At 38.8% G+C, this 144,179-nt stretch overlaps 1 long non-coding RNA gene and 4 pseudogenes across 1 annotated transcript; all 5 read left to right on the plus strand.

The window, feature by feature from the left end:
* The first annotated feature begins 1,395 nt into the window (after nt 1-1,395).
* Nucleotides 1,396-25,665, plus strand: LOC135611559 (DIS3-like exonuclease 2; annotated as a pseudogene).
* Nucleotides 25,666-32,821: 7,156 nt separating this feature from the next.
* Nucleotides 32,822-36,928, plus strand: LOC135612660 (uncharacterized). The gene is made up of 2 exons (XR_010487035.1): nt 32,822-34,404; nt 36,625-36,928. It is a non-coding gene; the product is annotated as an uncharacterized LOC135612660 (long non-coding RNA).
* A 4,434-nt stretch (nt 36,929-41,362) lies between these two features.
* Nucleotides 41,363-44,082, plus strand: LOC135611777 (DIS3-like exonuclease 2; annotated as a pseudogene).
* A 5,911-nt stretch (nt 44,083-49,993) lies between these two features.
* Nucleotides 49,994-51,765, plus strand: LOC103985183 (inactive exonuclease DIS3L2-like; annotated as a pseudogene).
* A 4,132-nt stretch (nt 51,766-55,897) lies between these two features.
* On the plus strand, nt 55,898-69,411 carry LOC135611560 (DIS3-like exonuclease 2; annotated as a pseudogene).
* Nucleotides 69,412-144,179: the final 74,768 nt, after the last annotated feature.

Consider the following 144,179-nt stretch of genomic DNA (forward strand, 5'->3'; position numbering starts at 1 on the left):
TATTTTCTAACTAAAATAAAATAAATATGATTATCAAGAATTTTAATAAAATAAAATAATATTTCCTATATTAATACTTTTAAAATATAAAATATTTCCCATAATACCGTTAAGTAATATTTCCTATAACAATAAGGCATAGTTTTATTATTTTTAATTAATACGAAATCAAAGATAGAAATTAAAATGTCATAAATTTTTATAAGTCTTCCTCTACTCCTATTTAGTTGGTTGGAATTATCATCTTCTCATCCATTTAAGTGATCAAAAAATTTGATCATGCCAAAAGATTTGTGGAGATATTCTAAATAGGTTCCCCATCTAAACCAGAGAAAGAGTTCGATCGTGGGGAAAGATTTGAGGAGGTTTTCAATTCTAAGTAAGCTATTTAATTATTTCATATTTTAAATGATAATATGTTCTGTTATTAAGATTAATTATATGAATATATTTTTATGCATATTATATCATATTCAAATCTTAATTCACCTTCATTCATGAAAATATGCAATTGACTTTTGGCATAAATAAATGTAGAAATTCTCTTTCTAACCAATGTAAAATAAAATTTTAAATTATTATATGATGTTAAATAATTAATCTTATCAATTTGATTTGTTAAGATAATGTCACAAAATTATTATATTTTATTATTTTTAATTTTATCTATTTTATTCAATTATTTAGATGAACTCTAAAATTTATAAAAAATGAAAATTAGATTGGGTAGTGTTGGAACTGACCCAACTCGGATTGGATCAAGGCTTGGGCGCGAGCCCGATCCAAATGGGTTTGGTTCGATTCCTAGTTATCCCAGTGGCTGAACCCAATTCAGGTCTCAGCGTAGGTGGATTGTCAAAGACCAACGGCCAACCCAAGTCGAGGTAAGCATAATTAGGTCGGTTTAGGCTTATTAAGCTCGGCTCCGTCCGATATCATATCGGTTCAAACTCATTTTGGTAGTTTCAATCCGATATCATATCGGTTTACAGATCGATTCTGACTTGTTGAGCTTGGTTTAAGGAGAAATTTAACCGAATTAGAGTCGGTTTAGCCTGGTTTAATAACAATTGGGCTTAGTTGGAGACGGTTCAGTGTGTGGTTCAACGTATGCCAAATTCATTCGACTTGGTTGGCTAAGTCAAGCATACTGAAGTATGTGTCTTCATGATATATGAAACTCTTAATATAAATAATAAAAAATGTTTCACTATTTTATTTATTTATTTATATTCAGATAAAGAAAAAGATCGAGTCCTCTTCTCGAAGTTTTTATTTTAATTTATATAAGCAAAATAAAATATGAATTAATTAACGACGTTCAGTCAATAATATGAATTAATTATCTCGACGTAGCTGCCAAGAGGCCGACGTAGCAGCGGCGCAGGCGACACCATGGCCTTCCTACCAGGTTGGCCTTAGCGCCTCTATCCTCTTCGTTCCATCTGCTCTCCTTCAAGATTTGACCAAAAAATCTGTTCTTTTTCTTTTGTCTGATGTTCTGCAGGGATCCCGAATAACCAACCTTTGCCGACTTCCTCTGTTCCTGTTGCTGTGGCAGCTCCTCCACGCAATTCGCAGATGAACTTTGCTCTTCATTGGCCAGAGCAGGCAGTCAAAGAGGTGATCGAGGTAAACCTGTTGTCTGCTACAATAGGTGATGAACTCCTACGGTGGAAACCATACTGATCGAGTCTTTGATCTTGCAGAAAGGTCGTGCCTTTAAAGCAACATTTCGCGTGAACGCATATGACCGGAAAGAGGTCAGTAACAAAGCTTGTTCTTTACTGTTCTTGCAGAATTCTTATTGGGTATTTGTTTCTTGGCTGCTGCAGGCCTTCTGTACCGTCGACGGTCTCCCGGTGGACGTTCTCATTAATGGAGCTGATGCACAAAACAGAGCGGTATGTTCATTCGGTATGTCTTTGCGGATCACATTTGCGCAGTGTGATGATTCCTTTACGTTATTATGTGTAGATGGAAGGTGATGTGGTCGCTGTAATGTTGGATCCTGTTGTGTACTGGACCAAGTTGAGAGGATCGAATGATGCTCTGATCTCCAAGGCATCAACCGATTCAACTAAGAACAGGGACTCCGAGCAGGGAGAAGCTGCAAGAGCTTTGGAGAGAATACGTGCTACGTTGAGTTGCAATCCATCGAAGCGACCAAATGGGAGAGTCTTGTATATCATCAGATGCTCTCCTCGTCGTGAAGCAGTGATTGGACTTCTTGCTTCGAATCCATGGTTTCCTGAAGGAGAAGAATATGAAAGAGAGTTGGATTACGTACAACTGATACCTAAAAATTCCAAATTGCCAATGATGGTAATCACTGTGGAAAGTCTTCCAGGTTGTGCAAATGAAAGGCTCATCAATGGCGGAATTGATAGCCGCTCGAATAAAGGTGTGGAAGGAAGGAAGTGTCTGCCCCAAAGCACATGTTATCCGTATGTTGGGACGAGCTGAGGAAATTGAGCCACAGATAAGTGCTGTATTGTTTGAGCATGCAATCAGAGCTGCAGACTTCTCTCCGGAGTCTTTGTCTTGTCTTCCAGAAGCACCATGGAAGATCCCTACGGAGGAATATGAGACCAGAAAGGACCTTAGAAACACTTGCACCTTCACAATCGATCATGCATCTGCTACCGACCTCGATGATGCATTATCTATCGAAAAGGTATTCGGAATCGGTGTCCACATCGCTGATTTTTCAAGGTTTGTTCTTCGAGACACAGCATTATGTTGGGTTGATAGCTCATATTCAGCCCATGTGGGCTAGGGCAGTCCACAGCCCACATCCCCTTCTAACCTAACCTTAATTAAGATTAGGAGGTGTGGTGGCTGCATTTTAGAAGCAGAAAAAGGCTATAAAAAGGCATAAACGAGGCATATCTTGTGAGCCACGGGATTCCAAAGAGAAGAAGGAGAACAAGGCATAAAAAGAAAAGAAAGAAAGGGAAGAAGACAAGGACAACGTAGAGAGACTGTTTTCAATCATCTAGTAGTGTTCTCATCTCAGGTTAGATCAAATCTATAGTAGACTCTTGCTGTGATTACTTGGGAAGGTTTTAGATATTGTGGGCAGTGACGTGATCCTTGTATCCCAGTTATTCTCTTGTGGTTGTTGCTAGGGTTTAGGGCAAGAGATTGAGATTTGTATATTCATTATTCTCATAGTGGATTATCTCTAGTTTGCCCTGTGGTTTTTACCCTTCATATTGAAGGGGTTTTCCACGTATATCTTGGTGTTCTGTTTGATTGTGCTTCTATTTAATGCCGCTGCGTATTATGGTCTTCTAGTATTTGTTCATATACAAAGGTTATTCCTCTTTATATCCCCATCAACTTGTATCGGAGCGGGGTTTTGGTGATTTAATTTTTGTATTTGAACATAGAGGCCAGTAATATTTCTCGCATGATTAGTTTGAATGGAAATAATTGGATGATATGGAAACCAAGAATGGAAGATCTCTTGTATTGCAAAGATTTATATGGACCTTTGCAAGGGGATAGTGCAAAACCTACAACTATGACAGATGATGAGTGGAAGAGGTTAGATCGAAAAACAATTGGGTTTATTAGACAATGGCTTGATGATAGTGTCTTTTACTATGTTTCTACTGAAATTTGTGCATATTCTCTTTGGAAAAAATTGGAAAGTCTCTATGAAAGAAAAACAACTGGCAACAAAGCTTTTTTGATCAGAAAACTTGTGAACCTAAAATATAGAGAGGGTGCTTCTATTGTTGAGCATTTGAATGAAATGCAGAGTATTACTAACCAGTTATCCTCTATGAAAACGTCTCTTGATAATGAGTTGCAGGCATTGTTACTTCTCAGTTCATTATCAGAAAATTGGGAGACACTGGTGGTTTCCCTTAGTAATTCTGCGCTAGATGGTATTGTCATTATGAGTCAAGTAACAAGCAGTTTGTTGAATGAGGAGTTGAGAAGAAAGAGTTTAGCAACATCTCAGAATGATTTACAAGCACTTATCTTAGAGAACAGAGGAAGGTCAAAGTCTAGAAGTAGTTCACGTATGGGTAGGGGCAAGTCAAGATCAAGAAAAGATATTGTTTGCTATAACTGTGGTGAGAAAGGATATTACAAAAACCAATGTAAGCAACCTAAGAAGAACAAGAAAAAGGGAAAAGAAGTGGAGTCTATAGAGTCAAAGGATAATACTACAACTACAGTGCAGGGTGGTGATTATTTGATTTTGTCTCCTTCTGATGATATTTTTTCTTGTGTGTGTCAGGATCTTAAGTGGGTGATTGACACAAGTGCTTCTTATCATGCTACACCACAGAGGAAGTTTTTTGCTACATATAGGTCTAGAAACTTTGGTGTTATTAAGATGGGCAACTATGGCACAGTAGACATCATTGGCATGGGTGATATCCATTTAAAGACCAACCTTAGCTGCAAGTTGGTGCTTAAGGATATGAGGCATGTGATTGACTTGAGGCTGAATTTAATTTCAGTTGGAAGACTAGATGATGAAGAGTATGAAAGCAGATTTCACAGAGGGCAATGGAAGCTCAGTAAGGGTTCTCTTGTTATAGCTAGTGGAAAGAAATGTCATACTTTGTACAGGTTGCAGGCTAAAGCTTATGGTGAGTAGTTAAATGCTACAGAGAAAGACTTCAGTATAGAGTTGTGGCATAGGCGATTGAGACACATGAGCGAGAAGGGGCTGCAAGCTCTTTCCAATAGAGATGTATTGCCAGACCTCAGAGGTATACATCTGAACCCTTGTATTGATTATTTGGCTGGTAAACAACATTGAGTTTCATTTACTAGTACTGCTTTGTCTAGAAAAATGCATGCCTTAGACCGTGTTTATACAGATGTATGTGGTCCTTTGAGGACAAAAACTCTTGGTGGATCTGTTGATGTTCTTGGTATAAGTGGTGCACTTTATTTTGTCACTTTTATAGATGATTTTTCTAGGAAAGTTTGGGCCTATGCTTTGAAGACCAAAGATCAGGTTATTAATGTCTTCAAAGAGTTTCATGCCAGGGTTGAAAGGGAGATAGAAAAGAAATTGAAATGCATAAGATCATATAATGGTGGTGAGTATACAGGATTGTTTAATGATTATTGTAGGTCATATGGGATCCAACATGAGATGATAGTTCCTTGTACACCTCAGCATAATGCAATTTCAGAGAGGATGAACCGCACCATCATGAAAAAAATTAGATGTATGCTTTCATAGGCCAGGCTACCCAAAAGGTTTTGGGATAAGGCTTTGAGGACTACAATTGATGTGATTAACTTATCACCATGTACAACCCTAGATGGTGATGTTGCAGAGCATGTATGGTCAGAGAAAGATGTTTCCTACAAGCATTTGAGAGTATTTGGTTGTCGCGCATTTGCACATATTCCAGACAATGAGAGGTCCAAGTTGGATGGTAAGTCTAAAGAATGTATTTTTCTTGGTTACTCACATAATCATTTTGGTTACAGGCTTTGGGATCCAGAAAAACAGAAGGTATTCAGAAGCAGAGATGTAGTTTCTTTGAGGATCAAACCTTTGAAGATTTGAAGAAGAAGACACAAGCCAAGACTTCTGCAGAAGGATTAGCAGATTGTGACCCAATTATTCCTCCAGTATATCATGGTGATGGGGGAGATGTGTAGGAAGATAGTGTAGAGCCTGATGTTGATCTACCTTAGGACATGTTGAGCAAGAAGAAGTAGGAGAGCAAGTTCCAATAGAACCTCAGTTGAGAAGATCTTCTAGACAACGTCAACCTTCCAGAAGATACTCTACAGATGAGTATGTAATGCTTACCGATGCAGGTGAACCAGAGAGTTACCAGGAAGCAGTTGAAAGTGAGCAGAAAGAGAAGTGGTTAGTTGCTATGCAGGAAGAGATGGATGCTCTTCAGAAGAACCACACTTATAATTTAGTGCTGCTACCAAATGGAATGAAGGCCTTGGAGAACAAGTGGGTTTTTAGGTTGAAGACTCAAGAATATTGTTCTCAACCAAAGTACAAAGCTAGATTGGTTGTGAAAGGCTTTGGTTAAAAGAAAGGTATTGACTTTGAAGAGATTTTCTCTCCTGTTGTTAAAATGTCTTCTATTCGTGTTGCTCTTGGTATTGCTGCTAGCCAGGACTTGGAGGTTGAGCAGTTAGATGTGAAGACAACTTTCCTTCATGGTGATTTGGAGGAGGAAATTTATATGGAGTAACCAGAAGGCTTCAAAGTCAAAGGTAAAGATAATTTTGTCTGCAAGTTGAAGAAGAGCTTGTATGGGCTAAAGCAAGCTCCAAGACAGTGGTACAGAAAGTTTGATTCATTTATGACAGAAAATGGATACAAAAAAACGGCTTCAGATCATTGTGTATACATCAAATGGTTTGGTGAGGATTTTATTATTCTCTTACTTTATGTTGATGACATGCTTATTCTTGGGAAAAATATGTCTAAAATTGACAGGTTGAAGAAGGAACTGAGTGAGTCTTTTGCAATGAAGGACATGGGGCCAGCAAAGCAAATACTAGGCATACAGATTTCCCGTGACAGGAAAAACAAAAAGATTTGGTTGTCACAGGAGAAATACATCGAGAAGGTATTGGAAAGATTCAGTATGAGCAACGCAAAACCAATTGGTTCTCTTCTTGCAGGTCACTTCAAGTTGTGCTCAGAACAGAGTCCGTCAAGTGATGAGGAGAAGGAGAAAATGCAAAAGGTTCCTTATGCTTCAGCAGTTGGAAGTTTAATGTATGCAATGGTATGTACGAGGCCGGACATCACATATGCAGTGGGTGTTACTAGCAGATTTCTTGCAAATCCAGGCAAACAGCACTGGGCAGTAGTGAAGTGGATTTTTAGATATCTCAGAGGGAGCTCTAAGGTTTGTTTAAGCTTTGGAGGTGGACCACATGTGTTGACAGGTTACACAGATGCAGATATGGCAAGAGATATAGATACAAGAAAATCTACTTCAGGTTATGTACTTACTTTTGCAGGGGGAGCTGTGTCATGGCAATCCAGGTTGCAAAGGTGTATTGCTCTCTCTACCACAGAAGCAGAATATATTGCTGCTACAGAGGTATGCAAATAAATGTTATGGATGAAAGAATTCTTACAAGAATTGGGGCTGAAACAGAAAAATTATGTGGTGCATTGTGACAGCCAGAGTGCCATCCATTTGTGTAAGAACCCAATGTTTCATTCCAAATCAAAGCATATAGATGTCAGATACCACTGGATTTAAAATGTATTTGAAGAGAAGCAGTTACAGCTTTAGAAAATTCATACGGATGACAACGGAGCAGACATATTGATGAAGACCTTACCAAAAGAAAGACAGGAGATATGCCGACAGTTGGTCGGCACGGCTTCACATTGAGGAGTCATGGGACAGCCTCCCTTATGGGCTGAAGGGGGAGGTTGTTGGGCTGATAACCCATATTCAGCCCATGTGGGCTAGGGTAGCCCACAGCCCACATCCCCTCTTAACCTAACCCTAATTAAGATTATGGGGGTGTGGTGGTTGCATTTTAGAAGTAGAAAAAGGCTATAAAAAGGCAGCAACGAGGTAGATCTTGTGAGCCACGGGATTCCAAAGAGAAGAAGGAGAACAAGGCAGAAAAGGAAGAGAAAGAAAGGGAAGAAGATAAGGACAACGTAGAGAGACTGTTCTCAATCATCTAGCAGTGTTCTCATCTCAAGTTAGATCAAATCTACAGTAGACTCTTGCTGTGATTACTTGGGGAGGTTTTAGATATTGTGGGCAGTGATGTGATCCTTGTATCCCAGTTATTCTCTTGTGGTTGTTGCTAGGGTTTAGGGCAAGAGATTGAGATTTGTATATTCATTATTCTCATAGTGTATTTCCTCTAGTTTGCCCCGTGGTTTTTACCCTTCACATTGAAAGGGTTTTCCACATATATCTTGGTGTTCTGTTTGATTGTGCTTCTATTTAATTCCGCTGCGTATTATGGTCTTCTAGTATTTGTTTATATACAAAGGTTATTCCTCTTTATATCCCTATCACATTAGATAGAGAAGCCCGAATTCGATCCACCAGTGTGTACACACCGCAGCACAACTGCCAATGTTGCCTCTAGAGCTTTCTGAGGAAGCGTGTTCACTTGTACCAGGTTAGGTTAGGCTTGCCTTCTCCATCACTTGGGACATTGATGACACCGGAAACATCACCATGCAATGGATCGGTCGATCTGTGATCCATTCATGCTGCAAGCTATCATACGATGATGTGCAAGACATTATTGACGGAGGATTTAAGGTTGATGTTTCAGGGAAAACGGTACCTAAAATGCATGGGTAGTTTGAGTTAAAGGATGTTGTTGATTCTCTTAGAAGCCTGCATGGGATCACCAAGAAGATGAGGGAGATCAGATTAAGAAATGGAGCATTTTGGATTGAGACTCCTAAGCTTGTCTTCTTGTTGGATGAGAGTGGGAATCCAAATGATAGCTTCCTTGGTGTGAGGAAGGAGTCAAGTTGTCTTGTTGAGGAGTTGATGCTGTTGGCAAATGAATCAGTTGCGGAGGTCATATCCAAGGCTTTCCCAGGCTGTGCCCTACTTCGTAGGCATGCTGAGCCTATGTCGATGAAGCTCAAAGAGTTCCAAGAATTTTGTAGGAAACGTGGACTCGAGTTGGATGCTTCGTCATCCGGCAAACTTCAACTCGCAATACCCAAAATGAGAGAGAAACTAAAGAATGATCCTGTGTTGCTTCAAATTCTTTTGGCACTTGCTGCAAGGACAATGCAATTAGCAGTCTATTTTTGCATAGGATATTTGAGAGGCAGAGAAGATGAGTGAGCTTATGGACTATCAATCCCACTCTACACACTTTTCACTTCTCCATTGAGAAGGTATGCTGACATTATTGTATATAGAACATTGGCTGTAGTGGTTGAAGCTAAAGAGGTTTATGTGGAGAAACGGGGTGCATCTAATTCAGGTGATGGGATTGGCAATAGATGTTTTACTGGTCTTTATTTTGATAAGGAGGCTACGAGGAAGGTAGAGAAGCATTGTTGTCTGTAGCTGTGAGATACGGAGTTCCTGCATATTGTAATGAAAGAAAAAGAGCTATCAAGCATGCTGAGCAATCTACAGAAAATGTTTATCTTTGGGCTTTGTTGAAGAACAAGGAGGTAATCTTCTTCCTTTTTTTTTTCAGTTACTATATATTTTTTTTTATAAAGAATAAGTGATGAACACAAGTTCTAAAATATTCCATAAGATATATCTAACTTTAAAAAATGAGATTGTATAATAGAGATAAAAAAATCTGAAAAAAGAATTTTCTATATTATAAAATTAAATAGTGGTAACATCGCATATATATTGTGATTATAAAAAAGATATATAACTTCTTACAGCTTTAGAGAGAGAAATTGATCATATTATGATTAATTTGCTGATATAGATACAAAACAGAATTCATACTTGATTGTTTTCATTGGCATTTTGGGTTGAGCATGAGAAGTTGATCCTTATGCTGTCATTATTATTTGCAGGTGATGTTTTCTGAAGTTAGGGTTCTAACAGTAGGACCATATTTCATAACAGTCTACATATACAAATTTGCTGTAAGATCTTAGCACCTCATCTTGATATAAATTTGTATTTTTACTTCTATATTAATCTCATGGATTCTTATTTTTTTATCTCACAGATTGAGAGGAGGATATATTTTGGTGAAGTTGAAGGATTGGCTGTTAAATGGATTGCAACTACTGGTATTTTGGTTCTTAGTACACCAAACACTGAATCCTTGCAAAAAAGTCATCTTCCTAGGAGTTGTCGTGAGATTGAAGATATAGAGTTGACGATGAGCCAATGCTGAATAGTTACCCCCGAAGATAAAAATAAATGCATCACTATTGCTCCGAGTTCTTATAATACAGAAAGCGATGTAACTGCGACTCCTCCTCTATGCTTTCCTTCGATGATCAGAGTTTTATCCATTGTTCCTGTGGTTATTCATGCTATTATTGAACACAATGATGATTTAGATACAATGATGATTTAGATAAAGTTTTATATTTCAATATTGTTTTGACATGTAAAACTTCATAAATATTATTGTTATTATTTATAAATTTTATATTATTAACTAATTTTAATAATAGTTATATTTTTTTAAAAAAAGAAAATAAATTAATTATGAGAATATAGAGAACTTACGTGTTACCCACCTGATATGGATAATATTAGTACCCTCCAACTCACCCACTTGATAGGGATAATATTAGCACCCTCTAGCTCCCTCGACTACGTGAACTAACAAATAATAAAGGTATGGGAACAAATTATCATTAACGATAGTACGTCTCAACTTCCGTAAATGATAGGGATAATATTGGCTCCCTCCAACTCTCTCCACTATGTGGACTAACATACAATAAAAGAATGAGAATCAATGATCATTAATGATAGCATGCCTCAACTTCCCTAGGCATTAACGATTGACTGCAAATCGCTCTCATTAAAGCCTTCGTAGTTTAGAGTAAGGGGGGCCTTGGCTAAGGCATGACCAGATCGCTCAGCGCCGAAGTATAAAAGTCATGCCCCAAGCCTAGGCAATAGCCTGTCTATTCTCTACTCTTTTATTTACATAGCTCATGTTGTTGTCTTCTTCCCCCTCTGCCTCTCGCTAACTTAAACATCAGAGGGGTCAAGCCAAGAAGCCTCCAACGTAGACCTGTTATGCAAGACTACCAATGGCTAGGAGATAACCCCATAGCAAGGGAGATCTCATTCTTCTACTCAACCTCCCTGTTACAAGACTAGATCACCCCCAATGAATGATCCCCCCAACATATCTCGCTCATCTGTTCGCCACATCAGCACTCCACATTAATAGGGAGAAATTTTCATAAGGCACTTAGCACTTTTGATAAATATCTAACCGGACTGACTCATTAGTCAATGATATTTTTTTCAATAATTTATAAATGACTTCGATAATTTCATATATAAATAATTTCTCTTACTATGTTATAAATATAACTAAAACACACACCAATAAAATAATCCAATAATTTATACAGATTGTAATGGGAGAAAGAGTGTTATTTTTGTTAAAAAAAATCATATCATCAATTAACTAATTGGACCCTATTTGTCCATAAAATTAAAAAAAATTCTCCTCCGAGGAAGGTTGGAGAAGAACAAAAATGCTCCATTGATGTGAGCTATAGAATTGTTTAACATGTTAATGGTTAAGAAGTTAAAAGTAAATTTTAAAATATTATAAATTAATATTTTATCTTTTAAATAAGATTAGATAGAGTTAGAGAGATAATGAGTTCTTAATTTTATTGATTAAAATATATTTTGAAAGATTTTAAATTGATATTTTATTTTTTAAAATTAGATTAGATAGAATCATAAAGATTAAGAATTCTTATATTTCACATCTATAAATATCTGACATCTACTAGATAATTCAAATCTTAAGTATTCAAGCCAATAGAACTAAAGTATAAGAGTCTTTTAAAATCTGTAATTATTTTTTTTTAAGAAGTTTAATAATTTTTTTTTCACGGTCTAATTTTGAGCTAATAGTACCTTTTTACTACTATTCGAGAATGGATTGTATTTACATGTGATCATTTTTTCTCTTTCATATTCACATATTCAAAAGATAAAACACCCATAGATTCAACCAGTTAAAAATATATCCTAGATTTATTATAAAACAAAACTGCCTTAAGAGAATAGGATTTGAGAATAAAGTTTCGCAAATTCAGATAGGAGGCTTTTGTGAGTGCATCAACTTGAGATAGCCCAGAATTCAACTTGGAGTGGAGATGAAGCTTGATGTATGTTGTTGTCTTCTATGATTACGTTATTGTTACCATCCACAAAGCAAAAGCTAGATCTGCTTTGACATCTTAGCGAAAGAAGGATCCATCACAGTAAACAGTCGATGAATTAGGAATACACTCAGCCGGGGGTGGATTTGAGGCATGGTGGGTGCTGCTGCTGCTTTCGTCGATCATGGTATTGAGTCCATTAAGGCTGCGATGGCTGCCACCTGCGGAACCAGCAAAAATGTCTTTCTTAAGAGGAAGATTCATTGCTAAAACTATGTAGGAAGCTTGGAACACTTGCGTATTCGAGCAGTGGTGAGTTGGAAGAGGGGTTCTACTTAAGTATTAAACTTGAAGGAAGATTTGACTTGAATCTAGAGTGGTTGGATTAGATGATCATTGTCTAATTTTAGACATATGATTGAATTTTGATTATGAATATACATCAGTACAAAAGAAGTTTAATTATTATAGGATTTCTTAGGAGATAAATTTGATGGAAGGGATTCTCCTAATTATTTATCCTAGACTCTCCACTTACGCTTATAAATAGATAGGATCTCACGACTCAGTATAGATACATGATATTATTAAAAGATGAACTAATTATTAAGAGATTATATATATTTCTCATCTCCCCTTTGTCTTTAATTCATTGGTAATAGTGATACTGGACGGATATGAGGAGAGAAAAAAGTGAATCTAGCTTTTCTTACATATCGATATCGTTGTAGATTTTGAATTCGATGATGGTGCACTTACATATTAGATAAAAACTTTGTAAATGATAATTGAAAGGTACGCATCGTATATTTGATCTATTGTTATATGATTTTAATTTCTAGTATTAAAAATTTTCACATAATAGTAGTATAATCAAGATTTTTATGCTTATAATTAATATGAAAGTCATATTTTAAAATCAATTACTTTAGAACATAGAAGTATTTAAGATCTATTTTTTATTTAGATATTTTGTTAATACCCTTCGCCTAGGAAAAGATGTTATTTAATTTTAATATATGATTCTTAAATGATCTACTTATATTGTCAATCTACTATTCTAATTAGTCCATTTTATCGCCCGCTTGCGAGCAATGTGAGATTCCTCATATTTAAGAGATGAACCACTATCGATAATTTGTTGTCGATTATATATTGTTTAAGGAGGTGGTCTCCATCTTTCTGAAAGAGAACTAGAGAGAGAAAAAAAAACAAAGAGATAATAATAAAATAACATATAACTACTAGATTCACAAAATATAGGCATCAATATACATCTTGCATGTTGATGAGAGAATAATATTATTTAAAAAAATATGGCATCACATCACCCACATATCATATAGGAAAAGAGCACAATTTATTAATCCATTTTTTATGATCTCTATTACAAAGTATTAGACCCTTTTTATAAGCCTAAGTATCATAAAAGAGAAAAAAAATTAGAGCTAAAAAAGTATAATTAAATCAAACTAAATAAATTATTTGTTCTTTCCATATTCGAAGAAGATAACATTTTAAATTTATCTTCAAAATAATCTTCGATGATAGGCTTCTATTTATGTAGAAATAACGATTTGAAACATCTTTGTATTTGTAATCTTCATTTACAATCATAATTTAATTTCTTATTCTTTTCTTTCTTTGTAATCTACAAACTACATTAGAATTATTTCACAAGTTGTCATGTGGCAACTTGTGATCTTAGAGAAATACCTCTTTAACTAATCAAATATATTCAAATAAGATATAAACTAATTTGGTTTTGCATTATACATATGAGGTTGATCGAATACCTAACATGATCTTTGAGATAACGTTGTCAAGTTGATGAGAATCCCCATATCAATGGGCACCAATTCCAATCAAGTGAGACGTAGTTGTGCAAGCGACGAAAGCTATAGTCGTAAGCTTATTAATTAATTAATTTTTTTTATTTCTAATGAAAATACCCTTATTTATTTTCTAAATATCTTATCTAGAATTTTAATTAAAAAATAATATTTCCTATATTAATACCTTTAAATAAGGTATAGTTTTATTTTTTAATTAATATGAAATCAAAGATAGAAATTAAAATCTCAAGACATTTTTTCAAGTCTTCCTTTCTCCTATTTAGATAGATGGTTGGAATTATCCTCTTCTCATCTATCTTAAGTGATCAAAGAGTTTTTTAATTGTGGGGAAAGATTTGCAGAGATGTTCTAAATAGATTCTCCATCTAAACCAAAGAAAGAGTCCGATAGTGGGGAAAAAATTTATGGAGGTCATCTATTCTCAAGAGGTTATTTAATTACTTTATTTTTTAAATGATAATATGTTCAGTTATTATGATTAATAATTTGTATGAGATTGATCATATTTGAATATTAATTCACCTTCATTCATGAAAGAAAATATGCTATGGACTCATGGCATAGATAATTGTAGAAATTTTCTTTCTAACAGATGAAAAATAAAATTTTGAATTATAATATGATTATTTTTTAACTTAATATTGTGTCATTAAATTATTAGATTTCATTATTTCCAGTTTTATCTATTTTAATTCAATTGTTTAGATGAAATTGGGTAGTGTTGAAACTGACCCAACTCGGACTAGGAGTTCGAGCCCGATTCCTATTGTGTTTGACAACAAAGTTATCCTAGTGGCTAAAACCCAATTAGAGTTCAATGATTCGTTCGGTATATCTTTGCGAATCAAATTTGATAATTGTCTTATGATGATTCCTTGACATGATTGTGTGTAGATAGATGGTGATGCAATCAGTTGCTATAATGTCGGATCCTGTTGTGTACGTGACCAAGTTGAGAGGATCGAATGATGCGCTGACCTCTGAGGTCAACTAAGAATAAGGAATTCGAGCAAGGAGAAGCAGTAGAAAGGATACATGCTATAATGAGTTGCAATCCATCGGAGCGTCCTACTGACAGAGTCTTGTCTATCATTAGAAGCTCTCCTCGTTATGGAGCAGTGATTGGTCTTCTTGCTTTGAATCCATGGCTTCCTAAAGGAGAAGAAAATGGACGAGAGTTAGATTATGTACAACTGATGCCTACAGATGCTAAATTGCCAATGATGTTAATCACTGTGGATAGTCTTCCAGGTTGTGCATGTTGGGGATGGATGAGCAAGGAAAAAACAGAATACTACGATACGAGTAAAAAGAATCCTTTCGATTCAAGAAAACTGATGTAGTATTTAAAACAGGAGGATTGACAAGAACACTTACAAGATATTCTCAAGTACACATACTCTCTATATTCCTTGCTTCATGAACTATGGTCCTATTTATAAGACCTAGTTATAACCACCCCATAACTACTAGATCATGATTGTGGTAGTTATTGAAATCATCCTATAACTACTATATCATGATTGAGGTGGTTATTGAAATCATCTTGTAACTACTAAATCATGATAACTATCTAGATAGATAACTATGAATCAAATCTCAACACTCCCCCTTGATTCATAGTTGCACTCCCCCTTGATTCATAGTTGCATACACCGATTTGCGACATAAAATAAACATGCTTTTGAATTTGAAGCGATTTGGTGAGGATATCCGTAACTTATTCATCTGTTCCACAATACTTCATTGTTATGGCTCCACTTGCTATAAGATCTCAGATGAAATAATAGCGTATCATTATATGCTTCATTCTTCCATGAAACGTTGGATTCTTCGTCATTGCAATTATAGCTTTATTGTCACAAAATATTTTCGTTGCTTCTTTTTGTTCTTGATGAAGATCTTCAAGAAGTCTTCTAAGCCATATTGCTTGACAAGCTGCTGATGTTGCGGCTACATATTCTGCTTCTGATGTCGACAACGCAGTTGTTGCTTGCTTTTTAGAACTCCAAGATATAGCTCCTGATCCGAGGCTAAAAACATTGCCTGAAGTACTCTTTTGATCATCTAAAGCTCCTACCCAATTACTATTAGTGAAACCAAATAATTTGCATTTAAATTTTATTTTGAACACCCATTTTAACCCAATAGGTTTCTTTCAATTACTTTAGTGAAACCAAATAATTTGTATTTAAATTTTGTTTTGAACACCCATTTTAACCCAATAGGTTTCTTTTCTTTCAGTAGATCCATTAGCTCCCAAATTTCATTCTTCTCAATTGAGTTGATTTTCTCCTTCATTGTTTTTCTCCATTCCTCTTTTTCAATCGCTTCCTCAAAAGTTGTTGGATCTGAAATAAACAAAGCAAATGTTAACTTATAAATTTCTGTCAATGATCTGAAATTTCTTGGAGGGGTTTCATCTGAGGAATTAGAATTTGAACTGCTATTGGGTGAGGTTGACGATGAACTTGTTGGAGCAGGATCTGTCATTTGATTCTACAGAGTGCCTTGTTCTGCTGGAGTCTGCATTTGTGTTCCACCTTTATTGGTCTCCCAATTCTAACTTGCCCTTTCATCAAACATAACATTTCTATTAATAATAACTTTGCCACTAACAGGGTTATATAATCGATATACTTTCGATTGTAAAGAATAACCAATTAAAATATATTTTTTATATTTTTCATCAAGCTTGTGATGATTTTGTGAATTCACCAAAGCATAAGCAATACAACCAAAAATTCTTAGATGTCTAACACTTGGTTTCATACCATACCAAGCCTCAAAAGGAGTTCGATTCATAACAGCCTTTGTTGGTGAAATATTCAACAAATAAACTGCTGTTGCAACTGCTTCTACCCAAAACTGATTTGGAAGATATTTTCCTTTAAGCAAATTTCTTGCCATTTCAACGACAGTCTGATTCTTACGTTCAGCTACACCATTTTGCTCTGGTGTATATGGTGTTGTCAATTCTCTGGAAATACTATTTTCTTCACAAAAAGAATTAAACTCATTAGATAAAAATTCACCACCTCTATATGTTCGAAGTGTCTTTATATATCTACCAGTTTGCCTTTTTACAAGTGCCTTGAATTTTTAAAAATTATCAAATGTTTTAGATTTCAATTTCAAAAAATATACCCAACTCATGTGACTATAATCATCCATAAATAATAAAAAATATTGACTTCCACCAAATGATTTTGTATTCATAGGTCCACATAAGTCAGCATGAATTAATTCAAGACAATTGGATGCTCTCCATGCTTTTCCAATAGGAAATGGTTTTTACTTTGTTTGCCATAAATGCGTCCTTCACATACATCAAGTGTATTAATCTTGGGTAATCCGAAAATCATTTCTTTTTGACTTAACAACCTTAAACCCTTTAATATTTGACACATCAAGTGGAAACATCTTGTTTTGTGTCATGTAAATATTTACTATAATCAAACCAGATTTTTTATCTTTAATAGTGCATGAACCATCATCAAATATTACTGAATATCCATCATCTATCAATTGTCCAATACTCAACAAGTTATGTGATAAAGTAGAAACAAAGAAAACATTATCAAGGTATTTTACCTTCCCTTGATTTGTCTTCACCTCAATTGTTCCTTTCCCTTCCACTTGGATTTGCTTGCTATCTCCAAGTCCAACTTTCAACTTGTGAGTTTCATCAATATCTCTAAATATTGATTTTATGCCTGATATATGATTAGAACATCCACTATCCAAAAACCAAATATCATTTGAGATATCATGAACTTGTGAATGAGTCATAAATAACTTACTATTTTCTTCATTTTCATCCACATAACTTGCTTGCTTTTCTCTTTTCCAGCAATCTGCCTTCATGTGACTAAATTTTTTACAATAGTGACATTGAATTCCACTCTTGTAATTTCTTTGATCATAATTTGATTACTTATGTTCACCGATCAAAGTGTCCCCTTCCTCTTCCATTTCCTCTACCACGAAATCCTCCTCTACCACATTCTCTTCCTACTGATTTTTTGTCTTCTTTTGAAGTAGAAGACTCCCCCTTAACCTGAAATATTTTTTTCTGTTAGGATCGGAGCAGCACTAAGAGGAGGGGGGGCGGGTGAATTAGTGCAGCGGATTAAAACTTATAAATTTCAAACCGAATTCATAAATACGAGGATATTTCATTTCGATAGTAACTTGGGTAGATGAAAATAAAAAACTAGCAGCAGTGTAAATAACAATTTCAGGAAAGTAAGAACTCATACATTCAAGGAACACACTAATTTAAAGTGGTTTGGTCAAAATGACATACATCCACTTGCGAAGCCTTCTTCGAAGAGGCTCCCAACTTCCACTAGCAAATCACTTTGAAGGGGAAGGACAAATACCCCTCTTACAACCTTTTACAAGTGGTTCACACTCTTACAAATTTTCAAAGAGAAAGAAGGAGGTGAACACTCAAGCTATTGAAAATAAGACTTGTTAAAGACTTTGCTAAGGCTTTATCTCAATTTCTCACTCATCAAAAGGTTGTCTTCTCTGTTGAGAATTGAGGGGCATTTATAGGCCCCAAGAGGATTCAAATTTGGGCTCCAAATTTTGAATTCTCTTGGGTTTCCGAGGCTGGCGGTGCCACTGCCTGTTGGTGGCAGTGCCACCGCCTGTCAATTTCAACATTGACAGAGTTCTGGCGGTGCCACCGTCGGAACTCTCGGGTTCTAGGCGGTGCCACCGCCCGAACTCTCAAGTGCTGGGCAGTGCCACTGCCTAGTCCGACGGTATCATTGCCTGATACTTCAGGCTCTGGGCGGTGCCACCGCCTAGTCTGGCGGTGCCACTGCCTACACTATTTCAGCTCACTAGTTGGGCTCCAAACTTGGCCCAAACCAGTCCGAACTCGGGCCGAATTGGCCCCTAACTGGGTTATAGGATTAACCCTTAATCCTAACCTTAATTACATGCAAACTATGAGCTTAAGAGATAGTCCTAAGCAAGTTTTTAACTGGCAACGTTGAGTTTCCTTCCGACGAGCTTTTCGGCGAACTTCCGGCGGACTTTCGATACACCCTCATATTTCTTCCAGCGGACTCCCAGCAGGCTCCCAGTCTTGTGGCGAGTTTAGCGAGTAGCTGAGCCTTCTCAGTGATCTCCATGAACCTTCGACGATCTCTTCGGCGGACTTCCGAAAACTCCGACAAGTCCCCGATTTCTTCTCGGTTGGTTCTGACAGCATCTTCGATGAATCTTCGGACTCTTGAACACCCATCAAACTTGACTCTGGTAGACTTGCTTTATGTCTTCAAACTTTCGTAGTTAATCCAGCATACTTAAAACAAAACTTCGATCGAGACAATTAATACAAAGCAATAATTAAGTTCTTTGGCATGTCATTGGTCCTACGACGCTTCGTCCGATTCTTCGATGCATCGTCCTCTCTTGCGGCATATTACCCAATCAGCCAGTTGACTCCGCAACTCCAATATCCTTAGCACAATACCCTCTCTTCTTGGCCCGATGTCCGAATCCACAGCCCGAAGTCTTCTGTCGATACGTCGACCGATCCGCCGGCCCAACGTCCAATCTTCTGACATGTTCCTCCGGCACAACATGATTTTCCTACTTTAATTGTCTCATCCAGATCGAAGCATCCGGCGTCACTCAAAACATAGATTAAATCATAAACACATATCAAATGGTTTCATCATCAAAATACGAGATTCAATAATCTCCGCCTTTTTTATGATGACAACCACTTGATGACGGAGTTAACCTTAACTCCCGGAGTTTAAACAAACTCCCCCTATCAATATACCATATTGATAGAACCTTGAATTCAAGCCGAATTTAAGTCATTACAAAATATTCATCATGAATATTTGCAACACGTCATCATGCATAACATGATCATACTTCTCCCCCTTTGTCATCAACAAAAAGGAGAAGTGCCACTTTCTATGGGTTTGAGATATAAAGTTCAATACATTGCATGAAAAAATATAGTGTCAAATTTTATTATCATGCAATCAAGTAATTAAAGATGTGCAAATTTAGCATGTTTGCTTTTCTTGAGATAGCAACTGTTTGCTTCTCTTTAGACTACAAGCTAGCAATTTTTATGATATTTAAGTTTTGCTACATGCAAGCTAGCAAAAAATTTCGAAAGCAAATGCAAGATAGCTTTCTTGTGTAAGCTCATGATTCTTGCTTCCTATTGCAATGTGCAAGTTGCAAGTTTTTGAAATATCCAAGTTCAACACATTGCATAATTAATATAATCTCCTAGTTTTATCATCATGCAATTTTGCTATTAGCATCGATATGCAAGGTAGTATGATAGCAATTTCTACAACATACAGGCTAGCAAATTTTACAACATTTTTAGAATGTACAAGTTAGCAGTTTTGAGATGTTCAAGAAAGCATCCCTTGCTTCTTGAAATACGCAAGTTTGCTAGATATGCAAGTTAGCATATTTTGCTTCTTGAGATAGACAAGATTACACATTTGGTATGCAAATTTATAGTATGCAAGTTATCAACTTTTACACATAAAAAGTTAGCAAAAAGATGTGCAAGATAGACTATTTTGTCTCTTTTCAAAATATGTAACTTGGCACATATTACTTCTTTGAGATTTGCAAGATGGCACTTTTGCTTGAGATTACAAGATAGCATTTCTTGCTTTTGAGATGAGCAAACTAATAAGTTTTGCCCCTTTTCGGGATATGTACATTTTCAGTTTTTACTTCTCTTGTCTTGTGCAAGCTAGCTAGCTAGCTAGCAAGCTAGCTATCTCCCCCTTTGTCATTATCAAAACGAAGGGAAGAACCTTTACATCAATTATGACAAAGGTAAGTATCAATCTTATTTGTACATCATTATATTTTCAAATTAAAACATGCACGATGAGTACATCATTATATTTTCAAAAACCTTATATTTCATTCATGTACGATGAGTAAATCAATCAACATTATGAGCATATCATACATGATACAAAATTTTTTAACTATTTATCAATATTTTGATCATGATACCAAACATTCATCATTTAGAGCATTCATGATACGAAACATTAAATCAACATTTATGATACACCATTTTAGCAACAATTCATAGCATTTTAAATCATGATTCACATCATATGCAATATATCACATCATAATTAAAAATCACAAGTATTGCATGCATTATTGCAAATCATAAATATTTCATATCATGATGGTATCAATTTTGTCAAATTATATCCTACCATGCATGTTCATAACTTTTCATTTGTATGCATCAAAATAATATCAAGAGCATTTTATGCATAATACCAAATCATCATTTATAATTACATCAATATTCTAATCATTATTTTAATCTACACATCATGATAACAATAAATTTGCACTATAGACAATCTCATGTTTTATCATTCAAGCTAGCGTATATTTTTGCAATTCGCAAGCTAACAATTTCCTTTTTCTTTTATAACAGTGATTCAATCATATCAAGGCATTTGTATCATAGATACAAAAAAATCATATCATCAAAGATAAGACCATTTGAATACTAAAAGACATGATTTATTTCAACATATCTCCTTTTTTTTTTTATAAATATCAAAAAGAAATGTAGGAGATCAAATGTTATAGTACCTTGATTCTTGCATAAGAAGTCATAAGTTATAAATTTCGAAAAATCAAGATAAGTCTTATTCAAATTCAAATCATCAAATCAAAATCATTTTCAAGAGATTCATAAAAAGAAAAACATAGATAGATTTTTTAATCTCTCAATTCTTTATGAATCATAAAAATTATAATTCCAAAAAATCATGATTCATTTCGGAAATTTTCTTTTTTAGTAAACAATAAGAAGAAACATGGGAGTTCAAAGAACAAGATCTTGATTTACAATAAAATTTCATGTATCGAATATCGAGACATCAAGATGATGATTCATAAAGAATATCACAAGTTACATTCAAGAGAAAAATCATCATTCATTTTTAAATCATTCAATTTATCAAATCAACATTTCTTGGGTATGCATGATATCAAAACATGGTTTCAAATCTTCAACATATAACATGCATGAATTCAAAAATCGAAAGGAGAAGGGAAAAATTCAAGGGTACAAAGATTTCAACCATCTCATAAACAAATGAAGGATCAAGTCATGAATCCAAAATTCCATGAATCATTTCGACAAATCTCCTTTTAAATAATCAAAAAGATCATCAAAGGAAATCTCATATTATTCCAAAAAATCAAGATCATGATTTTGATAAAACTCATTTCAAATTCAAATTATCAAAATCATTTTTATGGTTCACAAAATTCATAACATAAGTAGATTCATGATTTCATTGATAATAGATTTTTTTCCCTTTTTTTTTTTGAAGTGTTTCATTTTAAGTGATTGATTTCATGTTAACATGCTTTTCAAACATGCATCAACGTTTAGGATCAAAAAATGAATTTCGTCATAAAACCATCAAGACCAATAAATTACAAATATCATTATATATTACTTTAAAATCTCATACATAAAATCGTCAAATCATGGTATCAAAATTTCAATATTTTCATTACAACTTTATTGCATTGGTTTCATTGAACATAATTTTGAATGATTATTATAGATAACTAAAACTTATTTAATTTTAATTTATATGATTGACTTTATATTAGCATGCTCAAATTTTATTCTTATGTCAAAACTATACATCATGTTTGAAAACCAAAGATAAGGTTCATAAAAAATCATCAAGCCTTCCATTCAAAAACCATGCATCGTCATTGAAAATCAATATGGAAATCGTCAAAATACACATTCTTACTTCTCAAGCACATACATAAGATTAATCTTACTAGGTGTATAAGCATTAGATTTATATCTAACATTTTATTGCATTAACATAACACATGCAATTTTCAAGAAAATTAATCATAAACTAAATTAAAAATAACTCATGAAAGTATTATGTAATTTCAAAATAAATTAGGGGGATTTCGATTAACTCATCGTTGAAAGTGGTTGAGGCATAGTTTGCTACCTCGCCTTTCTTGATTTTTTCCTCATCTTCGGAAGAGCTCAATTCATCCCAATTTTGGTTCTTCTGACGTTCAAAGCAAGTAGTTCCATTCTTTTTGCTTTTTAATTTTTGTTTCATTTGTAGTTTAAGTTCACCATCACTTGAGCTTATGCTCGAGTGGTCTTCATGTGTTCTATGTCCCAAATCCTTCCTATCCTTTGGAAGGTTGTTCTCGAGTTTTCTTTTTGTCACATCATTCATTTCGTAGGTCATTAGAGACCCAATAAGTTCTTCGAGAGGGAATGTTTTAAGGTCCTTGACCTCTTGAATGGCCGTAAGTTTTGGATCCTAACTTTTTGGAAGGGATCTTAAGATTTTAGTGACTAGTTCAAAGTTAAAAAAACTTTTACCAAGAGCTTTGAGTCCATTGATGACATCCGTGAAACAAGTGTACATGTCTTCGATGGACTCACTTGGTTTCATCCGGAAAAGTTCGTAAAAGTGCACAAGAATGTTGATTTTGAACTCTTTCACTCGGCTAGTGCTTTCATGAGTGGCCTCAAGAGTTCTCCAAATATCAAAAGCCGAATCACAAATCGAAACACGATTAAATTTATTTTTGTCAAGTGCACAATATAAGGCATTCATAGCCTTTGCGTTTAAAGTAAAAACTTTCTTCTCCGATTCATCCCATTCGCTCATCGGAAGAGAAGATTTTTGAAATCTATTTTCGATAATATTCCAAAGCTCGAGATTCAATGAAAGTAAGAAAACTCTCATTTGAGTTTTCCAATAAGTATAGAAGAAAACGATCTTTCGAAAACTTCGACAAGTCCCCGATTTCTTCTCAATTGGTTCCGGTAGCATCTTCGACGAATCTTCAGACTCTTGAACACCCATCAAACTTGACTCCGATAGACTTGTTTTATGTCTTCAAGCTTTCATAGTTAATCCTACATACTTTTCAAGTGACCTGTTCAACCTTACTTCATGTGCTTGCAAGGAATCCATTGGTTCATCAAATGAATATGTAGATAAATCTTTTGACTCCTCAATTGCGGCAACAACATGATCAAATTTTGACATTAAACTTCTCAAAACTTTTGCAGCAATTATATGATCAGGAAGATATTTACCATAAGATTTCATTTGACTAACAATTTCAATCACTCGAGAAAGAAAATCTTGCACCGATTCATTGCTTTTCATGAACAAAATTTTAAACTCACGACGGAGGGTTTGAAGTTTTACCGTAATCACCCTTGATGAGCCATGAAATTTATTTTGAAGTATCAACCAAGCTTGCTTTGAGGTTGTCGCTGCTGCAATTCTTGAAAAGATCGTCTCATGTACAGCTTGTTGAATGAAGAACAATGCTTTTGAGTCCTTCTTTCTATTCTCCCTCAGCCTGAATTCATCATCTGGATCTGCATATCCATTCTCTATTAAGTCCTAAAGATCTTGAGACTTGAATAGAGTCTTCATCTTAATACTCCAAAATTCATAGCTTTTGCCCGAGAAGATGGGGATAAGGGGTTGAGACATGGAATTGTCATTGAAAGCCATAATACCCAGTTTAGATTGAAACTAAGCTCTGATACCACAAATGTTGGAGATGGAGGAGCAAGAAAAAAACAGAATACTACGAAACGAGTAAAAAGAATCCTTTCGACTCAAGAAAACTGATGTAGTATTTAAAACAGGAGGATTGACAAGAACACTTACAAGATATTCTCAAGTGCACACACTCTCTATATTCCTTGTATCATGAACTATGGTCCTATTTATAGGACCTAGTTATAACTACCCTATAACTACTAGATCATGATTGTGATAGTTATTGAAATCATATATCTAGATAGATAACTATGAATCAAATCTCAACAGTGCAAAGGAAAGACTCATCAATGGCGATGTATCAATCGAAAGGGAATTGGTAACTGATCGAATAGAGGAGTCGAAGGAAGGAAGTGTCTACCCCAAAGCACAGGTTATCCACATGTTGGGGCGAGCAGAGGAAATTGGGCCACAGATAAGTGCTGTATTGTTTGAGCATGCAATCAGAGCTACAGGCTTCTCTCCGGAGTCTTTGTCTTGTCTTCCATAAGCACCATGGAAGATCCCTACGGAGGAATATGAGACCAGAAAGGACCTTAGAAACACTTGCACCTTCACAATCGATCCTGCATCTGCTACCGACCTCGATGATGCATTATCTATCGAAAAGGTATCTGAAAAAGTATTCCGAATCGGTGTCCACATCGCTGATGTTTCAAGGTTTGTTCTTCCAGACATAGCATTAGATAGAGAAGCCCGAATTCGATCCACCAGTGTGTACACACCGCAGCACAAGCTACCAATGTTGCCTCCAGAGCTTTCTGAGGAAGCATGTTCACTTGTACCAGGTGAGGATAGGCTTGCCTTCTCCATCACTTGGGACATTGATGACACCGGAAACATCACCGTGCGGTGGAATGGCCGATCTGTGATCCATTCATGCTGCAAGCTATCATACGATGATGTGCAGGACATCATTGATGGAGGATTTGAGGTTGATGTTTCAGGGAAAATGATACCTAAAATGCATGGGCAGTTTGAGTTAAATGATGTTGTTGATTCTCTTAGAAGCCTGCATGGGATCACCAAGAAGATGAGGGAGATCAGATTAAGAAATGGAGCATTTTGGATTGAGACTCCTATGCTTGTCTTCTTGTTGGATGAGAGTGGGAATCCAAATGACAGCTTCCTTGGTGTGAGGAAGGAGTCAAGTCATCTTGTCGAGGAGTTGATGTTGCTGGCAAATGAATTAGTTGCAGAGCTTCCCAGTGCCCTATTTCGCAGGCATGCTGAGCCTATGTCAATGAAGCTCAAAGAGTTCCAAGAATTTTGTAGGAAACGTGGACTCGAGTTGGATGCTTCATCGGATATTATTGATCTATTTTTTCTATATCATTTGCTCTATTACTAATTATGAGCAATGTATAATTTTATGTTTGATCGATGAATTTACTGTTTACTATCATCGATGTTATTGAGACGATCATCTCTGTTGATCGTTGTCGACAAAGGGTCGTGTACCACCCCGTAGTCGTGTATCACTGTCGTGCATAGGCAGCGGTCCGCTTGCGAGCGGTGGCGGCACCACGGGCATCCCGCACTGCCTGTGAATGCGGTGCCCGCGAAAGGGCAATGGCCATGGATGGCGGCAATCGCTGCCCCTGAGGACAAAGGGCAGCGGTAGCGGCCACGCCAAGGCGGTGGCCAAGCGCGGGCAGGAACCACCGTAGCGGTCGCTCGTGGGCAGATTATATTTTTTATTTGATTATGATTAAATTTAATAATGATTATACTTTTTATTTGATTGGATTTAAGTTTGATTAAAAAATATAAATTATAGTTTACTTTATAGTTTTCTAATATGAATTATTGATTATACATGTGATAAATAAAATCCAATTATTGTTCTTGGATATTCTTTAGTTATTCACATGTATATATTTGAAATTATGAAATAATATTTACCTTTCACATGAAGGCATGATTTATATGTTATCATGATTATCATATGAGTTTTCTTTTACTAATTAATGTTCAATAATTATTATGGTTATTATTTTATTATTGAACTACTTAGCATTAATATTCAATAATTATTATGGTTGTTATTTTCTTATTAAACTGCTTAGCATAAATTAAAAAAATTTGATGAATATTATTTGTAATTCATCTCCTTAAGTTTTATCTGACTTGTAGTTGCCAAAGTGGCTTAGGATGATAGACTTTTGTGATATGAATTACAATAAAGGTCTTATTATTTATAGAATATTTTAGATTATATTTTATATTTTTATATTGGTCCTACAGCCACCAAAGTGATCTGGATCGATAATTTATAAAATATATTATGAAATTAGTCTTAAATGATATTAAATAAAATAATATTCATAATGACATGAATCAAGATAAATAAATTTAGTGAATATTATTCGTAATTTATCTTCCTAAGTTTTATCTAACCGGTAGCTACCAAAGTAGCCTGGGATGATAGACTTATGGGATATGAATTACAATAAAGTTCATATCATTCGTGGGATATTTTAGATTATATTTTATCTTTTTATATTGATCCTGTAGTCACCAAAGTAACTTGGATCAATAATCTATAAAATATATTATGTAATTCATCCTAAATGACATTAAATAAAATAATATTCATGATGGCATATATAATTATAAGATTTAGACAATCCCAAAGAAAAATCAATTTCAAAAAATTATATGATGGGGTAGGATGATACTGTTTTGGGTATTCTTATAGTTTAGGGTTGTATACCCAAAGGTAACAATACTATTCCACAAGAATGGTATCAGTCCTCCATAAGTGATCTTGAGTGAACACTAGATATGTTAATATTTCATCTAAAGGTGAAATATAGATGATATCAATAGTTCATCATATTTTGGAAACTCAAAGCATTAATGTTATATTATTACTATGGCACTTCCTTTATTGTGTTTTTGTAAATGTCCCTATACTTTCTGAAATAAATGGCTTGAGCATATGTAAGTTGTATTGAGTAAGTGATATCTTGATCAGATTAATTGAATAGAACATAAATTACTGAAAGTTCTATGAAATAAATAATTAAGGTGACTAATCAAGAAAGGTATGAAAGACTCAATTTTATGATACTTAGACTTCAGTATAGTTTACAACTAGCACATAAGAATATCTAATGATCAATTTAAATTTTCTGATAAGTCATTATTTAACACCTTAATATGATAGTATTTGAGAAATTTAAGATTATATCCTCAAAATAAATGATAAAGATATAAGCTCAAGACTCATAATATTTTGAGTACTACTCAGGGAGTATGTAATACCAAAATAAGGGTGAAGCGTAAGTCACCTGAGTTTATAATTACTATATAAACTCATGAAAGAATATCTTCACAAAAATTGTTGCTTTTGTAGCAAATAAAGTTATGTGAAGAAGAAATATACTATAAGATTTGATTTGAAATGAAAAAGGTATAAATATAACCTTTATATGGTTCAAATCAAATATTATAGATATTATTGATGGATTAATTTGATGCTTCATCATATGTTACCAATAATAGATATTCATTAAAATAAAAAGAAAAATTAAGAGGGATAAAACCAAAAGAGAATGAGATATTTATCAATGTAGCGAATCATCTTAAAGTGAATGCGATGTTAGTTTGTATTTATCGCTTATATCTAAAGATAAAGATGATTCAATTTGATAAATCTTGAGAATCTATATTATGTTCTTATAGTTCTGTGAATTTTAGTTCTTTACCTAGAATTGTTATAATATTATTTTCCTTTTGGTGGTTGTAAATTTACTGTGATTCAATAAAATTAACCTTTGAATCCTGCATAATAGTCTATACAGAATTAATATGAATCATAAGTTTACAATGATTCTACAATTAAATATCGAAGTGAAATATAGTTTTATAAACTCCTTAAGGTTATGTTTATCACTATATGCTTTTGTCTCAGTAAAAAGAGACATTTTATCACCATATAAATAATCTGTTGAGATATGATTATATATATCTAATTCATGTAAAGTCTTTTAACCGTTTATACTCTTGAAGTGTATATAAATAAAGTTGATAGACAATCAGATAAAAGAGTCAAGATCATCATATCTAACAAGGGTGATAAATTTTTTGGTATTTATGATGAATCCAATTATAATTCTTTTGCTAGATTCTTAAAAAAATAAGGTATATGATTTACCAAATGTGTTACAGTAGAATATGATTGCTGAAAGATATCATCGTACCTTATAGATATGGTTAAGAGCAATGATAAGTTATTCTTTTGTACCCAAATCAATGTGAGAAGAAGCTCCAGACAACTATATATATCTTGAATGTTCCTAGTAAGTAAATTACATAACTTCTTTTAAGTTATGAAATAATAGGAAACCTAAGTTAAGATATTTATATATTTAAAATTATCCTATGGAGATAAGGATCTTCAACTCACATAAAATAAAATTAGATTTAATAATTATTTTAAATATTTTATTATCTATTCAGAAAAGTTTAAAGGGGTACATATTTTATTACTCTAATTATAGTACGAGGACAATTAAATCTGGTAACTTAAGATTCCTATAAAATAGCAAATCAGTGGGAGTGAAAATCTTGAAATTTAATTTTGATATAAAGGAGATACAAGTTAATACTCTTTTATTATTCGAGAGATTGTTGTTACTCAAATCATTAAATGATTTGATAAAAGTGAATAACAAAATAACATTACTAAACTCCCACATTATATATTGATATCATTATTAATAGTCTTGTAGAATAACCATAATTGATAACTTTGAGAATATCTCAAAGGAGAAGGAATCATGTCATTTATGGTTATTATGTTGCATATCTACAAGAATTATATTATGATATAGGAATAAGAATGGATCCCTTATTTTTGTCATGGGTCATGAAAAGTAATGATTCTGAAAAGTAATATGATGCAATAAAAGAAGAGTTAAAATTAATAACCAGAATAGTGTTTGATAAATTTATCGAATTGTCCAATAATTGTAAAAGAGTCTATTATATAAATGTGACTCAAAGGACAATGTCAAATGATATAATGGTCAGACTTGTGGTTAAAAGTTTTACTCATAAAGAATGTATCGACCATAATGAGATTTTTAATGAACTCGTTAAGAATCATCATGACATTAGTGATTCATTATGAGTTTTGAGTTATATCATAATGATATGAAAATATTTTTAAAAGATCTAGCTTTATATGAGTTACTCTAAATGATTTACAAAGAAAATGAAAGAAATATAAAGTTTGGTATGCAATTTCAAGAATCCATTTATGACCTTAAACAAGCTTCAAGATAATGATATATAAAGGTTCTTGATATCATTATTTTAGATTTAAGGTAAATACTATTAATTAATATTTATATCAGTGGAACCAAGTTTATTATATTGGTCTTATGTATGGATAATATTTTACTTTACCAATAGTTATCTTGATTTATTATACTAAATCAAGAAATTTGTCACTAAGAATTTTAAGATGGTTGATATGAATAAGACATCTTATATTATTAACATTGAGTAATTCAAAGATAGACCTTAATGATTATGAAGATTATCTTAGAAAGGATATATCAACCGAGTCTTGAAAATATTTTAATATACAGGTTTGTTAAGTCAATCATAAAAACAAAGTTTTAGTAAATAGTAAATATTTTAAAATGACTAGAAAGAAATTAGATAAATAAGATATTCTTTGTATATGCGCAGTTGAAAGTCTATGCTCAAGCCTATGTTAAAAAAGATGTCAGTTTTTACAATTAAAATGTTGGGTATATATTGGAGTTACACATAAGTATAAACATTAAAGGACTACAGAGAAAGTAATAAGATATTCGGAAGGGACAAAGGATTATATACTCACATGTATGAAATTATATCAGCTTGAAATAATAGTTTTTTTCAGATGTTGATTATATAAATTACCTCGATAATAGGAAGTCCACCTTACGGTTAATATCTATGTAAATTAGAGGGGTAATTTATTATTATTAATAATAGAAGTTGTTAGACTCAATTACCAAGTCGTTGAAGATATTTTATGATATTGCAGTAGTTTTCTTCAATAAGAATGACAAGTACTATTGCATCTATATGCATTATGGTATAAAGTATTTGATAGTTAGAGAAGATGAGTCCAGAAACATCTAATGTCAATTAATTACTTAAGTTCTACTATATTGATTACTGATCCATTCACTTAGGACTTACAGTCTAAAGTATTTTAAAAGAACATGTTCTTATGATTGGGTTTGTGAGCAACCCATAAAGGATATGGTGATACATGTTTTAGTAGATACTATAATTGACATTCTTGCTTACGTACTTAAAGTTATTTGTTTCTGCTATCCTGTTCACAATTATGTATGTACATATTATGGTTGAATGTGATGATAGGATTATCTTGACAAGATAAATTATATGGGTCATTTTGGACTGTATTAAGAAAGGCTAACAGTATTGTGGTACATAGAAGGAAGTGTGACTCTAATGGCATACAACTGTTATGACTCATATTGTTAGTCAGACTTAATATTAATAGATGTCTATGACAAGGGCTATAGCTCAGTTGGTAGAGCACCTCGTTTACACGCGCGCCAATGCTTTTCAAAGGAGCCTATTATGCAATGAACATAATTGATCGTATTGAGAAATCGATGTCTTACTCCATAGGTTCGAGGGAACAAGAGAACAATAGCCTGACAAATATTTGGTTCGGTCCGATTCAGGCGCGAATTCAGTTGCCAAATCAAATAGAACCCGCCATTGATTTGATAGTTGATAAGGTAAATACCCAGCCCATTCAATGCTAGGCATAATGAGTATAAGGGCCTCAAAATAACCTCTTTTCGTCCTATGAACTTTAAGGTGTATGAAGTCTCATATTCGACTGTTGCAGCGGAGCGATAGAGATTCCATTTAACTTAGGTTGATCTAGGCCGAATTATTATTATTATTGGACTTATTGGCCTATTTTCTAAAAATTCATACGCGTGTATATAGTTTTTCTAAAATTTCAAAATCCAATTGAGTCAAATTGTTTCTAAATAAATTTTATTTATTTATTTTTTTATTTTAAATCCTTTTGTATATTACTAATTAATGGGCCAAGTGGGAGAATGTTAGATTATATGGCCCTATTTAATTAAGTAAGATATATTATAGATATGATTGGATTCTGGTTATTGGCCAATAGAAAAGAAGTCGATGTTAAAGTAGGATTCCTTAGTAGATAACTATGATGGGAGGAACTCTCCTACTAACTTATCCTAGATCCTCTACTCTCGCCTATAAATTGAATTGACAGGACCTCTAGGGGCTAAGGGTGCATCTGAGTGGTCCTGTGAAAAGATAGGAAGAGAGGAGAAGGATCTAGTTCTCCTTGTAGATCCTTGTAGATTGATATTTCAGATCCAAAAATAGAGCGCTTGTAGATCAGATAAGGTTTATTTTTTTGAACAATAAGAAAGGTACGCATCGTAATATTGTTAGATCCAATTTATTTGATTTCAATCTTGGCATAAAAGTTTTTTCATATTACATATAGCATGATTACATATTTTATGCTTACAGTTTATATGGAGAAAAGGTAGAGTAGTGGTGCATCTGATGCAGGTGATGAGATTGGTAATAGATGTTTTACTAGTCTTTATTTTGATAAGGAGGCTGTAGAATCTGAGAAAGGTAGAGAAGCATTGTTGTCTGCCGCTGTGAGATGTGGAGTTCCTGATTATATGTGTACACATCATGGCAAGACTATATGTGTACTAATGATTTAGATAAGGTCAGAAGAAGAAGAAGTTTCCAAGTAGAGGTATCAATTATGTTCACAGGTACGAGCACGAGGAATAAATGCAAATGGAGGTATTTTCTATTATTCGCATGGTGATGGAGCAGGAAAGGGTAAAAGCACTTTCCTTCTTCCCTCGTACCCATCCTCGTCATGTCAATATGTGAGTCAACATGATTCAAATCAAATCAAAGTTGGGTTGAGCCTTGTTAATTTTCCTATAAAATTCACTCCTCTTGTACACTATAGGTGTTCATCGTTTGTAGTGGCAAAACTGTGTCTCTATTCTGCACTCTAAGCCAATCGATGTAAACTGTCTCTTATACTCTTTCTCAAATGGTATTCACATAATACTTCCTCTTTTGAATCTACTAATCATTAAATGAATGATATCATTCTTTCTGTTCTCCTTAAGAAAAATATCTAAAATGATTTCACGCTTACTGATTTCTCGATTGTGAAGAGCACTTTAAGTTATTTTCCCTGAGAGAAGTCAGAGAACCTTGAGAGATTGATCAGGTAGTTGTATAATATCTCTCATATTTGAAAATTTATTAATAAGGATTTATATGTAAATTGGAGGACCTATATGTATATATAGAAGTTTCAAGGATTAAACTGTTACGTTGCAAAAAGAAAAAAATAAAAAAAACCAAAAATTTTGGTTTTATCCCACTGCCTCCCACGCTCTCAGAGAGAGGAGCGGTGGGGCGTGGGGAGAAGAAGAGAGGAAGAAGAGGGAGAAGAGAAGAAGAAGAAGAAGAAGAAGAGAGGAGGATAGCTGCGGCAAGGCTGCAACGAGGAGGTTTATGGCGTTGGGGAGGAAAAGGGAAGAGGAGAAGAAGAGAAGGAGAAGAAGAGGAAAAAGAGAAGGAAGAGGGAGAGGAGCGAGAGGTGGCAGCAGCTAGGGCTGCAGCACCTCTGTTTCCTGCAAGTGGAAACAGAGGAGAGGTGTGGGGCATTCGAAGAGGAGAAGAAGAAGAAGAGGAAGAGGAAGCAGGAGAAGAGGTTGTGATTCCTCTGTTTCCAGCAGAGGAAACAGAGGAGAGGGTGTGTGTGACGCCGGGGAGGAGGAGGGAAGAAGAAGAGGAGAAGAAGAAGAGAAGGGAAAGGAGGAGCTGCGGCTGCGGCGGTGGAAGCTGCAGCTGGAAGAGAAGGAGAGGAAGAGATGGTGAGGAAGAAGAGAAGAAGTAGAAGCGGGTGAAGAGGCGGCACCTCTGTTTCCTGCAGGAGGAAACAGAGGAAAGGAGGTGCTGTTCGTCAGGGAGAAGAAGGGGAAGAAGGAGAAGAAGAGAAGAAGAAGAAAGGAAGGAGAAGGAAGAGGAGAAGGGAAAGAAGTAGCTGCGGCTGCGGCTGTGGCAGCTGCAGCTGTGGCAGGGAAAGAGGAAGAGGAAGGAAGAAGGGAAGGAGAGGAAGAAGAGAAGGGGAAGAAGGGGCTGCGGCTACGGCGATGGCAGCTGCAGTTGGAAGAGAAGAAGGAGAGGAAGATGAGAAGGGGAGGGAGAAGAGGCTGTGGCCGTGGCTGAGGCTGCGACTGCAGCAGTGCAGCTGGGAAAGAAGAGAAGGAAAGGAAGAAGAAGAGAAAGGAAGAAGGGAAGGAGAGGGAGAAGAGAAGGGGAAGAAGGGGTTGCGGCTGCGGCGATGGCAGCTGCAGTTGGAAGAGAAGAAGGAGAGGAAGATGAGCAGGGGAGGAAGAAGAGACTATGGCCGCGGCCGAGGCTGCGACTGCAGCAGTGCAGCTGGGAAAGAAGAGAAGGAAAGGAAGAAGAAGAGAAAGGAAAAGGGAAGAAGAGAGGAAGAGGAGAAGGGGAGGCAGCTGCGGTAGTGGCAGCTGCAGCTGGAAGAGAAGGAGAGGAAATAGAGCAGGGGAGGAAGAATAGGCTGCGGTTGTGGTGGCTGCGGCCATGGCTGCGACTGCGACTGTGGCAGTTGCAGTTGGGAAAGAAAGGAAAGGAAAGAGGGAAAAAGGTGCTGTGGACGGGAATACGGCCGCAGCAGCAGAGACTGCGTATGCAGTAGCTGTGTCTGCGAAAGAAGGGGAGGAAGAAGGCAGTGCGGTGGAAGGGGCAGCGACTGTGGCAGCGGCAGCAGCAGTGGTTGTGGTCGCTGCGTTTGGGAAAGAAAAAGAAGGAATGAGAGTAAGAGAGAGCAGGTGACTGTGCCTTAATATTCGGCACGTGGTGTAGTTGCGAAGAAAGAAAGAAAACGAGTACACAGAACAAAACAGGGAGGGGACGGAGGAAAAGTAGAAAAAGGATTCGAGCGTACACTTTCTTCAAATCTTTGGATCAAAACCTTCAAAAGGCAAGTTTCCCGATCGTTTCTCCTGTTATTTTTATAATCTTTCCTATTGCAAGTCTCTTGATCTTTCCTTACTGTAATTTTATCTCTACATTTGCTTTGAATATGAGGAACATTGAATTGTTCTAGCCTTGTATTTGATATATCTCCTGTTTAGACGTAATGATTTGAATCTGTGCAACTCTTGAGATTCTGACCTTTCTACCTTTGTATGGTTATAACTTCACGTATTGACATCTGATTTGGATAAAACTTATTTGATCAGAATATAGACTCATAAACCTTTCTTTTGATAGCATATTTTAAGAATTCAGAGTAAGTTTATCTGCCCAAACTTCTGTTTCAAATGAGCCTACAGATTCTGCAAAACAGGGATCGTAATTTCTGACCTTTTGATACTAATCTGCCTATAAGTCGATGTTGGAAACTCCGATTTGTTCAAAGCTTATTTCATTGGAAACTAGACTCGTAGATTTTTTTTTAATACCTGGATTGAAAGATTTAGAGTCCAAATGCTTGCCTAGTTTTCTGTTGAAACCGACCTTGTGAATTCTGTAAAATTGAGATTTGTTCTTTGATCTTGGGTTACTAAATCTATTGCAACTCTTTGTTGGAAACTTCGATTCATACGAGACTTATTCTATCTGAAAGTAAGTTGAAATATCTTTCCAATGATATATTTCTGAGTAAATTAGAGCATGATTGATAGTTTGAATCATTTATTCAATGTGCCTCTTGAATTCTATCAGAAATCGAGCTTTGGTCGATTTCGCATATTCTGGTTTCATTCCTTTGGAAATTGATATCCTTTAGCTTTCTTATTCAATTGAGCTTTATATTACTACTTTGAATTCTTGTATGCTCTCGTCCTTAAAATTATTTGTATTCTTGAAAACTATTGTGTAATGTTTATACTATATCATATTGACTCATATAGGCACATGTATATCCCATTATTCCGCATTTGCTTTCGATATGTGTCTATTCCAGTTTCATTCCTTTGGACATTGAATTCATCTAACCTTCTTATTTGAATTGAGTTATATATGTTTGCTTGGAATCCTTAAATGCTCTTGCTTTCATTTTCTTTCAAATCTGAATACAATTGTGAAAGATTATTGCTTACTTCACATTGACTCGTAAAGGCACATGTACGTTTTGTTGTTCCGCGAGTGCTTTTGATATGTGTTATTTATTGTTCATACTATCCTTTTGTACTCTGGTGTTTGTGGGATATTGTGAACCTTTGCCAGAAATGGTGAAGGGAGTTATGCATAGAGCTTGAGATGCTCTGTCGGCCCTTATGACTTCACTCAGACGTGGGTGGATGGAGCTCACAGACGTGGGAGACCTCCCAGACGTGGGAGACCTCCCAAACATGGGAGACTTATGTTTGGTGGTCATTCAGAAATGGATGTACTATATTATGTTATGGTCCCACTTCACCTTCTGTATGTTTGATATGGTATCCAAAGCTTTGGTTATATGTTTCTATACGTGCTTTGGATACGAATGATATGAATGCAACGTCAAATTCGACGGTTGAGCTTCTGTTTCGTATTCGTTATTGATATGCTCCGAAATGGTCTATATGCCATTGATATGTTCCGAAATGTCCCTTTTGTCATTGATATACTTCGAAACATTTCATACGCCATTGATAAGCTCTGAAATGTTTCATTCGTTATTGATATGCTCCAAAATGTTTCCTATGCCATTGATATACTTCAAAATGCTTCACATACCATTGATATATTCCGAAATGTTTCATTTGTCATTGATATGCTCTGAAACATTTCATATGCCTTTGATATGCTCCGAAATGTTTCATTTGCTATTGTTATGCTCCTAATATTTCATTTGTCATTGATATGCTCTGGAACATTTCATACGCTATTGGTATGCTCCAATTACTCGGTGCTCCGTTTGCTATAAACTGATATGTTCTGAAATGTCCTATTTGCCATTGATATGCATCGGAACATCTCATACGCTATTGATATGCTCCAATTACTCTATGCTTCATTTGTTTTGGAACCAAATATGTTTCGATTGAAATGACACATATGATTTGTATCTAATGATATGTTACCTTGAAAAATCTTGTATTCTGCCTTACATTATGATATCTTACTTGTTTGAAATCGTTCCTTTTGTTCTTAATATGCTTTGTCACTTGCTGAGCTGTTTTTAGCTCACTCCGTTGTTATATAAATCTTTCAGGTCAAGTTATCACTCTTTGAGATGTTTTGAATTGGGTTGAGGCAGTGGAGAGCTATTCAGAATTATGGGCAAGTCTTATTGGTTATTATGTTATTGTTGTATAAACATATGTTGTATGTAATGAAATGTTGTCGATGAACCGAAATGGATATACCTTGTGAAAGTGTTAGAAGATCTCTCTTATTTGGAATTTCGGAATGTTAAGTCTAGTTTACGATATTATGAACTTGTGGTAAATGGTTGGAGTTATGATTGTATAAATTACATAGCTCGTGGATTTATAAATGTTGTTCATGTTTGTTAAGTTGGCTTGGGTTGCCATAAATATGAATTATCGAGTGATGTGATATATGATTATAAACTGCACAGGTTTTATAGATGTGAATTTGATAGAATGTTTTTCAGTATCTTCAAATGTTAGTTTGGATCCTGGATTGGTTTTTGTTGAAAATTTTAATATTATCGATATTATTTGAGGGGGCGTGACAAGTTGGAGTCTTCGTACATTCCCCCCATGCTCTCTTGGAATGCTAGTATATTGTTGTGTTTCTCTTGAGGGCACATGAGAAACAAAGCCATCCTTGAGAATGATGGTACAAGTGAAGCTGCTTATGTTGGCACTAACCCTTCATGGTTGAATTCCTGGAGTTCTATTTTAGGGTCTTTAGATTACAATGAGTTTGAAAGAGATTGTTCCACAACGTAATCTTCAAGAACATCATTTTTGAACCAAAACAATATAGCGAAGACCAATGCACTTTAGACACTGGGTAGAATGTCCAATGCAACTATGGTGGAAGGGAGCCCATTGGACACTAGGTAGGTCAAAGACAGAAGCCCCATGTCCAATGATTTCACCCTAAACCCTTATACAAAAATACTAAACCCTAAACATTAAACCCGCAACTCTAAAACCTAAACCCGAAATATCAAACACTCAACCCTAAACCCTCAACCCTCAACAATAAATCATAAACCCTCAACCCAAAACCTCAAACCGTCAACAGTAACCCATAAACCCTACACTCTCAACTCTCAACCCTCAACCTTAAATTTTAACCATAAACCTTAAACCCTAAAGCCTCAACTTTAAATCCTATACCTTGAACCCTCAACCCTAAAACCTAAACCATAAACCCTTAACCTTAAACCCTAAATCTACAACCCTAAATCGAAAATACTTGACCCTCAACTCTAAGTCATATTTCCATCTACTCTGATCTTCTTCTTGAAGATCCATTCACAACCAATGGGTACAAAACACTTGTGTGTATCATGTTGAATCTCATATTTTGATGATGAAATCAATTAATAAGTTTGTTATCTAATATGTGTTTTGAGTGTCGTAGGACTATCTTCGATCATGGAGAGAGAATTTAATTAAAGTAGAAAGAATCAATGTTGGGCCGAAGTGAAACAAGTTAGAAGATTAGACGTCTAGCTGAATGATTGATCGATATGTCGACAGAAGGCTTCATGCTATGAGTTCGAGCTTCGGGCCAAGAAGATCATACATTACGCTAAGGAGATCCGATGTTGCGGGAAGACAATATGCCGATTGGGTAATATACTGAAGGAGAGGATGATACGTCGAAGGGTCGAATGAAGTGCTAGATAAACCAATGACATGTCGAACAACATGTGATTAATACATTATAATAATTTGTCTAAATATCAAATGACTAGAACTAAAGTATCTTTTATAAATAAAGAAAGAAAGGCTCTTGAAAGACTCTTAATTAATGAAGACATCTGAGTAGTTTCCATCATGATTATGGCCATGACATAGAGGACTATCATGACTTGAAGGAACAAATCGAATGACTCATTCATTGGGGACACCTCGAGAGGTTCGTCCGAAGGCACCGGGAGGAGATATCTTCTTAGGTCGTAAAGTCTATACCCAAGCTACCACTGAAAAGCGCTTGAGGTCAGAAGATGACTCAAAAATAACCTTTAAGGAAGAAGAGACGGAGTACCTCGATCCAAATTAAGATGATGCCTTTGTAGTCTCCATAAGGATAATTAATGCCCGAGTAAAGAGGGTTATGATTGATATAAGTTGACCTATCGATATCTTCTACTTTGAAACTTTTTAAAAGCTTGGGCTTTTGGCTAACGATCTCATCCCTATTATTTCTTCATTGATGGGGTTCATTGGCGACTCTATCTCCCCTCTCTAGACTCTAAGCCTACATATTACGGTTGGGGACTAGCCTTGCTCTAAAACAATGATGACCAAATTTATAGTAGTCGACATTCCCTTAGTGTACAATGTCATTATAGGTCGACCCACACTCAACAGGCTGAGGGCAACGGTGTCGACATACCATATAGTTATATATATATATATATATATATATATATATATATATATATATATATATATATATATATATATATATATATATATATATATATATATATATATATATATATATATATATATATATATATATATATATATGTATTAACGATCAATCATCATCTGACATATAATCATGAAAGTTATCATGGATGGAAAAGGTCCATGTTATCCTCCACCCATCTGCTCACATGGACAAAATTATAAGAGAGAGACGTTTGGACAATTACAAATTGTCCTCTCTAAGGCCAGGTGACATCTCGAGAGTTTGATACCTTTACTTCGAAGTCACCTCAGCCACCACCTCAAACACTCCTATGTCTTTGGATTTGGACAATGTCGGATTGACTCATATATCAATAATGATTTTTCTACGTTAATAATAAAATTATTTTATTAATAAAAAAATATGGTACACACCACCCACACATTATATTAGAAAATAACATAAATTGCTAATCTAGTTTTTAGTTATCTCTATTACACCTTTTATAAGCCTAAGTACCGCAAAAGAGAGATTTAGAAATAAAAAATCATAATTACATCAAACTAAATAAATCATTTGTTCTTTCCTTGTTGGAAGAAGATAACATCCTAAATTTATTTTGAAAATAATCTTCTAAATTTTATTTATAATCATAAGTTAATTTCTTTATTTTTTCATATTTTCTTTCTTTGTAATCTAGAAACTACATTAGAATTATTTCACATATCGCAACTTGTGATTGAGAAATAGTAGCTCCTTAACTAATTGAATTTATTCAAATAAGATATAAACTAATTTGGTATATATCAGACTCCCCCTATTGATGTCACACGTATCAAACTCCTCCCATCAGTAGGTGTGCATTGTAAGCTTTTAAATTAATTTAATTAACTTTTTATTTATAAACTAAAATACACTTATTTATTTTCTAACTAAAATAAAATAAATACACTTATCAAGAATTTTAATAAAATAAAATAATATTTCTTGTATTAATACCTTTAAAATATAAAATATTTCCCATAATACCTTGAAGTAATATTTCCTATAACAATAAGGCATAGTTTTATTATTTTTAATTAATATGAAATCAAAGATAGAAATTAAAATCTCATACATTTTTATAAGTCTTTCTCTTCTCCTATTTAGTTGGTTAGAATTATTATCTTCTCATCCATCTTAAGTGATCAAAGAATTTGATCGTGCGAAAAGATTTGTGGAGGTATTCTAAATAGGTTCCCCATCTAAACCAGAGGTTCGATAGTGGGGAAAGATTTGAGGAGGTTTTCAATTCTAGGTAAGCTATTTAATTATTTCATATTTTAAATGATAATATGTTCTATTATTAAGATTAATTATATCAATATATTTTTATGCATATTATATCATATTCAAATCTTAATTCACCTTCATTCATGAAAATATGCAATCAACTCTTGGCATAAATAATTGTAGAAATTCTCTTTCTAACCGATGTAAAATAAAATTTTGAATTATAATATGATGTTAAATAATTAATCTTATCAATTTGATTTGTTAAGATAATGTCACAAAATTATTATATTTTATTATTTTCAATTTTATCTATTTTATTCAATTATTTAGATGAACTCTAAAATTTATAAAAAATGAAAATTAGATTGGGTAGTGTTGGAACTTACCCAACTCGGATCGGATCAAGGCTTGGGCGCGAGCCCGATCCAAATGGGCCTGGTTCGATTCCTAGTTATCCTACTGGCTGAACCCAATTCGGGTCTCCGCATGGGTGGATTGGCAAAGACCAACGGCCAACCCAAGTCGAGGTAAGCATAATTAGGTCGGTTTAGGCTTATTAAGCTTGGCTTAGTCCTAATTCGGTCTGCTTCTGGTCGGTTCAAACTCATTTTGGTGGTTTCAATCTGATATCATATCGGTTTACAAATCGATTGTGACTTGTTGAGTATGGTTCAAGGAGAAATTAAACCTAATTAGAGTCGGTTTAACTTGGTTTAATAACAATTGGGCTTAGTTGGAGCCGGTTTAGTGTGTTGCTCAACATATGCTAAATTCATTCGACCAGATTGGTTGGCTAAGTCAAGCATACTGAATTATGTGTATTTATGATATATGAAACTCTTAATATAAATAATCAAAAAAGTTTCACAAGTAATAATTGTCTTATGATTTTTCAGGGTTCTTACAAAACTTTCTAGTTCCAAAAATTATTGAATTATTTTATTTATTTATTTATTTATATTCAGATAAATAAAAAGATCGAGTCCTCTTCTCGAAGTTTTTATTTTAATTTATATAAGCAAAATAAAATATGAATTAATTAACGACGTTCAGTCAATGATCTGAATTAATTATCTCGACGTAGCTGCCAAGAGGCCGACAAAGCAGCGGCGCAGGCGACACCATGGCCTTCCTACCAGGTTGGCCTTAGCGCCTCCATCCTCTTCGTTCCATCTGCTCTCCTTCAAGATTTGACCGAAAAATCTGTTCTTTTTCTTTTGTCTGATGTTCTGCAGGGATCCCGAATATAACCACCCTTTGCCGACTTCCTCTGTTCCTGTTGTTGTGGCAGCTCCTCCACGCAATTCGCAGATGAACTTTGCTCTTCATTGGCCAGAGCAGGCAGTCAAAGAGGCGATCGAGGTAAACCTGTTGTCTGCTACAAAAGGAGATGAACTCTTACGGTGGAAACCATACTGATCAAGTCTTTGATCTTGCAGAAAGGTCGTGCCTTTAAAGCAACATTTCGCGTGAACGCATATGACCGGAAAGAGTCAGTAACAAGCTTGTTCTTTACTGTTCTTGCAGAATTCTTATTGGGTGTTTGTTTTTTGGCTGCTGCAGGCCTTCTGTACCGTCGACGGTCTCCCGGTGGACGTTCTCATTAATGGAGCTGATGCACAAAACAGAGCGGTATGTTCATTCGGTATGTCTTTGCGGATCACATTTGCGCAGTGTGATGATTCCTTTACGTTATTATGTGTAGATAGAAGGTGATGTGGTCGCTGTAATGTTGGATCCTGTTGTGTACTGGACCAAGTTGAGAGGATCGAATGATGCTCTGATCTCCAAGGCATCAACCGATTCAACTAAGAACAGGGATTCCGAGCAGGGAATACGTGCTCCGTTGAGTTGCAATCCATCGAACCGACCAACTGGGAGAGTCTTGTCTATCATCAGAAGCTCTCCTCGTCGTGAAGCAGTGATTGGTCTTCTTGCTTCGAATCCATGGTTTCCTGAAGGAGAAGAATATGGAAGAGAGTTGGATTACATACAACTCGTACATACAAATTCCAAATTGCCAATGATGGTAATCACTGTGGAAAGTCTTCCAGGTTGTGCAAAGGAAAGGCTCATCAATGGCGATGTATCAATCGAAAGGGAATTGGTAGCCGCTCGAATAAAGGTGTGGAAGGAAGGAAGTGTCTGCCCCAAAGCACATGTTATCCGTATGTTGGGACGAACTGAGGAAATTGAGCCACAGATAAGTGCTGTATTGTTTGAGCATGCAATCAGAGCTGCAGACTTCTCTCCGGAGTCTTTGTCTTGTCTTCCAGAAGCACCACGGAAGATCCCTACGGAGGAATATGAGACCAGAAAGGACCTTAGAAACACTTGCACCTTCACAATCGATCCTGCATCTGCTACCGACCTCGATGATGCATTATCTATCGAAAAGTATTCCGAATCGGTGTCCACATCGCTGATGTTTCAAGGTTTGTACTTCCAGAGACAGCATTAGATAGAGAAGCCCGAATTCGTACACACCGCAGCACAAGCTGCCAATGTTGCCTCCAGAGCTTTCTGAGGAAGCGTGTTCCCTTGTACCAGGTGAGGATAGACTTGCCTTCTCCATCACTTGGGACATTGATGACACTGGAAACATCACCGTGCGGTGGATCGGCCGATCTGTGATCCATTCATGCTGCAAGCTATCATACGATGATGTGCAGGACATCATTGATGGATGATTTGAGGTTGATGTTTCAGGGAAAACGGTACCTAAATTACATGGGCAGTTTGAGTTAAAGGATGTTGTTGATTCTCTTAGAAGCCTGCATGGGATCACCAAGAAGATGAGGGAGATCAGATTAAGAAATGGAGCATTTTGGATTGAGACTCCTAAGCTTATCTTCTTGTTGGATGAGAGTGGGAATCCATATGACAGCTTACTTGATGTGCGGGAGGAGTCAAGTTGTCTTGTTGAGGAGTTGATGCTGTTGACAAATAGATCAGTTGCAGAGGTCATATCCAAGGCTTTCCCAGGCTGTGCTATACTTCGCAGGCATGCTGAGCCAATGTCGATGAAGCTCAAAGAGTTCCAAGAATTTTGTAGGAAACGTGGACTCGAGTTGGATGTTTCATCATCCGGCAAACTTCAGCTCGCACTACCCAAGATGAGAGAGAAACTGAAGAATGATCCTGTGTTGCTTCAAATTCTTTTGGCACGTGCTGCAAGGACAATGCAATTAGCAATCTATTTTTGGACAAGAGATTTGAGAGGCAGAGAAGATGAGTGGGCTCATTATAGACTGTCAATCCCACTCTACACACATTTCACTTCTCCATTGAGAAGGTATGCTGACATTATTGTACATAGAACATTGGCCGCAGTGGCTGAAACTGAAGAGGTTTATGTGGAGAAAAGGCAGAGTAGTGGTGCATCTGATGCAGGTGATGGGATTGGCAATAGATGTTTTACTGGTCTTTATTGTGATAAGGAGTCTGTAGAATCTGAGGAAGGTAGAGAAGCATTGTTGTCTGCAGCTGTGAGATATGGAGTTCCTGCATCTGAAGTGGTAACTGAAGTTGCTGTATATTGTAATGAAAGAAAAAGTGCTAGCAAGCATGCTGAGCAATCTGCAAGAAAATGTTTATCTTTGGGTTTTGCCGAAGAACAAGGAGGTAATTTTATTTATTTTTTTCACTTATGGTATTTTATTTTTCTAAAGAATAAGTGATGAAGACAGATTTTGATCCTAATATTTATTTATTTATACTCTTATACCTAAATATTGTAAGGATATCATATGTTTTGATACTCTTATAAATTGAGAAATAAAATATATAATAAGGATATCATATGTTATGATACTGTTATGCCTAAATATTCCATATCTGACTTTCAAAAATGAGAAATGTATAGTAGATATAAAAAATCTGAAAAAAAATATATCAACCAATATCTCTTGGAAAAAGGAATTGTTTATATTATAAAATTAAATAGTAATAACATCGTAAATATATTATGATTATACAAAAGATATATAACTTCTTGCAGCTCAAGAGATAGCTACTGATCATATTACGATTAATTTGTTGTCATATATAAAAAACAATGATAATACTTGATTATTTTCATTGGCATTTTGGGTTGAGCATAAGAAGTTGATCTTTATATTGTCATTATTATTTACATGTGATGTTTTCCGATGCTAGGGTTCTAAGAGTAGGATCAACTTTCATGACAGTCTACATAAACAAATTTGCTGTAAGATCTTAGCACCTCATCTGGATATAAATTTGTACTTTTACTACTATATTAATCTCATGGATTCTTCTTCTTTTCTCATAGATCGAGGGATGATATATTTTGGTAAAGTTGATGGATTGACTGTCGAATGGACTGAAACTACTGGTACATTGGTTCTTATTGCACTGAAGACTAAACCCTCACAGAGAAGTGATCTTTCTGAGAAGTGTCATGTGATTGAAGATGTAGTGTTGATGATGAGCCACTACCAAATAGTTACACCCGAAGATCAAAATGAATGCATCTCTACCGTTACGAGTTGTTGTAATAGAGAAGGCAATGTAACTACAATTGCTCCCCTATGCTTTCCTTTGGTGATTCGAGTTTTATCCACCATTCCTGTGGTTGTTCATGCTGTTGGAGGAAGCAAAGGTCATGTACACATCATGGCAAGACTATATATGCACTGATGATTTAGATAAGGTCAGAAGAAGAAGAAGAAGTTTCTAAGTAGAGATATCAATTATGTTCATAGGTACGAGCACGAGGAATAAATGCAAATGGAGGTATTTTCTATTATTCGTATAGTGATCGAGCAGGAAAGGGTAAAAGCACTTTCCTTCTTCCCTCGTACCCATCCTCGTCATGTCAATATGTGAGTCGATACGATTCAAATCAAATCAAAGTTGGGTTGAGCCTTGTTAATTTTCCTATACAATTCACTCCTCTTGTACACTACAGGTGTTCATCGTTTGTAGCAACAAAACTGTGTCTCTATTCTGCACTCCAAGCCAATCGGTGTAAACTATCTCTTATACTCTTCCTCAAATGGTATCAACATAATACTTCCTCTTTTGAATCTACTAATCATTACATGAACGATATCATACTTTCTGTTCTCCTTAAGAAAAATGTATAAAATGATTTCACCCTTACTGATTTCTCGATTGTGAAGAGCACTTAAAGTTATTTTTCATGAGAGAAGTCAAAGAACCTTGAGAGATCGATCAGGCAGTTGGGAGTCTTTGTACATTCCTCCCACGCTCTCTCTTGGAATGCTAGTATATTACTGTGTTTCTCTTGAGGGCACATGAGAAACAAAGCCATCCTTGAGAATGATGGTACAAGTGAAGCTGCTTATGTTGGCACTAACCCTTCATGATTGAATTCCTGGAGTTCTATTTTAGGGTCTTTAGATTACAATGAGTTTGAAAGAGATTGTTCCACAATGTAATCTTCAAGAACATCATTTTTGAACCAGAACAATGTAGTGAAGCCCAATGCAGTTTAGACACTGGGTAGAATGTCCAATGCAACTGTGGTGGAAGGGAGCCCATTGGACACTAGGTAGGTCAAAGACGAAAACCCCATGTCCAATGATTTCACCCTTCGTCCATCGCCTTCAGCCGCCCTTGTCATCTTTGACTGTCACTAGAGCCAAACAAATATGCCGGAGCCAACTAGAACTCTCTTGGCGGTAGCATCCATCATAACTATGGCCTTCTTCTCCGGCATTGACTTCACATCATTAGAGGTCTACCTTCCTATCTTAAACCCTAAATATTAAACTCTAAACTCTAAATCCTCAATGCTAAACCCTAAACCCTCAAACAACAATACTAAACCCTAAACATTAAACCCTCAACTCTAAAACCTAAACTCAAAATATCGAACACTCAACTCTAAACCCTCAACCTACAACCTGAAAACCTAAACCCTCAACCCTCAACAATAAATCATAAACCCTCAACCCAAAACCTCAAACCCTGAACACTAACCCATAAACCCTACACTCAACTTTCAACCCTCAACCTTAAATTTTAAATTATAAACCTTAAACCCTAAAGCCTCAACTTTAAATCCTATACCTTGAACCCTTAACCCTAAACCCTAAACCATAAACCCTCAACCTTAAACCTTAAATCTATAACCCTAAATCGAAAATACTAGACCCTCAACTCTAAGTCACCTTTCCATCTACTCCGATCTTCTTTCTAAAGATCCATTTGTAACCAATGGGTACAATACACTTGGGTGTATCATGTTGAATCTCATATTTTGATGATGAAATCAATTAATAAGTTTGTTATCTAATATGTGTTTTGAGTGTCATAGGACTATCTTCGATCATGGAGAGATAATTTAATTAAAGCAGGAAGAATCAATGTTGGGCAGAAGTGAAACAAGTTAGAAGATTAGACGTCTAGCTGAATGATTGGTCGAGATGTTGGCAGAAGGCTTCTGCTATGAGTTCGAGCTTCGGGCCAAGAAGATCATACATTATGCTAAGGAGATCCAATGTTGGGGGAAGACATGCCGATTGGGCAATATGCCAAAGGAGAGGATAATATGTCGAAGGGTCGAACGAAGTGCTAGATGAACCAAAGTATCTTTTACAAATAAAGAAAGAAAGGCTCTTGAAAGACCCTCAATTGATGAAGACATCTAAGTAGTTTCCATCACGATTATGGCCATGACATAGAGGACTATCATGACTTGAAAGAACAAATCAAAGGACTCATTCATTGGGGACACCTCGAGAGGTTCGTCTGAAGGCACCGGGAGGAGATAGCTTCTTAGGTTGTAAAGTCTACACCCAAGCTGCCACTGAAAAGCGCTTGAGGTTAGAAGACGACTTAGAAATAACATTTAAAGAAGAAGAGATGGAGTACCTCAATCCAAATTAAGATGATGCCTTTGTAGTCTCCGTAAGGATGATTAATGCCCGAATAAAGAGGGTTATGATTGATATAAGTCGAGCTATCGATATCCTCTACTTTGATACTTTTTAAAAGCTTGGGCTTTTGGCTAACGATCTCATCCCTATGATTTCTTCATTGATGGGGTTCATTGGCGCCTCTATCTCCCCTCTCTAGACTCTAAGCCTACATATTACAGTTGGGGACGAGCCTTGCTCTAAATAAATGATAACCAAATTTATAATAGTCGATATTCCCTTAGTGTACAATGCGATCATAGGCCGACCCACACTCAACAGGGTGAGGGCAATAGTATCGACATACCATATGGTTATATATATATATATATATATATATATATATATATATATATATATATATATATATATATATATATATATATATATATATATATATATATATATATATATATATATATATATATATATATATATATATATATATATATATATATATATATATATATATATATATATATATATATATATATATATATATATATATATATATATATATATATATTAACGACCATTCATCATCTGACATATAATCACCATGTGAAAGTTATCATAGATGGAAAAGGTCCATGTTATCCTCCACTCATCTACTCACATGGACAAAATTGTAAAAGAGAGACGTTGGGACAATTACAAATTGTCCCCTCTAAGGCAAGGTGACACCTCGAGAGTTTGATACTTTTACTTCGGAGTCACCTCAGCCACCACCTCAAACACTCCTATGTCTTTAGATTTGGACAATGTCGGATTGACACAGATATCAATAATGATTTTTCTACGTTAATAATAAAATTATTTTATTAATAAAATAAATATGGTAACACACCACCCACACATTATATAAGAAAAAAACATAAATTACTAATCCATTTTCTAGTTATCTCTATTACACTGTATTAGGCTTCTTTTATAAGCCTAAGTACTACAAAAGAGAGATTTAGAAATAAAAAATCATAATTACATCAAACTAAATAAATCATTTGTTCTTTCCTTTTTGGAAGAAGATAACATCCTAAATTTATCTTGAAAATAATCTTCTAAAATTTATTTATAATCATAAGTTAATTTCTTTATTTTTTCATATTTTCATTCTTTGTAATCTAGAAACTACATTAGAATTATTTCACATATCGCAACTTGTGATCAAGAAATAGTAGCTCATTAACTAATTGAATTTATTCAAATAAGATATAAACTAATTTGGTGTATATCAGACTCCCCCTACTGACGTGAACGTATCAAACTCCTCCCATCAGTGGGTGTGCGTTGTAAGCTTCTAAATTAATTTAATTAACTTTTTATTTCTAAACTAAAATACGCTTATTTATTTTCTAACTAAAATAAAATAAATATGCTTATCAAGAATTTTAATAAAATAAAATAATATTTCTTATATTAATATCGTTAAAATATAAAATATTTCCCATAATACCTTTAAGTAATATTTCCTATAACAATAAGGCATAGTTTTATTATTTTTAATTAATACAAAATCAAAGATAGAAATTAAAATCTCATACATTTTTATAAGTCTTCCTCTTCTCCTATTTAGTTGGTTGGAATTATCATCTTCTCATCCATCTTAAGTGATCAAAGAATTTCATCGTGCGAAAAGATTTGTGGAGGCATTCTAAATAGGTTCCTCATCTAAACCAGAGAAAGAGTTCGATCGTGGGGAAAGATTTGAGGAGGTTTTCAATTCTAAGTAAGCTATTTAATTATTTCATATTTTAAATGATAATATGTTCTGTTATTAAGATTAATTATATGAATATATTTTTATGCATATTATACCATATTCAAATCTTAATTCACCTTCATTCATGAAAATATGCAATCGACTCTTGGCATAAATAATTGTAGAAATTCTCTTTCTAACCAATGTTAAATAAAATTTTGAACTATAATATGATGTTAAATAATTAATATTATCAATTTGATTTGTTAAGATAATGCCACAAAATTATTATATTTTATTATTTTCAATTTTATCTATTTTATTCAATTATTTAGATGAACTCTAAAATTTATAAAAAAATGAAAATTAGATAGGGTAGTGTTGGAACTGATTCAACTCGGATCGGATCAAGGCTTGCGCGCGAGCCCGATCCAAATGGGTCTGGTTCGATTCCTAGTTTTCCCAGTGGCTGAACCCAATTTGAGTCTCAGCGTGGGTGGATTAGCAAAGACCAACGGCCAACCCAAGTCGAGGTAAGCATAATTAGGTCGGTTTAGGCTTATTAAGCTCGGTTCAGTCCTGATTCGATCTAATTCTGGTCAGTTCAAACTCATTTTGGTGGTTTCAATCCGATATCATATCGGTTTACAGATCGATTCTGACTTGTTGAGTCTGGTTCAAGGAGAAATTAAACCTAATTAGAGTCGGTTTAGCCTGGTTTAATATCAATTGGGCATAGTTAGAGCCGGTTCAGTGTGTGGTTCAACGTATGCCAAATTCATTCGACCATATTGGTTGGCTAAGTCAAGCATATTGAATTATGTGTATTCATGATATATAAAACTCTTAATATAAATAATAAAAAATGTTTCACCAGTATTGATAATTGTCTTATGATTTTTCAGGGTTCTTCCAAAACTTTCTAGTTCCTAAAATTACTGAATTATTTTATTTATTTATTTATTTATTTATATTCAGATAAAGAAAAAGATCGAGTCCTCTGCTCGAAGTTTTTATTTTAATTTTTATAAGCAAAATAAAATATGAATTAATTAACGACGTTCAGTCAATGATCTGAATTAATTATCTCGACGTAGCTGCCAAGAGGCCGACGTAGCAGCGGCGCAGGCGACACCATGGCCTTCCTACCAGGTTGGCCTTCGCGCCTCCATCCTCTTCGTTCCATCTGCTCTCCTTCAAGATTTGACCAAAAAATCTGTTCTTTTTCTTTTGTCTGATGTTCTGCAGGGATCCCGAATAACCACCCTTTGCCGACTTCCTCTGTTCCTGTTGCTGTGGCAGCTCCTCCACGCAATTTGCAGATGAACTTTGCTCTTCATTGGCCAGAGCAGGCAGTCAAAGAGGCGATCGAGGTAAACCTGTTGTCTGCTACAATAGGAGATGAACTCCTGCGGTGGAAACCATACTGATCGGGTCTTTGATCTTGCAGAAAGGTCGTGCCTTTAAAGCAACATTTCGCGTGAACGCATATGACCGGAAAGAGGTCAGTAACAAAGCTTGTTCTTTACTGTTCTTGCAGAATTCTTATTGGGTGTTTGTTTCTTGGCTGCTGCAGGCCTTCTGGACAGTCGACGGTCTCCCGGCGGACGTTCTCATTAATGGAGCTGATGCACAAAACAGAGCGGTATGTTCTTTCTGTATTTCTTTTCGCATCACATTTGCGCAGTGTGATGATTCCTTTACGTTATTATGTGTAGATAGAAGGTGATGTGGTTGCTGTAATGTTGGATCCTGTTGTGTACTGGACCAAGTCCGATTCAACTAAGAACAGGGACCCTGAGCAGGGAGAAGCTGCAAGAGCTTTGGAGAGAATACGTGCTACGTTGAGTTGCAATCCATCGAAGCGACCAACTGGGAGAGTCTTGTCTATCATCAGAAGCTCTCCTCGTCGTGGAGCAGTGATCGGTCTTCTTGCTTTGAATCCATGGCTTCCTGAAGGAGAAGACAATGGAAGAGAGTTGGATTACGTACAGCTGATGCCTACAGATGCCAAATTGCCAATGATGGTAATCACTGTGGAAAGTCTTCCTGTTTGTGCAAAGAAAAGGCTCATCAATGGCGATGTGCTCGAATAGAGGAGTCGAAGGAAGGAAGTGTTTGCCCCAAAGCACAGGTTATCCGCATGTTGGGGCGAGCGGAGGAAATTGGGCCACAGATAAGTGCCGTATTGTTTGAGCATGCAATCAGAGCTGCAGACTTCTCTCCGGAGTCTTTGTCTTGTCTTCCAGAAGCACCACGGAAGATCCCTACGGAGGAATATGACACCAGAAAGGACCTTAGAAACACTTGCACCTTCACAATTGATCCTGCATCTGCTACCGACCTCGAAGTGTCCACATCGCTGATGTTTCAAGGTTTGTTCTTCCAGACACAGCATTAGATAGAGAAGCCCGAATTCGATCCACCAGTGTGTACACACCGCAGCACAAGCTGCCAATGTTGCCTCCAGAGCTTTCTGAGGAAGCTTGTTCACTTGTACCAGGTGAGGATAGGCTTGCCTTCTCCATCACTTGGGACATTGATGACACCGGAAACATCACCGTCCTGACACGGACTTAGCTGGTTTTGCCTAAGTCGTGCGGCACCCTTGCGCGTCCGTCCGCAAAGGTCAACCTCCCCGAAGCCTCCCATTGTCCCTTAGGACCAACAAAAGAGAGAACGGGTTAAAGAGAACGCCTCAAACGGGATCCACAAGCAAACATGTCCGAAAAACACTTTATAGACAAAGCAAATTACAAACAGACTTTACAAGCTCTGAACAGTGGCACAACAAAGGGTAAAATGGTCCATTACAGACCGAAAAGCTCTCGCACGTGTCTACATGACACAACCTTTATTTACAAGCCTAAAGAGGCCACCAACCCAACTAAAATGGGACTATTAAGCCTTCGGCCGCCCCTTTACATGTTGTACAAGGCATGAACATGCCAATAGACACGGACAGATATAAGCATTACATCAAACACCTTGTTTAGAAATTTGTCCGTGACATTCTCCCCCACTTATCCCTTCGACGTCCTCGTCGAAGCCTTTGTGAACACTGCAACTCTTCGCCTTTGCTGAGTCTTCAATCTTCTGCTCCAACTGCAATGCGCCTCCTGGTTCCCAACTGCTCTCCACTGCTGTTTCTGAGTAGTCGAACCTTTGATCCGCCATGCTGCTTCAACTCGCCAATGACTCTGACTCTGGTGTGGGGTTGGCTGAGTTGTATTGATCCTCGTTGATTCCTGCGGATCCACCAAATGAAGGAAAAGACCATTCTTACTGCGCCAGTTTCTCAAAATTTCCACATGCTGCTTGAACTGGGTGGATGCTTGTTGGAGCTTTAACGAGCATCGCCTCACAAACTTCTAAAGTTTTGGGTCCTTCCTCCACAAAATCTGCTCATTGACTCTTCTTTCAGTTAGTTGTCACATCCAAGTAGGTTCGCATCACTTCCGCTTTCGATTGGCATTTCGTTGGGAAATGAAGCGGACAATCTACTCTCAGTAGCACTGATCACCGTTGGTGAGGATTTGACAACTATTGTCTTCCATTATCTTCGAAGGGTCTTTGAACTTGTGCAGAGCTCCTCTGCTGGATAGATAAGAGAACTGGGGTACTCGGTTTCGCCCATTCTCTTAAGAGTTGAGAAGGCAAAGGTTACTTGACTTCGCCCGCCTCCTCGAGGTTGTACTTCATGCATCGAGCTGGTTACTGGCCTTCGCCTGCTCTTTGCTCACACTTCTGAAGCACTTGAAGTGTTTGCACTCCTTGCGTTGAGTTAGCTACTGTGATTCACCTTCTCAATGCCATTGAACTTCTGGAATGCAGGAAGTTTTCACCCCAACTTGGAGTAATTCTCTGATAGATGAGGTCGCCTCTGGGATTGTACCGTCTTCTCCATCAACCCTGCCGCCTACTCCACTGAGTAGCAAAGGTACAGCACCACGTACTGCTTGCTTCGTTCCTTGGTCGTGCACTCTTGCATGACCCGAAGTCCTTCACTTACGGCTATCTTGATGAGAAACTTGTTGACACCGGTCTTACGAAGTTTCTTGGCCTCTGCCCTTCAGCCTTGTCTCGGTACTTGGAGATTGCCTCTGCATGCTCCACCTCCTCGGCCCCTTTCACGACCAAGCGCTCTCCCTCCGTGAGAGGGATCAATGACTTTGACGGAAGTTCCGCCTCTGCGGTACCATGGCGCTGCCATGCCCATGGCCCTACTATCCGTCACCTCGCATCTACATCCCTTTTCTTCACAATCAGTAGATATGCCTTCGTGACACTCCTCTGAGTCCACCTCCATTCTCACTGATTGCTTGATTTTGGGTAGCTAAGTCCCTCTGGACTTGTCGTCGCTTCCTCGCCCCTTTCGACCTCCTGCTTCAACACCTCTGTGTTCTCCAAGCAGTCTGTTTGGTCGATGGAAAGATAGACTACAACTCCCATGCATGGCCTCTGCCATCACATTGTAGGGTTTGCACCGATTCTGTTCTCCTTAGCTTCCTTGGTAGCAACGTTCGCTTACTCGACCTTGTCCTCTGACTTGTCGGGCTCCCTTAAGCGAATATGAGCTCTGGAGCAGTCCAACTCTCCAGCTGCTTCGATCATACCTCTACATGATCAAGTCCCTCTCATGGGACTCACTGGTACTTGCATTCGAACTTTTCCCTTGGTGGAACCCAGCCCCCATATGCTGATGACCAAGGTTTTCATCCGATGCAAAATTCGGTGCACGCCCGGAAGACCCGCCTCTGCGGTACCATGGCCTTCACTCCTTGAATCCATAGCCCTTCTTGCCGTCGTGTTGTTCACCAAAGCGGAGCTCCCAGTAGCTCCCGATCATACCTCCATATGATCTAGTCCCTCCCGGGACTGTGTCGTGTGTGTCGCATTGCCACGAACTGTTCCACCACGATCCGTTGCACCATGTCGCCTCCTGGTGACATCTCTATTGCATTCTGATCCTTGTGGAATAAACTCGAATTGTGAACCCTCCATGTGTGGCCTCTGCCAATACATCGCAGGGTCTCCTCCACCTTCGATTTTGTTCGCTCCTTTGGCAATCGACCTTCATCCACCCACTCTTGGGTCACACCTAGATGAAGCACCACTCTAGGATAGTCCGTCGCCTAGTAGCTCCCGAAGTCCCCCGACTTCGCTACAATTAGTGCACCATTGTCTGGATCCTGGGCCTCTGCCCCAACCAGCACAATCTCCGCTGCGCACTGCTTCCCTCATGGCAACTTGAATGGCAACACTGTGGCATATTCTTCAAGAGTACCCGCCTCCGCGTCCTCTTGCCCCATGCTAAGGCCTTCTGAACCCAACTTCGCCTTCGCAAATTGAGTCGCCTTAGTTCCTCCATCAAATGCTCCTCCGAGATAAGGTGCATGTGCCCCGAAGCTCCCTTCGTCTTTGGCACCATGCAAGATGAGTCCGCTCTGTCAGAATGAAGGACCCATGGAACAGCATGATTCTACTCCTGTCTCTGCAAGAGTTCATGTCCTTGACCTCTGTCTAGGGAAAGCACTGTGCCTCTGCTCCATGTTCCAACTTCTATGCTGGCTCCCTTCATGCGGCTTGGGTACTTCGCCAAGTTACACCCAAGTTGCTCCGCTCCTCGTTTTTTGCATTGAGTCGATGGTGGCCCTCGTGCCCACCATTCCACGGGTCAGCCCTCCCTTGAGTCCGATCTCCATATCGACTCCAAGTGTGCCTCCATTTGAGTTGCTTTGGATTGCTCCCCCACTTAATCTCGCAATGCATCCACCAATGCATTCTCTCAAGCGAGATCATGCGACGACTCCTCGCCGCTTGCTCAGTCCATTGAGCTTCGTGGAGTTGTTGTTTGTGATGTACTCCTCCTCAACATGTGAAGTCCGTCTCACATGATTCTCCCTCTGGAGTGCCGAGACTTATCCCTCCTGGATAACTGTCCCGTTGGAGCAACATCTCTCTTCGTTTCGGAGACCACCATCCCCTTGGACTACTCCGATCTGCTGAACAAACTGTGCATTGTTCTGCCTCTTGCAAACGCACTTGCTAGATTGCGCCTCCACGTCAATACAGCCACCGCTGCACCCCTCCAGGCCTAGCAACATGCTGAACTCGTTGCACACTTCAGCCTCCTCCGGACGTATCCTTCGCATGCCGAAGAGAAAGTTTCAATGATCCATGGTGCCGAGTCTCGGTCGCCTTGGGATGGCCACGAACATTCCGTCGTCCGCATACAAGCCCATGCATGAGTACCAAATTCTTCGAGTTAGCAATTCCCCTCACCTCTGTGAGCTTTGCATAACTCTTTTGGTCGTTGCACAACTCATTCCACCTTGCATGGTCTCATTCTTGCCAAGCGCCTCGCTTGCCTAGAGCACCATCAAGTATAGTTGTCAACGTTGAGCCGTAGCTCAAACTCAGCCATCCCAACCTTTGTGCGCTCCAAATTCTTCCAAGCTTGCCTGTTCTCGTGGTGCCTCTTGCGCGAAGGGTTGGCCATTCTTTAAAATGCCAATTTCAGATGCCCGCTCCTCTGAGCGACTCTTTTCCCTACATCTCCATGCCCGTTTTCCCTCAAACGATCGCGCGTTGCTGACTGCCCTCAACGCAGCCCCGCTAGGTCCCCCACGTTTGCATGTCAAGTGTTTCTATGAGTGCTTGTCCCGCTCTGATACCATATGACACGGACTTAGCTGGTTTTGCCTAAGTCGTGCGGCACCCTTGCGCGTCCGTCCGCAAAGGTCAGCCTCCCCGAAGCCTCCCATTGTCCCTTAGGACCAACAAAAGAGAGAATGGGTTAAAGAGAACGCCTCAAACGGGATCCACAAGCAAACATGTCCGAAAAACACTTCATAGACAAAGCAAATTACAAACAGACTTTACAAGCTCTGAACAGTGGCACAATAAAGGGTAAAATGGTCCATTACAAACCGAAAAGCTCTCGCACGTGTCTACATGACACAACCTTTATTTACAAGCCTAAAGAGGCCACCAACCCAACTAAAATGGGACTATTAAGCCTTCGGCCGCCCCTTTACATGTTGTACAAGGCATGAACATGCCAATAGACACGGACAGATATAAGCATTACATCAAACACCTTGTTTAGAAATTTATCCGTGACAGTCCGGTGGATCGGCCGATCGGTGATCCATTCATGCTGCAAGCTATCATACGATGATGTGCAGGACATCATTGATGGATGATTTGAGGTTGATGTTTCAGGGAAAACGATACCTAAATTACATGGGCAGTTTGAGTTAAAGGATGTTGTTGATTCTCTTAGAAGCCTGCATGGGATCACCAAGAAGATGAGGGAGATCAGATTAAGAAATGGAGCATTTTGGATTGAGACTCCTAAGCTTATCTTCTTGTTGGATGAGAGTGGGAATCCATATGACAGCTTACTTGATGTGCGGGAGGAGTCAAGTTGTCTTGTTGAGGAGTTGATGCTGTTGACAAATAGATCAGTTGCAGAGGTCATATCCAAGGCTTTCCCAGACTGTGCTCTACTTGGTAGGCATGCTGAGCTTATGTCGATGAAGCTCAAAGAGTTCCTAGAATTTTGTAGGAAACGTGGACACGAGTTGGATGCTTCGTCATCCGGCAAACTTCAGTTCGCACTACCCAAGATGAGAGAGAAACTGAAGAATGATCCTATTGATTCAAATGTTTTTGGCACGTGCTGCAAGGACAATGCAATTAGCAGTCTATTTTGCACGGGAGATTTGAGAGGCAGAGAAGATGAATGAGCTCATTATGGATTGTCAATCCCACTCTACACACATTTCACTTCTCCATTGAGAAGGTATGCTGACATTATTGTATATAGAACATTGGCTACAGTGGTTAAAGCTGAAGAGGTTTATGTGGAGAAAAGGTAGAGTAGTGGTGCATCTGATGCAAGTGATGGGATTGACAATAGATATTTTACTGGTCTTTATTTTGATAAGGAGGCTATAGAATCTAAGGAAGGTAGAGAAGCATCGTTGTCTGCAACTGTGAGATATTGAGTTCCTGCATCTGAATTGGTATATGAAGTTGCTGCATATTGTAATGAAAGAAAAAGAGCTAGAAGCATGCTGAGCAATCTGCATCTATGGTCTTTGTCGAAGAATAAGGAGGTAATCTTCTTCCTTTTCTTCTTTTTCAATTACGATTTTTTCTTTTTTTTTATAAAGAATAAGTGATGAACACAAGTTCTAAAATATTCCATAAGATATATCTAACTTTCAAAAATGAGATTGTATAATAGAGATAAAAAAAAATCTGAAAAAAAGAATTTTCTATATTATAAAATTAAATTGTGATAACATCGCGCATATAAACTGTGATTATACAAAAGATATATTACTTCTTGCAGCTTTAGAGAGAGAAATTGATCATATTATGATTAATTTGTTTCTGTAGATACAAAACAGTGATCATACTTGATTGTTTTCATTGACATTTTGGGTTGAGCATGAGAAGTTGATCCTTATGCTGTCATTATTATATGCAAGTGATGTTTTTTGAAGTTAGGGTTCTAACAGTAGGACCATATTTCATAACAGTCTACATATACAAATATACAAATTTGCTGTAAGATCTTAGCACCTCATCTTGATATAAATTTACACTTTTACTTCTATATTAATCCCATGGATTCTTATTTTTTTCTCTCATAGATTGAGAGGAGGATATATTTTGATGAAGTTGAAGGATTGGCTATTAAATGGATTGCAACTACTAGTATATTGGTTCTTAGTACACCAAACACTGAACCCTCACAAAGAAGTCATCTTCCTAGGAGTTGTTGTGAGATTGAAGATATAGGGTTGACGATGAGCCAATGCCAAATAGTTACCCCCGAAGATAAAAATAAATGCATCACTATTGCTCCGAGTTCTTATAATATAGAAAGCGATGTAACTGTGACTCCTCCTCTAAGCTTTTATTTGGTGATTGGAGTTTTATCCATCATTCCTGTGGCTATTCATGCTATTATTGAACACAATGGTCATGTAAATTTCGAAGCAAAACTATATATACAGTGATGATTTAGACAGTTTTATATTTCAATATTGTTTTGACATGTAAAACTTCATAAATATTATTGTTATTATTTATAAATTTTATATTATTAACTAATTTTAATAATAATTCTATTTTTTAAAAAATAAAATAAATTAATTATGAGAATATAGAGAACTTACGTGTTACCCACTTGACAGGGATAATATTAGCACCCTCCAACTCATTCACTTGATAGGGATAATATTAGCACCCTCTAGCTCCCTCGACTACGTGAACTAACAAACAATAAAGGCATAGGAACTAATGATCATTAACGACAGTACGTCTCAACTTCTGTAAATGATAGGGATAATATTGGCACCCTCCAACTCTCTCCACTATATGGACTAATAGACAATGAAGGAATGAGAATCAATGATCATTAATGACAACATGCCTCAGCTTCCCTAGGCATTAATGATTGACTGCAAATCGTTCTCATGAAAGCCTTTGTAGTTTAGAGTAAGGGGGGCCTTGGCTAAGACATGATAAGATCGCTCAGTGCCTAGGTACAAAAGCCACACCCCAAGCCAAGTAGGCAATAGCCTCTCTATTCTCTACTCTCTCATTTACATAGCTCATGTTGTTGTCTTCTTCCCCCTCTGCCTCTCGCTAACTTAAGCATCGAAGGGGTCAAGCAAAGAAGTCTCCGACGTAGACCTGTTATGCAAGACTACAAGTGGCTAGGAGATGACACCATAGTAAGGGAGACCCCGTTCTTCTACTCAACCTCTCTGTCACAAGACTAGATCACCCCCAATGAACGATCCCCCCAACAGATCTCACTCATCAGTTCGTCACATCAGCACTCCACGTTAAAAGGGAGAAATTATCAAAAGGCACTTAGCACTTTTGATTAATATCTAACCGGACCGACATAGTAGTCGATTATATTTTTTTCAATAATTTATAAATGACTTCGATAATTTCATATATAAATAATTTCTTGTACTATGTTTTAAATATAACTAAAATACACACCAATAAAATAATCTAATAATTTATACAGATTGTAATGGGAGAAAGAGTGTTATTTTTGTCAAAAGAAATCATATCATCAATTAACTAACTAGACCCTATTAGTCCATAAAATTAAAAAAAATTCTCCTCCAAGGAAGGTTGGAGAAGAACAAAAATGCTCCATTGATAAGGTTGTGGGCTACAGAATTGTTTAACATTTTAACGGTTAAGAAGTTAAAAGTAAATTTTAAAATATTATAAATTAATATTTTATCTTTTAAATAAGATTAAATAGATTTAGAGAGATAATGAGTTCTTAATTTTATTTATTAAAATATATTTTGAAAGATCTTAAATTGATATTTTATTATTTAAAGTTAGATTAGATAGAATCATAAAGATTAAGAATTCTTATATTTTACATCTATAAATATCTGACATCTACTAGATAATTCAAATCTAAAGTATTCAAGCCAACAGAACTGAAGTATAAGAGTCTTTTAAAATCTGTAATTATTTTTTTAAAGAAGTTTAATAATTTTTTTTTCACGGTTTAATTTTGAGCTAATAGTACCTTTTTACTACTATTCGAGAATTGATTGTATTTACATGTGATCGTTTCTTTTTCTTTCATATTAATATATTCGAAAGATAAAACACCCACAGATTCAGCGAGTTAAAAAAATATCTTAGATTTATTATAAAACAAAACTGTCTTAAGAGAATAGGATTTGAGAATAAAGTTTCGCAGATTCAGATGGGAGGCTTTTGTGAGTGCATCAACTTGAGATAGCCTAGAATTCAACTTGGAGTGGAGATGAAGCTTGATGTATGTTGCTGTCTTCTATGATTACTTTGTCGTTACCATCTACAAAGCAAAAGCCAGACTTGCTTTGACATCTTAGCGAAAGAAGGATCCATCACAGTAAACAGTCGATGAATTAGGAATGCACTCAGCCGGGGGTGGATTTGAGGCATGGTGGGTGCTGCTGTTGCTTTCGTAGATCATGGTATCGAGTCCATTAAGGCTGCGATGGCTGCTACCTGCTGAACCAGCAAAAATGTCTTTATTAAGAGGAAGATTCATTGCTAAAACCATGTAGGAAGCTTGGAACACTTGCATGTTCGAGCAGTGGTGAGTTGGAAGAGGGGTTCTACTCAAGTATTAAACTTGAAGGAAGATCTGACTTGAATCTAGAGTGGTTGGATTATATGATCATTATCTAATTTTAGACATATGATTGAATTTTGATTATTAATATACACCGGTACAAAAGAAGTTCGATTATTATAGGATTTCTTAAGAGATAAATTGATGGAAGGGATTCTCCTAATTTTTTATCCTAGACTCTTCACTTACGCTTATAAATAGATAGGATCTCACGACTCAATGTAGATATATGATATTATTAAAAGATGAACTAATTATTAAGAGATTATATATATTTCTCATCTCCCTTTTGCCTTTAATTCATTGCTAATAGTGATACTGGAAGGATACGAAGAGAGAAAAAAGTGAATCTAGCTTTTCTTACATATCGATATCGTTGTAGATTTTGAATTCGATGATGGTGCACTTATAGATTAGATAAAAACTTTGTAAATGGTAATTAAAAGGTACGCATCGTACATTTGATCTATTGTTATGTGATTTTAATTTCTAGCATTAAAAATTTTCACATAATAGTAGTATAATCAAGATTTTTATGCTTATAATTAATATCAAAATCATATTTTAAAATCAAATACTTTAGATTATAGAAATATTTAAGATCTATTTTTTATTTAGATATTTTATTAATACCCTTCGCTTACGAAAAGATGTTATTTAATTTTAATTTATGATTCTTAAATGATCTACTTATATTATCGATATGCTATTCTAATTAGTCAATTTTATCGCCCGCTTGCAAGCAACGTGAGATTGCTCATATTTAAGAGATGAACCGTTGTCGATAATTTATTGTCGATTATATATTGTTAAAGGAGGTGGTCTCCATCTTTTGAAAGAGAACTAGAGAGAGAAAAAAAACAAACAGATAATAATAAAATAACATATAACTACTAGATTCACAAAATATAGGCATCAATATACTGTTGATGAGAGAATAATATTATTTAAAAAAATATGGCATCACATCACCCACATATCATATAGGAAAAGAGCACAATTTATTAATCCATTTTTTATGATCTCTATTACAAAGTATTAGACCCTTTTTATAAGCCTAAGTATCACAAAAGTGAAAAAAAAATAGAGCTAAAAAAGTATAATTAAATCAAACTAAATAAATTATTTGTTCTTTCCTTATTCGAAAAAGATAACATTTTAAATTTATCTTAAAAATAATCTTCGATGATAGGCTTCCATTTATGTACAAATAACGATACGTAATATCTTCCAACAGTATTTGTAATCTTTATTTACAATCATAATTTAATTTCTTGTTCTTTTCTTTCTTTGTAATCTAGAAACTACATTAGAATTATTTCACATGTTGGCATGTGACAACTTGTGATCTTTGAGAAATAACTTTTTAACTAATCAAATTTATTCAAATAAGATATAAACTAATTTAGTTTTACATTATACCTATGAGGTTGATCAAATACCTGAGGTGATCTTTGAGCTAACGTTGCCAAGTTGGCGAGACTCCCCCTATCAATGGGTACCAATTCCAAGAGACATAGTTATGCAAGTGACGAAAGCTATAGACATAAGCTTCTTAATTAATTAATTAACTTTTTTATTTCTAATGAAAATACCCTTATTTATTTTCTAAATATCTTATCAAGAATTTTAATTAAAAAAATAATATTTTCTATATTAATACCTTTAAATAAGGTGTAGTTTTATTTTTTTAATTAATACGAAATCAAAGGTAGAAATTAAAATCTCAGAAATTTTTTCAAGTCTTCCTCTTCTCCTATTTAGATAGATGGTTGGAATTATCCTCTTCTCATCTATCTTAAGTGATCAAAGACTATGCCACGACGACGAGACTTCTTGGGACACTGTTTGGGCCTCTCATTGGGCCAACATAGTCCTTACATGGGCCTTGCTTGGCCCTAATTGGGTTGGCCCAAATCCAAACCCAATTACGTGCTAACTACAAAATCTAAGACATAGTCTGAGTTAAACAAGTCCGTAAGTCTATTCTTCCGACGAGCTTCCGGCGATCTTTGAGCGAACTTCTGACAATCTTTTGGAAATGTTCCGGTGGACTCCCGGCAAGCTCCTAGACTTCACGACGATCTTCTTGGTGAGTTCCGATGAGCTTCTCTGGCAAGCTCCGAGACTTCTCGGCTAGTTCCGCCAGAACTTCCGACGAACTCTCAAACTCCCAACGAAGTCACGTCCTTGACTTCGGGACTTCATTTTGCTTCATTCCTTGCTATCATAGTTAATCCTGCACATGTAAAAATATATTTCGATCTAGACAATTAATACTAAGCATTAATCATGTTGTCCGGCATGTCATTGGTCCCTTGACGTTTTGTCCGATTCTTCGGCGCATCGTCCTCTCTTGCGGCCTATTGCCCAATCATCCAGTTGACTCCGCAACTCCGATATCTTTGGCGCAATATCCGCTCTTCTTGGCCCGATGCCCAAATCCATGGCCCAAAGCCTTTTGTCGATACGTCGACCGATCCTCCAGCTCGACGTCCAATCTTCTGACATGTTTTCCTCTAACATAACATGATTCTTCCTGCTTTGATTGTCTCATCCTGATCGAAGCATCCTGCTTCACTCAAAATGCAAATTAAAACATAAACACTTATCGATTTGTTTCATCATCAAAATTCAAGATTCAACAATTATTGCTTCTTAAGAACATACATAAGATTAATCTTATTTAGTGTACAAGCATTAGATTTATATCTAACATTTTATTGTATTTTCATAAAAAATACAATTGTCATTATCATTTTTAAAATTACTACCATGATCCCAATATTTTTTTATTTTTATTTTTTACCAACTAATTAAAAAATAACTCATGAAATGCATCTTGTAATTTTGAAAAAAAATAAAGGGATTTTGGTTACCTCATCGTCGAAAGCCATTAAGGCATAGTTTGCCACCTCGCCTTTGTTGGATTTTTCTTCATCTTCAGATGAACTTGATTCATCCCAAGCCATCTTGAGTGTTTTCTTCTTTTTTTATAGCTTTTTCTTTTTAGGTTCGTTTTTGTTCTTCGATTCTTGTTTTAAGAATTTTTTAAGCTTTATAATCAAGAGTTCAAAGTCATTATCACTTAAGTTTTCACTCGAGTGGTCTTCATTTGTTCTAAGTGTCAAATCCTTCCTGTCCTTTGGAAGATTGTTCTCAAGCTCTTCATGAGCCATACAACTCATTTCATAGGTCATTAAAGACCCAATAAGTTCTTCAAGTGAAAAATGGTTCAAGTCTTTGATTCTTGTATTGTCGTTATTTTCGAATTCCAATTTTTAGAAAGTGTTCGTAAAACTTTATTAATAAGTTTAAAATTCGAAAAACATTTGCTAAGAGCTTTTAAACTATTGACGACATCCGTAAAAGGGGTGTACATGTCAATAATAGTTTCGCTTGGCTTCATACAAAACAACTTAAAATCATGCATCAAAAGATTAACTTTAGAATCTTTTACCCTACTTGTGTCTTCTGTGTGATTTTGAGTATATGCCAAACATCAAAAGTCGTTTCGCAAATAGAAACTCGATTGAATTTAGTTTTATCTAAAGCGCAAAACAAGGCATTCATAGCTTTGGCATTTAAAGGGAAGTCTTCTTCTCCAACTCATTCCAATCATTCATTGGAAGAGAAGACCTTTCAAATCCATTTTTAGCAATATTCCATAAATCAATGTTCAAGGAAAGCAAAAAAACTCTCATCCGAGTTTTTCAATAAGTGTAGTCTGTCTCATTGAACGTGGGAGGACGAACGATGCAAAAGCTCTCTTGAAAGCCAAAAAGAGTCATTTCTCTTAGGTGTTAAACCAAACGAGAAAAACATGGCTCTGACAAACTGTTAGGATCGAGTTGGCACTAAGAGGAGGGAGTGAATTAGTACAATGGATAAAAACGTCATCGGTTCAAAAACTTTGTATGATAAAAGCTCATATCGGAAATGTATAACATTGAAAGCACATGGAAGAATAGTGAAAGCAAGAATTCAGTTTGCAATTAAGGTAAATAGTAAGAAGTAAATGCAAACCATATTTTTATAGTGGTTCGATCATCGTGACCTACATCCACTCCGTCGATTCTACTTCCGTCGAGGCTACCGGCATCCACTAATGATCTTCTTTCAACGAGCGAAGATCAACTACCCTTTTACACTCGATTTTCCTTTTGACAAGTTCAGGAGAGAACCTTTACACCCCACTTACTCCTATCTTAAACCACACTAATACTTAGAGCTTGAGAGGAGTTCCCATAAGATTACAAGAGCATTTTTCTACTTTTGTGCTCTTAATTCTTATATATGTTAACCAGGGATGAGAGGGGTATTTATAGGCCTCAAGTGGATTCAAACTTGGAGCCTAAAAGTGTCTCATCCCCGGTTTTCAAGGTAATAGTGGTACCACCGCATGTGTTGGGCGGTACCACCACCTGTAGCGCTAACACTGGACCACCTGACAATCTCTTAAAGATTATGTCTGGGCGGTATCACCGCCTGACATACTCTTGGAGACTGTGCCACTGATGGTGCTGTCTATTGGGTCACTGTTTGGGTCTTTCACTTGGCCCAACATAGCCTAACCTTGGGCTCAATTGGCCTCTAGTTGAGTTGGCCCAATTCCAACCCAATTATGCCTAAAACCTACTTCGATCTAGACAATTATTACAAAGCTTGAATCAAATGTTGTTCGGCATATCATTGGTTCATCGACGCTTCGTCTTATTCTTTGGTGCATCATCCTCTCTTGTGGCCTATTGCCCAATCGGCCAGTTGACCTCCACAACTCCGATTTCCTTAGCACAATTTCCACTCTTCTTAGCCCTATGCCCGAACCAATGGCCCAAAGCTTTCTACTGATACGTCGACTGATCCTCCGGCTTGACGTCCAATCTTCTGACATGTTCCACTCTGACCAAACATGATTCTTCCTACTTTAATTGCCTCTCCTTGATCGAAGCTTCCTGCATCACTCAAAACACGGATCAAATAAACACTATCAATTGGTTTCATCATCAAAATATGAGATTCAACAAGATGGAGATCCAATACCCAATATGGCAAGATCCATTAAGGTTAAGTTGACATAGGGCCTCTATAAATAGGAGGGAACCAAAGGGCCATGGGCTAGGTTTTTTAGCTACCACCTCCTATACTCCTCTCCCCTTCTCTTCTTGAGCTAGCAACCCCTATTTAGGGAATGTAGACAGCAAGAAGGGGTAGCCCCTTCTTGATTGTGTGATGCATGCGAAGAGGAGATTTGGACAGTGATTTTAAGAGTGTCTTTAGGAATTCAAGGATATACGATCTCCCTAGGTAACACAATCTCTCTTGTATACGTAGTTTTTTAGTTTCCTAGGTTTTTGCACACTATTTTTTGCACGCCGATGAAACCTTATTTTCTATGGGAAATTCTAGGGTTTTGTTTTCTATTCTTCTGCTATGCATGTGATGTCACCTCTAGATCTTCCAACAGTGGTATCAGAGCCAAGTTGCTCATGCAAAAGATTAGTTTTTAAACTATGCTGTATTGAATCATGTAGAATTATTTTGCATGATTGTTGTGATTTTTTTTATCAAAGTTTTTAAATATGTGCTACACCTTTTCTTGTTGTTAAGAGGTATTTTAGAGAGGACTTTTGATGTCAAATTTGTTGACACAAAAGGGGAAGAAATTGTAGCAACTATTACTACCATTTGGATTGGCCGAAGGTTGCTTATAACCTTGACCGAGAGCTCCACTTTGCTGCTCTCGGCTTAGCCAAAAGCTACAATGCCGAGAGCTACAAGGAGCTCTCGACCATGGGGGTCAAGATTATATATCCATGAATCCCTACAGATCTCTAGGAGAGGGTGAAGGAGGTCAAGTGTCCTACTCTTTAACGGTGATCCACACAATAGGGCTGCGATGATGCTTCTCGAATCTCTAGGCTTGTTATTTGAGGAGAAGGGGAGGAGAATAGGAGATGTAATCCAAAAAGGCACTGGCCTATGAACCATTGGTTCCCTCCTATTTATAGAGGTCTCCTATCAACAAAACCCTAATGGATCCTACCATATTAGGTATTGGATCTCTATCCAACTATCCAAGCCTCTTAGATTAGTGGATCTCTATACAATAATCTCTCATTGACTCTTATTGGATCTAATCCATAGGATCCAATAATTCAGGGGCCTACTAGATATCCAATAAGATAGGGGCTTCAACGGATATCTCATATTCGAACCTTTACTCATCACAACGCCTACCATATGTGTGTAACCCTCTAGGCCTAATATCGCGCTGGTTGTAAGTCATACCTATCAGAACTCCTTCTATCTTAGTGAATTATTATCTCCATAATAATTCACTCGACTCATCAACTGCGGACGTACTAAGCCACTACACCGTAGTCCCCAGACGATACAGGGGAATCCAATCCATTGGACTTGTCTGTCCTCAATTGCCGTATATCTATAATCCCTCATCCATCTAATATCCCATATACCGTATACCAGGCATGGTGTTGTTAAATGGTTTTTGCTCGAGTCTCACTCTAATCGGATTCTCCCCGAGAACTCATTCTCTCTCAATCTGAATAACTCTGACTAGGGATTTGTCTGAGCAAGAACATATGAGATATTCCTCTCATAACATTGAGAGTGGATGTCCCTCTATCAATACTTAATAGTCCTTGTAAGATTGGCTACCACTCCCGATGATCGGCTGTGCTAGATCTGAAACCTCTAGACCTATAAGTTTGATATCAAAGTGATAAGACCTTAAAGTCTTATCGTCGCTCTGATACCAATTGATAAGACCCTATGGTCTTATCGTGAAAGAAAGGGGAGAAAAGGGACTGATAATGATCACTTCGAGGGGATTGGCCTCCTTGATCGCTTCGAGGGGATTGGCCCTCGTTGATCACTTTGAGAGGATCGACCCTCCTTGATCACTTTGAAGGGATCGATCTCCTAGGGTTTGACCACAGAGTGGAATAACATTTCATTGATTGATTCCAAAAGAAAGGGTTACATCACTATTTATAGAGTTCCACCTAGAATCCACTAGGACTTGGACCCTTAATAATAAATAAATATTAAATAAACCTCTACTTAACTCTAACTGAACTAAATAGACTCAATAAACAACTAAACTAAATAGACTCAATAAATATTATTCAAAAGCTCAGAAAAAGGGTCCTTATAGTTCCTCCCTCTTCAAATTAGCCTTGTCTTCAAGGCTGAGCAGCATCAATCTCGGGGAGCTTCTCTTTCAACACTTTAGTCATAGACTATCTGCAACGCATCATAACCCATTGATCAAATAAGTATGGTCTCCACTTTTTGATAGTGTAAGCAAATGGTCGCTCTTTCAGTGTAGTAACCGTTGCAAGAAACTTCTGGCCCTGTATAATCAATTTGATCTTTGAACCTTTGCTATCACAAGTGAAAATCCGTCCATCAACGATCTTTACTTTGAATCTGTTATAGTCTTCAATGTGGTGGGCCAATCGGTCAACAGTCTCACTAACCATAAAATTGTTAGTACTACTAGTATCAATCAAAACTATAATAGGCTGATGTTCCAGAGTTCCACCAACTTCCATAGTTTGCAAGTTAGAGTAGCTGGTTAATGCATACATTGTATGTATGGTAGGTCCAATATCTTCATTAGAATTTATACCTTCATGATTGGAGTCCACATTCTTAGCTTTCGGTTCCTCTCCACATTCTTATTTGCATCGGTGCACCTTACTCCACTTTTCATCGTAATGCCAGCACAAACCCTTCGCTGATCTTTCTTTAAGTTCTTCTTGGGTTAGTCTGCAAGTGATAGGATTTTGATTGGGAGTAGATAGGGTGTGCTGCTTGCTGATCACCTGTTTATTGACACCTCTGTTTTGATGATATTCCATGCTGAGTTTTTCCTTATGCAGGCATGCAAATGAAATCGCAGCTATCATGGTGCGGGGTTGACGAGCCTTAACTTCATACTGAATCTCCAAATTAAGCCCTTTAATAAATGTATCTAGAAGCTGTCGTTTCGACCAATCTCTTGCTTGATTTGACAATCTTTCAAACCTACTTTGATATTCCAACACTGTAGAAGTTTGATGAATTTTAATGAGCTGGCTATCAACATTCTCATATTCGGATGGGCCAAATCGAACAAGAAGCCTACTTTTGAACCTCTCCCATGAAGGAATTCCATAGACAGTTTCATACCAATCGTACCACTGGAGTGCATCTCCCTCGAGCTGGATTGAGGTCACTTCTACCTTAGATTCTTCTAGGGTTCTATAAAAAAGAAAAAAAAATTCTACCTTAGAGATCCAACTAGTCAGATCCTCATATTCCCATCGTGGAAATTCTACCCTAATGCATGGGTAGTGTGTGTCACCATCCTAGGGCCCTTTTCCTTTATCTCCCAATCTGTTCAACATAGAACTTGAGCTCCCATCTTGTTGAAATTTGCTAAGGCTCTCTAGTAGGCTCTTTTTGAAATCATTAAGTGTTTTTTGCATTCGATTCTCAATTCTGATTTCCAATGCTTCCATTTATGCTTTCACTGAGTTATCGGTGGCCATTGTGTAAGACTGCAAATCTATAATCTCAACTCCTGTTTTTGGTGTCGGTCAAGGGCATCAATCACTGTAGCTGCAAAGCTGTCGAGGAGGAAGAGGTGCTGCCCTATGTTTCTATCGCTGCGTGAGATGAGAGCGTCGGGGGCTAGAAGGCGATGACTGCAATTGTTGTGACTCACGGGAGTGATCGCTAAATAATCAGGTTGAGGCTACGATGATGGCACCCGGCGGCTGCGGCAACAGAGGCAAAGCAAGGGAGAGGCAGCATTGAAGTGTCCGGGGTTGAGGTTGTAGTGGAGAATAGGAATCCACGGTGGCACTGCGGAACAAGGGCAATCAGTGATTTGCCCTGTTTCTGTCACCAGAGCAAGGGGGAGGCTGCGAGGATCACGACTGGGCAGCGAGCAGCGTCGTCACTGGCTGGGCAGTAGAAGCGACGGGGACCCGCGACTATGGTGCGGTTGGAAACAAGGGCAGCAAGGTGAGTTGCCTGTGCTTGCTCTGTTTCAGTTACAAAAGATGCAGAGCAAGGGGGAGCGACGATTGGGAGGCGAGCGACGATCGTCTCACGGTGGCTAGCAATGGTGGTGGGTCGGCTGGGTGGCGACAACACTCGAGGGGAAGAGGAATGCTGGAGGAGGCGCACCTAGTGGAGGCGCGGTTGCGATCGATGAGGGGCTGCGACAACAGAGGAAGCTCTGTTTCTGCAACCGTTGCAAGGAGGGGCTGCGACAACCGGCAGTTGTGGCTGCGACCCAAGGGGGGGGTGTGGCACGATGGTAGACTAGGGCAGCGTCATCGACGGTAGAAGCAGCGATGGGGTGGTCTACTGGTTGGGATCGACGAGGGGTTGCGGCAATAGAGGAAGCTCTGTTTCTGCAATCGCTGCAAGGAGGGGCTACGACAACTGGCGGCTGCGGTTGTGACCCAAGGGGGGGGGAGGGCGGCACGATGGTGGACTAGGGTAGCGTCGCCGATGGTATAAGCGACGATGGGGTGATCCACTGGTTGGGAAACGGTGCCGGCAATCCTTCTTGCTCGAGTGAGATGGGGAAGTGAGGAGGAGAGGTTGCTGGCCGGGTGGGGGCAGCGGCGGTGGCGGTGGCTCCTGGTTGGGCTACAGCAGTGGCAGTGGCGGTCCCTCGGTCGGGAAGCAATGGCGGCAGGTGGGCTGGCCGGAAGCAAGGGTTCGGTAGGGGAAGCAGGGGTGGCTGCGGCTTCTTCTTCTTCTTCTTTCATTTTTTTTTTTCTGGAAGATGAAGATAACTGCAACAAGGGGGCAGCGGCAATGGTGACGACTGCTGGCTGGGCAGTAGCGATGGCGGTGGAGAAGGGGCAACGATGGTCGCTGACCAAGACCAAGGATCAACGTTCGTGGCTGTCGGCTTCACCCTTCCTCACACAAATTTCTTTTTTTTTTTTTTTTGATAGCTACGGCAACACTGCAGCAAGAACACCAAGGATCACCGCTCTGATACCAAATGGTAAGACCCTAAAGTCTTATCGTTGAAGAAAGGGGAGAAATGGGGATGCTCTGATACCAAATGATATGACCCTAAGGTCATATCGTGAAAGAAAGGGGAGAAAAGGGAATGCTCTGATACCAATTGATAAGACCCTAAAGTCTTATCGTTGCTTTAATACCAAATGATAAGACCCTAAAGTCTTATCATAAAAGAAATGAAAGAAATGATAATGCTCTAATACCAATTGATAAGACTCTAAAGTCTTATCGTAAAAGAAACGAAAGAAATGATAAGGCTCTGATACCAATTGATAAGACCCTACGGTCTTATCGTGGAAGATGTTGAATCTCGTATTTTGATGATGAAACTACTTGATATATGTTTATGATTTAATCTGTGTTTTGAGTGACGCAGGATGCTTTGATCAGGATGAGACAATTAAAGCAGGAAAATCATGTTGTGCCGGAGGAACATGTCAGAAGATTGGACGTCGGGCCGGTGGATCGGTCGACGTATCGACAGAAGGCTTCGGGCCGTGGACTCGGGCATCGGGCCAAGAAGAGCGGGTATTGTGCCAAGGATATCGGAGTTGCGGAGTCAACTGGCCGATTGGGCAATAGGCTGCAGGAAAGGACGATGCGCCGAAGAATCGGACGAAGCGTCGAAGGACCAATGACATGCCGGACAACTTGGTTAATTGCTTAGGATTAATTGTCTCGATCGAAGTTTTGTTTTAATTGTGCAGGATTAACTATGATAACGATGAAGACATAAAGCGAAACAAAGTGTCGGAGTCAAGCGCGAAGGATTTGTTGCGAGTTCGAGAGTTCGACGGAAGTCCGAAGATTCGTTGGGAGTTCGCGGAGCTCGCCGAGAAAGATCGGAGCTTGCCGAAGAAGCTCGTTGGAACTCGCTAAGAACAAATCGTGAAGTCTAGGAGCTTGCCGGGAGTCCGCAGAATGGTTTCCGAGAGTTCATCGGAAGACCGCCGGAAGTTTGCCGGAAGCTCGCTAGAAGAAGTCTTGACTTGCGGACTTTGTAATAGCTTAGAAAATGTCTTTAAATTCATAGTTAGCACGTTAATTAGGGTTAGGATTAGGTGTTAATCCTATAACCCAAGTAGGGGCCAATTAGGCCCAAGTTCGGACTGGTTTGGACCAAGTTTGGAGCCAAACCAAGTGAGCTGGAATAGTGAAGAGGTGCCACCGCCAGGGTTGGAGGTAGCACCGCCCAGGGCTGTGAGGTTGGGAGGTGCAACCGCCCCAGCCAGGAGGTGCAACCGCCAGGGCTGCGAGGCTGGGAGGTGCAACCGCCCCAGCCAAGAGGTGCAACCTCCTCTGTCAAGAGGTAGCACCGCCAGAGCTCAAGTTTCGAGCTCTGCCAGGCGATGCAACCACCGAGCTCAGTCTTCGAGCTCTGGCAGAGAGGTGCATCAGCTTGAGCTCAGTCTCGAGCTCTGCTAGGTGATGCAATCACCGAGCTCAGTCTTCGAGCTCTGGCAGAGAGGTGCATCAGCCTGAGCTCAGTTTCGAGCTCTGCCAGGTGATGCAACCACCGAGCTCAAGTTTCGAGCTCTGCCAGGTGATGCAACCACCAAGCTCAGTCTTCGAGCTCTGCCAGGTGATGCAACCATCGAGCTCAGTCTTCGAGCTCTGGCAGAGAGAAGCAATCGCCTGAGCTCAGTCTTCGAGCTCTGCCAGGCGGTGCCACCTCTCCAGTCAAGAGGTGCAACCGCCTGATCCCAGAATTCTGGGATTTGATCGATTTGATCGTTTTGAGCTCGAAGTTTGAATTGGGTTGGGGCCTATAAATACCCCACCCATTCAGCACTGAAAAGATACAGATCCACACCGAATTCTTGATCTTTTCAGTGATTCTAAGAGCTCAAATTTGTGTAAAGTCCTAAAGTTCTCCTCCTTCTGTTCTTCAAGTTTTGAGTTGTAAAGAGAGGAGAGAAAGGATCTGTAAAGGTTATCTCCTAAGCCTGTCAAAAGGAGAGAAACTGTAAAAGGGCAGTTAGCCTTCGCCCATTGAAGGAAGGCACCTAGTTGACGTCGGCAACCTCGTCGGTGGAGGAAGCCAAAAGTGGAGTAGGTCAAGGCTGACCGAACCACTCTAAACCTCTGGTTTGCGTTTATTTTCGAGCACTTTATCATTACTGCAAACCTCCTTCATTAATACTGCCTTCTGCGAGTATACAAACAAGTTTCAAAGTTTAGACGTAAATCTGCGTCTAGACGTAAAACTGCGTTTAGACGTAAATCTGCGTTTAGACGTAAATCTGCGTTTAGACGTAAATCTGCGTTTAGACGTAAAACAGCGTTTAGACGTAAATCTGAGTTTAGACGTAAACTGCGCTTAGACGCAAAACTGCGCTTAGACGCAATCTGCGCTTAGACGCAAACTGTACTTAGATACAAACTGAGAATTTGCTTTTGCATCATAATAGTTTTTGAACGAACGCAGCTTTTGGTTTTTAATCGCTGTAAGATTTCCGCTGCACTAATTCACCCCCCCCCTCTTAGTGCTCTCGATCCTAACAATTGGTATCAGAGCGGGGTTTTTCTCATTTCGGATTTACACCCGAGAGAAATGACTTTTCAAGAGGGCTGTTCGGTCTTTCGTCCACCGTTCTTTAATGGATTGGACTACACTTATTGGAAAACTCGAATGAGAGTTTTCTTAATTTCTCTAAATCTGGATTTATGGAATATCATTGAAAACGGTTTTCAACTTCCCTCCAAACCGATGAACGAATGGTCGGTTTTGGAGAAGAAGAATTTTTCTTTAAACGCAAAGGCTATGAATGCCTTATTTTGCGCATTGGACAAAAATGAGTTCAATCGGATTTCTACGTGTGAAACGGCTTTCGATATTTGGCGCACTCTTGAAATCACGCACGAGGGAACTAGTAGAGTCAAAGACTCGAAAGTTAATATTTTACTACTTGATTTCGAGCTTTTTCATATGAAACCAAGCGAAACCGTTGTTGACATGTACACCCGTTTTACGGATGTCGTCAATGGTTTAAAATCACTTGGTAAAAGCTTTTCGGATTTTGAACTCGTTAACAAAGTTTTGCGCTCACTTTCTAAAACTTGGGATTCAAAAGTAACTGCTATTCAAGAATCGAAAAACTTGAACCATTTTCCACTTGAAGAACTAATTGGTTCATTGATCACGTATGAAATGACGTGCAATGCACGTGAAGAACTTGAGAACCACCTTCCAAAGAACAGGAAGGATTTGGGACATAGAACATTTGAAGACCACTCGAGCATAAGCTCAAGTGATGGTGAACTTAAACTACAAATGAAACGAAAATTAAAAAGCAAAAAGAATAGAACTACTTGCTTTAAACGCAAGAAGAAGAATAAAAATTGGGATGAATCGAGCTCATCTGAAGACGAGAAAGTCAACAAAAGCGAGGCGGCAAACTACGCCTTACTAGCTTACGACATTGAGGTAATTAAAATGCCTTTGGTTTATTTTGAAATTACTTGATGCTTTCATGATATATTTTCTTTTTAGTTTAGAACTAATTTTCTTGAAAATTACATGTTTAAAAATAAAAATACAAAAATTATGATCATGCTGATAATTTCGAAAATAATATTGCATATTTTATGATAAACAAACAAAATGATTTTGATCATGGTTAAGAAGTAATAATGTGTATCATGTTTGATTAACATTGTTGAATGAAATCACGTTTGATTTAAAGTAATGCATAAAGATGTAATATGAAATGGTTATTAACAATTTTATGCATGTGATTTTAAGTTATCCATGATCATGAGCTTGTTTGATCTTCTTGACTTAATTTCAAGATCTATAGCAAAAATCATGTTTGAATATATGAAAGTGTTAATTTCATTTTCGGATTCAGTTAACAATTGGTATCCTAACAATCGGATTTTCTCATACACTTATGAAAAATATTTTTCTAAAATGGATTTGATGAAATGATTCATGCTTATAAACTCCATCTTGAAATATGAATGATAGTGTTTTTGCTTGCAAAGATTTGTTTCACATTCATATCTCCTATGATTCGTGTGCAAAAATTTTTTAAATCATAACACAATGTGATTTCTTATGCAAAAATAAAGTGCTTTTGTGATTCTTTGCTAAAGAGAATAATTATTAAAATCATGATCTTGATAACATGAAGCTCTTTATAAATCAAGATCGTTCATTATGCTCCCTACATTTATCAAAAAGGAGTTCTTCAAATGAAATGCAATTCAATGAAGTGTCATATTGATATCTTGAAACTTGGAATATTTTAAAATGTGATCTTTGATAAGAATGTTTCAAGTTGCTCCTTGTACTATATCTTTTCGAATGAATCATGAGCCTTGATATCATATATTTCATAATACAAGATTTCCTTGCCTTATGTCTTGAACTTTAATGCTTATCTTAATTTGGCATATAAAGACTAAGGCATGCTTAGATGAAAAAGAATCTCTTAAAAAATGCTTTTCCCATTTGATCGAGATTAATGATTTCATGATATTTTATGAATCTCGAAATTAATTTTAATGACTTGATTATGAACTTCAAGTTAATGATTTAATTTGAATAAGTTTTATCTAAATCATAATCTTGATCTTGCAAAATTGAAGTCACAAATAATATCTTGTGGTAGTCATGAATTGATACTCACAATATGAAAACATTGATATTCATGACTTAAAATGGATTGAAACATTGTATGCTTAATTTAATCATTCTCCTATGTTTCAAAAATTCCTTAAATGCCTTATGTGATGATTGAAAACTAATCTGCTTTATGATGAATTACGAATCATGACTTGATCTATGATATAAATGCCTTGAAATGATTGAAATATTTAACACTTTTATGCTCTTCCCCCTACCTTCTTCTTGTTTTCAATGATAAAATGGGGAGAAGTTTTGATCATGCATGGTAGGATATAATTTGACAAAATTGATACCATCATGATATGAAACATTTATAATGTACAATTATGCATGCAATACTTGTGCTTTCTAATTATGATGTGATGTATTGCATATGATGTAAATCATGATTTAAAATGCTATGAGTGCCAAGTTACACATTTTGAGAAGAAATTGTTATATTGAAATATTAATGTAATTATGAATGGTGATATGACATCATGCATGTAATACTTCAATTTATGATAATGATGCATGCTATGATAAAATATTCATGATGAAAAATTATCTTGACATTCATAACTTGATTATTCATCATTTGTCATGATTTTGAAATCGTTGTAAAAGGAAAAGAGAACTACAAAATTGTATTCTCTCTTTCTTTTTTACAATGACAAAGGGGGAGATAGCTAGCTTGTACAAGTCAAGAAGATGCAAAAACTTGATTTGCTAGCTTACCTATTTTAAGAAGCAAAGATTGCTAACTTGCTTATTTCAAGAAGAAAAATTGTCTTCTTGAACATCACTATCTTGAATATCTCAAGAAGCAAAACTTGCAATTTGCACATTGCAATAGGAAGCAAGAATCATGAGCTTACACAAGAAATTTATCTTGCATTTGCTTTCGAAATTTTTGCTAGCTTATATATTGTGAAACTTGTATATCGTAAAAATTGCTAGCTTGTTGGTCTAAAGAGAAGCAAAAAGTTGCTATCTCAAAAGAAGCAAATGTGCTATCTTGCCTATCTCAAGAGGCAAAAATGCTAACTTGCGCATCTAGCAAAGTGAGCAAAATTTTCAAGAAGCAAGAGTTGCCTTCTTGAACATCTCTAATTTGCTAGCTTGCATGATGTAGAACTTGCTATCTTGAACATTACCAAAAGTGCTATCTTATATGCTATAAAACTTGCATATCTAAAACTTGATAGCATGAATGTTCTAAGCATGATGTAACACTTGCTAAATCTTCTAGCTCCAAGATTGCATGATGATAAAACTTGATACTATGTTTTTCATGCAATGAGTTGAACCAATATCACACACACTTGATTGTAGTACTTCTCCTTTTTGTTGATGACAAAGGGGGAGAAGTATGTTGATGAAAGTATGTTGATGACATGACATGTGATGCATAAGTTTATGCATATGTTCATGTTGACGTATTGCAAGTATCCATGATGAATATTGCAATGACTTGAATTCAGTTTGAATTCAAGGTTCTATCAATATGGCATATTGATAGGGGGAGTTTGTTTAAACTCCGGGAGTTAAGTTTAACTCCGTCATCAAGTGGTTGTCATCATCAAAAAGGGGGAGATTGTTGAATCTCGTATTTTGATGATGAAACTACTTGATATATGTTTATGATTTAATCTGCGTTTTGAGTGACGCAGGATGCTTTGATCAGGATGAGACAATTAAAGCAGGAAAATCATGTTGTGCCGGAGGAACATGTCAGAAGATTGGACGTCGGGCCGGTGGATCGGTCGACGTATCGACAGAAGGCTTCGGGCCGTGGACTCGGGCATCGGGCCAAGAAGAGCGGGTATTGTGCCAAGGATATCGGAGTTGCGGAGTCAACTGGCCGATTGGGCAATAGGCTGCAGGAAAGGACGATGCGCCGAAGAATCGGACGAAGCGTCGAAGGACCAATGACATGCCGGACAACTTGGTTAATTGCTTAGGATTAATTGTCTCGATCGAAGTTTTGTTTTAATTGTGCAGGATTAACTATGATAACGATGAAGACATAAAGCGAAACAAAGTGTCGGAGTCAAGCGCGAAGGATTTGTTGCGAGTTCGAGAGTTCGACGGAAGTCCGAAGATTCGTTGGGAGTTCGCGGAGCTCGCCGAGAAAGATCGGAGCTTGCCGAAGAAGCTCGTTGGAACTCGCTAAGAACAAATCGTGAAGTCTAGGAGCTTGCCGGGAGTCCGCAGAATGGTTTCCGAGAGTTCATCGGAAGACCGCCGGAAGTTTGCCGGAAGCTCGCTAGAAGAAGTCTTGACTTGCGGACTTTGTAATAGCTTAGAAAATGTCTTTAAATTCATAGTTAGCACGTTAATTAGGGTTAGGATTAGGTGTTAATCCTATAACCCAAGTAGGGGCCAATTAGGCCCAAGTTCGGACTGGTTTGGACCAAGTTTGGAGCCAAACCAAGTGAGCTGGAATAGTGAAGAGGTGCCACCGCCAGGGTTGGAGGTAGCACCGCCCAGGGCTGTGAGGTTGGGAGGTGCAACCGCCCCAGCCAGGAGGTGCAACCGCCAGGGCTGCGAGGCTGGGAGGTGCAACCGCCCCAGCCAAGAGGTGCAACCTCCTCTGTCAAGAGGTAGCACCGCCAGAGCTCAAGTTTCGAGCTCTGCCAGGCGATGCAACCACCGAGCTCAGTCTTCGAGCTCTGGCAGAGAGGTGCATCAGCTTGAGCTCAGTCTCGAGCTCTGCTAGGTGATGCAATCACCGAGCTCAGTCTTCGAGCTCTGGCAGAGAGGTGCATCAGCCTGAGCTCAGTTTCGAGCTCTGCCAGGTGATGCAACCACCGAGCTCAAGTTTCGAGCTCTGCCAGGTGATGCAACCACCAAGCTCAGTCTTCGAGCTCTGCCAGGTGATGCAACCATCGAGCTCAGTCTTCGAGCTCTGGCAGAGAGAAGCAATCGCCTGAGCTCAGTCTTCGAGCTCTGCCAGGCGGTGCCACCTCTCCAGTCAAGAGGTGCAACCGCCTGATCCCAGAATTCTGGGATTTGATCGATTTGATCGTTTTGAGCTCGAAGTTTGAATTGGGTTGGGGCCTATAAATACCCCACCCATTCAGCACTGAAAAGATACAGATCCACACCGAATTCTTGATCTTTTCAGTGATTCTAAGAGCTCAAATTTGTGTAAAGTCCTAAAGTTCTCCTCCTTCTGTTCTTCAAGTTTTGAGTTGTAAAGAGAGGAGAGAAAGGATCTGTAAAGGTTATCTCCTAAGCCTGTCAAAAGGAGAGAAACTGTAAAAGGGCAGTTAGCCTTCGCCCATTGAAGGAAGGCACCTAGTTGACGTCGGCAACCTCGTCGGTGGAGGAAGCCAAAAGTGGAGTAGGTCAAGGCTGACCGAACCACTCTAAACCTCTGGTTTGCGTTTATTTTCGAGCACTTTATCATTACTGCAAACCTCCTTCATTAATACTGCCTTCTGCGAGTATACAAACAAGTTTCAAAGTTTAGACGTAAATCTGCGTCTAGACGTAAAACTGCGTTTAGACGTAAATCTGCGTTTAGACGTAAATCTGCGTTTAGACGTAAATCTGCGTTTAGACGTAAAACAGCGTTTAGACGTAAATCTGAGTTTAGACGTAAACTGCGCTTAGACGCAAAACTGCGCTTAGACGCAATCTGCGCTTAGACGCAAACTGCACTTAGATACAAACTGAGAATTTGCTTTTGCATCATAATAGTTTTTGAACGAACGCAGCTTTTGGTTTTTAATCGCTGTAAGATTTCCGCTGCACTAATTCACCCCCCCCCTCTTAGTGCTCTCGATCCTAACAGAAGAAAGGGGAGAAAAGGGAATGATAATGATCGCTTCGAGGGGATCAACCTCCTTGATCGCTTCAAGAGGATCGGCCCTCCTTGATCACTTCGAGGGGATCGACCCTCCTTGATCATTTCGAGGGGATCGATCTCCTAGGGTTTGACCACAGAGTGGAATAACATTTCATTGATTAATTGATTGATTCCAAAAGAAAGGGTTACATCACTATTGATAGAGTTCCACCTAGAGTCCACCAGGACTTGGACTCTTAATAATAAATAAATATTAAATAAACCTCTACTTGACTCTAACTGAATTAAACCGACTCAATAAATAATTGAACTAAATAGACTCAATAAACATTATTCAAAAGCTCAGAAAAAGAGTCCTAACACAAATAATGAAGTACTTATATATGACATCTTTGGTGTCTCAAGTCTAAGGACTAGATACACCACTATGACTATAGAGTCACTATCTAAAAATAAGGCATCATCAACCATCCAACATTTCGTAAGCAGATCAATCAGTGAACTCATTCTCTAATGAGCACTTGTGCTATATCCCTAGTGTCCCTTCACGAGCAGCCATGAGATCAGCTATATCCATCATATGGACGAGTATATAGCATACCAGTCTATCAGGTTATCTCGATGTCCCTCTAGAGTAACTTATTACTAGGATTATTTATAATTTATGTTTAAAGGCAAATCGATCTTATTATTGTGATCTCATTACGATCCGATTCCCATTGCACAGATCCATGGACATCACAATATATTCAAGCAACAAACAATATAAAATGATAAAATACTAAATAATAATAATAAGCAAAAAGACTACGTGTCAAGTCACACGTGTCATCACTTAAGTGATTGGCTTGCAGGACACCTATGACTAGCAATCTCCCACTTGACCTAAAGCTAATCACATATGTATTTGATCCCCATCAGACCCCTGTGATGCTCAAAGATAATTTGAGAAAATGGCTTTGTCAGTAGATCTGCGATGTTATCTTTAGATGGAACTCTTTCCACTGCTACTTCGCCTCAGGTCACAATCTATATAATAAGCTGCAACCTTCTCAGAACACTTTTGATGAGACTTGGGTTCCTTTACTTGAGCAATCGCCTCATTGTTGTCGCAATATAAGGGAATCTGCTCCTCACTGCCTGGTAGGACTCCCAAATCTGTAATGAACTTCTTCATCTAGACTCCCTCCTTTGTTGCCTCTGCTACAGCAATGTACTCCGCCTCTATGGTTGAGTGAGCAATAGTATCTTGCTTGGAACTTTTCCAACACACTGCTCCTTCATTCAAGGTGTACACATATCTTAAATTTGATTTGCTATTATCGATGTTAGACTGAAAACTCGAGTCTGTGTAGCCTTCAATCCTGAGGCTACTACCTCCATATACTAGTAAAAGATCCTTAGTCATTCTTAAGTACTTAAGGATACACTTTACTGCTTTTCAATGCTCCAAGCCTGGATCTGCCTGATACCTGCTCGTGACACTCAGAGCATGCGTTATATCAAGCCTGGTATAAAGCAACGCATACATGATAGACCCTATCGCTGAGGCATAGGGTATCCTATCCATGTTCGCCCTCCTTCGACGAGATCACCGGTGTACTCTAAAGGCCTTCCTTCAATAGGTGAAGACCAACCACCTCTTACAATGTTTTTTCCTTTTCACGGGTTTAGGAGAGAACCCTTACAAGTCTCACACCTCTCTTGAATGATCTCAAAACTTAGAAAGGGAGGAGGAGAACTCTAGCACTTGTTTACAACACTTTTACACCCCAACAACTCAAGATTATCTCAATGCTTTCATGTCCTTTCATGTAGAAAAGGGTGGGATTTTTATATACCCTAATGACTTCAAATATAGAGCCAAAAAGTATTTAATCTTGGATTTCCGAGGTCCTGGCGGTACCATTGCCTGACACCTGACACTGGGCGGTACTACCGCTCAGTCTGGGTGGTACCATCGCTTGACAGAGCTCGAAGACCGAGCTCTAGTGGTACCACTGCTGGCAACAATAACTGTCGGTGGTACCACCATCCAGACCACTTAGGAGACTGGGTCTTCTGAGCGGTGCCACCGCTGGTCATGTTTTCAAGGGCTGATTGGTTTTTTCAATCCATCCCAAATCAGCCCTGTTAAGGGCTCAATTGGCCCCTAATTAAGTTAGTGGGATTACCTCCCAATTCTAACTTAATTTAAGCTATAACTACGATAATTAAGACATGATCACAGCTCTTCTTGTTCCGATGCGTCAATTGCTCTTCCGACGAGCTTCCGGCGTACTTCCAGCGAACATCCGATGAACTCTCGGCAATGCTCCGGCGGACTCCCAGCAAGCTTCTGGACTTTACAATGATCTTCTTGGCAAGTTCCAATGAGCTTCTTTGGCAAGCTCCTGGACTTCTTGGTTGGTTCCGATAGAACTTTCAACGAACGTCCGGACTTCCGACGAACTCTCGAACTCCCAACGTGATTTCGATCTTAACTCCGACATAACACCTGCTTTATGTCTTACTACTATCATAATTAATCCTGCATACTTTTCTCAACATTTAGATTAGATCAAACAAATTATAATTGACTTCATCATCAAAATCGGAGATTCAACAATCTCCGCCTTTTTGATGATGATAAACAATTGATGACGGAGTTAACCTTAACTCTCCCTATCTATATGCTATACTTGAAAAAAGACACTCTTGAATTCAAAGCCTTTGAATTCAAGTATCAAACTGATAAGTTAGATTCATTCAAACTTATCAACATGTAAATCATTATTACTATCATGATCTAACATTCTCAAAATGATGTCAATGTATGACATCCATTTTCAAGTATGATATTTCAAATATGAAAGATGACAAAGATAGAAATTCATCATTCTATGGCAAGATATCAATCGTAAAATATCAAGTTAAGCTCTAGATATCTGATCATAATGAAGAAAATTTATCAAGCAAATATTTCATGTATATATGATGAAATACATTGCATACATTTATCATCAGTTTATCACATTTTGGTATTATTTCTCCCCCTTTGTCATCAACAAAAAGGAGAACAATTCAACAATGCAATTATGGTAAAAATTTATGCTACATTTTAATTTATATACCAATCATATTTCAAGCATTCATGACATGGTATCATTCAAAAGTTCTCACATTAAAAGTTATAAATATTAAAGAGATAGCTTCCTTCAACTTCTCCCTTTTTTCATCAAAACTTGGCATAAAAAAGGAAAGTAAGGAGGAAATCCATTAAGAACCAATTTTGTGAAATGATTTGAATCAAGTCAAAACCGATAAAAGAGTTTCATTAAATCATGCTTCAATTTTCATAAGGATCAAGATATTCATGTGAAATCAAATCAATTCCAATTGTTAGGATCAAGATATTCATATGAAATTAACTCCTCATTCTTGCAAGTGTTCATCTCATAAAAAAATAAAAATTCTTCCTTCATTAAGAAAGAATTCATGTGAAAGAATCATCATATAAAGGATAAAAGAAATTCTATGAATAAACCTTCATAATGAGAGGAGCATCACATTAAATCTATTTCTCATTAAAAATTCACATGAGATAAATCCGTGAGAGATGCATTTGTTAATGAAATCCATGGAGTGATTGAATGTATCAAAAATCATTAAGTGATGGAGCAAGTGTATGAAGTAAACTTGATACCAAGGAAGATAAAAATGAAATAAGTTCATGAAAGCTCCATTTATGAAATACACAAAGATAGTTTGGAAAAGATATACATTAAATTCATGCATTTAGACAAATTAACATTCCTAACTTCGCAAATGATCATCAAATAATGTGTCAGGTTATAAATGTCAAAAGTTGAATGTATCAAGGAATTTATTTAGTTATAATATTTATCAAGTCTAATTCTTAGAGTGATACATTCATTAAAATAAGCATAGAATTTCACCATCAGAGTAGGCAACATAATATTACAACATAAAAGAGATCACAACGAAATCAAAATAAGTAGCATTTTAAGATTACAAACAATAATGTAATCAACATAAGATTACAACATAAAAGTAAGCATAATACAATAGAGAGATTTCATCCACTGCTCATTCAGGTGGTGATAAGTTAAAATGTCTAAACAAAGTATTAAACTGTCGGTGAATCTGCTACAACTCAGTTAAGATTTGATCTTGGCGTTGTTCAAGTCGATCTTGTCATTATTCAAAATGATCCATCCGAGTCCCCATGTTGTCGATAGATGAGGGAGGTGCTTGCTCTACTGGAGGTGATTCCTCAAAGAGACCAGTTGGAGGAGATTGATTACCCCTAAAAATTGGTGTTTTAGGTTCTGGTTCAGGTTGACGGGGATCAGTCCTTCTAGGCAGTCTAGTCCATATACCATTTCTAAATGTACATCTCATCCGTCAAAGTAGATTTCTATTTATGACACTAAATCTATCTAGTTTTATAACTTCTTCGGGTGGAATGAAAATATCATAGGCATGGAGTAGTCTTGTGATTAAGCCATCATATGGAGTCATCATGTCCCTTTTTGATAGTTCTATCATGTTTTGTTGGATTAGATAACCAAAACAATTGTTATCTCCCTTCATAATCCAATACATGGTACCTAATTTCATTTGGCTTACTTCATCATGATGATATTATTTTGGGAGAATGATACTTATTAGGATGTGATGAAGTATTTTGGTGCTTAAAAGTAGTAAATGTTCACAGCTTTTTGAAAGAATCGTTAAGTTAGGATTGCCAAAAATTGTTCCTAAGGCATCAATGTAAGTAGTCCCAACTATTTCATCATCCCATTGTCCTCTAAAATAATACCCTCTTTCTTTTACTGGAATTCCTATGATGTTGTAAATGGTTCTATCCGTAATGAGTATATGATGTCCTAATAGATAGGTAGATACCCTTTCATCTTCATCTACATGTAAATTATTGTAAAATAGCCTAACAAGTCAAGGGTAGATAGGTTTACTCATTTGAAAGATTGGGAGAATGTCTAGATTAGCAAACAATTGAATAGGTTCCAACTCAATTAATTCATCTAAATCAACACTTTTACCTTTGTGAATATATATAGACTATTGATGGAAATTTTAGGGCATGTTGATTAGAATCGAAAAGTAGGAAGTCATAATTTTTATCTAATCTCCTCTTCCCTTTGTCCCTAGAGGATCTTCTAGAAGCCATTAAACTAAACACATAAATGATACCAAGAACTACACATAAGAAGCAAGATCTATCAATAAATTGAAAGAAGAGGTTTGAAAATTACCCTTGTAGTGATCTTCTTGAAAGATTAAGATTGATCCTTAGATTTGAAGAAGAGGAGGGTTTCCTAGAGTTTCTAGAGGAGGATCAAGGAGAATGAGGGGTGGAGAGGTGTTTAGAGGAATGTAGGAGGGCTTGGGGTCAGTTCTACCGTCGGCCCTAAGTGCCTTTTTATAGGGCAGAGGTTGTGGGTGGTGGCACTGCTAGCTAGGCGGTGCTACCGCTTGCCAGGTGGTGCTACCGCCAGTTAGGCGGTGCCACTACCTACAGGCAGTGAGTACTGCTCACATTGGTGTGTGTTGCTGTCATAGGTGATTCCAATTTTGCAAGATTTTTATTGTTGTGAAGCACACAATCTTATTTACATTATCATATAAAATTCACATCATAAGAGGAGAAGATTCATACTGAAGATTGTACGTTTATGATTCATCATATAAAATTTGTACGCAAGCATCATAACAAATGCATATGGCTCATTGCGCATACTATAAGATCATGATTTAAGTGAGTAATCCAAAGAATCAAGAAAAGTCTGAAAATAAAATTTAACAAATTCATGATCTTGTTGGATAGAATTCGATTCAAAAAACAATTGAGGGAATGTATCCGAGAAATTTAGAAATCCGAAAGAAGTGAGAAAGGGAACTTATGTATAAGAATTTTCAGGTTTGATAGATCAAGATCAAGTGTTTATCACATAATATTTCAAATAATTATTGCATCATGATCTTATAAGTATCATTGTGTAACTGATAGTTTTAATTCCTATGATCCCCTTTTTATTATCTTGGCTAGAGAGCTTTATGAGTTATTTTGGATCTCTAGTTATAAGCCTTGAACATCTAAAATCAAAGTATCATCTCTTGCTCCTAGCTTGCGATGGTATATTTTTCTATAAAAAGAGATGAGTTTTAGGTACCCATTTAACCTTGGGTGCCTCAAAAATCAATCTACATAGCTTATCATGTTGCATTGAGTCATTTTGGGTTCTTTTAGGAACCCAACTCAATTTATGTGGACTATATCTCTTGAATGGACATTTGTACGTAACATGTCTAAGTTTGCAACAAAAGTTGCATTTAGTGTGAGGTGATATATGCAAAGTAGGGCCTTTAATAAAGGTGGTTGGATTTTAGTGAGAGCTACTCACAAATTCGATTCTGTCTTTTTTATAAACGCGACCTTTATTGGCAATGATCATGTTCAAGGACTTGCTACCAACCTCAAATTTTTCTAAGGTTTCTTTGAGTAGCAAGTTTTCTTTTCTAAGTGTTTTTACTTCATGACATTTCGTACATGGAGCTAAACTATCATTTTGCTCAACTTTTAATCTATTGTAATCACTAATAAGAGAATCATGCTCCTTTTTTTATAATTTATATTTTTTACTAATCGATTTGAATTCATCAAATAAATCATGAAAAGTATTTAATAGTTCATCAAATGATAAATTTGTATCAATTGAACTTGTTACCTCATCTCCGATGGCCATTAGTGCATAGTGAGCAACTTGCTCGGTGTTGGTTAGCTCCTCTTCTTCGGAAGCACTTAAGTTATCCCATATAAGTACTTGAGAATGATTAAAGATCTTTTACTGGTATATGATGAAAATAGCTTTAGGGTTGAGGGCAACACGAACTCAAGCTTCTAGCCCGATATCGATGACAATAAGTCAAATTTTGGGTATGTGTTTATCTTGAATGGAGGAGTCGTATGTTGAAAGAGTTCTAAGCAAGATACTACTACTAACTTGACTACAAAGGTGGAGTATATTGCTGTGGTAGAGACAACAAAGGAGGGATTACGATGTAGATAGGTCCAATAGATTAGATTCCCCTATATTATCTAGGGACTACGACGTAGTGGCATAGTACGTAGTGGCATAGGGACTACGACTGAGCTAGAAGGAGTTCTAACATGTATGACTCATAGCTAGCTCGAGATTGGGCCTAGAGGGTCATACACATATGATAGGTGTTGCAATAAGTAGAGGGTTAGATATAAGATATCCGTTGGAGCCCCTATCTTATTGGATATCCAATAAGCTCGTGAATTTTTGGATCCTATGGATGAGGTCCAATAAGAGCCAATGAGAGATTATTAGGTAGAGACCCACTAATCTAAGTGGCCTGGGTAGTTGGATGGAGATCCAATACCTGTTGGGAAATCTTGGGGGGGCGACATCAGATGCGCACCGGAAGAACAAGAAAACAAAATCCCCGATTCTCAAAGAGATGTTCGTCATCGTGCGAAGATTGGTACGCAAAATCCGTGAAACTTAAAACTGCGTATAGAGTAGATTGTGTTACCTAGGGAGATCGTATATCCCTGTTTTCTTATAGATCTTTAGGAGAGGGTGAAGGAGGTCAAGCGTCCTCCTCTATAGCGGTGATCCACACAGTAGGGCTGCGATGACGCTCCTCAAAACTCCAGGCCTGCTCTAAGGTGGAGAGGGGGAGGAGAATAGGAGAGGCAAGCAAAGGCTCTAGCCTATGAGGCTCTGAATCCCTCCTATTTATAGAGGTCCCCTATCAAACCCTAATGGATCCTCCCCTAGTGGGTATTGGATATGCATCCAATAACCTAAGCCTTTTAGATTAGTGAATCTTTATCCAATAATCTCTCATGGGCTCTTATTGGATCTCGTTCATGGGATCCAATAATTCAGGGGCTTATTGGATATCCAATAAGACAAGGGCTCCGTCGGATATCTCATATCCGAACCTCTACTCATCGTAATGCCTACCATATGCGTGTGACCCTCTAGGCCCAATATCGAGCTTGCCGTGAGTCATACATGTCAGAACTCCTTCTAACTCAGTGAATTATTATCTCTGTAATAATTCAGTCGACTCATCGACTACAGACGTACTAAGCCACTACGCCGTAGTCCCAAAACGATATAGGAGAATCTAATCCATTGGACCTATCTATCATTAGTTACCGTGTACCTATAGTCTCTCATCTATCTAATATCCTAAAGACCGTATATCGAGCATGGTGCTGTCAGACCTATACGGTTTCTACTCGAGTCTCGCTCTAATCGGATTCTCTCGGAGAACTCTTTCTCTCTCAACCCGAATGACCCTGGCCAGGGATTTGTCTGAGCAAGAACATATGGGATATTCCTCTCATGACACCGAGAGTGGATGATCCTCTATCGACACTCAATAGCCCTCGGAACGTCGACTACCGCTCCCAATGACCAATTGTACTAGATCTGGGACAGCCAAACCTATAAGTCTGGTATCAAAGAGTGGAGCACTCATACAGGACATCCTTGGTGTCTCAAGTCTAAGGACCAGATATACCACTAGGACTACGGAATCGCTGTTTGACAATAAGGCATCATCAACCATCCAGCATTCCGTAAGCGTATCAATCAGTGAACTCATTCTCTAATGAGCACCCGTACTGCATCCCTAGTGTCCTACACGAGCAGCTATGAGACCAGCTGCATCCATTACATGGACGAGTATACAACACACCAGTCTGTCCGGTTATCACGATATCCCTCTCGAGTAACCTATGACTGGGATTATTTAGGATCTGTTTTTAAAGGTGAATCGATCTCATTATCGTGATCTCATCATGATCTGATTCCAATTGTACAAATCCAAGGACATCACAATATATATATGCATATATGCAATAGTTATAAAGTGATATACGTCAAAATATAATAAGCAAAAAGATTCTGTATCAAGTCACACGTGCCATCACTCACGTGATTGGCTTGCTGGACACCTATGACTAGTAATCTCCCACTTGACCTAAAGCCAATCACCTATGTGTCTGATCCCCATCAGACGCCTGTGACGCTTAAAGACAATTTGAGACAACGACTTTGTCAATGGATCTGCAATGTTATCTTCGGATAGAACTCTTTCCACTACTACATCTCCTTAGGTTATGATCTCTTTGATAAGCTGGAACCTCCTTAGAACACTTTTGATGAGACCCGGGTTCCCTTATTCGAGTAATCGCCCCATAGTTGTCGCAATATAAGGAAGTTGGCTTCTCGCTACCCGGCATGACTCCCAAATTTGTGATGAACTTCTTCACCCAGACTCCCTCTTCTGCTGCATCTGATGCAATAATGTACTCCGCCTCTATGGTTGAGTCAGCAGTAGTATCTTGTTTGGAACTCTTCCAACACACTGCTCCTCCTTTCAAGGTGTACACATACCCTGAATTCGACTTGCTATCATTGACATCAAACTAAAAACTTGAGTCCGTGTAGCCTTCAACCTTAAGGCTATTACCTCCATACACTAGTAAAAGATCCTTAGTCCTTCTCAAGTATTTAAGAATACACTTTACTGCTTTCCAGTGCTCCAAGCCTAGATCCTCCTGATATCTGCTCGTGACACTCAGAGCATGCACTATATCAGGCCTAGTACATAGCATGACATACATGATAGACCCTATTGCTAAGGCATAAGGTATCATATCTATGTTCGCCCTTTCTTCTGGAGTCTTTGGGGACATACTCGTAGAAAGCGATATCCCATGTCTCATCGGTATGAGACCTCTCTTGGAATTTTCCATGCCAAACCTTTTGACAATAGTTTCTATGTACTTAGATTGGGATAAGCCAAGCATCCTCTTGGATCTATCTCTATAGATTCGAATCCCCAAAATATAAGATGCTTCCCCTAAGTCCTTCATGAAGAAGTGTCTAGATAACCAAGCCTTTACTGTAGATAGCATTCCTACGTCATTCCCAATGATCAGGATGTTATCCACATATAACACCAAAAAGGTGATAGCGCTTCTACTTACCTTCATGTACACACAAGGCTTATCTTCGTTTTTAACGAAGTCATAAGATCTGATTGCCTCATCAAATCTTATGTTCCAACTTCGGGAAGCTTGCTTTAGTTCATAAATGGATCTAAGCAACCTACACACCTTATCTGGGTAGTTCTTAGACACGAATCCCTCAGGTTACATCATATACACCTCCTCCTCGAGGTTCCCATTGAGGAATGCAGTTTTTACATCCATCTGCCAGATCTCATAATCATAGTGTGCTGCAATAGCCAATCGAATTCTGATGGAATTTAGCATTGCTACGGGTGAGAAGGTTTCATCGTAGTCAACACCTTGTCTTTGACGATACCCCTTAGCCATTAGCCTTGCTTTATAGGTCTCTACCTTTCCATATACTCCGATCTTTTTGTTAAAGATCCACTTGCAACCGATGGGTACAATACCTTCCGACGTATCAACTAGGTTCCAAACCTTGTTAGAGTACATAGAATCCATCTCAGAATTCATGGTTTCTTGCCACTTCCCGGAGTCTATACTTATAGTAGTCTCCTTGTAGGTTTGAGGATTAATATCCTCAACATCCTCTCCTCTAATATATGCCACATATCTCTCAGGAGGATGAGATACTCTATCATACATACGTAAAGTTGAAACTTGTGTATTAGGTACCTGAACAGACTCGGGCTGTAGAGTGGTGCTTGAGCTTGGTTCTCCAACCTCGCTCAACTCTATCATGCTCCCACTATCTCCTCCAAGAATGTGTTCCTTCTCAAGGAACACTGCTCTCTTAGCTACAAAGACCTTTTGGTCCTCGAGATGATAGAAATAATACCCACAAGTTTCCTTGGGGTATCCCATAAATTTGCATCGCTCTGTCCTCAATTCTAACTTATCGGGGTTGTGTCTTTTAACGTGGGCAGGGCAGCCCCAAATCTTAACAACCTTAAGATCAGGCTTCTTCCCTTTCCATATCTCATATGGTGTAGACACTACCGACTTAGTTGGAACTCTGTTCAGAAGGTAAGCTGCGATCTCTAGGGCATATCCATAGAATAAGATGGGTAGATCAGCGAAACTCATCATGGACCGCACCATATCTAATAGCGTACGATTCCTCCTTCCAAAGACACCATTGAGCTGAGGTGTATAAGGAGGTGTCCATTGGGATAATATCCCATGGTCCTTGAGGAACTGAGTAAACTCTGTACTTAAGTACTCATCTCCTCGATCTGATCGAAGAGTTTTGATACTCTTTCCAGTCTGGTTCTCTACCTTATTCTTATACTCTTTGAATTTCTCAAAAGCCTCGGACTTGTACTTCATTAAGTACACATATCCATACCTTGAGAAATCATCAGTAAAGGTAATGAAGTAGGAGTAACCACCAATGGCATGAGTTGACATGGGTCCACATACATCACTATGTATGAGTTCCAACAGCTCAGTGGCTCTCTCTCCAGTTCCACTAAATGGAGAGTTGGTCAGTTTTCCACGAAGGCAAGGCTCGTAAGTTGCATATGACACATAGTCGAATGGATCTAGATATCCATCATTTAGTAACTTTTAAATCCTTCATTCATGGATATGACCTAGCCTATTATGCCACGGGTATGCACTGTTCATCTCATCTTGTTTCCTCTTCGACACATTTATATTCATGATATGTGGAGTAGTGTCTAGCATAAACAAACTTTTATACAATATTCCTCTCGTCAATCTCCCCTCGGCTTTGCTAGAATTTACAATAAATTATAGATGTGATAAGCAATATTGGTATCCAATACCAATGCACTATCACAAAAATCTGACAATTGGAGATTGATCATGAATGTACTTGAAGCTTCTCCAAGCTTCTATTTTGCCCTCTCTGCAAGGTACTCTTTGTAGTTCCTCTTCCAATGCCCATCTTTGCCATAGTGGAAGCACAGGCCTTTGTCCTTTGCTGGGTCTTTCTTAGCAACCTTTGCTTTACCTGGTCTGCCCTTGCCCTTTCTCTTCTTAAGGGACCTTTCTACTTTCCTTTTCTTTCTGGTCTCACCAGTATAGAGAACTAGCTTTTCTTTCTTAATAGTACTCTCTACCTCCCTCAACATATTGAGGAGCTCTGGAAGAGTCACCTTAAGCTTGTTCATATTAAAATTCATTATGAACTGTGAAAAGGAATCTGATAGGGACTGAAGTATAATGTCCATACACAAGTTATCCTTTAGGACCATTCTTAGACCTGTGAGTTTTTTTATCCACTCAATCATCTTTAGGACATGGTTCTGAACTGGTGTCCCCTCAGTCATCCTAACGCGGAAGAGGCTCTTGGATATCTCATATTGCTGAGTCCTTCCCTGTTCCTCAAACAATTTACGAACATATAGGAGAATGGATCTGGCATCCATCTTTTCATGTTGTCTCTGTAACTCAGGAGTCATAGAGCCCAACATATAATTCTGAGCAAGAGTGGAGTCATCAATGTACTTCATGTAGCGAGCGATCTCATCCTCGTTTGCCCCTTCTTCGGGCATAAGCATCACTGTATCAAGGACGTACATGATTTTCTCCACCGTGAGAACAATTCTCAAGTTATTGAGCCAATTTGTATAATTTGGACCAATGAGGCGGTTGACATCAAGTATGCCACGTAAGGGATTTGAAAGCAACATTTTCTAAAAATAAAGATGCAGCAGAAATGAATAACATGTATATTTTGTAAAAACTAAACTATCAAGATATAGACTTCTATCTTAATATGCTCCCACTATTTTATTAACGAGTCACGCGACACCCTCAGCACGTGAAACGGAAGTCTCCGACAGACTTCTAGTGGGGATCAGGATCCAATCAGCGTCTTAGTGTAACCTCGAGGGACTCGACCAATCACACTAAGCCTAAAAGGTAGGAAACTCTTGCCGATCACAACTTGTGATTCCCGTCCTGTTCGGCCTCCGAATCACCATGGTCTCTGTTAGAACCCTTGCAGATTCTAAACTTGGGGTTGATCTCTTTAGGGGATCGACCTCCTGGAACTCTATAGGGGTTCCTCCCTCCAAGTTGCTGCTCAAAGGCTGCAGAAAAGATTCATCTATTGCTTATGAAAAGAGGAGGAATACATGACTATTTATAGGGCTTCTAAACCCTAACTCCTAATAGGACTCCTACTTCTAACCAACTCCTAATAGGACTCCTACTTAAGACTCCTATTCCTTTACAACTCCTAATTCTTAAGACTCCTATTCCTTTACAACTCCTAATTCTTCTCTAAGAAACAACCTCCTAACCCTAGCCGACCTCTTTACCTCTTTAATAGGGGTCGGCTTAGGTAGGTTTTACATGAATGTCCCTCTCAATTAGGACTCTCCTAGCTAGAGTCCTAACAAACCCGCCCTCTTCAAATCAGCCTTGTCCTCGAGGCTGACGATTCATGAATTCTGGGAATTTTATCTTCAAGTCGTCATAGTTCTCCCAAGTGGCATCTTCTGTTAATAGGTTCGCCCACTGTATTAGCACTTCAGTAGTGGGTCATCATCGTTGAGTCACAATCCGTCAATCAATAATAGCACTTGGTTGGGTCTGGAGTTCTCCTTGCGTAGTCATATTTGGTGGATGGCTTTGGGCTATCTCTAAGCACCTATTTACAACTTTCGTCTGGCCATCGATTTGTGGGTGATATGCCGTACTCCTTTTCAATTTAATACCCTGTATATGGAATAACTTTGTCCAAAATCTGCTTGTGAAGATGCAAGTAGAATTTATCACAAGCATAATGCATCCCTTATAGTGTAATTCTTTTGAGTCCCAATTGTAATGAGCCACGGAGCTTGGTGCTTCCTCCAATTTTTTTATAATCTTACTAGTCTCTGAATCTTCCTGCCATTCTATCTTAATATCCTCAAGGAAGTCGCTGGTCGGAAGTGAAACGGCCGAAACTTCAGCTTGCTCGGGTAGCTGCGAAAGCGCATCGGCAAGAACATTCTCTTTCCCCTTTTTGTAAGTTATTTCATAATCAAATCTAAGAAGTTTTGTTACCCATTTTTGCTGCTCAGGGGATGTTATCATTCGCTCCAAAATGTACGTAAGGCTTTTTTGGTCAGTTTTAATTTGAAATCGTCGACCAATCAAGTAGGGTCTCCACCGCGTTGCTGCGCGCACAATGGCGAGCATCTCCTTATCATATGTTGACTTATTTTGATAGGAGGGAGATAATGCCTTGCTAGTGTATGCGAGTGGTCGACCATCTTGCATGAGAATGGCTCCAATTCTGACTCCAGATGTGTCGGCCTCAATAATGAAGGGTCGGTTGAAATCTGGTAGTGTTAGCACCGACGTCGTCGTCATGGCTGCCTTAAGTTTGTCGAAGGTAGCGGAGGCTCTGTCCAACCATAGGAAGACATCTTTTTCCAGTAAGGAAGTAAGTGGTGCACTGATCTTTCCATAGTTTTTCACGAACTTGCAGTAATAGCCTGTGAAACCTAGAAAGCCATGTAGCAATTTTATGTTTCTCGGGGTCAGCCAGTTTTGCATTGCTCCAATTTTGAAGGGGTCTACCATCACACCTTCCTCTAATATGATATGCTCAAGATATCCCACCTTTTGTTGAAGAAAGTAAAAATTCGTAGTGGCCGTTGTGTGTTCGAAAGGCGGTTTTCGGTATGACTTCTTCGTATACTCGTATTTGATAATACCCGGATCGAAGGTCCATCTTTGTAAAGATTTGTGCTCCCTTTCATCTAGCAATTCATCTACTACTGGAATAGGGTATTTATCCTTGATGGTTATGCCATTGAGAGCTCGGTGATCAACGCATATTCGCCATGTTCCGTCCTTCTTTCGTATGGGGAGCACCGGTGAAGAGTAGGGGCTGCAACATGTCCGAATAACTCTTGTTTTGAGCATATCTTTTACAATCCATTCTATTTCATCCTTTTGGAGATGTGGATACTGATATGGCTAAGCATTTGCTGGAGGTTTGCCTGGAAGAATTGTTATATAATAATCATGCCGGCGGGTAAGAGGTAGGTTGCGCGGTCCGTCAATTATATCTGAAAATTCAGCAAGCAAAGGAAGTAGATTTGGATCTTCAAATTCTGTTGGCTCTCCCTTAGTTTGCTGCTCAAGTTGTACCAAAAAGCCACTGCATACTTTATGCAAAACCTTCTTCATTTGTTGTGTGCAAATCATCGTTACGTCGCCCCCACGTTTCCCGTGCAGTATCACCTGTTTCTCCTTACTGTAAAATTTCATAATTAGTTTCATAAAATTCCAAGAAAAATCACCTAATGTTGTCAACCATTTAATTCTGAGCATGGCCTCATGATCATCAAGAGGGAGAAGGAAGAAATATGCAATTATCTCTTGGTCCTGCAGCAATAGTTTCTCCTGCGGGCGCCTACGATCACACTTCAAAATCCGTCTATCGGTGACCTTAACATCAAACCTGCAGCAATTCTCGATAGGTAATGCTATTCGGATAGCAACCTTACTGTTTAGGATATTATTAGTGCTGCCCATGTCGATGAAAACAGTGATCGGTTGTTGTTTGAGAAGGCCTCCAACTTTCATCATTTGCGGGTTTGAGTAGCCGGCTAGTGCATGTACCGTAACTTCGGTCGGTTGTGGCTCTTCTTCTGCATCTTCTTCTTTATGTTCAATGCTCTCTTCTGGATGTTCAATGACCTCTTCTTCTACTGGTTCAACGATAAAATGTCTCTCTTTACTACATCGATGTTCATGGCTCCATGGCTCGTCGCAATGCCAACATAACCCCTTCGCATATCGCTCCCGAAGCTCTTCTCCTGTTAACCTCTTTGGTGCAGGGACTTGGTCGACAGTAGGGGGGGCTGAGGGCTTCAATATTACTGGTTGAGGAGTGACCCTAGTCCTCCGAGCTTCATGGTTCAATTGCTCCTCTTGATGTCGTGCGAAAGAGATGGCTGCCATAAGCGTGTACGGTTGTCGCGCTTTAACTTCTCTTCGGATCTCCGGCTTCAAGCCCTCAATGAAGGTCCTCAATAGCTGTTTTTGAGACCAATCATGATTTTGATTAGATAACCTTTCAAACCTGGTTTGGTACTCCTGAATGGTGGAGGTTTGTCGGATCTTTGCTAGTTGTTCGTCAATATTCTCATAATCGGTTGGTCTGAAGCGGATCAGTAGTCCTTCTTTGAATTGTTGCCATGAAAGGACTTCATAAGTATGTTCAAACTGTTCAAACCACTATATAGCATCCCCTTCAAGATGTATAGCTGCAATTTTCACCATAGATGCATCTGCGATTTTGTGATACCGAAAATATCGCTCCGTGCGTGAGATCCAACCAATCGGGTCTCCTTCTTCCCATCTAGGGAAGTCCACTCTCATGCATGGATAGTTGGGGTTGGTCATAGAGCCTCCCCTCCCTTGGAAGTCATCTCTTCGGGCTTGGTGTGATTGGGCAAAACTCTCTCCTAGATATGATTTCTTTGGGCTTAGTGGTCGGCCCAATCTGAATTCGGTAAAGAGCGTCCGAATCTTATCCTCCATTCATGCCTCCAAGGCTTCGAATTTAGCATTGATTGCCTCCTTAGATGCCATAGTATATGCCCCCAAATCTATGATGTTATGATCTCTCTTTTGTTGTTGGGTTAAAGGCATGTATAGGTTGAGAGAAGTGATGGTCGAAAGGGTTGGTGGATTGGTGGATGTAGGCTGCGGTTTAGGCTTGTTTTGTGGCTATTTTGGGTGCAGTTTGAGGGTGTAGTTTGGTGGAGTTTTAGGGCTGTAGATAAAAGTTTTGGATCTATGGTAGATGGTAGCAAAGGTTTGATAGAAATAAGTGGAAGTTGCAGCAAGTATGTGCTGTCTTGTAAGAGTAGAATTGTCGTCGAAGAAACAACGGTATCTCGACGTAATTTCCAACAAAAATATGAGAGAATTGAGGAGGGAATTGATAGCAAAATCACAGTTTATATGACAGCAAGGATATCTAATTTAATCAAGAAAATTTCGGCAGTATAACAGCAAGGAAATTGGTGCAAGTTGCGTTTGCAGAATTCTCGTCGAGAAATTTCAGCGGGTTACGATGAAAATTTGCAGCAATACAAAATCATTTTTTGAGATGAATTTCTTAATAGATCAGTCTTAGATGGAAGCCAAGATAATTTATATAGTGTATAAGAAATTTCATTCAAAAAAGATTGCAAATAGATGGGTTAAGGCAACAATATGTGACTAAAATTTTCTGCAGCATAGATTTTTAAGTGCAGCAGATTGGACATAAAAGATCAGTAGTTTATATTGAGAATTTTTCGATGAAACCAAAGGGAAATCCACTGTTAGGAAGTGTCAAAGATGTCATAAAAATTTTGTAGAAATTTGGATAGAAAAACGTAGTTTCAAGATCAAACAAGCAGTGCTATGCGGCTGAAATTTTCTGCAGCATAGATTTTCAAGTGCAGCAGATTGGACATAAAAGATCAGTAGTTTATATTTAGAATTTTTCGATGAAACCAAAGGGAAATCCACTGTTAGGAAGTGTCAAAGTTGTCATAAAAATTTCGTAGAGATTTGGATAGAAAAAATATAGTAGCAAGATCAAACAGACGGTGCTATACGGTTGGAATTCTGCAATGTATCTTTCGTCGTAGAGATGAAAACTTTGTGACGAAAAGTTTATGCAGCAATATAGGAACAATTTTTTTTTTTTTTTGGATTTTTGAATAAGGATAACTAAATTGCAGCAGCAGTAAGGTAGGAAACCAGAACCTGTTGCAATTCACGGGGAGATCAAAGGATGATCCGCGGTGGTGGAGATGATGGCGGAATTCGGCAACGATCTTTTAAGCAATTGTGGGAATTGCTTTGGATGGTTGTGGAGGGTTGATGGATGGCTGTGGAAGGGCAGCGAGACGCCAAGAATGCTGCTCTGATACCAGGTGTTAGAACCCTTGCAGATTCTAAACTTGGGGTTGATCTCTTTAGGGGATCGGCCTCCTGAAACTCTATAGGGGTTCCTCCCTCCAAGTTGCTGCTCAAAGGCTGCAGAAAAGATTCATCTATTGCTTATGAAAAGAGAAGGAATACATGACTATTTATAGGGCTTCTAAACCCTAACTCCTAATAGGACTCCTACTCAAGACTCCTACTTCTAACCAACTCCTAATAGGACTCCTACTTAAGACTCCTATTCCTTTACAACTCCTAATTCTTAAGACTCCTATTCCTTTACAACTCCTAATTCTTCTCTAAGAAACAACCTCCTAACCCTAGCCGACCTCTTTACCTCTTTAATAGGGGTCGGCTTAGGTAGGTTTTACATGAATGTCCCTCTCAATTAGGACTCTCCTAGCTAGAGTCCTAATAGTCTCGAAGGACTCGACCAACCATGTGCTCGGTTAAGTCAACACCTTCGTTACAAGATGAGTCTGATTTGATGATATACCCTCGAGGGACTCGACCAAGCATACCATGTCCTCAGGTCACCGGTGACATCTCTATGTCGTAAGCAAGATAGCGAATCGCGATATAGGTGAGCCTCGAGGGACTCAACCAACTCAATCTACACCGGGAATCGGTTCCTACCTATAACGATGGAAGGCCACGTGAGTCAATCTAATTGCCTCACGTTTACCGACTTAATATTATCGAGAGTGATGTTTCTATGATTTGGTCTCCTAATATGACATGTCACACATATATATATTTAATATATATCTACATCGCATGCAAATATATATACATATCTAGTATATGTATAAGCAATCACACTAGATGATTATGGACCATAATCTAATGTGATTAGGCCCGAGTCAGGAGGCCAAATTACTCACATCAAGATCTATGTGTACAACAGTGCATCTCCATGCCCTGTGATCGTCCATCTCGTCCTCGTTGGTTCCGTCGACATCTTGATGCATCTATATGCATCGCGATCGTCCGTCTCGTGGGTCCCACTATCGCATCCATGCTCCCGCTATGCCTCCTCATGTGATTACAACTTAATCATAGGCACGCAGGCCTGACAATAAACGAGAAATATAATGGAGGCTCGCAGACCCCAATAATAATAATCACAAGTACACACATCACACGATCCATGATCATCCGTCCACACATCATACATCACATGTATAAATAATCATCATCATGTAGGACTACTAGATAATGATAAAAAATAATAATCAACTAAACCTTTTAATTAATTAGTATTTTATGAAATCGGGGACATATAGGGAATTTCTTGTATGTCCCTGATTTCATAAAATACTAATTATACATGGGATTATTATTTTATGAAAATACCCTTATTTAATAGGGATATTTTCTTAATTTGGACAAAAGATAAAAATTAGAATTTCTCAAATTTCGAGGAGCAAAAGTGTCTTTTGCCCAGAAAACCCTAATGCCCTACTCCCCTTTGCTGCTGCCGCTGCCACCACCCTACTGGCGGCGGCCTGTGCGGCAGGGCTAGGGCGCTGCCGTCGCCTACAGGCGGCACGCCCGCTGGCGGCACTACCGCTGCGAGTGGGCGCCTCCGCGGGCGGTTCTACCGACGGGGCAACGCCCGTAGGCGGTGCTGCCCTTGCAGGTTGGCGCCCCTACGGGCGCCATCGCCTCCGCGGGCGGTTCTGCCCACGGGGCAACGCTCGCAGGCGGTGCTGTCCCGCCGGGCGACCGCCCCTATGGGGGGGGTTTGGCCCGCGGCGGCAAGCGCTGCTGCCCTGCGGCGCCTCACCCCATGGGAGAAGCGGCCGCAGGCGCCTCTGCCCGCGGGTTGCCAGCCCCGCCAGATGCAAGCCTACTGCAAGCAGGCCACCGGCCGGCTGCTGCAGACGCAGCCCCTGTGCTGCCTGCCTGCGGCTGCGCTACACACATGCAGATCAAGGGCAGCAACTGTTGCTACCCTTTCTCGCTTTTGTGTCAATGATTTTGACGTCAAAAGTTTTTTCTAAACACAACACACGCAGTTCAAAACCAATCATTCGCACGAACAACATGGCTCTGATACCATTGTTGGAAAATCTTGGGGGGCGACATCAGATGCGCAGCGGAAGAACAAGAAAACAAATCCCCGATTCCCAAAGAGATGTTCGTCGTCGTGCGAAGATTGGTGAGCAAAATCCGCGAAACTTAAAACTACGTATAGCGTAGATTGTGTTACCTAGGGGGATCGTATATCCCTGTTTCCTTTCAGATCTTTAGGAGAGGGTGAAGGAGGTCAAGCGTCCTCCTCTCTATCGGTGATCCACACAGCAGGGCTGCGACGACGCTCCTCAAAACTCCAGGCCTGCTCTGAGGTGGAGAGGGGGAGGAGAATAGGAGAGGCAAGCAAAGGCTCTAACCTATGAGGCTCTGAATCCCTCCTATTTATAGAGGTCCCCTATCAAACCCTAATGGATCCTCCCCTAGTGGGTATTGGATATGCATCCAATAACCTAAGCCTTTTAGATTAGTGAATCTCTATACAATAATCTCTCATGGGCTCTTATTGGATCTCATTCATGGGATCCAATAATTCAGGGGCTTATTGGATATCCAATAAAACAAGGGCTCCGTCGAATATCTCATATCCGAACCTCTACTCATCGCAATGCCTACCATATGTGTGTGACCCTCTAGGCCCAATATCGAGCTGGCCGTGAGTCATACATGTCAGAACTCCTTCTAACTCAGTGAATTATTATCTCTGTAATAATTCACTCGACTTATCGACTACGGACATACTAGGCCACTACGCCGTAGTCCCCAGACGATACAGGGGTATCCAATCCATTGGACCTATCTGTCCTTAGTTACCGTGTACTTATAGTCCCTCATCCTTCTAATATCTCAGAGACCATATATCGAGCATGGTGCTGTCAGACCCATACGGTTTCTACTCGAGTCTTGCTCTAATCGGATTCTCTTGGAGAACTCTTTCTCTCTCAACCCGAATGACCCTGGCCAGGGATTTGTCTGAGCAAGAACACATGGGATATTCCTCTCATGATGTCGAGAGTGGATGATCCTCTATCGACACTCAATAGCCCTCATAAGGTCGACTACCACTCCTAATGACCAGCTGTACTAGATCTGGGACAGCCAAACCTATAAGTCTAGTATCAAAGAGTGGAGCACTCATACAGGACATCCTTGGTGTCTCAAGTCTAAGGACCAGATACACCACTAGGACTATGGAATCACTATTTGACAATAAGGCATCATCAACCATCCAACATTCCATAAGCGGATCAATCAGTGAACTCATTCTCCAATGAGCACCTGTACTGTATCCCTAGTGTCCCTACACGAGCAGTTGTGAGACCAGTTGTATCCATCACATGGATGGGTATACAGCACACCAGTCTGTCCGGTTATCACGATGTCCCTCTCGAGTAACTTATGACCAGGATTATTTAGGATCCGTGTTTAAAGGTGAATCGATCTCATTATCGTGATCTCATCACGATCTAATTCTCATTGCACAAATATAAGGACATCACAATATATATATGCATATATGCAATAGTTATAAAGTGATATACACCAAAATATAATAAGCAAAAAGACTCTGTATCAAGTCACGCGTGCCATCACTCACGTGATTGGCTTACTGGGCACCTATGACTAGTAATACCCAATATGGTGGGATCCATTAGAGTTAAGTTGATAAGGGGCCTTTCTATGTATGAGGGAACCAAAGGGCCATGGGCTAGGTGTTTTAGCTACCACCTCCTATACTCCTCTCCCCTTCTCCTCTTCAGCTAGTAGCTCCTATTTGGGGAATGTGGACAGCAAGAAGGGGCAACCCCTTCTTGATTATGTGGTGCACGCGAAGAGGAGATTTATGCAGTGATTTCAGGAGCGTCTTCGCAACCCTTGTCGTGTGGATCATCACTAGAGAAGAGGGTAATTGACCTCCTTCAGTCTCTCTCATAGATCTATAGGAATTCAGGGATATACGATCTCCCTAAGTAACACAATCTTTCTTATACATGTAGTTTTTCTATTTCGTGGGTTTTTGCATACCAATCTTTGCATGATGATAAGAAACCTTTTTCTACGAAAAATTCTAGGATTTCATTTTCTATTCTTCTGCTACATATATGATATCACCTCCAGATTTTCCAACAACTAGCTTATGCATTAAGGTCCCCAGGTGAGTCTTGTTACACTAGGAAAGGCCTCCTTTGAGCTTATTAAAGTTATGGAAAAAAAGAGGTAATTGAATAAATGTAATTGAATAAACAAAATTTCAGAACCTCATGGGATTCTCCATTCTCGATTTAAAAGTTTTGAAAGTGAAATAAGCATTTAGTACAATTAGGAAAACTTTTAACTATAAATAGAAGAAGGTAGTGATTGGAACATATCCTCGCCATATAACAAATTGAAGAATCACAAAGCAACTAAATCTAATGAGAATTACCAAAAAAACCCTATCCAATCTAACTCAAACTCTAGCCAAACCTTCATAGTTTTTAGACCAAGTGAACCTCATACTAAAAAAACCCATCCATTAAGATAGAGTCATGAATAAAAGTACGAAAATACTAAATCATAGATATAACCAAAATCCTATCCTTGAATCGCTGCCCAAATCTCCAAATGCCCCAAATAGGAGCTGCTAGCTGAGGAGGAGAAGGGGAGAGAAGACTAGGAGATGACAGCCAAAAAGGCCTAGTCTATAGCCCTTTGGTTCCCTCTAATTTATAGAGGCCCTCTATCAACTTAACCTTAATGGATCCTGCCCTATTGGGTATTGAATTTCCATCTAACTATCTAAGCTTATTATATTAGTGGATCTCTATTTAATAATCTATCATTGGCTCTTATTAGATATCATCTATAAAATCTAATAATTCAAGGGCTTATTGGATATCCAATAAGCCAGGGGCTCCAACGGATATCTCATATATAAATATTTACCCGTCGCAACAACTACCATATGTGTGTGACCCTCTAAGCCCAATATTGAGCTAGCCATGAGTCATACCTATTAGAACTTCTTTTGGTTTAGTGAATTATTATCTCCATAATAATTTACTCGACCCATCGACTACAAACGTATTAGGCCACTATGTCGTAGTCCCTAGATAATACAAGGGAATCCAATCCTTTGGACATATATGTCCTTAGTTACTATGTACCTATAGTCCCTTATCAATCTAATATCCCGAAGACTGTATACCGGGCATGGTGCTATTAGGCTTATATGGTTTTTACTCGAGTCTCGTTCTAATCGGATTCTCCTATAGAACTATTTCTCTCTCAATCCGAATGACCCTAGCCTGGGATTTGTTTGAGCAAAAATATATGGGATATTCCTTTCATGACACTAAGAGAGAATGATCCTCTATCGACACTCAATAACCCTTGTAAGATTGGCAGTCATTCTCAATGACCGGTTGTGCTAGATCTAGAACTTTTGGACCTATAAGTCCGGTGTTAAAGAGTGGAGTACTCATACAGGACATCCTTGGTATCTCAAGTCTAAGGAACAGATATACTACTAAGACGATGGAATCACTGTTTGACAATAAGGTATCATCAACTATCCAATATTTCGTGAGCGAATCAATCAGTGAACTCATTCTTCAATGAGCACCTGCATAGTGTCTCTAGTGTCCCCACACGAGCAGCTATGAGACCAGTCGCCTTCATCATATGGATAGGTATATAGTACACTAGTCTATCTAGTCATCTCGATGTCCCTCTTGAATGACCTATGACCATGATTATTTATGGTCTGTGTTTAAAGATGAATCGATCTCATTATCATGATCTCATCACAATCTGATTCCCATTGTACGGATCCATGGATATCATAATATGTGCAGCATACAAGATAAAGTGATAAAATGCTAAATAATATAATAAGCAAAAGGAATGTGTATCTTATCACACGTGCTATCACTCATGTGATTGGCTTGTAGGGCAACTATGACTAGCAATTTCCCACTTCACCTAAAGCCAATAAGCTACGTGTTTGATCCTCATTGATACTCAAAGATAATATAAGATAATAGCTTTGTTGGTGGATCTGGGATGTTATCTTTGAATGAAACTCTTTCCACCACTACATCTCCTCGAGCCACGATGTCTTTAATAAATTAGAGCCTCCTCAGAACACTTCTGATGAGACCCGAGTTTCCTCATTTAAGCAACCGCCCGTAGTATAAGGGAATCAACTCCTCACTACTTGGCATGATTCCTAGATCTATGATTAACTTCTTCATCCAGATTCCCTCCTTTGCTGCCTTTGTCATAGCAATATACTTTGCCTCTATGGTCGAGTCAACAGTAGTATCTTGCTCGAAACTCTTCCAGCATATTGCTCCTCCATTCAAGGTGAACACATATACTGAATTAGACTTGTTGTCATTGACATTAGACTAAAAACTTGAGTCCATGTAGCCCTCAACCTTGAGGCTATTACTTCTATATACTAGTAAAATATCCTTAGTCCTTCTCAAGTATTTAAGGATATATTTTACTACTTTCCAATGCTCCAAGCCTGGATTCACTTGATACTTGCTCGTGACACTCGGAGCATATGCTATATTAGGCCTGGTACATAGCATTGCTTACATGATAGATCCTATCACTAAGGCTTAGGGTATCTTATCTATGTCTGTCCTTTTTTCAAAAGTCTTTAGGGATATGCTCCTAGAAAGCGATATCCCATGTCTCATTGGTATGATATCTCTCTTAAAAATTTTCATGCCAAACTTTTTGACAATAGAGTCTATGTACCTAGATGTTAGGACCAAAATCAGCACTAAGAGGGGGGGTGAATTAGTGCTTACGTAAAAACGTCGAGTATTTAGAAAAACCATTTCGATAAAATCATATTAAAAATACATTTGAACTTAGAAAAAGTATGAAGTGGAGTGAGCAGCCAAATCAGTAAGCAATATAAAGGAAAAAGGTAAAGAAAAGAAGGCACACCAATTTTATAGTGGTTTGGTTGTCATGACCTACGTCCACTCTCGATTTCTCCTATGTTGAAGTCACCGGCTTCCATTATTGATCTTCTTTCAATGGGTGAAGATCAACTAACCTCTTATAGCTCTATTATCCTTTTCATAGGTTCAAGAGATAACCTTTACGGTTCTCTCAACCCTCCCTTAAATAGAATTTACACTTAGGGATAAGGAGGGGAACTCTCAAGGAATCACAATAGTGTTTTCTCACTTAGATCATAAGTTTTTTATATACTTTTCATGCTCTTTCATGCTAAAAAGAGTGAGGTATTTATAGGCCCCATATGACTTCAAAAATGGAACCAAAAAATATCTCATACTGATTTTTCGGGGTACTAGTAGTACCACTACCAGTACTGGGTAGTACCATCGCTTGCAGACTGACATCGGGCAGTACCACCATCTAATCTGGGTGGTATGAGCAGTATTTAGGTGGTACCACCACCCAAACTACTTCAAAGGCAGAGCCTTAGGTGGTTCCATCGCCAACCCTAGCGGTGCCACTGCTTGACGTGGCTCCAAGTCACTAAATGGGCTATCCATCCAGCCCAATTCAACCCTGATTTGAGTCATATTGGCCCCTATTTGAGTTAGTAGGATTTCTCCCAAAATTAACTCAAATTAAAACCCTAACTATGATAATTAAGGCTAAATAATTAAAATGCAAGCAATCTTAGTTGTCCGACACGTCAATTATTCATTTGAACTCTCAATGAAACTTCCAACACACTCCCGACGATCTTCCGATGAGCTTTTAGTGAACTCTTTGCGAGTTTTCGATGCATCGTCCGAACCTTCGACGTATCTCCCGATTCTTCTGGCCCGATGCCTAATCTTTGACTCCTACCTAATATTCGATTCTTCTTCAGTTGTTTTACCTTTTCATAATTGTAGTTAGTCCTACGTCACTTTTCTCAATACATGAATTAGATCATTAATTCATCAATTGATTACATCATCAAAAAAAGAGATTCAACAATCTCTCCCTTTTTTAAGATGACAACCAATTGATGACGGAGTTAATCTTAACTCCCCTTATCTATATGTCATATTGAGATAAGGCAAACTTGTATTCAAAAGGAATCATAACCTTTGAATTCAAGTGAAATAATTTTGATCATAGTGATCAAATGCAATATATTGTTAGGAACGAGTCGGCACTAAGAGGGAGGGGTGAATTAGTGTAGCGGTAAAATCATGGATTCAAATAGTTTCATTTCAATTAAAACCGATTCCGACGAAAACCGTTTTATAAAGATCTTAACTTGAAACATGTTCGTAAATGTATTGAAAGTAGTAAGCAAGTAAAGTGATTTACAATTAAAGTAAATTGCTCAAGAAAAAATGCAAACCAGATTTTTATAGTGGTTCGGTCGTCGTGACCTACATCCACTCTACCGATTCCTCTTCCATCGAGGCCACCGGCATCCACTATCGGTCTTCCTTCAATAGGCAAAGACTAACTATCTTTTATAACTCAATTCTCCTTTTACTGGGTTTAGGAGATAACCCTTACACCCCCACTTACTCCTCTCTCAAACTATTTTAACACACAATTGCAAGAAAGTTCTCTTTCTTTTTTGCTCTCAATTGTGTGTCTTTTAACCAGGGATGAGAGGGGTATTTGTAGGCTTCAAGTTGATTCAAACTTGGAGCCTAAAAACATCTCATCCCGGGTCTCCTAGGTACTGGCGGTACCACCGCCAATGTCAATCTGACATTGGGCGCTACCACCGCCTGGCACCCTGCCATTGGGCGGTACCATGGCCTGCAGCCTCTCAGAGACTGTATCTGGGTGGTGGTATACCACTGTCTGACACAGTCTCGAAGACTATACCATAATGGTGTCACCTCTTGGGTCACTGTTTGGGCTTTTTTATTAGACCCAACATAGTTCATACATGGGCCCAATTGACCCTTAATTGGGTTGTTCCAATTCCAATCCTAATTATGTGCTAACTACGAATTCTAAGATATTTACTAAGCTAAACAAGTCTATAAGTCTAGTTTCTTCCGGTGAGCTTCCGACGATCTTCCGGCGAACTTCCGACGATCTCTCAGCAATGTTCCAATGGACTCCCAACAAGCTCCTGGACTTCACGACGATCTTCTTGCGAGTTCCAATGAGCTTCTTTGGCAAGCTCCAAGACTTTTTGGTCAATTCCAACAAAACTTTTAATGAACGTTCGGACTTCCGACGAACTCTAGAACTCCTAACGAAATCGCGTTCTTGACTCTGGGACTTCATTTTGCTTTATGCCTTGCTATCATAGTTAATCCTGCACACATAAAAACACACTTCGATCTAGACAATTATTACAAAGCATGAATTATGTCGTCCGGCATGTCATTGGTCCATCGACGCTTCGTCCGATTCTTCGGCGCATCATTCTCTCTTGCGGCCTATTGCCCAATCAGTCAGTTGATCTCCGCATCTCCGATATCCTTGGCGCAATATCTGCTCTTCTTAGCTCGATGCCCGAATCCATGGCTCGAAGCCTTCTATTGATATGTCGACCGATCCTCCAGCCCGACGTCCAACCTTCTAACATATTTTCCCCCGACCCAACATGATTCTTCCTGATTTAATTGTCTCTCCCTGATCAAAGCATCCTACGTCACTCAAAACGTAGATCAAATCATAAATACTATTAATTGGTTTCATCATCAAAATCTAAGATTCAACAATCTCCCCCTTTTTTATGATGACAACCAATTGATGACGGCGTTAACCTTAACTCCCGGAGTTTAAACAAACTCCCCCTATCAATATGCCATATTGATAGAACTCTTGGATTCAAAAATCCAAGCAACATGTTATCATAAACTTATGCATAACATCATCATACTTCTCCCCCTTTGTCATCAATAAAAAGGAGAAGTACAACCATCAAGTGTTTAAGATATAATGTCAAATCATTGCATAAAAAACATAATATCAAGTTTTATCATCATGCAATTTGTAAGCTAGAAAATTTAGCAAGTGTTACATCATGCAAGCTATCAAGTTTTAGATATGCAAGGTAATAGGATAGTAAGTTTACAACATACAAGCTAGCAAACATTTCGAAAGCAAATACAAGATAGCTTTCTTGTTGAAGTGTGTAAGCTAGCGATTCTTGCTTCCTATTGCAATGTGCAAGTTGCAAGTTTTGCTTCTTGAGATAGGCAAGATAGTGATGCTCAAGATAACAAGTTCTTTCTTCTTTTTGAGAAGTGCCATTTTTGTTTTCTTTGCAAAGTGCAAGCTAGCAAAATTTTACATTATTTTACAACATTCAAGCTAGCAATTTAACAAGTGTTACTTCTCTTTGAAGTATGAAGGCTAGCAAGTTTTTAAAAAATAATGCAAGATAACAAGCTAGCAAGTTGTAATGTTTTACATGAAGCAAGCTAACAAGTTTTGCATTATGCAAGCTAGTGAGTTTTTGCAAGATAGCATGTTTTTGCATCTACTTAAAACATGTAAACTAGCATTTTTGCATTTCTAGCAATTCTTTCTCCATATATCATCATGCAAGCTAGCAATATTTCTTGAGTTTTGTAAGTTTATAAATTTTGCTAGATGTGCAAGTTTAGTATGTTTTGTATCTTCTTGACTTGTGCAAGCTAGCTATCTCCCCCTTTGTCATTGTCAAAAAGAAGGGAAGAATACAATTTTGTATCTCTTTTTCCCTTTACAATAATTTTCAAATCATGACAAAGGATCAATAACAAAGATGAAAAATCAAGTCATGAATGTCAAAATAATTTTTTATCATGAATATTTCATCATTGCATGCATCATTATCATAAGTTAAAGTATAGCATGCATAATACCAAATCATCATGTATATTTTCAAAATATAAAATGTATGATTCTGAATCATCATTCATAATTACATCAATATTCCAATCATTATTTCAATCATCAGAAATGAAAGATCAAGTCTAAAATTCAAGAGATTAAGATCATAATTCGAAAAATGTATAAGAAGAATTTATGTATTTGGAAGATCTAACATGTCTAAGTTTATCATTCAAGCTAGCAATTTTCTTTCTCCCCTTTGTTATTATAAACAAGGAAGAAGTAGAGTGGAAGAATACAATTTTTACATCAATACTCTACTTATTACATGAGGTTTACAACCATAAATACAAAGGAATTTACACATCATGTCATGAAAGATAATAATATCAAATCATGAATGCCACAAGACATGATTTATTTCATCAAATCTCTTCTTTTTATAAATAGCATAAAGAAACATGAGAGATCAAATGATACAATATCTTGATTCATGTAGAAGAAATCTCAAGTTATAAATCTCAAAAAATCAAGATAAAGCTCATTCAAATTCAAATCATCAAATCAAAATCATTTTCAAGAGATTTTAAGAATAAAGATAGGTTCATTAGTCTCTCCTTTTTGAAAAGTCGATAAAGTAGAGAAATTTTTCAAGGAGAAAGCTTTCTTCTTTTTAGTGATTCAATTCATAAGATTGATTTCATAGAAGCATGCCTTTTTTATTTATGCTAAATAAAAATATGCATCGGTCATTAACACTGAAAAAGAACGTTCAAAAGATCATAAAAATTATCATGCAAAAGTTTGAAAGATAAACTCGTTAAGTATGCTTTCAAATCATCATTACATTTTCATTAAGATATATTTTCCTTTTTATGTGTTTCATTTTAAGTGATTGATTTCATAAAAGCATGATCAAGTTTTTCATATGAAAACATACATCATAGTTTAAAATCGAAAGAGCAAATCTCATCATGAAAGTCATCAAGATCAAATCATCATTTCTTCAAATCATCATGCTTAATTAAATATAAAATCGTCAAGCATGATACTTACATTATTTCATATAAGCATGCCTTTGTCATTTATGCCAAATCAAGATATGTATCTTTTTTAAAACCGAAAAAGCCACTTTCATTATGGTAAAAATCGATAATCCATAAATCACAAGAATCATCATACATAATTTCGAAAGATAAACTCATTAAGCATGATATTACTTCAAATCAAACATGATTTCATTAATCATAGAGCATCTTTAATCAAAATTGAGAAATAATATGATTAATCTTGTTAAGTGTACAAGCATTAGATTTATATTTCATATTTTATTGCATTATTGCATCATTAAAATATCAAGCATGATTCATAAGGCATTTTTAATCAAAATCAATTTGTTTGTTTATTATAAAACATGTAATTTTTATAATTATTTTTAAAATCACTAGAAAGGTAAGCATGATCCAATTTTATTTTTGTATTTTCATTAAACATGTAATTCAAAAAATATATATAATTTTTTAAACTAATTTAAGAACAACTCATGAAAAGTATTATGTAATTTCAAAATAAATTAATGGAGTTTCATTTGAGTTGTTTACCTCATTGTCGAATGCTGTTAAGGGGTAGTTTGCCACCTTGCCTTTATTTTTCTCCTCGTCTTCGGATGAGCTTAATTCGTCCAAAGTCGCCTTCTACTTTTTAAGTTCATTTTTAATTTTCGATTCTTGTTTTAAAAATTTCATGAGGAGTTCAAGTTCACCATCGCTTGAACTTATGCTCGAGTGGTCTTCAATTGTTCTAAGTCTGAAATCATTCATATTCTTTGGAAGGTGGTTCTCAAGTTCTTTACGTGCATTGCACGTCATTTCATAGGTCAACAAAGACCCTATGAGTTCTTTAATTGGTAAATGGTTCAAGTTTTTTTATTCTTGAATAGCCATTACTTTTGAATCCCAACTCTTATTAAGAGAACGTAAAATTTTGTTTACAAGTTCAAAATCCGAAAAACTTCAACCAAGTGCTTTTAAATCATTGACGACATCCGTAAAATGTGTGTACATATCAATAACGGTTTCACTTGGTTTCATTCAAAAAAGTTCAAAATCATGCATTAAAAAGTTGATTTTCGAATCTTTAACTTTGCTACTACCTTCATGTGTGATTACGAGAGTGTGTCATATATCAAAATCCATTTCGCAAGTAGAAATCTGATTAAACACAGTTTTATCCAAAGCACAAAATATAGCGTTCATAGCTCTAGCATTTAGGGAAAAAGTCTTCTTCTCCAAATCATTCTAATAGTTCATTGGAAGAGAAGACCTTCGAAAACCGCTTTCGATAATATTCCATAAGTTTAAATCCAAAGAAAGCAAGAAAACTCTCATTCGAGTTTTCTAATATGTATAGTCCGTCCCATTGAACAAGGGAGGACAAATGAGAAAGTGACCCTCTTGAAAGTCGAAAAGAGCCATTTATCTTAAGTGTTAAACTAAATGAGAAATATGAGGCTCTGATACCAACTGTTAGGAATGAGTTGGCACTAAGAGGGGCAAGGGGGTGAATTAGTGCAGCGGTAAAATCACGGATTCAAATCATTTCTTTTCGATTAAAATCGATTCCGACGAAAACCGTTTCATAAAGATCTTAACTTGAAACATGTTCGTAAATGTATTGAAAGTAGTAAGCAAGTAAAGTGGTTTGCAGTTAAAGTAAATTACTCAAGACAAAATGCAAACCAGATTTTTATAGTGGTTCGTACATGGGCCCAACTGGCCCCTAATTGGGTTGGTCTAATTCCAATCCCAATTATGTGCTAACTATGAATTCTCATATATTTACTAAGCTAAACAAGTTTATATGTCTAGTTTCTTCCGGCGAGCTTCTAGCGATCTTCCGACGAACTTCCGATGATCTCTCAGTAATGTTCCAGCTGACTCCCGGCAAGCTCCTAGACTTCACGACGATCTTCTTGGCAAGTTTCGATGAGCTTGTTTGGCAAGCTCCAGGACTTCTCGGTCAATTCTGGTAGAACTTCCGACGAACGTCCGGACTTCTAACGAACTCTCGAACTCCCAACGAAATCACGTTCTTGACTCTGGGACTTTATTTTGCTTTATGCCTTGCTATCGTAATTAATCCTGCACACATAAAAACACACTTCGATCTAGATAATTATTACTAAGTATGAATCATGTCATCCGGTATGTCATTGGTCCATCGACTCCTCGTCCGATTCTTCGGCGCATCGTCCTCTCTTGCGGCCTATTGCCCAATCGGCCAGTTGACCTCTGCAACTCCGATATCCTTGGCGCAATATCAGCTCTTCTTGGCCTGATGCCCGAATCTATGGCCCGAAGTTTTCTGTCGATACGTCGATCGATCCTCCGGCCTAACGTCCAATCTTCTGACATGTTTTCCTCCAGCCCAGCATGATTCTTCCTGCTTTAATTGTCTCTCCCTGATCGAAGCATCCTATGTCACTCAAAATATAGATCAAATCATAAATACCATCAATTGATTTCATCATCAAAATTCGAGATTCAACAAATATCATATCAAAATTTTATACATTGAGTATCATTATAGTTTCAAATTATCAAATTGTAATATGCACAATTTCAAAACATAAAAATTCACCATCACTTTATGCATGATACCAAAAAAAATCAATATCACTTTGGGTATAATATACATGATACTAAAGTATTCATCATTTCATGTATGATACCAAAATTAACATCATTTTAGGCATAACATACATGATACTAAAACATTAAAATTTTAACCATTTAGCACTTCATGCATGATACCAAAATTAATATTATTTTGGGCATGATACCATTCACATTTCATGATACCAAATATTCATCATTTCTCCCTCTTTGTCATCAACAAAAAGGAGAAATGTTCAACAAATATTTGGACCATGTACGCAAGTTTTATATCACTTTAGAACATGCAAGCTAGCAAGTGAAGTTGAGCAAAATAGCAACTTTTGAGATGTGCAAGATAGTAACTTTTGCATCTTGAAATAGGTAAGTTAGCACTTCTCTTTAGATGTGCAAGCACTTTTGGTTCTTCTTAAGATATGCAAGCTAGCATTTTACCATTTTTTGAGATGCTAGTAAGTTTCTTTCCCCCCTTTATCATAAGAAGAAGAAGAAGAAGAAGAAGAAGAAGAAGAAGAAGAAGAAGGGAGGAATTCATTCATCACATCGTCATAAGTACCGAAAGTCCATGAATCAAGATTCTACTTTCGTAAATAGAAATAGAAAGGATTTATATGGAAATGATCATCTCATAAAAGATCAAGTATACCAAAAGTCCAAAAATAAAATTTATTCTTTTATAAATTGCAAAATGAATGATAGGAAACGATCTCGATTTAAAAAGAAAAACTGAAGTTATAAAAACCAAGAAATCCGAAAAATGTATAAGAGGAACTTATGCATTAGGAAGATTGTTAGAATCCTAGCAGATTCTAAGCTTGGGGTTGATCTCTTTAGGGGATCGACCTCCTTGGAACTCTATAGGGGTTCCTTCTTCCAGGTTGTTGCTCAAAGGCTGCTAAAAATATTTATATATTTCTTGAGAAAAGAGGATGAATACATGACTATTTATAGGGCTTCAAACCCCAACTCCTAATAGGAATCCTACTCAAGACTCCTACTTCTAACCAACTCCTAATAGGACTCCTACTCAAGGCTCCTACTTCTAATCAACTCCTAATGCTTCTCTAAGAAACAACCTTCAAACTAATCCTAACCTTAACTGGCCTCTTCACCTCTTTAATAGGGGTCGGCTAGGTAGGTTTTATATAAATGTCCCTTTCAATGAAACTCAATTAGGACTCTTATAGCTAGAGTCCTAACAAAGATTTAATATGCCTAATTCTCTTCTAAGAGAATCAAATTATTCTTCATTCAATGGTTTTATTCTTCATTCAATAAATTCTAAAGATATCATGGTTATTAACATGATCCCTAATAAAATGATGCCTAATGTTAATATATTTAGGTTTAGAGTGTTGAATGAGAGTTTTTGTTAAACATATTACACTAATATTATCATATTTTATAGGAATATTTTTTAAATATAGTCCATAATCTTCTAAGGTGTTTTTCATCCAAATAACTAATGCACAACATGCCCCTGCTGCTACATATTCAACCTCGGTTGTAGATAACGAAACCAAATTATATTTCTTGAAAGACTAAGAAACAAGTGAATAACCTAAGAGTTGACATGTTTTAGGTGTATTTTTTCTATCTATTCTACATGCAGCAAAATTAACATCGGCATAAGCAATCAAGTTAAGATTTTTTTATTTTTGGGTACCATAATCCTAGATTAGGTGTTCCTTTTAGGTATCTAAAATTCCTTTTAATAGATTTTAAGTGTGATTGCTTGGGATTAGATTGAAATCTAGTGCATAATCTAATACCAAATATAATATCAGATCAAGTTGCTGTTAGGTATAGTAAACTACCTATCATACTCCTATAAGTTTTTTGCTCAAAACAATCTCCATCAATGTCTATATCTATCTTTGTGGAAGTGCTCATTGGTGTATTAATAGCCTTAGCACTATGCATATTAAATCGTTTTAATAGATCTAAAGCATAGTTAGTTTGACTAATAAAAGTTTCAATACTTAGTTGTGTAATTTATAATCCTAAGAAGAAAGTTAATTCACCCATTAGGCTTATTTCAAATTCTTGGCTCATATTCTTGGCAAATGATTCACACAAGGATTCATTTGAAGAACCAAAAATGATATCATCAACATAAATTTAAACAATGAGAAAATTATTTTCAAAATATCTAATAAATAATGTAGTATCGACCTTGTCTTTCATAAAATTATTTTGAATAATGAAAGAACTAAGCCTCTCATACCAAGCCCTAGGGGCTTGTTTTAACCCATAAAGAGCCTTAGATAACTTAAAAATATGGTTAGGAAAGAGAACATTTTTAAATCTAGGTGGTTGTTCAGTATAAACTTTTTCAGAAATAAAGCCATTAAGAAAAATGCTTTTAACATCCATTTGAAATAACTTAAAATTATTACAACTAGCATAGGTAAGGAGAATCTTTATGGCTTCAAGTCTAGCCATAGGAGCGAAGGTTTCTTCATAATCGATACCTTCTTCTTAGTTGAAACTTTTGGCCACTGATCTAGCCTTGTTTCTAATCATGTTACTAAGTTCATCTTATTTGTTTCTAATGACCCATTTAGTACCAATTACTAAATGGTCACTAGGTCTAGAAACAAGCTTCCATACCTCATTGCTCTCAAATTGATTTAACTTCTCTTACATTGCAATAACCCATAAATCATATTTTAGGGCTTCATCAATGCATTTTGGTTCAATTTGAGACAAAAATGCAGTATTAGCACAAAAATTTTTAAACGAAGAGCGAGTTTGAACACCTTTTGATGTGGTATTTCAATTATATAAGCATTAGAATCAAATTTAATGATAAATTTATTAGGATCAAGTCGGTACTTGGGGGGGGGGGAATGATAAATTTATTAGGATCAAATCGGTACTGGGGGGGGGGTGGGTGGGTTTGAATTAGTGCTTTCGTAAAACTTTGACAGTTTAAAACTCATTCGATAAAAGCCCATCTCGGAAAGATAAATTTAACTTGAAAGCATTCGTATGCATAACAAATAAGTAAATCAGTTTGCAATATGAATAAAAAGTATAAAGTAAATACAAACCAGATTTATAGTGGTTTGGTCGTTATGACCTACATCCACTCCTGATTCCTCTTCATTCGAGGCCACCGACTTCCACTATCGATCTTCTTTCAATGGAAAAAGATCAACTACCCTCTTATAACCTTTTTCTCCTTTTCACGGGTTTAGCAGATAACCTTTACAAGCTTCAAACATCTCTTAGAATGAACTCTAAACTCTTGAGAGGTGGAGGGGAACACTCAACATTTTTTAAGCTTTTCTAGCTCTTTTTCGTCGAGGATTCTTTTCCCCTTTCTATTCTTTTTTCTTGTTTTCTTAAGCAGGAAAGAGTAGGGTATTTATAGACCCCAAATGGCTTAAAAATAGAGCTAAAAAATATCTCATCCTGGGATTCCCGAGTCCTGATGGTACCACATGTGCTGGGTGATACAACTGCCTGTAGCACTACCACTAGACGGTACCACCGCTTGTAGCACTGCCACTGGGCAGTACCACCATCTGACATAGTCTAGGAGACTATGTTTGAGAGATACCATCACCCAATCTAGTGGTACCACTGCCTGATAGATTGACACTAGGTGGTACCACCATCTAGTCTAGCGGTACCACCACTTGACAGCTTGGAAAAGTATGCTCTTGATTTTTTTAGCTCATAGGCGGTTCAACCTAACCTTGGGTCACTGAATGAGCCTTCCACTTAGCCCAAAATAGTCCCAACTCAAGCTCAATGGGCCCCTAATTGAGTTAGTAGGGTTCCTCCTAACACCAACTCATTTACAATCATGACTACTTCAATCTAGACACAATCGATTACAAACATAATACTATGTTGTTCGGCATGTCATTGGTTCATCTGATGCTTCATCTGATCCTTTCGACACATCGTCCTCTCTTATGGCATATTGCCCAATCGGCATGTTGACCTCCACAACATCCAATCTCCTTGTCATAATGTCCGATCCTTCTAGCCTGATGCTCGAACTCATGACACGAAGCCTTCTACCGACACGTCGACCGATCCTTCAGCTCGATGTCCAATCTCTTGACATGTTCCGACCCAACATCTGATTTCACTGCTTTAATATATTTGTCTTTCCCTGATTGAAGCAAGTCCTATATTAATTAAAACACAGATTAGATTGTTAACTTATCAATTGATTTCATAATTAAAATTTAAGATTTAACAATATCCTTGATCACATAATTGACTAATGCTTAGTAGATTATGTTTTAAACCATCTACTAATAATATATCTTTAAACAAGAGATTTGACTTGTTACCTATGGTTCCTTTGCTAATAATTTTTTTCTTATTGTTGTCTTCCGATAGAACCCTAGAGGATTCTAAGCTTGGGGTTGATCTCTTTAGGGGATTGGCATCCTTGGAACTCTATAGGGGTTCCTTCCTCCAGGTTATTACTTAAAGGCTGCTAAAAAGATTCATCTATTCCTTGAGAAAAGATGATGAATACATGACTATTTATAAGGCTTCTAATCCCCAACTCCTAATAGGACTCCTACTTAAAACTCCTACTTCTAACCAACTCCTAATATGACTCCTACTCAAGACCCATACTTCTAACTAACTCCTAATGTTTCTCTAAGAAGCAACCTCCAAACTAATCCTAACCTTAGCCGGCCTCTTTACCACTTTAATAGGAGTCGGCTAGGTAGGTTTTACATAAATGCCCCTTTCAATGAAACTCAATTAGGACTCTCTAAGCTAGAGTCCTAACAGACTCGCCCTCTTCAAAACAGCCTTGTCCTCGAGGCTGATAATCCATGAATTCTAGGAATTTGATCTTCAAGTCATCATAGTTCTCCCAAGAGGCATCTTCTGTTGATAGGTTCGCCCATTGTATTAGCAATTTAGTAGTGAGTCATCGTCGTCGAGTCACGATTCGTCGATCAATAATGGCACTCGGCTGGGTCTAGAGTTCTCCTTGGGTAGACATATTTAGTAGATGAGTTTGGGCTATCTTGTTTTGTCCCAACTTGAGCTTTAAACACGACACATGGACGACTAGATGGATTCAGGAGCTGGCGGGTAAGTCCAATCTGTATGCTACCACTCCGATGCGCTCCAAAATTTGGTAGGGTCTATAGAACCGAGGTGAAAGCTTCATAGATGCTCTAATTTTGATTTATGTTTGTTTGTATGGTTAGAGTCATAGGAAGACCCAATCTCCTATTGAAAATTCTCTTTCACCTTTGTATTGATCATATTGTCGTTTCATCCTTGCTTGAGCTGTAATGAGATTATTTTTTAGCAACTTCAGCATTTTGTCTCTGTCTTGTAGTTCCTTATCTACTTGTTCTACTTTAAAGGTGCCCAACACATATTTTGGGATCACAAAGGGAGCTCGACCATACATAGCCTTATAGGGAGTACATTTTGTGGATGAATAATAAATTATATTATACCACCACTCGGCCCAGGGAAGTCAATTTGTCCACTCTTTTAGCTGGTCACTACTGAAGCATCTGAGGTATGTCTCCAAGCACCTGTTCACCACTTCAGTCTGGCTATTGGTTTGTGGGTGATATGCCGTACTCATTTTCAATTTAGTGCCCTACATCTGGAATAACTCTGTCCAAAATCTGCTCGTGAAGACCCTATCACGTGTTAGGATCGGAGCGGCACTAAGAGGGGGGGGGGGGGTGGGGGGTGAATTAGTGTAGCAGATTAAAACTTTCGTTTCGACAAATCTTTTGATACGATAATAACCGAACTTGAAAAGCTTAACTTGAACGCGTGTTCGTAAAGATATGCAGCAAAGGTAATGAGGAAATGAAGCACTTAAGAAGGTTTGCAGTAGTGTAAATAGCAATAAGAAAATGCAAATCAGAGATCACGCCAATTTTAGAGTGGTTCGGTCAAATGACCTACATCCACTTGCGAGGCCCTCTTCGATGAGGCTCTCACCTTCCACTAGCAAATCTCTTGAAGGGGAAGGGCAAATACCCCTCTTACAACCTTTTACAAGCGGTTCACACTCTTACAAATTTTCAGCAAGAAAGAAGGAGGTGAACACTCTAGCAAATTGAAAACAAGACTTGCTAAGACTTTTCTAAGACCTTTCTCTCAATCAATTGCTTCTAAAAAAATTGTAATCTCAGCTGAGATTTGAGGGGTATTTATAGACCTCAAGAGGATTCAAATTTGGGCTCTAAAATTTGAATTCTCTTTGGTTCCCAATGCTGGCGGTGCCACCGCCTGTCAATGGCGGTGACACCGCCTGTCAATGGCGATGCCACCGCCTGTTAGTGTCTGACACTGATAGTGTACTGGCGGTGCCACCGCTTGGCTCTCAAGTGTTGGGCGGTGCCACCGCCAGACCATTTGGTTCACTGGTTGGGCTTTAAATTTAGCCCAAACCAAGTCTAATTTTGGGCCCAGTTGGCCCCTAACCAGGATATAGGATTATCTTTTAATCCTAATCCTAATTACATGTGAACTACATAACTAAAAACATCCCAAGCAAGTTTTCAACTGCGAGTCTTGTTCCAGCGAGCTTTCTGACGAACTTCTGGCGGACTTCCGATATGCTCTCGGGTTTCTTCCGACGGACTCCCAGCAAGCTCCCGATCTTGTGACGACTTCAACGAGTAGCCGAGCCTTCTCGGTGATCTCCGCAAACCCCCGACGATCTCTTCGGCGAACTTCCAAAAATTTCGACAGGTTCCCGATTTCTTCTCGGTTGGTTCCGGCAGCATTTCCGACGATTCTTCGGACTCTTAAACGTCCATCGAACTTGAATCCGGTATTCTTGTTTTATGTTTTCTGGTTATCGTAGTTAATCCTGCACACTTAACTCAATAATATGGATTAGATCAATTAACCCATCAATTGATTTTATCATCAAAATCTGAGATTCAACATCACGATCACTTATAATAGATCTCGGCATCCCATACAATTTTACAATTTTCTCTATAAAGATTCGAGCAATACTAGAAGCAGTGTAGGGGTTTCGAGTAGTGCAAAAGTGAGCATACTTTGTAAGGCGATCAACCACGATAAGAATTATACCTTTTCCTTGTGATGAGGGAAGCCCTTTGATGAAGACCATTGATATATCAGTTCATATTGAGTCTGGGATGGGTAGAGGTTGCAGCTTTTCGGGACTTGCCACTATCTCACCTTTATGTCGTTGACATACATCACATTGTGCCACAAATTTAGCAATAATATTTTTCATCCTTACCCAATATATATTTTGCTTAATTCTCTTATAGGTTCTAAGCAACCCGGAGTGCCTAGCCACAGGTGTGGAATGCATCTCTTGAAGGATGGTCTTTATGCAAGTATAATTTGGCACAAGCACGATGCATCTCTTATAGCACAATTCTTTTGAGTCCCAACTATAATGAGCCATAGAGCTTGGTGCTTCCTCTAATTTTTTTAAGATCTTACTGGTCTCCGGATCTTCCTACCATTCCCTTTTAATATCCTCAAGGAAGTTGCTAGTTGGAAGTGAAATGGCTGAAAATTCAGCTTCTCGGGTAACCGCGAAAGCATATCTATAACAACATTCTCTTTTCCCTTTTCATAAATTATTTCATAATCATATCCAAGAGGCTTTGTTACCCATTTTTGCTACTCGGGAGAAGATATCTTCTACTCCAAGAAATATATTAGGCTTTTATGGTCGGTCTTGATTTGAAAGCGTCGCCCGATCAAGTACGATATCCATTTTGTCACTTCATGCACAATCGCGAGCATCTCCTTGTCATAAATAGTCATCTTGAGATGTGAAGGAGATAATGCCTCATTAGCATAAGCGAGGGGGCAGTCATCTTGCATTAGTATAGCACCAATTCTGACTCTGGAGGTATCGACTTCAAAAACAAAAGTCTTGTCGAAGTCGGGTAGCGCTAGTACGGGCATTATCGTCATTACAGCTTTAAGTTCATCGAAGGCGGTGGTGGCTTTGTCTGACCATTAGAAAGCATCTTTTTTCAACAAGGAAGCAAGGGGTGCACTGATCTTTCTATAGTTTTTCATGAACTTACGGTAGTAGCTAGTTAAACTGAGAAAGCCACGAAGCGATTTTATGTTCCTCGGGATCAACCAGTTCTGCATTGCTTTAATTTTAGAGGGGTCCACCAGCACACCTTCCACTGATATGATATACCCAAGATATTCCACCTTCTATTGACAAAATCTGCACTTCGATTTTTTGACAAAAAGAACATGTTCTCATAAAATCATCAAAATAAGTCGTAAGTGCTGAAAATGACTTTCAAGAGAAGGGTTGTAAATAAGGATATCGTCAAAGAAAACTAGCACAAACTTACGAAGATAACTCCAAAAAATATTATTCATAAGGCCTTGAAAGGTGGAGGGAGCATTGGTGAGACCAAAGGGCATGACCAAAAATTCGTAGTGGTCATTGTGTGTTTGAATGGCGGTTTTTGGTATGTCTTCTTCGTACACTTATATTTGATGATACCCGGATCGAAGGTCCAGCTTTGTAAAAACTCATGCTCTATTTAATTCATCAAGTAATTCATCTACTACTAGAATAGGGTATTTGTCCTTGATGGTTGTGCCATTGAGAGCTCGGTAATCAACGCACATTCACTATTTTCCGTCCTTCTTTCATACGGGGAGCACCGGTAAAGAGTAGGGGCTGCAACTTGGCCGAATAACTCCTATATCGAGCATCTCTTTTACAATCCTTTCTATTTCATCCTTTTGAGATGTGGACATCGATATGGCCGAGTATTTGTTGGAGGCTTGCCTGGAAGAATCGGTATACAATGATCATGTCAATGGGTAGGAGGTAGGTTGCGCGGTTCATCAAATATATATGAAAATTCGGCAAGCAAAGGAAGTAGGTTTGGATCTTCAAATTATGTTGGCTCTCCCTTAGTTTGCTGCTCAAGTTGTACCAAAAAGCTACTGCATACTTTGTGCAAAACCTTCTCCATTCGTTGTGTGCAAATCGTCATTACGTCACCCCCACATTTCCCGTGCAGTATCACATGTTTCCCCTTACTTTAAAATTTTATAATTAGTTTCATAAAATTTCAGAAAATATCACTTAATGTCATTAGCCATTCAATGTCTAGCACAGGCTCATAATCATCAAGAGGGAGGAGGAAGAAATATGCAATTATCTCTTGGTCCTGCAACAATAGTTTCACCCATGGGCACCTATGATCACACTTCAAAATTCGTCCGTCGGCGACCTTAATGTCAAATCTGCTTCAATTCTCGATAAATAAGGCCATCCGGACAGCAACCTTGATGTTCGTAAAATTATTAGTGCTCCTGGTGTCAATAAGAACGGCGATAGGTTGTTGCTTCAGAAGTCCTCCCATTTTCATCATTTGCGGGTTCGCATAATCGGTAAGTGCATGCATCATAATATCAACCGGCTACTGTTCTTCATCCATGACCTCTTCCTCATGCTCATGGACCTCCTCCTCCATGTCTTGAAAAGGTTTAATCAGTAGGAGGTGGCCCCTTTTGCAGCGATGATCATGGTTCCACAACTGGGAGCAGAAGGCAGTTTATATACGACAGGCCTAGGAGAGGTTCTCATCCTTCGAGCATCTTGGTTGAGTTGTTATTCTTGTATTCGAGCGAAAGAAATCACAACTATTACAGTACGGGGCTGCCATGCCTTAACCTCACCTTTTATCTCTGGCTTGAGTCCTTCAATGAATGTTCCTAACAATTGATGATCAATCCAATCACGAGCAAGGTAGGATAGCTTCTCAAACCTAGTTTGGTACTTTTGAATTGTAGAGGTTTTTCGAATCTTTGTGAGTTGGCCATCGATATTTTTATACTCCGTAAATCCGAAATGATTCAGTAGTGTGTTCTTAAATTGATTCCATGTCGGAGCCCCATGATTATATTCCAACCAATTGTACCATTGAATAGCATCTCCTTCAAGGTGGATGATAGTAATTTCTATTGTAGCATCATCCGACGTTCGGTAGTAGCGAAAGTAACGTTCAACACACGAAATCCACCCCGCCGGGTCTCCTTCTTCCCATTGCGGGAAGTCTACCCTCATGCGTGGCTAAAGCATGTCTGAGGGCTATCCCTCCTTCTCTGGAGGCCTCTCTGAACTCTCTCCTCACTGAAATTTGGTTGGACTCAACGGTTGTCCAATTCTGAATTATGCAAACAAAGCGCGCAATTTGTCCTCCAAGCGCGATTCAAGCCGCAATTCAATCCGAGATTCCAATGCTTTAAATTTGGCATCAATTGAATCTTGAGAAGCCATAGCATATGCATGTAGATCATAGATGTCCCTGTCTTTTTTTTATTGATGGGTTAATGGCATAGGGTGGTGGAAGATTCAGAAAAATTGAGGATCACGGAAAAGTACTACAGTAGATTTTTACATCTAAAGTATAGCAGTTTGGACGTAAAAGGCTAGTGGTTTATATTGAGAATTTTTTGACAAAATCAAAGGAAAATCCGCTATTAAAAAGTTTCAAAGCTGTCGTAATAATTTTGTAGAGATTTGGATAGAAAAAATATAGTAGCAAGATCAAACAAACTGTGCTATGCGGTTGGAATTCTGCAGTGCATCTTTCATCATATAGAAAAACTTTGAAACAAAAAGTTTATGTAGCAATATAGGAACAATTTTTTTTTTTTTTTAGAATAAGGATAACTATATTGCAGCAGTAGTAAGGTAGGAAACCAAAATCTATTGCAATTCACGGGAAGATCTAAGGATGATCCGCGGTGGTGGAGATGACGGTAGAATTCTACGATAATCTTTTAAGAAATTGTGGGAATTACTTTGAGTGGCTGTGGTGGGCTGATAGATAGCTATGGAAGGGCAACGAGACACCAAGAACACTGCTTTAATACCAAGTGATAGAACCCTAACAGATTCTAAGCTTGGGGTTGATCTCTTTAGGGGATCGGCCTCCTAGAACTCTATAGGGGTTCCTTCCTCCAGGTTGCTGCTAAAAGGCTGCTAAAAAGATTCATCTATTCTTTGAGAAAAGAGGATGAATACATAATTATTTATGGGGCTTCTAAACCCTAACTCCTAATAGGACTCATACTCAAGACTCCTACTTCTAACAAACTCCTAATGCTTCTCTAAGAAGCAACCTCCAAACTAATCCTAACCCTATATCACGGACAAACTTCTAAACAGGATGTTTGATGTAATGTTTTTGTATGTCCGTGTCTTTTGGTATGTTCATGCTTTGCACAACATGTAGAAAGACGACCGAAAGTTTAAGTCCCATTTTAGTTGGGTTTGGTGGCCGCTTTAGGCTTATAAATAAAGGTTGTGTCATGTGGACACTTGTGAGAGATTTTCGGTCTATAGTGAACCATTTTGACCCTTTGTTGTTTGTTCAAAGCTTGTAAAGTCTATTTGTAATTTGCATTGTCTATGAAGTGTTTCTTGGAATGTTTGCTTGTGGATCCTGAGTGAGGCACTTTCTCTAACCCATTTTCTCTTTTGTAGGTCCTAAAGGACCATGGGAGGTTCTAGGGAGGCCGACCTTAGCGGACGGACATACAAGGGTGCCGCATGACTTAGGCAAAACTAGTTAAGTCCGTGACAAATGGTATCAGAGCGGGACAAGCACTCATAGAAACACTTGGCATGCAAACGTGGGGGACCTGGCGGGGCTGCGTGGAGGGTAGTCAGTACACGCACGACCGTTTGGGGGAAAACAGACATGGAGATGTAGGAAAAATGAGTCACTCGGAGGAGCCAGCATCTGAGATTAGCATTCAGAGGAATAGCCAACCCTTTGCACAAGAGGCACCATGAGAACAAGCAAGCTTGGAAGAATGCAGAGCGCACAAAGTTTGGGATGGCTGAGTTTGAGCTACGGCTCAATGTTGACAACTATACTTGATGGTGCTCAAGGCAAGTGAGGCGCTTAGTAAATGATGCGACAATGTAAGGTGGAATGAGTTACTCAACGATCGAAAGAGTTATGTAAAGCTTACAGAGGTGAGGGGAATTGCTAACTCGAAAAATTTGGTACTCATGCATGGGCTTGTATGTGGATGATGGAATCTTCGCGACCATCCCAAGGCAACCGAAACTTAGTGCCATAGAGCATTGAAACTTTTTCTTCGGCATGTGAAGGATACGTCCGTAGGAGGCTAAAGTGTGCAGCGAGTTCAACATGTTGCTAGGCCTTGAGTGGTGCAGTGGAGGCTGTATTGACATGGAGTCACAATCTAGCAAGTGCATTTGCAAGAGGCAGAACAATGCATAGTTTGTTCAGCAAATTGTAGTAGTCCGAAGGGGATGGTGGTCTCCGAAACGAAGAGAGATGTTATTCCAACGAGACAATTATCCAGGAGGGATAGATACCGATTTCTCCAAAGAGAGAATCATGTGCAATATATCGCACATGTTGAGGAGGAGTACCTCAACAAGCAACAACTCCACGAAGCTTAATGGACCGAGCGAGCGGTGAGGAGTCGTCACATTCTCTCGCTTGAGAGAATGCATTGGTGGATGCATTACGAGATCAAGTGGGGAGAGACCCAAAGAAACACAAATGAAGGCATACTTGGAGTCGATATGAAGATCGGACTCAAGGGAGGGCTCACCCGTGGAATGGTGGGCACGAGGGCCACCATCAACTCAATGCAAAAATAAGGAGCGGAGCAACTTGGGTGTAACTTGGCAAAGTACCCAAGCCGCATAAAGGGAACCAACATAGAAGATGGAACATGGAGCGGAGGCATAGTGCTTTTCTTGAATAGAGGTTAATGACATAAACTCTTGCAGAGGCAAGAGCAGAATCATGTTGTTCCATGGGTCCTTCATTCTGACGGAGCAGACTCATCTTGCATGGTGCCAAAGACGAAGGGAGCTTTTGGGCACATGCACCTTATCACGGAGAAGCATTTGATAGAGGAACTAAAGCGACTCAACTTGCGAAAGCAAAGTTGAGTTCAGAAGGCCTTGGCACGGGGCAAGAGGATGCAAAGGCGGGTACTCTTGAAGAATATGCAACAGTGTTGCCATAAAGGAAGCGGTATGTAGTGGAGATTGTGCTAGTAGGGGCAGAGGCCCAGGATCCAAACAATGGTGCACCATTTTCAGCGAAGTCGATGGACTTCGAGAGCTACTAGGCGATGGACTATCCTAGAGCGGTGCTTCATCTAGGTGTGACCCAAGAGCGAGTGGATGAAGGTCGATTGCCAAAGAAACAAATAAAATCGAAGGTGGAAGAGACCCTGTGATGTATTGGCAAAGGCCACACATGGAGGGATCATAATTCGAGTTTATCCCACAAGGATCATAATGCAATGGAGATGTCACCAAGAGGCGACATGGTACAGCAGATCATGGTGGAACAGTTCGTGGCAATGCGATACACATGACATAGTCCCGTGAGGGACTAGATCATATAGAGGTATGATCAGGAGCTTCTGGAAGCTCCACTTCGGTGAACAATATGACGACAAGAAGGGCTATGGATTCAAGGAGTGAAGGTCATGGTACCGCAGAGGTGGGTCTTCCATGCGTGCATCAAATTTTACATCGGATGAAAGCCTTAATCATCAGCATATGAGGGCTGTGCTCCACTAAGGGAAAAGTTTGAATGCAAGTACTAGTGAGTCCTAGGGGAGGGACTTGATCATGCAGAGGTATGATCAAAGTAGCTAGAGAGTTGGACTACTCCAGAGGCTATATTCGCTTAAGGGAGCCCGGAAAGTCAGAGGACAAGGTCGAGTAAGCGAATGTTGCTACTAAGGAAGCTAAGGAGAATAGAATCAGTGCAAATCCTACAATGTGATGGTAGAGGCCATGCATGGGAGTTGCAGTCTGTCTTTCCATCGACCAAAGGGATCTGCTTAGAGAATACCGAGGTGTTGAAGCAGGGAGTCGAAAGGGGCGAGGAAGCGACGATGAGTCTAGAGGGACTTAACTACCCAAAATCAAGCATGAATTAGAATAGATGTGGACTCGGAGGAGAGCCACAAAGACATATCTACTGATTGTGAAGAAAAAGGATGCAGATGTGAGATAACGGATAGTAGGGCCATGGGCATGGTAGCACCATAATACCACAGAGGCGGGACTTATATGAAAATCATTTATCCCTTGCTCTCATGGAGGGAGAGTGCTTAGTTGTGAAAGGGGTTGAGGAGGTGGAGCATGTAGAGGCAAACTCCAAGTACCGAGACAAGGCTGAAGGGCAGAGGCCAAGGAACTTCGTAAGACCAATGTCAACGAGCTTCTCATCAAGATAGCCGAATGTGAAGGACTTCGGGTCATGTAAGAGTGCACGACCAAGGAACGAAGCAAGCAGTACGCAATGCTGTACCTCTGCTACTCAGTGGAGTAGGCGGCCGGGTTGATTGAGAAGACGGTACAATCCCAAAGGCGACCAAAACTATTAGAGACTTACTCCAAGTTGGGGTGAAAACTTCCTGCATTCTAGAAGTTCGATGACATTGAGAAGGTGAATCACAGTAACTAACTCAACGCAAGGAGTGCAAATACTTCAAGTGCTTCAGAAGTGTGAGCAAAGAGCAGGTGAAGGCCAGTAACCAGCTCGATGCATGGAGTACAACCTCGAGGAGGCGGGCGAAGTCAAGTAACCTTTTCCTTCTCAACTCTTAAGAGAATGGGTGAAACCGAGTACCCCAATTCTCTTATCTATCTAGCAGAGGAGCTCTGCACAGGTTCAAAGACCATTCGAAGATAATAAAAGACAATAGTTATCAAATCCTCACCAATGGTGATCAGTACTACTGAGAGTAGACTATCCGCTTCATTTCCCAACAGAATGCCAATCGAAAGTGGAAGTGATGCGAATCTACTTAGAAGTGATAACTAAATGAAAGAAGAGTCGGTGGACATTTTATGGAGGAAGGATCCAAAACTTCGAAAGTTTGCGAGGTGATGCTCGTTAAAGCTCCAACAAGCATCCACCCAGTTCAAGTAGCATGTGGTATTTGAAAGACTGGCGTATAGTAAGGATGGTCTTTTCCTTCATCTAGAGGATTCACAAGAACCAACATAGATCAACATAACTCAGCCAACCCCACACTAGAGTCAGAGTCATTGGTGAGTTGAAGCAGCATGGTAGATCAAAGGTTCGACTACTCAAAAATCACAGCGAGGAGCAATTGGGAGCCAAGAGGCACATTACAACTAGAGCAGAAGATTAAAGACTCAATAAAGGCAAGTAGTTGCAATGTCAGCAAAGGCTTCAATGAGGACGTCGAAGGAATAAGTGGGGGAGAATGTCATTGACAAACTTCTAAATAGGATGTTTGATGTAATGCTTTTGTATGTCCATGTCTTTTAGTATGTTCATGCTTTCCACAGCATGTAGAGGGATGGTCAAAGGGTTTAATAGTCCCATTTTAGTTGGGTTTGGTGGCCGCTTTAGGCTTGTAAATAAAGGTTGTGTCATGTGGACACTTGTGAGAGATTTTCGGTATGTAGTGGATCATTTTAACCCTTTGTTGTGCAACTGTTCAGAGCTTATAAAGTCTGTTTGTAATTTGCATTGTTTATGAAGTGTTTCTTGGAATGTTTGCTTGTGGATCCCGAGTGAGGCACTTTCTCTAACCCGTTTTCTCTTTTGTAGGTCCTAAGGGACCATAGGAGGTTCTAAGGAGGCTGACCTTTGTGGACGGACACGCTAGGGTGCCGCACGACTTAGGCAAAACCAGCTAAGTTCGTAATACCTAGCCGGCCTCTTCACTTCTTTAATAGGAGTCAGCTAAGTAGGTTTTATATGAATGTCCCTTTCAATGAAACTCAATTAGGACTCTCCTAACTAGAGTCCTCACATCTTCGAAGGTGACATATCTTTCGTCTTGGCTAGTGAGCTTAGAGAAGTGTGTTGGATCTCCGGTCATGTGACTTGAGCATCCACTATTAAGGTACCATCTCTTGCCTTTAGCTTTTGATTTTAAATATATCTAAAAGAAGGGAGTTTTTTTTTAGGTACTCATTTAACTTTGGGTCCCTCATTAATAGATCTACCTATCTTAACAATTGGCATTGAGTTATTTATGGTTCTTTTAGGAACCCAAACTATTTAGTGTGGACTATACTTTTTAAACTAATATTTATAGGCATAATGTCCAAATCTACCACAAAAATTATATTTACTTCTAGGTGAAACATGTAATGTGGGTCCTTTAACGAAGATAGTTGGCTTTTATTGAGTGTCACTCACGAAGCCAATTCTTTCCTTTATATGAACATGACCCTTATTAGTAAGGATTATGTTTAGAGATTTATTACTTATTTTAAATTTTTTTAATATTTTTTTAGTAAAATATTTTCTTTTTTAGCTGAATCTATCTCTTCACACTTAGTGCAAGGAGCTAATATACTATCTACTAGTCATAGGTGCCGTACAAGCCAATCACGTGAGTGATAGCATGTGTGACATGATATGCATTCTTTTTTCTCATTATATTATTTGACATTTTATCACTTTATATTACTTATTGCATATATGTAGATATATATATTGTGATGTCCATGGATCTATTCAATGGGAATCGGATCGTGATGAGATCATGATAATAAGACTAATTCGCCTTTAATCACAGATCCTAAACAATCCTAGTCATAGATTACTCGAGAGGGACATCGAGATAACCGAACAGATTGGTGTACTATATACCAATACATATGATGGAGGCGGTTGGTCTCAAAGTTACTTGTGTGGGGACACTAGGGCTACAATGCAGGTGCTCATTGGAGAGTGAGTTCACTAATTGATCCACTCACGGAATGTTGGATGGTTAATGAAACATCATTGTTAGATAGTGATTCCATTGTCCTAATGGTGTATCTGGTCCTTAGACTTGAGACACCAAGGATGTCATATATGAGTGCTCCACTCTTTGATACCGGACTTATAGGTCTAGAAGTTTTAGATCTAGCACAACCGATCATTAGGAGTGGTAGCTAATTTTACGATGGCTATTGAGTATCGATAAATGATTATCTTCTCTCGGTGTCATGAGAAAAATATCCCATATATTCTTGCTCAAACAAATCCCTAGCCAAGTGATAAGACCCTAAAGTTTTATCGTCGCTCTGATACCAATTGATAAGACCCTAAGGTCTTATCGTGGAAGAAATGGGAGAAAAGGGAATTATAATGATCGCTTCGAGGGGATCAGCCTCCTTGATCGCTTCGAGAGGATCGGCCCTTCTTGATCACTTCGAGGGGATCGGCCCTCCTTGATCACTTCGAGGGGATCAGCCTCTTAGAGTTTGTCCATAGAGTGGAATAATATTTCATTGATTGATTGATTAAAGAAAGGGTTACATCACTATTTATAGAGTTCCACCCAGAGTCCATCAGGACTTGAACTCTAATAATAAATAAATATTAAATAAACCTCTACTTGACTCTAACTGAATCAAACCGACTCAATAAACAATTGAACTAAAAAGACTCGATAAACATTATTCAAAAGCTTAGAAAAAGGGTCATAACAATTCCTCCCTCTTCAAATCAGCCTTGTCCTCAAGGCTGAGCAACATCAATCTCGGGGAGCTTCTCTTTCAGCACTTCAATCATAGGCTATCTGCAACGCATCATAATCCGTTGATCAAGTAAGTATGGTCTCCACTTTTTGACAGCGTAAGCAACAAGTAAGTCTTTCAGTGTAGTAATCGTTGCAAGAAACTCCCAGCCTTTGCTATCATAAGTTAAAATTCGTCCATCAACAATCTTTACTTCGAATCTGTCACAGCCTTCAATGTGGTAAGCTAATCGGGCTGCAACTTTCCTGTTCATAAAATTATTAGTGCTGCATGTATCAATCAAAATAGTGACAGGTTGATACTTCAAAGTCCCTCTGATTTTCATAGTTTGTGGGTTAGCATAGCCAGCCAATGCATGCACTGTATATGTGATGGCTTCAATATCTTCATTAGTTTCCACACTTTCATAATCGGAGTCCAACTCTTCTGCTTTCGGTTCCTCTCTAATTGGCTCAATCATTAGATGTTGCCCTTGTTTACATTGGTGCTCGATACTCTACTTTTCATCATAGTGCAAACCCCTTGCTGATCTTTCCTTGCTAATTTTTTTCTCATGTAGATGTGCAAATGAGATTGTAGCTATCATAGTGCGGGGTTGACGAGCCTTAACTTCACACCGGATCTCCGGATTAAACCCTTCAATAAATATATCCAGAAGCTGTCGTTCCAACCAATCTCTAGCTTGATTTGACAATCTTTAAAACCTACTCTGATATTCCAACACTGTAGAAGTTTGAAAAATTTTGACGAGCTGGCCATCAACATTCTCATATTCGGATGGGCCAAATCGAACAAGAAGCCCTCTTTTGAACTTCTCCCACGAAGGAACTCCGTAAATAGTTTCATACCAATCGTACCATTGGAGTGCATCTCCATCGAGCTGGATCGAGGCTATTTCCACCTTGGATTCTTCTGGAGTTTTGTGAAAATGGAAAAAATTTTCTGCCCTAGATATCCAACTGGTCAGATCTCCATATTTCCATCTTGAAATTTCCACCTTCATGTGTAAGTAGTTTGTGTCACAATCTTGGGGTCTTTTTCTTGTATTTTCATATCTGTGCAACGTAGAACTTGAGCCCCCATTTTGTTGAAATTTGCTAAGGCTCTCCAGTAGACTCTTTTTGAAATCATTAAGTGTTTCTTGCAGTCGGTTCTCAATTCTGATTTCCAATGCTTCCATTTGTGTTTTCACTGAGTTATCAGTGGCTATTGCGTAAGACTGTAAATTTGTAATCTCAACTCCTATTTTTTGGTATCGATCAAGGGCATCAACACTGTCGATGCAAAGTTGCCGAGGAGGTGGACGCCGAGGGCAGTGCTACGGTTGCTACATTGGAGGAAGAGTTGCTACCCTGTTTCTATCGCAGTGTGGGGTGAGAGCGCCGGGGTTGGAAGGCAACTGCGTTGATGTGGCTGCAGCTACTGCGACCCAAGGGGCGATCACCGAGCAACGGGGTTGAGGCTGCGGTGATGGCAACCTGTGGTTGTGGCAGAATATGCTAAGCAAGGGGGAGGCGGCATTGAAGTGGCCAAGGTTGAGAAGAGGAATTGGTGTTGCGTGCACTACTGGGGTTGAGGCAGGGCAGCGTACTTGTTGGAGGGCAGCTGCTGCAGAACGAGGGGTTGGTCGTTAGCCGGGAGCAATGGCAGTGGTGGTTACAATCAGCGGCTGCGGTAGTAGAGGGTGCCACTATTTTTTGTTACTGCGTGCGACGGTGGTTGCTGCGTGCTCTATTTTTGTCGCACCACAGAATGGGTTGGCTGGAAGGATCATGAGCAGTTGAGGAGAAGGCTGTGGTGGCTGGCAGTAGCGGTGGTCACTGGCTGGAGTGCAACGGTGGCGGTGGAGAAGGAGGCAGCGAGGGTCGCGGCAGGGATCGACAGGGTTGCTGCAATAGAGGAAGCTATGTTTCTGCAACCATTGCAATGAGGGCTGTGGCAAACGATGGCTACGGCTACGACCCCAGGGGGGGGGGGGGGTGGGCGCATGGCTAGGGTTGCAGTTGGGAGGCGGGCAGTGGTGATCGAGTAGTCGAGAAGCGGCGGCGGCGGTGAAGAAAGAGGCAGCGAGGGTCATCGCTGGCCGGGAAGTTGCGATGCTGGAGAGGGGAAATAGGGTGCTCTATTTCTATCACACCATAGTCGGAGCTACTGGCAATGCTGGCAACGGCGGTGCGGCGGTGAAGAAGGAGGCAGCGGTGGTGGCGCGGTTGGGAGCAGCATCACCAATGATCGCCGAGGAGGGGAGGTCGAGTGGCTGTGGCTGCGATCCAAGGGGAGGGGGCAGCGGTGAAGAAGGAGGCAGTGATGGTGGTTGCCTCGCCGAGGGTTGGGATCGACGAGGAGAAGATTACAGCAACTGGCAGCAGCGGTGGTGGAGAAGGCAGTAGTGGTCGGTGGCCAGAAGCAGAGTTTCCTTCTTGGTTGAGAAGGCAGTGGTGGTCGGTGGTCGGTGGCCGCCGGCTTCACCCTTTCTTACACAATCTCTTTCCTCTTTTTTTTCTCTGATCTCTTCCCCCCCCTTTTATTTTTAGATGATGATAACTGCAGCGAGAACAGTGAAACGCCGAGGATCGCTGCTCTGATACCAATTGATAAGACCCTAAAATCTTATCGTAAAAGAAATGAAAGAAATAATAAGGCTCTGATATAAGACCCTAAAGTCTTATTGTCACTCTGATACCAATTGATAAGACCCTAATGTCTTATCGTGGAAGAAAGGGGAGAAAAGGGAATGATAATGATCGCTTCAAGGGGATCGACCTCCTTGATCGCTTCGAGAGGATCGGCCCTCCATGATCACTTCGAGGGGATTGGCCTCCTAGGGTTTGTCCACAGAGTGGAATAACATTTCATTGATTGATTGATTAAAGAAAGGGTTACATAACTATTTATAGAGTTCCACCCAAAGTCCATCAGGACTTAAACTCTAATAATAAATAAATATTAAAGAAACTTCTACTTGACTCTAACTGAACCAAACCGACTCAATAAACAACTGAACTAAACAGACTTGATAAACATTATTCAAAAGCTTAGAAAAAAGATCCTAACACTAGGGTCGTTTGGATTGAGAGAGAAAGAGTTCTCTAGGAGAATCTGATTAGAGCGAGACTCGAGTAGAAACCGTATGGGTCTGACAGTACCATACTTGGTATACGATCTTTAGGATATTATTAGGATCGAGTTAGGACTAAGAGAGGGGGTGAATTAGTGCAACGATAAAAATATGTTGAGTCAAAAATCTTGTCCAATAAAATCGTTTCGAAAAGATATTAAACTTAAAAGTGTACGGAAGCATAGTGAAAGTAAAGCATTTTGCAATGAAAGTAAAGAACAAAATAGAAATCCAAACCAGATTTTTATAGTGGTTTAGTCGTCGTGACCTATATCCACTCTCAATTCCTCTTCACTCGAGGCCATCGGCTTCCACTACCAATCTTCTTTCAATGGGCGAAGATTAACTACCCTTTTACACCCCTCTTCACCTTTTTATAGGTTTAGGAGACAACCTTTTATAAGCACTCACTCCTCCCTAATAGAATTCTAAACTTTAGAACTATATGAGGGTATTTCTCAAGTGATTGCTACATCATTTTCCCACTTTTAAGTTCTCTGTGCTTGTGTGTATTAACCAAGAATGAGAGGGGTATTTATAGGCTCCAAATGGATTCAAACTTGGAGTCAAAACTAGCCTTATCTTGGGTCTTCCGGGTACTGGCGGTACCACCGCCTGCAACACTAACACTGGGCAGTACCATAGCTTGATACCTTGCCACTAGGTAGTATCACTGCCCAGTTTGGCAGTACCACTGCCTGACATAGTATCGGAAATTGTGTCTACTCTGTACCACCTGTTAGGTCACTGTTTGGGCCCAATTGGCCCGTAATTGAGTTGGCCCAATTTTAACCCAATTACACCTAAAACCTACTTTGATCTAGATAATTATTATAAAGCTAAATTAAATATTGTCTAGCATATCATTGGTTCATCGACACCTAGTTCAATTCTTTGACGTATCGTCCTCTCTTGCAGCCTATTGCCCAATTGGCTAATTGACCTTCGCAACTCCAATTTCCTTAGCTTAATTTTCGCTCTTATTGGCCAAATGCCCGAACCCATGGCCTGAAGTCTTCTGTTGATACGTCGATCAATCCTCTGGCTCGACGTCCAATCTTCTAATATGTTTCGCTCCGGCCCAACATGATTCTTCCTATTTTAATTGTCTCTCCCTGATCGAAGCTTTCTGCGTCACTCAAAACATAGATCAGAACATAAACACTGTCAATTGGTTTCATCATCAAAATATGAGATTCAATAGATATTAGATTGATGAGGGACTATAGGTACACGGTAACTGAGGTCAAATAGGTCCAACGGATTAGATTCTCTTGTATCATTTGGGGACTATAGTGTAGTAGTGGCCTAGTACGTCCATAGTCGATGAGTCGAGTGAATTATTATGGAGATAATAATTCATTGTGCCAGAAGGAGTTCTGACAAGTATGACTCACGACCAACTCGATATTGGGCCTAGAGGGTCATAAACATATGGTAGGTATTGCAACGAGTAGAGGTTCAGATATGAGATATCCGTCGGAGCCCCTATCTTATTGGATATCCAATAAGCTCCTGAATTATTGGATCCAATGGATGAGACCCAATAAGAGCCACTGAGAGATTATTGGATAGAAATCTATTAATCTAAGAGGCTTGGATAGTTGGATGGAGATCTAATACCCAATAAGGCAGGATCTATTAGGGTTAAGTTGACAAGGGACCTCTATAAATAGAAGGAAACTAAATGTTCATATGCTAGAGCTTCTTTTGGTTGTCATCTCCTATTCTCTTCTCCCCTTCTCCTCCTCAGATAGCAGGCTGGAGATTTGAGGAGTGTCGTTGTAGCCCTATTATGTGGATGACCACTAAAGAGGAGGACGCTTGACCTCCACCCTCTCCTATAGATCTATAGGGATTTAGGAATATACGATCTCCCTAGGTAACACAATCTTTCATATACGTAGTTTTCGATTTTGTAGATTTTGCGCACCAATCTTCTCACAATGGCAAACATAATTTTTGGGAAATTTGGAGATTTTTTTTTTCTGTTCTTCGGCTGCACATGTGATGTCGCCTAAAGATTTCTCCACAATGGTATCAGAGCTGAATTGTTCATGCGAAAGATTAGTTTTGAATTGCGTATGTTGTGTTTTAGGAAGACTTTTGTCATCAAAATCGTTGACGCAAAAGGTGAGAGAGGGCAGCAACTATTGCTACCCTCAAAGGTTGGCCAATGGCTTCTTGCAGCCTTGGCTGAGGCCTGGCTACCTGCGTGCAAGTGGCCAGCGAGCAGTAGTCGGTCGCTTGCAGCCAACAGCATGCGAGCCACAGAAAGGCAAGCATAGGGGCAGTAGTGCCTACGGGCGCTGTGCCCGCAAGCAAAGGCAGTCGCGGGGGTAGTGGTGCCTGCAGGAGTTGTGCCCGCGAGTAAAGGCAACCGCGGGGGCAGTGGCGCTTGCAGACGCTACGCCCGCGGAGGCGCCCACCTGCAAGGGCAGTGCCGCCTGCGGGCACACTGCTCTCGACCGAGCCACCCCCGAGCAAGCCGCCCGTGAGCAGGGGCGGCGCCCCATCCCCCCGGCGTCGTGGCTACCGTCGGCAAGGTGGCGGTGACCACAACATAGCAACAGGGATGGGGTTAGGGCATTTTGGGCAAAAGGATAATTTTGCCCCTCTAAATTTAAGAAATTCCAAGTTATATCATTTTATCTAAATTATAAAAATACCCCTCACAATTCAAAAAAATTCCTTGTATATCCTTAATTTCACAAAAATATTAGTTAATTAAATAGTTTAATTAACTATTATTATTATCTGGTAGTCCTACATGATGATGATGTGTATATGTGATGTATGATGTGAACGGATGATCATGGGTCGTGTGATGTATGTATATGTGATGTGTTTATTATTATTATTGGGGCTTGCGAGCCACTACTTTATTTCTCATTTATTATCGGGCTTGCGTGCCTATGATTAAGTTGTAATTACACGAGAAGGCGCAGTGGAAGCGATAGCGGGACCCACGAGACTGAGACGGATGATCGCGACATAAGGAGATGCATCGAGATGCCGACGGAACCGATGAGGATGAGATGGACGATCACAAGACATGGAGATGCTCTACTGCACATATAGATCTTGATGTGAGTGATTAGGCCCACTAGCTCAGGCCTAATCACATTAGGTTGTGGTCCATGATCATCTAATATGATTGGTTATATGATGTGTGATTGCTTATACACCTACTAAATATGTATATATATCTACATGCGATATAGATATATATTAAATATGTATGTGTGCAGCATGTCATATTAGGAGACCAAATCAAGATCCCCTCCCTTGATAATATTAAATCGGTAAATGTGAGGCGATTAGATTGACCCACGTGGCCTTTTATCATTATACGTAGGGACCAATTCTCGATATAGGTTGAGTTGGTCGAGTCCCTCAAGGCTCACCTATATCACGAATCACTATCTTGCCTATGATATAGAAATGTCACCGGTGACCTAAGGACATACTATGCTTGGTCGAGTCCCTCGAGAGTATATCATCGAATTAGACTAATCTAGTAATGATGGTGTTGACTTAACCGAACATCATGGTTGGTCGAGTCCCTCGAGACCAAGGTGGTTCAGAGGCCGAAAAGGATGGGAATTATAAGAAGTTATGATCGGCAAGAGTTGCCTACCTTTGAGGCTTAGTGTGATTGGTCGAGTACCTCAAGGTTACACTAAGACGCTGATTGGCCGATCCCCACTAGAAATCTGCCGGAGACTTTCGTTTCACGTGTTGAGGGTGTCACATGACTCACTAGAAAAATAATGGGAGTAGATTAAGATAGAAGTTCATATCTTATTTATTTTTATGCGAAATATGCATGTTATTTATTTCTGTTGCATCTTTATTTTCAGAAAATTTTGCTTTCAAATCCCTTACGTGGCATACTTGATATCAACCACCTCACTGGTTTGAATTATACGGATTGGCTCGGCAACTTGAGAATTATTCTCATAACGAAGAAAATCATGTATGTCCTTGATACAGTGATATCTATGCCCGAGGAAGGGGCTAGTGATGATGAGATCGCTCGCTACGTGAAGTACATAGATGACTCCACTCTTGCTCAATGTTATATATTAGGCTCCATGACTCTTGAGTTATGGAGATAGCATGAAAATATGGATGCCAGATCCATTCTTCTACATGTCCACAAACTGTTTGAGAAACAGGGAAGGACTCAGCGATATAAAATATCCAAGAGCCTCTTCCACACTAGGATGACTAAGGGGACACAGTTCAGAGCCATGTCCTAAAGATGATTGAGTGAATAGAGAAACTTATAGATCTATGAATGGTCCTAGAGAATAACCTTTGTGTGGTCCTTGTGCTTTAGTCCCTACTAGATTCCTTTTCATAGTTCACAATAAATTTTAATATGAACAAGCTTGAGGTGACTCTCCCTAAGCTCCTCAATGTGTTGAGGGAGGTAGAGGGCACTATCAAGAAAGAGAAGTCAGTTCTCTATACTAGTGAGACCAGAAAGAAAAGGAAAGCATAAAAGTCCCTTAAGAAGGGCATGGGCAAGGGCAGACTAGGTAAAGCAAATGTTGCTAAAAAGGACCTGGCAAAGGATAAAGGCCAGTGCTTCCATTGCGGCAAAGATGGGCACTGGAAGAGGAACTACAAAGAGTACCTTACAGAGAGGACAAAATAGAAGCTTGGAGAAGCTTCAAGTATATTCATGATCAGTCTCCATTTGTCAAACTCTTATGATAACACATGGGAATTGAATATTGGTAGTGCTTATCATATTTACAATTTATTATAGGTTCTGGCAAGACTTAGGAGATTAGCGAGAGGCGATATGGACCTCAAGATGGGCAATTGAGCAAAAGTTACTATAGTAGCTATTAGCGAGGTCACCCTATATTTTCCTGGTGGAGCTATTATTGTATTGGATGTATGTTATTTTATTCCTTTTATTATCAAAAATATTATTTTTATTTTATGTTTGACAGTTAGTGGATATAAATTAGTTTTTGAGAAAATTATTGTTCAATACTATTAGATGATGAGATCATCATAAGTGGAAAATTGTATAATAGTTTATTTATGCTAGACACTACTTAACATATCATGAATGCAAGTGTGTCCAAGAGAAAACGATATGATGTAAATAGAGCATACCTGTGGCATTGTAGGCTAGGTCATGTCCATAAGAGAAGGATTCAAAAGTTTCTAAAAGATGGATATCTAGATCCATTCGATTATGAGTCATATACAACTTGCAAGCCTTACCTTCATGAAAACTAACCAACTCTCCTTTTAGTGGAACTAGAGAGAGAGCCACTGAGCTGTTGGAACTCATACATAGTGATGTATATGTACCCATGCCAACTCATGTCATAGATGGTTACTCCTACTTTATTACTTTTACTAATGATTTCTTAAGGTAAGGACATATGTACTTGATGAAGTATAAGTCTGAGGTCGTTAAGAAATTCAGATAGTATAAGAATGAAGTGGAGAACCAAACTGGTATCAAGACTTTTCGATCAGATTGAGGAGGTGAGTACTTGAGTATAGAGTTCACCTAGTTCCTCAAGGATCATGAGATTCTATCCCAATGGAAACCTCCTTATACATCTCAGCTCAATAGTATATCTGAAAGGATGAATTATACAATGTTAGACATGGTGCGGTCCATGATGAGCCTCACCGACCTACTCATCTCATTCTGGAGATACGCCCTAGAGACCGTAGCTTACCTTCTGAATAGAATTCCAACTAAGTCGATAGTGTCTAAACTATATGAGATATGAAAAGGTAAGAAGATTTATCTTAAGATTGTTAAAATTTGGGACTACTTTGCCCACGTTAAAAGACACAACCCCAATAAGTTGGAATCCAGAACGGAGTGATGCAAGTTTGTAGGATAACCTAAGGAAACTTGTGGGTATTATTTTTATCATCCGAATGACCAAAAGGTCTTTGTAGCCAAGGGAGCAGTGTTCCTTAAGAAGGAACACATTCTTGGCGAAGACAATAGGAGCATGATGGAGTTAAATGAGGATGGAGAACCTAGCTCAAGCACCACTCCACGGCCCAAGTCTATTCAGGTACTTAGCACACAAGTCTCGACTTTACGTAGGTCCGGTAGAGTATCTTATCCTCTTGAGAGAGATATATGAAACATATTAGAGAAGAGGATGTTGAGGATATCGATACTCAAACCTACGAGGAGATTATTACAAGTATAGACTCCAGGAAGTAGCAAGAAGCCATGAATTTTGAGATTGATTCTATGTACTCAACAAGGTTTGAAACCTAGTTGATACACCCGAGGGTATTGTACCCATCGATTATAAGTGGATCTTCAAGAAGAAGATCAGAGTAGATGGAAAGGTAGAGACCTATAAAGTAAGGCTTGTGGCTAAGGGGTATCGTCAAAGGCAAGGTGATGACTATGACGAAACCTTCTCACTCGTAGCCATGCTAAAATCCATCTGAATTCTATTGACTATTGTAGCACACTATGATTATAAGATCTGATAGATGGATATAAAAACTGTGTTCCTCAATGGCAATCTCGAAGATGAGGTGTATATGACATAGCTTGAGAGATTCATGTCCAAAGACTACCCAAATAGGGTGTGTAGGTCACTTAAGGTCATTTATGGACTGAAGCAAACTTCCCGAAGTTGGAACATAAGATTTGATGGGAATCAAACACATAGGTGTTTTGCTTTAGGTCAAGTGGGAGATTACTAGTCATAGGTTTCCTACAAGCCAATCATGTGAGTGATGATATGTGTGGCATGATATGCATTCTTTTTACTTATTATATTATTTACACACCGATATGATGATAGGGGGCCTCTATAAATAGGAGGGAACCAAAGACCCATAGGTTAGAGGCTTCTTGGTTACCACCTCCTATTCTCCTCTTCCATTCTCCTTCTCAAACAGTAAGTGTGAAGATTTAGATAGTGATTTGAGGAGCATCATTATAGCCTTACTATGTGGATCACCACTAGAGAGGAGGGTGTTTGACCTCCTTCATCCTCTTCTATGATCTGTAGGGATTCAGGGACATATGATCTTCCTATATAGTATAACTATCTCACACGTGGATTTAAGTTTCGTAGATTTTTACGTACCAATGTTCGCACGATGATAAATACCTTTTTAGAAAATTTGGGATTTTTGTTTTCTATTCTTCTGCTGTGTATGTGATGTCACATCTAGATTTCCCTACACCCTCCGATTTATAGAGGTTCCCTATCAACTTAACCCTAATGGATCCAACCCTATTGGGTACTGGATCTCCATCCAACTACCCACGCCTCTTAGATTAGTAGGTCTCTACCCAATAATCTCATTGGCTCCTATTAGATCTTATCCATAAGATCCAATAATTCATGGGCTTATTAGATATCCAATAAAATAGGGGCTCTAACGAATATCTCATATCTGAACCTCTACTCATCGTAACACCTACCATATGTGTATGACCTTCTATGCCCAATATCGAGCTGGCCATGAGTCATACCTGTTAGAACTCCTTCTGGCTTAGTAAATTATTATCCCTATAATAATTCGCTCGATTCATCGACTACGGACATACAATGCTACTACACCATAGTCCATAGATGATATAGGGGAATCCAATCCTTATGACCTATTTATCCTTAGTTATCATGTACCTATAGTCCCTCATCCATCTAATACCCCAAAGATTGTATACTGAGCATGGTATTGTCAGACTCATATGATTGATCCGCTTACGGAATGCTGGATGGTTGATGATGCCTTATTGTCAGACAACGATTCCGTAGTCCTAGTGGTGTATCTGGTTCTTAGACTTGAGACACCAAGGATGTCCTGTATGAGTGCTCCACTCTTTGATACCAGACTTATAGGTTTGGCTGTTCCCAGATCTAGTACAGCTGGTCATTGGGAGTGGTAGTCGACCTTACGAGGGCTATTGAGTGTCGATAGAGGATCATCCACTCTCGGTATCATGAGAGGAATATCCCATGTGATCTTGCTCAGACAAATCCCTGGCCAGGGTCATTCGGGTTGAGAGAGAAAGAGTTCTCCGGGAGAATCCGATTAGAGCGAGACTCGAGTAGAAACCGTATGGGTCTGACAGCACCATGCTCGATATATGGTCTCTGGGATATTAGATGGATGAGGGACTATAGGTACATGGTAACTGAGGACAGACAGGTCCAATGGATTGGATTCCCCTGTATCGTCTGGGGACTACGGCGTAGTGGCCTAGTACTTCCGTAGTCGATGAGTCGAGTGAATTATTACAGAGATAATAATTCACTAAGTTAGAAGGAGTTCTGACAGGTATGACTCACGGCCAGCTCGATATTGGGCCTAGAGGGTCACACACATATGGTAGGCATTGCGATGAGTAGAGGTTCGGATATGAGATATCCGACGGAGCCCTTGTCGTATTGGATGCAGATCCAATACCCACTAGGGAAAGGACCCATTAGGGTTTTGACACGGGATCTCTATAAATAGGAGGGATTCACAGCCTCATAGGCTAGAGTCTTTGCTTGCCCTTCCTATTCTCCTCTCCCTCTCCACCTCAGAGTAGGCCTAGAGTTTTGAGGAGCGTCGTCGCAACCCTGCTGTGTGGATCACCGCTAGAGAGGAGGACGCTTGACCTCCTTCACCCTCTCCTAAGGATCTGTAAGGAAACAGGGATATACGATCTCCCTAGGTAACACAATCTCTATACGCAGTTTTGTGTTTTGCGGATTTTTGCGCACCAATCTTCGCACGACGACGAACATCTTTTTGGGAATCGGGGATTTTTGTTTTCTTGTTCTTCTGCTGCGCATATGATGTCGCCCCCCTATGATTTCCCAACAGTGGTATCAGAGCCAGGTTGTTCGTGCGAATGATTGGTTTTGAACTGCGTGTATTGTGTTTAGGAAGAATATTGACGTCAAAATCGTTGACGCAAAAGCGAGGAAGGGCAGCAACAGTTGCTGCCCTCGATCTGCATGCCTGCAGCCACCTGCAGCGGCAGCCGCAGTCGCAGCCAGGCAGCACAGCGCCGGCACATGCGCAAGCGCTGTGCCTGCAGCAGCCGGCCGGCGGCCTGCTTGCAGCAGGCTTGCGGCCGGCGGGGCTGGCAGCGCGGGCTGAGGCACCGCAGGGCAGAGCCGCGGGCAGAGGCGCCGCGGGGCAGCAGCGCGGGCTGAGGCAACGCAGGGCAGCGGCGCTTGTGGCCGCTGCTCCCACGGGCAAAAACCCCGCAGGGGCGGCCGCCAGCGAGGCAGCACCGCCTGCGGGCGCTGCCTCGCCAGCAGAACTGCCCGCGGAGGCGGCGACGCCCGCAGGCGAGGGCAGCGCCCCGCCCCTCGCCGCACAGGCCGCCGCCGGCAGGGTGGCGGCGGCGGCAGTAGCGAAAAGGGGAAAGGGCATTAGGGTTTTCTGGGAAAAAGACAGTTTTGCCCCTCGGAATTTGAGAAATTCCAGTTTCTGTCTTTTGTCCAAATTACGAAAATACCCTTAGGAATTGAGAAATTCCCTACATGTCCCTGATTTCAGAAAAATATTAATTAATTAAAAGGTTTAGTTGATTATTATTTTTATTATCTGGTAGTCCTACATGATGATGATTATTTATACATGTGATGTATGATGTGTGGACGGATGATCATGGACCGTGTGATGTGTGTACTTGTGATTATTATTATTGAGGTCTGCGAACCTCCATTATATTTCTCGTTTATTGTCGGGCCTGCGTGCCTATGATTAAGTTGTAATCACATGAGGAGGCGCAGCGGGAGCGTGGATGCGACAGCAGGACCCACGAGACGGACGATCGTGATGCATGGAGATGCATCAAGATGTCGACGAAACCGACGAGGACGAGATGGACGATCACAGGGCATGGAGATGCACCGTTGCACACATAGATCTTGATGTGAGTGATTAGGCCTACTGGCTCGGGCCTAATCATATTAGGTTGTGGTCCATGATCATCTGATGTGATTGCTTATACACATACTAGATAAGTATATATATTTGCATGCGATGTAGATATATATTAAATATGTATATGTGTGACATGTCATATTAGGAGACCAAATTATAGAAACATCTCTCGATAATATTAAGTCGGTAAACGTGAGGCAATTAGATTGACCCACGTGGCCTTCCATCGTTATGAGTAGGAACCGAATCCCGGTGTAGGTTGAGTTGGTCGAGTCCCTCGAGACTCACCTATATCGCGATTCGCTATCTTGCTTACGACATAGAGATGTCACCGGTGACCTGAGGGCATGGTATGCTTGGTCGAGTCCCTCGAGGGTATATCATCAAATCAGACTCATCTTGTAACGAAGGTGTTGACTTAACCGAGCATCATGGTTGGTCGAGTCCCTCGAGGCCATGGTGATTCGGAGGCCGAACAGGACGGGAATCACAAGGAGTTGTGATCGGCAAGAGTTGTCTACCTTTTAGGCTTAGTGTGATTGGTCGAGTCCCTCGAGGTTACACTAAGACGCTGATTGGATCCTGATCCCCACTAGAAGTCTACTGGAGACTTCCGTTTCACGTGCTGAGGGTGTCGTGTGACTCGTTAGTAAAATAGTGGGAGCATATTAAGATAGAAGTCCATATCTTGATAGTTTATTTCTTGCAAAATCTGCATGTTATTCATTTTTGCTACATCTTTATTTTCAGAAAATGTCGCTTTCAAATCCCTTACGTGGCATACTTGATGTCAACCGCCTCACTGGTCCAAATTATACGGATTGGCTCCGTAACTTGAGAATTGTTCTCACAGCGGAGAAAATCGTGTACGTCCTTGATACAGTGATGCCTACGCCCGAAGAAGGGGCAAGCGAGGATGAGATCGCTCGCTACGTGAAGTACATTGATGACTCCACTCTTGCTCAGTGCTATATGTTGGGCTCTATGACTCCAGAGTTACAGAGACAACATGAAAAGATGGATGCCAGATCCATTCTCCTACATGTCCGTAAATTGTTTGAGGAACAGGGAAGGACTCAACGATATGAGATATCCAAGAGCCTTTTCCGCGCTAGGATGACTGAGGGGACACCGGTTCAGAACCATGTCCTAAAGATGATTGAGTGGATAGAGAAACTCACAGGTCTAGGAATGGTCCTAGAGGATAACTTGTGTGTGGACATTGTGCTTCAGTCCCTACCAGATTCCTTTTCACAGTTCATAATGAATTTTAATATGAACAAGCTTGAAGTGACTCTCCCAGAGCTCCTCAATATGTTGAGGGAGGCAGAGAGTACTATTAAGAAAGAGAAGCCAGTTCTCTACACTGGTGAGACCAGAAAGAAAAGGAAAGCAGAAAGGTCCCTTAAGAAGGGAAAGGGCAAGGGCAAACAAGGTAAAGCAAAGGTTGCTAAGAAAGACCCAACAAAGGACAAAGGCCAGTGCTTCCACTGTGGTAAAGATGGGCACTGGAAGAGAAACTGCAAAGAGTACCTTGCAGAAAGGGCGAAACAAAAGCTTGATGAAGCTTCAGGTACATTCATGATCAGTCTCCATTTGTCAGACTCTTATGATAACACATGGGTATTAGATACCGGTAGTGCTTATCATATATGCAATTCATTGCAAGTTCTGGCAAGGCCTAGGAGACTAGAGAGAGGCGAGATGGACCTAAAGATGGGTAATGGAGCAAAAGTTGCTGTATTAGCTGTTGGCGAGGTCGCTCTACATCTGCCTAGTGGAGCTTTTATTGCATTAGATGCATGTTATTTTGTTCCTTCTATTATCAAAAACATTATTTCCATTTCATGTTTAACAGTTAGTGGATATAAATTTGTTTTTGAGAACAATGGTTGTTCGATATTATTAGATGATAAGATCATCACGAAAGGAACATTGCATAATGGTTTATTTATGTTAGACACCACTCCACATATCATGAATATAAATATGTCCAAAAGGAAACGAGATGAGTTGAACAGTGCATACCTGTGGCATTGTAGGCTAGGTCACATCCATGAAAGAAGGATTCAAAAGTTGCTAAATGATGGATATCTAGATCCATTCGACTATGTGTCATATGCAACTTGTGAGCCTTGCATTCGTGGAAAACTGACCAACTCTCCATTTAGTGGAACTGGAGAGAGAGCCACTGAGTTGTTGGAACTCATACATAGTGATGTATGTGGACCCATGTCAACTCATGCCATTGGAGGTTACTCCTACTTCATTACATTTACTGATGATTTCTCAAGGTATGGATATGTGTACTTAATGAAGTACAAGTCCGAGGCCTTTGAGAAATTCAGAGAGTATAAGAATGAGGTGGAGAACCAGACTGGAAAGAGTATCAAAACTCTTCGATCAGATCGAGGAGGTGAGTACTTAAGTACAGAGTTTACTCACTTCCTCAAGGACCATGGGATATTATCCCAATGGACACCTCCTTATACACCTCAGCTCAATGGTGTCTCTGAAAGGAGAAATCGTACATTATTAGATATGGTACGATCCATGATGAGTTTCGCTGACCTACCCATCTCATTCTGGGGATATGCCCTAGAAACCGCAGCTTACCTTCTGAACA

Source organism: Musa acuminata, chromosome BXJ2-5 (assembly GCF_036884655.1).
Source record: "Musa acuminata AAA Group cultivar baxijiao chromosome BXJ2-5, Cavendish_Baxijiao_AAA, whole genome shotgun sequence".
Classification (NCBI taxonomy): domain Eukaryota; kingdom Viridiplantae; phylum Streptophyta; class Magnoliopsida; order Zingiberales; family Musaceae; genus Musa; species Musa acuminata.